The sequence below is a fragment of the Heloderma suspectum genome, chromosome 1 (assembly GCF_057233095.1).
Source record: "Heloderma suspectum isolate Gila_16-S chromosome 1, 16-S_ref, whole genome shotgun sequence".
NCBI lineage: Eukaryota > Metazoa > Chordata > Lepidosauria > Squamata > Helodermatidae > Heloderma > Heloderma suspectum.
The window spans coordinates 87,183,696-87,327,874 of record NC_139458.1 but is presented as its reverse complement, the minus strand read 5'-3'; positions in this window follow the sequence as shown (position 1 = coordinate 87,327,874).

Sequence of the window (144,179 nt, the reverse complement as noted above, 5' to 3'; positions counted from 1 at the left end):
ACTAAGTACATTTTAAATGTGTTTTTTTTAAAATAAAGAATCTACAAAACAAAGAAAGTGAATAGTTGAATTGGGAAGGAAGAAGAAAGACAAAGCTGCAGTACAAACACAGACACACACAGCCCACAGATTTATCCAACTCTCTAACAACAAGTAAACCACCTCCAACTCTAATGAGTGCTGTCTCACACACCATGAGATGAAAGCAGCCTGATCTCTCCAATATATCCAGTATTCCCCCACTCCTCCATCACTGTCACTGATTGGAGACTGCTGGGTTACATTCAACCCTAAGTTGGCAACTAGAGTTGCCATTTGCCAAGGCTCACCATTTCCTCCCTACCTCCTCCCCCTCCTCTCTACTTCCCCCCTCTGTTCTCCTCCTCACCCCCTCCCTGACCTTTCTCAAGTTGATACATTGAGAGACAGGGTGTCTGGGAATGGCTTAAGTAGCTCCTAATCTCCAAGGCTGACCAAGGCACCTTGGCGATGAGCCACTTCACTTCAGGGCACCTCAGTGCTGTTCCAGTCTGCTTTGGATCATGCTGAGGCAACTTCGAAGCACCCCTCTTCGCTTCAGTATTAGGGATTTGGACCGAAGCATTGCATAGACCTACTTCTCACACACCACACCAAAACAAACAAGCCCCCTCTCTTCTGGAAGCGCTCTAGTTTATCAATGTCATTCTTAAAATATTTATTATTTATTTGTTTTATTTACAATATTTGTATGCCACTCCATATCCAAAGATGTCAGAGCAGTGAACAGCAGATAGGATAAAAGAATAAAAACCATGTTGAAATAATTACTATTTTTTAAAAGAAATAGAATTCTGATAAACTGAGTTCTTACAAAACTGCAGCCAGTCAGTCAAGAAAGGAAGGTGTAATATGGTGCAAAGAACTAGACACAGTACTCCAAATGCAGCCTACCACAGAATAGACTCAGGCAGTCTTGTTGGTTAGGGGATGACAATTTTAGGTGGAACAATGAATGAGCGTGAATGCCCACCAGAAGAATGCCCATGGCCACCAATGTGCACATAGATACTTCCCTTGACACCCGCCAGGCTCTCTACCTCTGCTTATTTTTATTTTTTAAAGTGTTTTACTTTTTGTTAACAAAAAGCAAGCTGGGAGGCTGGCATGCTGCAAAGCAATTCACTAGACTCCAGTACTATCTTCATTTCCAGGAATGTCTCATGGCCCTATATAGGGAACCAAAGGGTGGACATTGCAGGGAAGCAGATTTTGGCTAAATGTTAGGAGAAACTTAGAACCGTTCAGCGGTAGAACAGACTGCCTTGGGAATTGGTGGGACCTCCTTTGCTGGAGGTATTTAAGCAGAGGCTGGATGGCCATCTAGCAAAGATGCTGTAGCTGTACCCTGTATTACAAAGCCTGCATTGAGCAGGGGGTTGGACTAGATGGTCTTCACAGTCCCTTCCAGCTCTATGATTCTATGGAAAGCCAAAATTGTATCCCTGGCTAAACCTTAAATATACTGTGATGAGTTTTCTATCAGATTTCTGTGAAAAGGACTATAGCAATTCCTGGCCAGAATCTAGGATTTGAATCAATTTGATAGAGGAATGTGAATGGCCTGAGATTTTCAAACGATATGACTCTATGGGAGCTGTTAGTTGATCTTCCTTTCCTTAAGTCTTCCACTTGGGGCCAAAGCAGATCTCCTCCCACTCCCCAACAGCTAAGGATGATGTAATCCAGGTGCCTATGGAAGGGAACGAAGGAAAGACTGCAGGTTTTTTTAGTGGGACATAGACGCACAGAGAACTCTTCTATAGCTCTGTAAACTGACAGCATCAGGGCATGCAGGGGTGTCTCCCTCTGGAGACTGATGTGGGATCAGTGGACTTTGGCTGTCTGTTGCAGTGTTTATGCTGTACCTCCACCTATGCTCAACCTGTATATTTGCAAATAAATGCAAATCTAACACAAATTAAATACCATAAGCCTCCAGTGACCTCTGGCTCCTTCCAAAGGAAATCAAACCTGGGTAAGCACTGCACCCCTAGAACCTTTCACCATTTGGAGAAGTAAGGTGAATACATATTATCCCCTTAGCTGGGCCATGTGCCTAGCCTTTACTTGTTTGTCATGACTATTCATTAAAGTTATAATCCTATACAAACTTACCTGGGTAAATCTCATTGGACTCAGTTGGGAGAGTAGATACCTACAGGACTGTGCTGGAAAAAAAGACTAGTAATTGTCACTGAAGTTATTTATATAGAAACCATTCACTTCTGTCTGAAACAGCCATATTTTTCTTTAAAGTATACCCAAAATATTTGGTTCCCAGATACTCTACTAGCCTTTCCCTGTATCCTGTCAAAAAACACAGTATGTAAAATGTAAATGTAGATAATGACAGTAGGGATGTATAAGAAATGTGTTTCAGTTTATGACCAGAAATTTCACCTCCCAACCCTGAATGCCAACACAAGGGCAATCTGCACTCAAAACTCATATATTCCTGAGCTTGTAATGCTCTTTGGGGTAGGGATATGTGTTTGAAAATGCATACATTAAAAAAATACACATGATTTTTAAAAAAACAACAACACTTTTTTTAAAGTACACACAAACACACTTTAATCAATGGGAAAAGATTGCGTACTTTTGAATGTACACCCAAGTACACACCCAAATATTCACCCAAGTACTTTGCTGTTTTCATGTGAGAAGGGAAAAAACTTGCAATCTTATATGGTCACAAGTTGGACCAAGCTTGAAGGTGGAACTTGGAGAACATCAATAAGCTTGGGTTTTTCTGATTTCCACACCCCTAAATGATAGTTGTTACAAGAATCCTCCTGTGTGAATCATAGTGCTTCATTCTTCCCTGATAAATTACTTTATGTTAGTTTCATTCCTTTTTCTCCTTCATGCCTTTTACTGATGTTGTTTGCTGTGCTTAAGGCATAGATGAAATGTTCATGACAATATTCAGCAATAATTCAGTATAGTCAATAGAAGTATTTATTTCCTGTTACCTTTCACGTTGTTGGCATTGTATTGCTCACCAAGCAAGGGAAAAACAAGGGTAAATATAGAGTCACTCTATTCTCATATCTAAAAATAAAAAAACAAGAACACTTTTAGAGAGTGAATAAGGTAATCACTGTAACATCAACATAAGCTATTGTTCATTAAAATTGAGAGTTTTGAAGATGAAACATTAGCAGTTGAGCAAGAATCTAGAATATCTCATTGTTCTTGGAATGCTATGACTTACATTTGTCCTTTCATTCAACTTCTAATAAAACTTAGTATCTCTTCAAGGTCATTGTGCTCTGATTTGCAGTGGCAGCTCTAATATTATGGGCTGTATGAGCTCAAAAGTAGCTCATCTTCCCACCTGCCCCCATTACTGGACACTGGTGAAAAGGCACCTTATATACATTTACCCCCAAAATGTACTTTGCCTCTTCTTGCCTCCCCACCAAATGTTTCTGGCACTGCCACAGTGTCCATTATAGACAAAAAGGCAAGTTGTAATATCCCTATGGTGGAAACTAGCTCTTGACTACTTTATATCACCTAGCATGTCTGTTTGTGGGACAGTTTGTCCAGTGAATTTGTAAAATGAAAAGCCATCAGGATCCATCAGAGGTCAGGCCCAAGTGTCAGGTTTCAAGGTCTGGGGTATGAGAGGGAAGGAGCAAAATCCTGGGCAGACAAGAGTCAAGTTCCAAAAAGAGCAACAAAAAATCAGATTGGCTAGAGATAGGTAGAGTAATCCAAACCTGCCAGGAGGTTGAATTCTGAAGCAATATGGAGAAATGGAGCACAAGCTTAACCTGGCAGGGTTATCTCACAGAAACCCATGTTGCTCAAACTGAAGGACAACCCCTGGACCTGGGGCTTTACGGACCCTGGTGGAGCTGGTTTGGTTCTTCAGGTCAGCTCACTGGGCACTCAGTGCATTGCATCCTAGGTGGTACTTCTAAAGAAACACAGCTAAACGTGGGTGTCTTGGCTGGCCACATGATTTGTTCAAAGATATTCCTAGAAAGATGAGGGATGGGGGAGTTTGATTCATCACACCCATGATTTATTTATTTATTATTAAATTTATTAATCGCCCATCTGGCTGGTCACCCAGCCACTCTGGGCGATGTACAGCATACAATAAAACAGTTTAAAAAAATAAAATTCTACAGTAAAAACATTTTCTAAAATACCCTAACCCACCCCAAATGCCTGCCTGAGCAACCATGTTTTTAATGCACGACGGAAGCTCATTCAAGAGGGGGCATGGCGGAGTTCCCTAGGGAGGGAGTTCCACAGAGTGGGGGCCACCACAGAGAAGGTCCTCTCCCTCATCCTCACCAGTCTAGCTGTCCTGGCTGTTGGGATAGAGAGAAGGCCATCCGAGGCTGATCTTGTTAAGCGGCCTGTCTGGTGCTGCTGGACGCACTCCTTAAGATAGGCTGGGCCAGAACCATATAGGGTTTTAAAGGTCAAAACCAACACCTTGAATTTGGCCCGGAAAACAACTGGTAACCAGTGCAACTCCTTCAGCACTGGAGTGATGTGATCTCGCCGGCGGCTGCCTTTAATCAGGCGAGCCACCGCATTCTGTACCAGCTGCAGCTTCCGAACTGTCTTCAAGGGTAACCCCATGTAGAGCGCATTACAGTAGTCTAAACGAGAGGAGACCATAAAATTGATGTAGCAGTTTTAGGAATGAGACATTGAAAATGTTTGATTTAAGCCAGGTTTGCTCCGTTCAAGTTCATGGACCTAAACTGATTGAGATCCAAGTGTTTTGAATTCACTAAATTGTGAACTGGACTGCACAACTGCTATGAGGTAAAATGGGGAAACTTCAGTTTTGGCAAACGGACAAACTTTGAGAGAGAGAATGGCCTATTTTCTGTTCCATCCAATCAAATTGGAAATAAGAGCCACTGTAACTCTTTAATAGGCTCTGAAAAGTGTTTGTACTTTATTTATCCAAAGAGTATAGACTCCAGGCTTTTCAACCATAAGAAATCTGGCTTCACAGAGAAGTAAAAAATGGCTTTAAATGACATCTGTCTGTTGGTGGTAATTAAATAAAAATGCACAAAGTTTCTGAGCGCTATCTGCTCCTATTAAAATGTTCATGAGCTGTAAAACCTCTGATTAAATTTTAAGCAAAGGGACATGGGCCAGTTTCCTGATACAGAGAGTCTAATGGTGTGCAATGTGTGCAATTATGTATGTAGAGTGACTATGCTACAAGGGGAACAAGTGGGCCTTAGTACAGCCAGCCTGCACAGCAAACTGTAAGCCAGTGCTGACTTGCTGCCTCTTGCCAGAAAAGAAGTGGATTTCTGGAACTAGCTCTGAGCTTACCTCCAGCCACAAAGAAGCTCTGCCAGTCACAGCAGAATGAGAACATGTGGCTTAGATTTAGGGTTGGAATGTGGGAGAATTGTCATTCTTAATGAGAATGGTCCCTTTCATAACAAAAAGACATATGTAGCACTTCCATTCTGTCTTTCTAGTTTCCTTCTCTGTCTCTTTCTTCCTCTGACTTGCTGCCAGTTGTCTTTTATCTTCTAAACTAATGCTTTGTCTCCCCAACTCTGAATGATCATGACAGTAGTTTCTTGTTTGCTCCTGCCAACAAAGTTTCTGTTTCCTGAGTTAAACCTCTTCTTCCTTTTGACCTCCTGTTGAACTTTATAACTTCGTGCTTCCTGAGATAAACATTCTGACCAGTATAATCAAAACCACCAATTGGCAATATTTGGGGGGTGGGGTTATAGGCCCATTTGGCAATTTGAAAAACTGTTGTGGGCACCATCACAAAACAGCTTCCATGGGAGATGTGGCTACCCACAAGAGACAAGTCCCTTTCTCAAACGTCTGAGTAGAAGCTCAAGGTTGTGTCTGAGCCCCAACACATTAAACAACCCCTTTGAATCTACACTTTTCATCACTAAGAGAATTCACTTAATTCATTAATTTAAGAAAATGTGGGAAAGGAAGGGCACCTTGCTGGGCACCAAGAAAGGTGTTTGGGAGCACATTGGTGCCCATGGGCACTCCATTGCCTACTCCTGATCTAAACTATACTTTTGACCTCCAAACTATTAACCTTTGCACTGAATCAGACAAAAAGACTTAATCTCATCATATCCTACAACCAAATAAAATACCAAAAATGACAGTTCTGTTCCTTAACATGCTGCTCGCCTTAACCTCTACACCATATAAGCAGTAAACACATTCTACAGTCCTACATATTGTTCACACTTAATCTCCTTGCACCCACACTTTCACTTGGTCTTTCAGTCCTCCAAATAAATAGCAATTTAAAATGGCTACTTGGGAACTCTATAATGTTTTTTAAAAGACCAAAAAATGACCAAACCAACAGCAGACTCTAGCTGCTACCCTCAGTTTTCCAGAATTTTTGATATAATCTAAACTAGAGGTAAGACTAAACTTTTGACTGGAGCTTGAAAAGGGGAGAAATGGGGGTGGACAAAAGGAGGAAAGAAAAAATGACACTTGGGGGCAGAAAGACATATCTTTAAAATGTCAGTCCCCAGGAGAAGGGCTTACCATAACAACTAGCCATAACAGCAACCGTGGATTGTTGTCATTGCTGTTGCTGTTACATAAAAATTAGGGATGTGCAAATTAGCAAGTCTTGAACTCACCACTCAACAAAGTTCCCCAAATTCCATCTCAAAGCTTGTTCTGACTCAAATCCATATCAAATTGTGAGCTTTGCTTTTTTTTTTTTTGCATGAAAATTTGTGTGTATTTTCATGCATATTTTCCAAATGTATGCATCACTTGAGTGCATCTTTGAAATGTACACATTGTTCTCCCATTGATTAAAGCACATTTGTGCACATATTCCAAAAGTATGGTTTTTTTCATGCACGTTTTTCAAACCTACCCATGCTGTCGAGCATATCTTTTTTGGTCCGCAAATCACATTGCAAGCTTAGAAATGTACAGATATCAGCTGCAGATTGCATCTGAGTCATGTTCAGTCCAGAAGGTACAAACTGGGTAAACCCTGATCAAAAACAAACTGAAATGAATTTCTCGTACAACCCTAATCACTTTCATCACTTTGATTAAATTGATTAATGTTTTGGGTGAACTGTCTGGTTATTCAATTAATTGGTAAAAGTCTGAATTAGGGATGGATGGGTGCTCCCCCCATCTGGATTCTCTGGATGCTGGCCAAGCCCCTGCCCCTACTCGTTCACCCCCAGACCCATGCTCGACCTACCCCCCCCCTCGCTGAGCAGCCTGCACTCACCCAGGACCTGTCTGTGAGTGCTGTGAACACCATTTTGCATAAGAAAATAACAATAGTGAATACGCACACATCTAGTCTTATGCAAAATGGTGCCATAAATAGCCTACATACACAAGATTACAGGTATAAATGGTCCATTTCCCAAAAATGGCACTTGCAGATGGGCCCTGGGTTAATGTGGGTGGCTTGGGAGTGCAGGTGGTTTGAGTGGGAGCAGGGGCTCAGCAGGTGTGGCTTGGGGTGCTGGCATGGGGACCACCAGACTCTCAGATCCAGTTGGGTGCCTGTGCCACCCCTAGACTGAATTGATGCCAACTGAAGATAATACATATTTTAGTGCGTTGGCTGGTAGGTAATTTGATGGTGCCCAGATTTTATTACCTACTTGAGAATACCTATTCCCAGAGAGATATCCCAATTGATTAAATTAAAATCTGAATAAATTGATTAATAAGATTGCACAAGATATGGATAGATGGGCATCCTTGAAGCTGAGTTTGTGGGGAAAAGTTAATGTACTAAAGTTTAATACCATACCTCGGATTGTTTACGTTATACATGGGATTCCTCTACTTATACTTGGCAAATATTTCCAAAAATTCCATACTTTGTTTCATAAATTTTGGGCAGGGTTGCTCTCCAGCTCAAATATCTCTGAAATGGGTGCAACTTCCAATTACCAAAGCTTAGTCATCCTTCAAAATTCATCACTTTTTCAAATTTTGAAATGGAGTTGTCCAAGCAAAAACTGCATTAAAATGTATATATTGGGGAACAATGAACACAGAAATGTGTATATCCGTGAAAATAACATTTTAAAAATTGCCCATCCCTAATACATGTATTAGGAAATGTGCTCAAAAATGTATATGAATTTTTCAGGCATTTTCTTTTAATTCTCAAAGTTCAGGATGAACCAAAGTTTAGAGTAGAAAACTGAGAAATCAAAATTGACAGATTTGTCCATCCCTGTACTAGCCTAACCTCTTTATTGGATACTTCCTGTGACTAAGGTTGAGGAAAAGGTTCTTTTTGTGGTTTTTGGAATTTTAATTCTCCCCCTATGTTATTATATAATTAATTATCATATAATTCTCCCTCTATCTTTGGGAGACAGCGTAGACTGGAAATCTAACTAAATAGAGAATTTGTGTTAGTTGTCGTCATCTTTCCTATCTATTTTCCGAGAGTAGGCTCTCATCTCTACATCCATAATGGTTAGCTGTCTCAGACTTCTTTTCCTTTTTGCTAACTATTTCGCAGGTCACCAGCACAAGTAAACCTCAAGCACTGTTCTCCGGCCCTTTGCCATGTCATGGTGCTCTTTGAGTAATGAATGAGCTCATTACTGCTTTACAGTGCAAGAGACAGGTTAATCCTTTGTCAAATCCTCCCTATACATGCTACCTTCCTTCCTTGTTCCAATAATTACTCAAAGTGTGATGGCACGTTCTGCTCTACAGACTTTCAGGAAGCCAGTTGTGTATATTTTATTTAGGAGAAAAGAGAAGCCAAGATGGTCCATGTAGGCCTTCAGATCCTGTCACTGCAGAATGAAGCTTGCAGTAGTGACTTATGCTCTAAATTTATTTGAAACCAACTATAATAAAACAACTATGACAACAGAGAGAGAGAGAGAGAGAGAGAGAGAGAGAGAGCCTCCTATTTTCAAGCTTTGAAAGAATCTTTGAAGTAAAACAATGCCCTTCCAAACATCTCCACCTCGCTGCTTTATGAGACAGAACTTTGTAGTGAAAGGAAGTGACATTCATTCATCACCAAAATTCTCAGACTGCATTACAGTTCCTCAAGAGGAAGTATAACTTCTCTCGGATGATATACAACAGCTCTTTTAACAGCAAACGACACAGCAGTTTAGACTGAAAAGCACTAAAGAATATTGGATCTTATGGAAATTACTAGAAGAATTTCATTCTGCAAAATGCAAGTTATCCAAATGTGCTCACAAATCAGAGCACTGGCATTAAAAAGACTTAAGAGGGAGAAGGAGAGAGATCTTTGATCACCATAAATGATCAAGACTTGTTTTAGCTTGATCAGACAACACAGTTATACAAGAGTAACAGATGACTAATGGTTACAGCATAAACCAATCTAACCCTTCTCAACTCAAGAATATATTGCTTAACAGCTTATCTAGTAAATGCTTCCTGATAAACTTAGTGGTTTGGGTTGACCATAATATTTCCTAAATTAAAAGTGGATAAACTTACTAATCTGTATCTGTCTAGATTCTCAAGTTGGACATCTTTGTTGCTTCTTTCACAGATAACTTGTGAACACTGGATTCATCTGTACATTCCTCACTGAGACAACAAAAAAGGAATGCCAGCAGAATCTGTGAGTGTACTCCTTGTCATGGATGCAGAATTAGGACAGTGTTGTGGTTCTAGCCCTATTCATGAGTTTATCCATGCAAAATGAATGAATGGTGTGTGAGGTTGCACCTCTTGGCCCTCACCCCTTCCATCCACACATACACCCAAACCTGTGAACAGAGCCTATCCATGCTCAAGGTCTATGCATGTAGGTTTTGTACGTCTACTGGCCCTACATTGACAGGCTCCTCAAGTGTACATACAAAGCCTATACACAACAAGTTGTATATGCATAGGCTCTGTTCACTGCTTTGGGTGAATATGTGGATGGGGAAGTGCAGAGCTAGTGGACATGATCCTGCTCTGTCCATACGGATACATTCATTCTACAAAGTTAATGTGTGAACAGGGCTTCTGCTACCTTTGTCTATTTCAGAGTCATTATGCAATTAACTGTGGATTGGCTCCTTTAAGCAATGTTTTGAATTAGCATTAGAATCTGGCAGAGCACAATGCTGCTTGAGTACCATGATTCTGGCATGATGATAAATGCTAAAGACTGAAGCAGTTCAGAATTATGGCTCTTGTACACAGGAATACAAGTAAAAGATGCCAGGCCAAGTATGACTTCCAAGACATTGCCAAAAAAGGGGGGGGGATCTTTGATGAATGTTGGTAGCTGCTACTTCTAGAATTTTCTTTGGCCTCTCCCAGCATAAACACACCGGAGGGTTCCCATTAATTTCAGTAGGATTTTAAGAAGAAAACGTGAACATTAACTTCCATGGGACTTGAATAGGAAGCCATCCTAGTAGATCATACATAACTTTACAGAATTCATAAAGGTCACAGAAATCACTTTGCCATGTCACAGAGTTCAAGTATACCTTGTTTTCTTAGATGTTCATTTTCTTAGCACTGAGTATATGCCCCTGTGGTTATAAATAATGTATTGGGTGATTAAAAAAACAAACAAATGGCATATAGACAAGGCTAAGACTAGGAATGGGAATGTACAAATCAGTCAATACCCAGTCCGTGTCAGTTTCTCATGTATTCAATCATAGTTCTGCCCATATCAATCTACAAGGTATGTATGTATGTGTTTTTAAAGCATGACAATTCGTATTTATTCCCTGATGTACACATTTTGTACACATTTTTCCAAATATACATATTATTGTATGCATTTTTTGAGACCAAAACAGCATCACAAAATTTTGACAAGTTCCAATCCAAGTTCCAAAATTTTTGACAAGTTCCAATCCACATATTAGTCCAGGAAATGTGATTTCGGTCAGTTCTCTGAAAAACTCAGATGAAAGGAAATTCTCCAGCATTCTTAGCTGACACAGGAGGGACTCATGACAAAAGCTCATGTCAGTCACAATATACCGGAAGAAGAATGATGACTGTCCCATCTATTGATGACTGTCCCATGAGTAATATCTAACATATTCTCAAGCTACGTTAGGTGTTCCCTAAGTAGGTAAACCTAGGGAGGTCGGAGAATTCCACCACGGATCTTGGTGAGGCCGAATGACACCTACGAGCCGCTGCCGCCTGGAAGATCCACCCCTGGTGAGTCTTGTCCTGGGGGGGATCTGCAGGGGGCCAGGGGGGTGGCAGGCCTTTCCGCCACGGAGTTCGGGGGGCCGAATGCCAGCGCATTCGGCCCCCCAAACTCCGTGGCGGAAAGGCCTGCCACCCCCCCCGCCCCCCTGCAGATCCCCCCAAGGACGAGACACACCTGGGGAGGATCTTCCCGGCGGCAGCGGCACCGGCGGCGGCAGCTCCGGCGGCGGCTCCGGCGGCGGCAGCGGCAGTGCCGGCGGCCAGTCTTCCGACCGGCTGCCACCACTGCCATTTCCAGGCTTGCCTTGTGTAAAAAAAAAAAAGACGTGATAGGCTACGTAAAGATTTACGTAGCCTATCGTGGCTAGGTTTTAAAAAAATAAACGGCTGGGTGGGTAGAAAAAAAATGTGTACGCAAATGGCGGCAGCTACAGCCGCTGCCATTTGTGTTCCTTCTTTTTACCGTCTTAATCTATGTAAATATTTACGTAGATTATGACGGCGAAAATCAAGGGGAACGCAAATAGCATAGCAGGCGCTATTTGCGTCCCTTTTTGATTCACCGTTTTAGCCTACGTAAAGATTTACATAGGCTAAAATGGGGAATCAAAAAGGGACACAAATAGCGACCGCTATGCTATTTGCAGTCCCCTTGATTTTCGCCGTCATAGTCTATGTAAATATTTACATAGATTAAGACGGCCAAAAAGAAGGAATGCAAATGGTGGTGGCCATAGACGCCGCCATTTCCGTATATGGTTTTTTGTTTTGTTTTTTTACCGAGAGCCCTCCACGGCCGGAAATCCGGCTAAGGATGGCTCTGGCCTGGCCTGGCCAGGCCTGGCCGGCTGCTCTGCGGAGCTGCCGCGGAGCACAACCGGCCGTTCGAGGATTCTGGGGGGAGGAACGGAGCGCCTCACCCCCCGGCCAGGAATCCGGGGGGAGGGACGGAATGCCTCCCCCCCCCCACCATCAACATAATCCACGAAAGGTAAGTCACTTTCGTACATTCCTAGGTAAACCCCTTCATGGATCACTGCCTTGTTGTGGCGAAGGGGCTTGTGTAACTCAGTGAAGCCATAAGCTATGCCATGTAGGGCCATCCAAGACGGACAGGTCATGGCAGAGAGTTCTGACAAAATGTGGTCCACTGGAGAAGGAAATGGCAACCCACTCCAGTATTCCTGCCAAGAAAACCCCATGGAACGTATCACAAGGCTAAAAGATGTGATGCTAGAAGATGAGCCCCTCAGGTCGGAAGGTGTCCAATATAGTACTGGGGAAAAGCAGAGGGTATTTCCAAGTAGAGCCAGAAAGATTGAAGCGGCTGGGCCAAAGCCGAAAGAACACTCAGCTGTGGATGTGTCTGGTGGTGAAAAGAAAATCCGATGCTGTAAAGAACAATATTGTTTAGGAACCTGGAATGTCAGATCAATGAATCAGGGTAAGCTGGAGGTGGTCAAACATGAGATGGCAAGATTGAACATCGACATCTTGGGAATCAGCGAACTAAAATGGGCAGGCATGGGCGAATTTAATTCAGGTGACCATTATATCTACTACTGTGGGCAAGAATCCCTTAGAAGAAATGGAGTAGCACTCATAGTCAACAAAAGGGTGGGAAAAGCAGTACTGGGCTACAATCTCAAAAATGATAGAATGATCTCAGTACGAATCCAAGGCAAATCATTCAGCATCACAGTAATTCAAGTCTATGCCCCAGCTGAGGTTGATCGGTTCTATGAAGACGTACAACACCTTCTAGAAGTAACATCAAAAAAAGATGTCCTTTTCATCATAGGGGATTGGAATTAGGGATGTACGAAAGTTCTGTCACAGACCTTGGGGAGGCCAAATGCCAGTGCATTCGGCTCCCCAAAATCAGTGGTGGAACGGCCTGCCACCCCCCCGTCCCCCCCGGGACGAGACTTACCTTGGGCGGATCTTCCTGGCGGCGGTGGCGGCTCCAGCGGCAGCTCCGGCAGCAGCTCCGGCGGCGGTCCAGTAGCGGCGGCTGTGGCGGCCGGTCTTCCAACCAGCTGCCGCCACCGCCGTTTCCAGTTAAAAAAAAAAAAAAACGTGATAGGCTACATAAAGAATTACGTAGCCTATGACGGCTAGGTTTTAAGAAAACACCGTGATAGGCTATGTAAACGGCTGACTTTAAAAAAAAAAAAGCGAGTACGCAAATGGCAGCGGCCATGGCCACCCCCATTTGCGTACGTGCATGTTTGTTTTTTTAAAGTCAGCTGTGATAGGCTACGTAAACATTTATGTAGCCTATCACGGCTGACTGCAGGGATGCAATCCTTTCTAGCCAGCGGCTGGATGTCCGGCTGCTGGCGGAGCCGGCCAGTGGCTCCGCAGAATCGCTGCAGAGCACAGCCGGCCGGCCAGGATCCCGGGGGGAGGGACGGAGCGCCTCCCCCCACACCATCAGCATAATCCCAGAAAGGTAAGTGATTTTCGTATATCCCTAATTGGAATGCTAAAGTAGGAAGTCAAGAAAACACCGGGATAACAGGCAAGCATGGCCTTGGTACAAAATGAAGCAGGACAAAGGCTAATAGAGTTTTGCCAAGAGAACACGCTGATCATAGCAAACACTCTTTTCCAACAGCACAAGAGGCGGCTCTACACATGGACATCACCAGATGGTCAATATCGAAACCAGATTGATTATGTACTTTTCAGCCAAAGATGGAGCCACTCTATACAGTCAGTAAAACCAAGACCTGGAGCTGACTGTGGCTCACATCATGAGCTTCTTATTACAAAATTTCTAGGGTTGGTGGAGAATTTCTCCCCGAAACTTCGGGGGACCGAGCGCCAACGTGTTCGGCCCCCTGAACAAGTTTCGGGGAGAAATTCTCTGCACCCCCACCCCCCGCACCCCCCCGGAACGGGACTTACCTTTCCCAAATGTCCCTCCCGGCGGCGGGTCCTGGCGGCGGTTCATCGGGTCTTCATCAGGGGTGGTGGCGGCGGTTCATCGGGTCTTCATCAGGGGTGGTGGCGGCAGCCGATCTTTCGACCGGCTGCCGCCACCGCCATTCCAATAAAAGTAAAAAAAAAAAATGCCCCCACGATAGGCTACGTGACGATTAACGTAGCCTATCACGGCTAGATTTACAAAGTCAGCCGTGATAGGCTACGTAAATCGTCACGTAGCCTATCATGGGTGACTTCAAAAAAAAAAAAAAGCGCGTATGGCTAATGGCGGCCCCCATAGGGAGCCGCCATTCACGTTCCTTATTTGGTCGCTGTAGTCTACGTAAAGATTACGTAGACTACAGCGAAAATAAGGGCAACGCTATTTGCATTGACCTTATTTTCGCCTTGGTCTACGTAAAGATTTACGTAGACTACAGTGACCAAATAAGGAACGTGAATGGCGGCTCCCTATGGGGGCCGCCATTTGCGTACGCGCTTTTTTTTTTTTAAGTCACCCGTGATAGGTTATGTGACGATTTATGTAGCCTATCATGGCTGACTTTGCAGATCTAGCCGTGATAGGCTACGTTAATCATCACGTAGCCTATGACGGGGGCGTTTTTGTTTTGTTTTTTAACTTTTTATTTTGCGGCCAGGCGAGGCGAGGCACCTCCCCCCCCGGCCTGAATTTCGGCCGGGCGAGGCGGGAAGCCTCCCCCCCCCGGCCTGAACTTCAGGGGGAGAGCAGCAAAGCGCCTCCCCCCCACCGCAAAAAGCTGTGAGACCAGGTAAGTGACTTTCGTGCACCCCTGAAAATTTCGGCTTAAATGGAAGAACGTAGGGAAAACCACTAAACCAGTCAGGTATGACCTAAATCATATCCCTTATGAATATACAGTGGAGGTGAGGAATAGATTTAAGGGATTAGACCTGATCGACAGAGTGCCTGAGGAACTATGGACAGAGGTCCGTAACATTGTTCAGGAGGCAGCAACTCAATCCATCCCAAGGAAAAAGAAATGCAAGAAAGCCAAGTGGCTGTCTGAGGAGGTTTTACAAGAAGCTGAGGAAAGAAGGGAAGCGAAAAGCAAGGGAGAAAGAGGAAGGTATATCCAACTGAATGCAGCTTTTCAGAGAATAGCAAGGAGAGACAAGAAGGCCTTCTTAAATGAACAATGCAAAGAAATCGAGGAAAACAATAGAATGGGAAAGACTAGAGATGTTTTCAAGAAAATCAGAGATCTCAAAGGAATGTTTTGTGCAAAGACGGGCATAATAAAGGACAAGAAAGGCAGGGACCTAACAGAAGCAGATGAAATTAAGAAGAGGAGGAAAGAATACACAGAAGAACTATACAGGAAAGATCTGAATGTCCCTGATAGCCATGATAGTGCGGTCACTGAACTTGAGCCGGACATCCTAGAGAGTGAAGTCAAGTGGGCCTTAAGAAGCATTGCTAAAAACAAAGCTAGTGGAGATGACAGTATTCCAGCTGAGCTATTTAAAATCCTAAAAGATGATGCTGTTAAAGTGCTGCACTCAATATGCCAATGAATTTGGAACACCCAACAGTGGCCACAAGACTGGAAAAGGGGGGCCGAGTGCCGACGTATTCGGCCCCCCAAAGTAGTTTCGGGGAGAAATTCTCCGCCCCCACCCCCCGCCCCCCCCGGGATGGGACTTACCTTTCCCAAATGTCGCTCCCGGTGGCGGGTCGCAGCGGCAGTTAGACAGGGCTTCGACAAGGGCGGGGGCGGCAGCCGGTCTTTCGACCGGCTGCCGCCGCTGCCATTCCAAGAAAAGTTAAAAAAAAAAAAACGCCCCCGTGATAGGCTACGTGACGATTAACGTAGCCTATCACGGCTAGATTTGCAAAGTCAGCCGTGATAGGCTACGTAAATCGTTACGTAGCCTATCATGGGTAACTTAAAAAAAAAAATAAAAAGCACATACGGCTAATGGCGGCCCCCATAGGGAGACATTCGCGTTCCTTATTTTGTCGCTGTAGTCTACGTAAAGATTACGTAGACTACGGCGAAAATAAGGGCAATGCTATTTGCGTTGCCCTTACTTTCATCATAGTCTACATAAATCTTTACGTAGACTACAGCGACCAAATAAGGAACGCGAATGGCAGCTCCCTATGGGGGCCACCATTTGCGTATGCGCTTTTTTTTTTAAGTCACCCGTGATAGGCTACGTGATGATTAACGTAGCCTATCACGGCTGACTTTGCAGATCTAGCCGTGATAGGCTACGTAAATCGTTACGTAGCTAGGGTTGGCGGAGAATTTCTCCCCAAAACTTCGGGGGGCCGAGCGCCAACGTGTTCGGCCCCCCACACAAGTTTCGGGGAGAAATCCTCCGAACCCCCCCCGCACCCCACACCCCCCCCCCGGGACAGGACTTACCTTCGCCGAATGTCCCTCCCGGCGGCGGGTCCTGCTGGCGGTTCGGCGGGTGTTCGAGCGGGGCGGGAGCGGCAGCTGGTCTTTCGACCGGCTGCCGCCGCCGCCGCCATTGCAATAAAACAAAAAAAAAACACCCCCTGATAGGCTACGTAACGATTAACGTAGCCTATAACGGCTAGATTTGCAAAGTCAGCCGTGATAGGCTACGTCAATCGTCACGTAGCCTATCACGGGTGACTTTAAAAAAAAAAAAAAAAGGGTGTACGGATAATGGCGGCCCCCATAGGGAGCCGCCATTCCCGTTCCTTATTTGGTCGCTGTAGTCTACGTAAAGATTTACGTAGACTACGGCGAAAATAAGGGCAACGTTATTTGCGTTGCCCTTATTTTCGCCGTAGTCTACTTAAACATTTACGTAGACTACAGCGACTAAATAAGGAACGCGAATGGCGGCTCCCTATGGGGGCCGCCATTAGCGTACACGCTTTTTTTTTTTTAAGTCACCCGTGATAGGCTACGTGACGATTGACGTAGCCTATCACGGCTGACTTTGCAGATCTAGCCGTGATAGGCTACGTGAATCGTCACGTAGCCTATCAGGGGGCGTTTTTTTTAAAAAAAAAACTTTCGCATTCGCGGCCGGGCGAGGCGGGAAGCCTCCTCCCCGGCCTGAATTTCGGCCGGGACGAGGTGGGAAGCCTCCCCCCCGGCCGGAATTTCGGCCGGGACGAGGCGGGAAGCCTCCCCCCCCGGCCGGAACTTCGCAGGGGGAGCAGCGAAGCGCTCCCCCCCACCGCGAACGTCCTTCGAGGACAGGTAAGGGACTTTCGTCCACCCCTATACATAGCCTATCACGGGGCGTTTTTTGTTTTTTTTTACTTTTCTGTTGAAGGTCGCGGCCGGGGAGACGGGGCGCTTCTCCCCGGCCTGAATTTTGGCCAGGGGTGAGGCGGGAAGCCTCCCCCCCGGCCTGAATTTCAGCCGGGCGAGGCGGGAAAACACCCCCCGCTCGCATGAACTTCGGGGGGAGAAGCAAAGCGCCTCCCCCCCACCGCGAAAAAAGCTGCGGGACAAGGTAAGTCCCTTTCGTACATCCCTAGTCAGTTTACATTCCAATTCCAAAGAAGGGCGATGCCAAAGAATGTTCAAACTACCATACAATTGTGCTCATTTCACATGCCAGCAAGGTGATGCTCAAAATCCTACGAGCTAGGCTTCAGCAGTACGTGAACCAAGAACTACCAGAAGTACAAACTGGATTTCGAAGAGGCAGAGGAACTAGAGATCAAATCGCCAACATTTGCTGGATCATGGAGAAAGCAAGAGAATTCCAGAAAAATGTTTATTTCTTTTCTGCTCATTGACTTCGCTAAAGCCTTTGATTGTGTGGATCACAACCAACGCTGGCAAATTCTTAAAGAGATGGGAGTACCAAACCACCTTACCTGTCTCCTGAGAAACCTGTACGAGTGTCAAGAAGCAACAGTAAGAACCAGACATGGAGCAACCGAGTGGTTCAAAATTGGGAAAGGAGTATGACAAGGCTGTATATTGTCGCCCTGCTTATTTAACTTATATGCAGAGTACATCATGAGAAAAGCCGGGTTGGATGAATCACAGGTCAGAATTAAGATTGCCAGGAGAATTATCAACAAACTCAGATACGCAGACGATACCACCCTCATGGCAGAAAGCGAAGAGGATCTAAAGTGCCTCTTGTTGAGGCTGAAAGTGGAGAGTGCAAAAGCTGGTTTGAAACTCAACATTAAAAAAACTAAGATCATGGCATCTGGCCCCATCACTTCCTGGCATATGGAACGGGAAGAAATGGAAGCAGTGACAGATTTTATTTTCTTGGGCTCCAAGATCACCGCAGACGGTGACTGTAGCCATGAAAGTAAAAGACGCTTGCTCCTTGGGGGGAAAGCTATGGCAAACCTAGACAGCATAGTAAGAAGCAGAGACATCACCTTGCTGACCAAGGTTCGTCTAATCAAAGCTATGGTTTTCCCAGTAGTAACATATAGCTGTGAGAGCTGGACTATAAGGAAGGCTGAGCGCTGCAGAATTGATGCTTTCGAACTGTGGTGCTGGAGAAGACTCTTACGAGTCCCCTGGACTGCAAGGAGGTCAAATCAGTCCATCCTAAAGGAAATCAACCCTGACTGGTCATTGGAAGGACAGATACTGAAGCTGAAGCTCAAATATTTTGGCCACCTAATGCAAAGAGAAAACTCCCTGGAAAAGACCCTGACGCTGGGGGAAAGATTGAAGGCAAAAGGAGAAGGGGACAGCAGAGGATGAGATGGCTAGATAGCATCACCGATGCAATGAATATGAACTTGAGCACACTCTGGGAGAGAGCGGAGGACAGGAAGGCCTGGCGTGCTATGGTCCATGGGGTCACGAAGAGTCAGACACGACTTAACGACTGAACAACAACAACAAGGAGGTAAAGTGGACTATTGCATTGGAGGCAGGGGGAGGGGGGAAGGTTACTTTCCAATTACCCCTTGGTGTGCTGGTTTTTTATTCATGTTCTTGCAGTCAGAAATGATATAGTACATTCTACCATCTCAAGACTCTAAGAAAATAAGAACATAAGAAGAACATAAGAGCCACGCTGGATCAGACCAAGGGTCCATTTAGTTCAGCATTCTGTTCACCCAGTGGCCAACCAGCTGTCGACGAGAAACCCACAAGCAGGGCATGAGCACCCTCCCACCCATGTTCCCCAGCAACTGGTGTACATAGGCTCACTGCCTCTGGTACTGGAGATAGCACATAGCTATCAAGACTAGTAGCCATTGATAGCCTTTTCCTCCAGGAATTTGTCCAACCCCCTTCTAAATCCATCCCAATTGGTGGCCATCACTACATCCTGTGGTAGCAAATTCCATAGTTTAACTATGCACTATGTGAAGAAGTACTTCTTTTTATCTGTCCTGAATCTCCCACCAATCACCTTCATAGGATGACCCCACTGGGTTCTAGTATTTTGAGAGAGGGAGAAAAATGTCTCCCTATCCACATTCTCCACACCATGCATAATTTTGTAGACCTCTCTCATGTCTCCCCTTATCCTCCTTTTTTCCAAGCTTAACAATCCCAGCTGTTATAACCTTCTCTCATAGGGGAGATGCTCCAGCCCCTTGATCATTTTCGTTGCCCTTTTCTGCACTTTTTCCAGCTCAGCAATATATATATATTTTAGGTGGGGTGACCAGAACTGGACACAGTATCCAAGTGTGGTTGTATAGATTTGTATAGGGGCAGTATGATATTGGCAGTTCTATTCTCAATTCCTTTTATAATTATGCCTTACATGGAGTTTCCCTTTGCCGCACACTGGGCTAACATCTTCATTGAGCTTTCCCCCACAACCCCAGGATCTCTTTCCTGGTCAGTCACCACTTGCTCAGTCCCATCAGCTTATATTTCAAGCTGGGATTTTTTGCCCCAATGTGCATCACTTTACACTTGCTTACTTTGAACCACATTTGCCATTTAGATGCCATTCTCTCCATTTGGATAGATCCTTTTGGAGCTTTGGACTTTGGACTCTACCATTCCAGTTCTACTGTATATGACTGAATGTTCCCAGAAGGTGATGTTGGGGGACTATTTCTCCCTCCTTTGGCCTATCTGGAGCTTTGAGGTTGGGTCTCATCACTATGCAGCTGATATCCAGCTCTATCTCTCCTTTTCAACTGTGCCAAGGAGGCTGTGGAAGTCCTAAACTGGTGTCTGGGTACAGTGAAAGACTGGATGTGGGCGAAGACACTGAAGCTCAATCCAAACAAAACAGAGGCTCTGTTGGTCAGTAGACAGGCCATTCCATGGGATACAAGCTGCTCTGGATGGAGAAGCACATCTTCTTGATCCAACACTGCTCCTGAATGATCAGGGTGCAGAAGTGGCCAGGGGTGCTTTTGCCCAATTTGGTTGGTGCACTAATTGCTTCCCTTCCTGGGAAAGGTGAATCTGACCACCATGATCCAGGCCTTAATAATCTTATGTTTAGATTACTGTAACATGCTCTATATGAGAAACTTCAGCTAGGGCAAAATGTGGCGGCCAGACTTTTGTCTGGTATGCATTGTACAGACCATATAACATGGCCTTGAAAAAACAGCTTCACCAGCTCCCAATTTGTTTCCAATCCAAACCCAATTCAAGGTGCTGATTCTTATATATAAATCCCTAAATGCCTTGGGGTCAGACTATTTGAAAGACTACCTCCTCATTTATAAGCCAGCCTGAACTCTGTGCTCTTCTTCTGAGGCTCTGTTCTGTGTCCCACCTCCTAAAGAGATGAGATGATTGGACGGGACTTGTAATAGACCCTTTATTGTAGCAGCACCCCAGTTGTAGAACACCCTCCCAAAGAAGGTTAGGGTAGCCTCCTGCTTAGTATCCTTCAGATAGCTGATGAAGACAGCATTGCTCCGCTGACCTTTTACCAGTTAATGCCACTCTGCTTGTATCATTAATCCCCAGTTTTAAAATACATTTTAGATGTTCATATTTTATAGATTTCAAATCTTTATATTCTTATTGTACATTACCTTCAGCACTCATTGAGTGGAGGGCTGATCCAAAAATATTCAAAATAAATAATTCCCATCTCATACTGCTGCAAGTGACTCTAGCCCACTTGCATTGGCTGCCTGTATGTTTCCGAGCCCAATTCAAAATGCTGGTTTTAACCTATAAAGCCTTACATGGCTTGGGACCACAATATCTGACAGAGCACCTCTCCCGACACGAACCTACCCATTAGGGATGTCAGAGAATTCCGCCACGGATCCCAGGGAGGCCAAATGCTAGTGAATTCGGCCCCCCGGAATCTGTGGCAGAACGAAGCAACCCCCCCGCCACCCCGCAAAATGGGCCCGGAACGGAGCCTACCTTGTGTCGGCCGTCCAGTGATCCACGAATGGTGGCTGCGTCTGCGGCCACCATTCGCATTCTGTCGAATGGCCATGATAGGCTACGTAAGTATTTACATAGCCTATCACGGCTAATGCAGGGACACCAAATATATACGTAGCCTATCATGAAAATAGGCAGGAACGCAAATGGCGGCTGCAATATATACGTAGCCTATCACGGCAAAAGCAGCCACCATTTGCGTCCCTGCGCAGCCCAGCGGCCGGATGTCCGGCTGCAGGTGGCCCCGGCCGGCGGCTGCGCGGGGTCGCCGCAGAGTGGAGCCAGCTGGGGAGAATTTTGGGGGGAGGAATGGAGCGCCTCCCCCCCACCGCGAATGACCCCACGCGGAACAAGGTAAGGGATTTGTACATCCCTACTACCCATACAGTACGCTCAACTTCTAAGGCCCTCCTCCAGCTGCCTACTCCACAGGAAGCTTGGAAGATGATGACAAGAGAGAGGGCCTTCTCACTGGTGGCCCCCAAATTATGGATGGTCTCCCTGACGAGGCCCACCTGACACCAACACTGTTATCTTTTCAGCGCCAGGTTAAGACCTTACTCTTCACCCAGGCATTTGGAAGTATATGATAAGTTTTAATTGATCCTGGAATGGCTTATGGTTATAGTTGTTTGCTTTGACATTACTTGTTTGAAGTTGTTTTAGATATATGTTCTTGTGTGTATTATCTGTTCATGTGTTTTTTTATGGAATTGGCTTTTAAAATCTGTATATTGTAATTTAAAATGTTTTTAATCTTTGTAAACCACCCAGAGAGCTTTAGCTATTGAGCGGTCTAGAAATGAAATGAAATGAATAAATAAATAAATAAATAAATAAATGAATGTAGACCGAGCCTCAGTTGTTTTTGGTCTGTGGCCCACAGCAGAAGAGGAAAGCCATTTTCTATGATTCAGTCAAATGGTAAGACTAAAGCTAGCAGTGCCACATTGTACTTTATGAACTTTGGTCTCTCCCAAAGTTTTTCATGAATGTTGGTCTCTTCACAGAACACTGAACTAAACCTGTGCCATTGCAATATGTGACAGTGAACATTTATGTCTAACTCAGCTACCTATTCCCAGACAGATTACGTGGCAAGAGGCCAAAGCAATGAAGAGCCACCCTCTCCTTGAGTTTACCATCTGCTGCCATGGAGTGGGGAAGAGAGAAGCTGGAAGGTTTGCTTCACTTATGGCTGCCATTTTGGCCCTCTGCTTTGGTAAGGCAATGAGATAGAGAGATCTTGAGCTGTTAATAAAAAAAAAAAATGAAAAGCGCTGTGCAAATGCACACTGATTGTCTCTTCAATTGCCAAAGTTGTCATTTGGGTGACTTTATTTTTGTTGGCACACTGAAGCTGATCTCTGTTGCTGCTGGCTGGGACCCACTCCCTGGTACTCCTAGTCACTGAGCATCTGCAGACAACACCTTAATGCAGCTGGAACTCCAAATGGCACCTCATACCCAGATAGCAATCCAGTAGCCAACCTGATGGGTGCATCAAAACTTTGGAACACAGCCCTTGGCTTCCTCCTTTGTTTCCCTGGGCAGGTTGTGGTTCAAACATCTGCCAAATGGGGCTCTGGAATTAAACTATTGGAAATGTTCTTATGAGGTACTATGGAACATAGCAATGCTTCTCAGCTGAGTATATAAAAGAAAGCTTGTAATGTCAAACTTGCAAGGACAGAGACCTAGCGCTGGGCCACAGTGAATACTACTCTTTGCTATTTTTATTATTCTTTATTCTTTATTATTTTTATTATTCTTTATTAAATCCAACAGGACCATTAATGTGGGGGGAGGTTTAACCTTCCCCTACTAGGGATGTCAGAGAATTCCACCACGGATCTCAGTGAGGCCGAATGCCAGTGCATTCGGCCCCCCAAACTCCATGGCAGAATGGCCTGCCACCACCACCCTGCCCCCCGTGAATCCCCCCTGGGATGAGACTTACCTGGGGCAGATGTTCCGGATGGTGGCGGTTCCAGCGGCGGCTTCGGTGGAGGCGGCGGCGGCGGCTGGTCCTCTGACCAGCTGCCACCACTGCCACCGCCATTTGCAGTCTTTCCCCCGCCCCATTCATGATAGGCTACATAAAGACTTATGTAGCCTATCACGTCTGGGTTAAAAACAAAAACAAAAAACACATACGCAAATGGTGGCAGCTACGGCCGCCACCATTTGTGTTCCCTATTTTTGGTTGTCTTAGTTTACATAAATATTTACATAGACTAAGACGGCGAAACTAAGGGGGAACGCAAATAGCGTAGCGGACGCTATTTGTGTTCCCCCTTATTTTTGCCGTCTTAGTCCATGTAAATATTTACGTAGACTAAGACGGTGAAAATAAAGGGGAATGCAAATAGCGTCCGCTACGCTATTTGCATCCCCCCTTATTTTCACCGTCTTAGTCTACGTAAATATTTACGTAGACTAAGACAGCCAAAAATAAGGAACGCAAATGGCGGCGGCTGTAGCCGCCACCATTTGTGTACGCGTTGTTGTTTTTAACCCAGACGTGATAGTCTTTACGTAGCCTATCACGGCTGAATACAGGGACGCAAACGGTGGCGGCTACAGCCGCTACTCTTTGCGTCCCTGCTAGCCAGTGGCCGGATGTCCGGCTGCTGGTGGAGCCAGCTGGCGGCTCCGCGGAATCCCCACGGAGCGGAGCTGGCCAGCGAGGATTCCGGGGGGAGGGACGGAGCGCCTCCCCCCCCCCAGCGGAACCTGGCAGAGCCAGGTTAGGGGGGTTTCGTACATCCCTATCCCCTACTGGTGCTTCTGGATAAGGCTTTTATAGCGCCATCACCCTGGCTCATTCACAGAAAAGATAGAATAGCTGCACAGTGTCTTTTGATTGGTAGCGCAAGGAGCCTTCCATCTGGAAGGACCTCATGTCACTGAAAATATCACTGTTTCACTTGCCTTGCCATAGCATTTCTCTCACCCAAAATTAAGGCCCTAATTTGATTATGTTTAATGTTTTTTCTCACACATACATGAAGGCATCCTGAATAACTCATGACCGATGAAGCCCAATTCAGCACACACCACAAGCCACATATGGTGACTCACCAGGAACTTGATAAACCCCCTTTTGTTATTGTTATTTTCTGCTTGCCTGGGATGTGTGTATGTCATTCAGCTGAAAGGCCACAATGTGAAGGTAGTGGGCTGCATTCAGATTTGTGGCTCTGGTTCACACATTCTGGAGGCCTAGAAGGCAGTGTGCACATTAAACCTGTCATGTGCATGCTGCTTGAAATGCAGTGGTTGTAGCCACAGAGCCAATACATGGCATAGTGATTAGAATACTGGACTAGGACCAAGAAGGCCTGGGCTCAAAGCCCCCCTCAGCCACAATGCTCACTGAGTGACCTTGGGCCAGTCACTATAGTCCCCTTAAAGCATTTGCTGAAGAGGGCTTTCCTGTAAGCATGGAGGCAGCTGGAGACATGTGCTCCTGCCCTGTCCCCTCCACTCCTGACCTACCTGTGTGGACTGGTGAGGGCTGCAATGGCAGTATAGGTATGGTCAGCTTACACTGCTCCACATGACAAGAACCCTTGTTTATCAGGGTTCCTGATCATGTGGGGCTCTGGTCACAGTGCAGGCTCTCCCAGAAGTTGAAAGTTGAGGAGATGGGGCCACAGCATGCATCCCTGGCATGTTTACAGGAAAATCCTCTTCAATGAATGTCTGAAGGGGGTTCATCTGTCAGCCTAATCTACATAATAAGGTCATTGTAGGGTAAAATGGGGACTCCTTGGAGGAAAGGTGAGTTATTCTTATAGTTTAATAAATACTTTTTTTATAGTGGCTGCCCATTAGTTACCAAGTAATGTACAAGGTTATGTTATTATCACACAAAGCCCTAAACAACTTGGAACCAAGATACCTAGCAGACCACCTTCCCTTATATATACCCAGGCAATGTTTAGGTACATCAACGGAGGCCTTGCTGGTCATTCCAAAATGAAAGGAATGTCGCCATGAATCTTCTCAAACTGGGGAGAGGTAATGAGTGGGGTACCGCAGGGTTCAGTCCTGGGCCCGGTGCTCTTCAACATTTTTATTAATGACTTGGATGAGGAGGTGCAGGGAATGCTTATCAAATTTGTGGATGACACAAAATTGGGCAGGATAGCTAATCCCCTGGAAGACAGAAACAAAATTCAAAGTGATCTTGATAGGGTGGAGCGCTGGGCGGAAAACAACAGAATGAAATTTAATAGAGATAAATGCCACATCACGAGCTTGCTTGGCCTCGTGGTGGGCTGTTGCGGGTGGGTGGGGTGAGGTGACATCCTTGGCTGCGATTGGCGGCCTGAGGTGGTGCCACCAGAGGTAAGAGGGGCAAAGTTCCATCTTAAGTTCTGTGCGCCACTCCCCGACACCTCTGTGAAGTGTAGCTGCAAAGCATGTGCCTTGTGCTTTGCAGCCAGAGGGGCTTGACGGTGACAGCAGTGGCAGCAGCAGCAGTGGCAGCGGCAGCAGTGGCGGCAGCAGCAGTGGTGGCAGCAGCAATGGCGGCGTCTTCAGGACAGGTGATCAATGCTTCCTCCATGTGCAGCAGAGGCTGCATTTGGTGGAAAGCGGCAGCCGTGGCGGCCTCTCTCTGCCCCAATTTCCCCGGAGTTTTCCCGGCCTGGTTTCTTGTTGTGGCATCAGTCGTGGCAGCTGAGGGCAGTGAATTTTCTCTTCCTTGGGCACTGGGCAGCCCGGATCGCACCCACTCGGGTGATCCCGGGCCTCGTGGCGCATCTGGCCCTAGCGTCCAGCCCAGGCTTTCTCTTGGAGGCCATGGGGCATCAGGATCAGATGCGCAGGGGCGATCCTGGGCATCTAGGCCTGGGCTTCAGGGGCCAGCTGGCCCAAGGTTTGGATGATCCCTCCAGGGGGGGCTTTGAATTAGGGGAGTTTCATCTTTCCCAGGGGAGGGTTCCCTCCAGGGGCTCAAGGTACAATGGGCCATTGCCTTTCCCTCTGAGCAGTCCGGAGTTACAGGGCCTTGGAGTGGGGTGACCAGTTAGTTCTTTGTAATATTTTTTTTTTTAAAAAAAAACCTTTCTTTTTGGGGGGTTTTATTCCCCTAACACTTAATTCCTGCCAGAGGGCTCTCCTGTCTCCTTTCTTTCTCCGGCTCAGGCACTAACTCCAGTGGCCTGAACGTCTGGACAAAATGCCTCCTAAGAAATGTCAGGGGGATAAGAAGGGAAAGGACAAAGCCCCTCGCCCTCTAGCAAAACAGCCTCAATGGTGACATGAGTCTTCATCAGAGGGGGAGGAGGATCCTGAGTTGGCGCTGATTCTGGAGTATGTGGAGGCCATGGAAAAAGACAAAGGGATTATGCCATTCTATACCTAGGCCAACCACAACAGGTGGGTCACTGCCTAAAAAGACTAGATGACAGACCCAGCGCACACTGCTGTCTTCTCTTTCGGAGTGCTTAGATGCTATTGAGGCATCTTCCATCTCTGCCTGCATGATGAATTCCACACCGGCTCCCCTGCAGCTGAAAGACCAATGTTGGCTGTGACACAGCCATCCGGGTCGGCGGCTGTCTCACTATCTGCAGTCTCACTATCTGAAGACTGCAGGGGAGCTTGCCCCTTCTGTTCCAGTTGCGGGTGAGGCAAATTCCCCTAACACTTTTCATTGGTTGGGATGGGGCCCAATGGGGCCATGGGGATGGCTCCCATGGACATCAACCCTGAGATGGCCCTTTTCTCAGTTGGTTGGAGATCATGCTGACCCAAACGCAGCGGGGAGTGGGAGTTTTCCCCAAGCAGTCCTGCAGCCCACACCTGTCCCAGTTACGCCAGTGGGCGGGTCAGCTACAGCACATTCCAGCTATGACACTCTTGCGGCTGCAAGCATATTGGACATGACCTTCTACCCCCAGACACATTCTGGAGGGGACACCACACCCCTTTGGGGGCCTTCGGCAGGGCACCCTGTTGCCCTGCCTGAGGTTGGCACACGGCAGCCTTCCCTGGCTGTGACACATGTGCGTAGGTATGGCAGGGCCCGGTGGGCCCCACCGATGCAGCCCAGTCTCAATCCTCCTTGATACATGCAGACCCATATGCCAATGTGGGCAAGGATGCCATACCTACCAGTAATACATCCACACCGCTGGGTTTTCAGCTTTTGCCTGCCACTAAAGATAAAATTTTGCACGGAGAATTCATTGATCTTTTCTCCTCGTTATTTCATGACCCAGACCCTAAAGATAAGGAGAAATAGGGTGATAAGGACCAAGGTAAAGTCAGGTGAAAGAAAGTTGCCCTCACCTGGGCCAACTGGCTGCCAGGTTTTCTGATTTATATGGGGGTATTATAACAAAAATTCCCCAGGTGGGGGTGGGTACTTTCTAAATAACTGGATATGATCTATAGAGCATACTCTGAATATGAGGGCATGGTGTGGCCGGCCTATGATGAGGCCTTCCGTATGAGGGCCACAGTAGACCCCTCCCTTCACTGGGACATCAAGAAATAGGACCTGTGGCTTCATTTCATGACCCCGGCTAGGCCAGAATTTGGCGATATATCAGACAGTGCTCATATTCTGGCCAAACAGCAACCCACTTCGACCATCTAGCTGAATGTGGGGCAGGTGGTTCAACACCGCTTGCTTTGCTGGGAGTATTTATTTATTTATTTATTATTTAATTTATTAATCGCCCATCTGGCTGGTCACCCAGCCACTCTGGACGATGTACAACATACAATAAAACAATAAAATTCTATAATAAAAACATTTTCTAAAATACCCTAACCCACCCCAAATGCCTGCCTGAACAGCCATGTTTTTAATGCATGACGGAAGCTCATTAAAGAGGGGGCATGACGGAGTTCCCTAGGGAGGGAGTTCCACAGAGTGGGGGCCACTACAGAAAAGGCCCTCTCCCTTGTCCCCACCAGTCTAGCTGTCCTGGCTGATGGGACAGAGAGAAGGCCATCCGAGGCTGATCTTGTTAAGCGGCCTGTCTGGTGCTGCTGGAGGCGCTCCTTAAGATAGGCTGGGCCGCAACCATATAGGGTTTTAAAGGTCAAAACCAACCCCTTGAATTTGGCCCGGAAAACAACTGGTAACCAGTGCAACTCCTTCAGCACTGGAGTGATGTGATCTCACCAGCGGCTGCCTTTAATCAGGCAAGCCGCCGCGTTCTGTACTAGCTGCAGCTTCCAAACCGTCTTCAAGGGTAACCCCACATAGAGCGCATTACAGTAGTCTAAACGAGAGGAGACAAGGGCATGTACTACCGATGGGAGCAGATGGTCGGGAAGGAAGGGGCGCATCCACCGTATCAGATGGAGTTGATACAGCGCTGTCTGGCTCACAGCTGACACCTGAGCCTCCATGGACAGCTGGGAGTCCAAAATGACCCCCAGGCTGCAGTACAGTTCCAGAGGCTCCTATTCCCAAAATCCATTCCGCTTCTGCAACTAATGTTCCACTTGTGGCGGACGCACCACATGTTCCACATTCAAGGGTTGGTGGGGTCACACACGGGATAGACAAGGCGGCAGAAAATCGGGGCGAGGGCAACAACCTCCTCCCAAAGGGACCTAGCCCTGTCAAGATCGAGTCCCTCCGTTGGCTCCCGGGGAGATATCCACAGAGGGAAGATGTGTTTTACCTAGACCTAGGAATATACAAATCCTAGGGATGACAGAGAATTCCGCCACAGATCTCAGGGAGGCCGAATGCCAGTGCATTTGGCCCCTCGAAATCTGTGGCAGAATGGCCTGCCACCCCCCTGCCACCCCCCCGCGGATCCCCCCAGCACGAGACTTACCTGGGGCAGATCTTCCGGGCGGCGGCGGCTCCGGCAGCAGCAGCTGGTCTTCTGACCGGCTGCCGCCACCGCCATTTGCAGGTTTGTTTGTTTGTTTTTACACCCACGTGATAGGCTACGTAAGTTTTTACGTAGCCTAAAACGTCTGGGGGGGGGAAGGGCATACGCAAATGGCGGCGGCTACGGCCGCCGCCATTTGTGTTCCTTATTTTGGGCCATCTTAGTCTACGTAAATAATTACGTAGACTAAGACGGCGAAAATAAGGAGAATGCAAATAGCGTCCGCTACGCTATTTGCGTTCCCCTTATTTTTGCCATCTTAGTCTACGTAAATATTTACGTAGATTAAGACGTCAAAAATAAGGAACGCAAATGGTGGCGGCCATAGTACACGTTGTTTGTTTGTTTTCGCAGAGCCCTCTGTGGCCGGAAATCCGGCTGCGGACGGCTCTGGCCTGGCTGGGCCTGGCCGGCTGCTCTGCAGAGCCGCCACAGAGCACAGCCGGCCAAGGAGGATTCCAGGGAGGAGGAACAGAGCACCTCCCCCCCATCCAGGATTCCAGGGGGAGGGACGGAACGCCTCCCCCCCACCATAAACATAATCCGTGAACAGGTAAGTGATTTTCGTACATCCCTAAATCCCTTACCTGGTTCCAGTCTGGGGCTTCAGTGGTGGGGGGGAGGCGATCCATCCCTCCCTTCCAGAATCCTCCCCGGCCGACTCCGTTCCTTGGCAAGGCCACGGAGCTGCTGGCTCGGACCGGCCGCAGCCAGACTTTCAGCTGCTGCCAGGCTGCTGCAGCTGCAAATGGCAGCCATCGTAGTGGCTGCCATTTGCGTCCCTGCCTTTTGCCGTGATAGGCTACGTAAATACTTATGTAGCCTATCATGGCAAAGAGCAGGGGCGCAAATGGTGTACCGGCCGCCATTTGCACCCCTGCTCTTTGCCATGATAGGCTACATAAGTATTTATGTAGCCTATCATGGCCTAATTCAGGCATGCAAATGGCAGCCACTACAATGGCCACCATTTGCAGCTGCAGCAGCCTGGCAGCAGCCGGAAGACGAGCCGGAGCCCCTATCACCGGAGCTGCCACCACATCTGCCAACAGGTAGGTCCACTCCAGGGGGGATTTCGGAGGGGGGAGGGGGGAGGATTCTAAAGAATCCAGCCTCACTGGAGTCCGTGGCAGAATTCTCCAACATCCCTACCTAGACCAAGTTTTAACGTACAGTTTTAGATTCCCTTTTCCGGGCGAGCGTAAAGTGCAATTTTCTAAGAATCAGAACTCCATTCTCAGTATGGTCCAGCAGGTAAAAGTTAAAATTGAAAAGGAAGTGGCCTCAGTGCAGGTTATTGGCCCATTTGCAGCACCACCTGTCCCTAACCTATGGATTGCTCCCCTGGGCATTGTTCCCAAAAAGGCATTGGGGGAGACAGAAAATGTGACATCTTTTAAACACCTCTTAAAAACACACCTCTTCACCCAGGCTTTCCCTGGGCTGTAACTGCTGCTGGGTTTTACGTGGTACATTTAGACTTTTAAAGTTTTATATTGTGTCTTGTCATGTTATGTTTTATGGCTGAATTGTGAACTGCCCAGAGAGCCTCAGCTATTGGGCAGTATAAAAATGGATTAAATACAAAACAAAATAAATAAATAATGCATAGAAAAATCCATACATTTGAAAAACACATGTACATATATGCAAGGATTATGAAAAATGCACACAAAAACATGTACAAATGTCTGTGTGGCAGAATGATGCAGAACTGGGATGGAAGAAGCATAACAGTGGAAAACTAGGATCCTAAATGAGCTTGAGATAGACAAATCTGTCAATCTCTAGTTTCTCCAAATGGCACGCACGCACGCGTGCGTGCATGTGTTTTCCAGGGCAGTACTCTTTTGCACCCTTCACTTATGCCTAAGGCTGCTGGTGAGTTGGGAAGTTATCTGGAAGACAAACCTATCTCTCAGAAAGATCACTGTAGAAGGTACAAATAAGCCAAGATATTCTGGTTGTAATTTAGAACAAGAAATGGAACTACAGCTCTTTGCCTTTGCACTGAAGAGAGGTACTTAAAATTGATCCAAATGAGACTGGGAGAGGCATCAGGCATGAGGCAGCATGAAAGGATCCCATTAGCGAGCACTTTTTGGATAGGTTTTATTATAGGAATTGCCTTGACTTCAATATGTGTTTAGCTTTCGTAGAGAAATATTAGCCATTTGCAGTCTCTGAATAAATGAGAGAAGAAGTGTTCCCCACAGGGCAAAAAAAGTGGTTACAGAATTCATTCTCAGGAGCTAGAAATGCAAATCAGCTCTTTGTTCAGAGCCCTGGATCAATGCTCCCCTGGATATTTCCAAATATGGAAGCTTCTGTTTCTAAGCTGGAGGGGAAAAGAAAACACTAAGATTTTACATGGGGGTTGATAGCAGATTAGTCACGTTTAGGTCTCCTGCTATAATATGCCTCTAGCTACTGGTGAAGCTGAAGAAGGACCAGGAAAGTCATGCTGATCCTAATTTGCTTGATCCTGCAACTATAGCTAATAGGAGTTTTCTATTGAATTTGGGAGATTGGCTATCAAAGGTTTTATTAAAGCCCATTTAGGGAACAGATGAGAAACAATATGTCTTTGAATCAAGATGAAAAAAGCTGGTTTGTGTATTGGTTTAGGTCAGGGGGGTTGGCAACATGTGGCCTTCCAGATGTTTTTGCCTACAACTCCCATCAGGCCTAGCCAGCATAGCCAATGGTGAAGGATCATAGGAGTTGTAGGTCAAAACATCTGGAGGACCACAAGCTACCCATCCCAGGTTTAGCTGAAATTTAAATGTTTCCACTTAAGTGAAATATGTTTTCTGGGAATAAAAGTAGCAAAATGTGATTAGGAATGGATGGATCTATCCATTTCAGTTTCCCTAAGTTTCTCATTTTTCCAACTTTAACGTCAGTTGTCCCAAACACTGACAATTTTTCAGTTTTCCCCATTGCACGTAGGCCTCTAAAGGCAACCTTGCCATTTCCCTAGAAACCTCACTGGTGAACCATAACTCCCTGCCTCCATCTTCTCTTGTTCTGTTTCACGTATTAGGGACCCTAAGGGAACATTCTGCTGGTCCAGTGCTAGGAATATACTAAGCTATTTTCTGTGGTAAAATAAAACTTATATGCTTGAAGCTTAATCTTAGTTGGTGTTCTTGAAGAAATTTCCTAGTTTGGTCTCAGTACAGTGTACGATCTCCCACATGACCATCATGCCTGGTATTTCCATTTTCATCAAGTATGCATGCATAGATGTGTGTTCATATGCATGACACACAATAACAGTATTATCCCCACCTTCTAACAGGAGTGTTCCTGTTCAAGGTTCCAGACACACATTCTCTCCAAGAAGGGCAGTCCATATTCCCCACTCCCACCCCAGTTCCATTTTTGCTTTACAAGAGATGGATGAATCTATTCATTTCTCTTTCTCCCACATTCAGTGTTTTGTTTTGTTTTAAACAAACTCAGGTTCTTTATCTCCTGAATATGAACTTTGCAAATGTTGGTAAAATCTTATGAAAAATGAACCAAAACTAAATCCTCACCCATCTGCACCAACCAAATATGATAGACATAGCTATTCCCAGCATGGGAAGGAACAGGGCGTAGCTGCTTGCAGTATAGCTGTTAAAGGTGAAGAGGTTATAAGAAAAAAGAAATGGCAGCCCCAGTTTAGGACCACAAACATGATTAAATACCCAGGGATTCAAGCTCAGACTTTGAAGAACTAAGATAGATGGACACATTTGTGTGTTCTACTTTCTCCCAAATCCATTTTTTTAATCTCAATTTCTCAATTTGTCCTGAATATGGAGAACTTTGTGAATTTTGGTAAATTCTTATCAAAACTAAACTGAAACAAAATTCTCACCAATCCCTATTCATTTCCAGTGGACTACTTCCTATGGCTACTGAGCATGCTCAGTCCTCACTGGGGTAGGGTGTTTGTTCTTTTTTTAGATATTCCACCACCACCCCTTAGATTATTTAAAATATATATATTGTTCTTTTTTTAGATATTCCACCACCACCCCTTAGATTATTTAAAATATATATATTGTTCTACTTCTGCAAACCTCAGGGTTCCACTAAGCATGCCGATACCTCCCTCTTGTTCTCATAGCCCCCATTTTGGCCCCAATCCTCTCAATGCTCATATGTATTATTTATTTATTTTATAGATTTATATACCGCTATCCATATTCTTAAAATATCTTTATGCAGTTTAGAAGAAAATGAAACTAATTAAAATACATCATGATATGCATTCATGATATGCATTTAAAATATGCAATAATTGCTAAAACACTGATATAAAATATTAATTAAAACATTACAACCAATTAAAACTATGAAAATTCATAATTTCAAAGAAAGTGAAATTAATCACCCAAATTCACTATTAGAGGAAATGGTAATACTCACCTGTCTTTGGAAAATGTTGTTGTTGTTGTTCAGTCATTAAGTCGGGTCCGACTCTTCGTGACCCCATGGACTATAGCACGCCAGGTCTTCCTGTCCTCCGCTCTCTCCCAGAGCATGCTCAAGTTCATATTCATTGCATCGGTGATGCTATCTAGCCATCTCATCCTCTGCCGTCCCCTTCTCCTTTTGCCTTCACTCTTTCCCAGCATCAGGGTCTTTTCCAGGGAGTTTTCTCTTCGCATTAGGTGGCCAAAATATTGGAGCTTCAGCTTCAGTATCTGTCCTTCCAATGAGCACTCAGGGTTGATTTCCTTTAGGATGGACTGATTTGACCTCCTTGCAGTCCAGGGGACTCATAAGAGTCTTCTCCAGCACCACAGTTTGAAAGCATCAATTCTGCAGCGCTCAGCCTTCCTTAGAGTCCAGCTTTCACAGCCATATGTTACTATTGGGAAAACCATACCTTTGATTATATGAACCTTTGTCAGCAAGGTGATGTCTCTGCTTCTTACTAAGCTGTCTAGGTTTGCCATAGCTTTCCTCCCAAGGAGCAAGCAACTTTTAATTTCATGGCTACAGTCACCGTCTGCGGTGATCTTGGAGCCCAAGAAAGTAAAATCTGTCACTGCTTCCATTTCTTCCCCTTCCATATGCCAGGAAGTGATGGGGCCAGATGCCATGATCTTCATTTTTTTAATGTTGAAGTTCAAACCAGCTTTTGCACTCTCCACTTTCACCCTCAACAAGAGGCTTTTTAGATCCTCTTCGCTTTCTGCCATTAGGGTGGTATTGTCTGCATATCTGAGGTTGTTGATAATTCTCCCGGCAATCTTAATTCTGTGATTCATCCAACCCGGCATTTCTCATGATGTACTCTGCATATAAGTTAAATAAGCAGGGTGACAATATACAGCCCTGTCGTACTCCTTTCCCAATTCTGAACCAATCGGTTGTTCCATGTCCGGTTCTTACTGTTGCTTCTTGACCCTTGTACAGGTTTCTCAGGAGACAGGTAAGGTGCTCTGGTACTCCCATCTCTTTAAGAATTGCCAGCATTTGTTGTGATCCACACAATCAAAGGCTTTAGCGTAGTCAATGAAGTGGAAATAGACGTTTTTCTGGAATTCTCTTGCTTTCTCCATTATCCAGTGAATGTTGGCGATTGGATCTCTAGTTCCTCTGCCTCTTTGAAACCCAGCTTGTACTTCCAGTAGTTCTCAGTTCACATACTGCTGAAGCCTAGCTTTTAGGATTTTGAGCATCACCTTGCTGGCATGTGAAATGAGCGCAATTGTACGGTAGTTTGAACATTCTTTGGCGTTGCCCTTCTTTGGAATTGGAATGTAAACTGACCTTTTCCAGTCTTGTGGCCACTGTTGAGTGTTCCAAATTTGTTGGCATATGGAGTGCAGCACTTTAACAGCATCATCTTTTAGGATTTTAAATAGCTCAGCTGGAATACTGTCACCTTCACTAGCTTTGTTGTTACTAATGCTTCCTAAGGCCCACTTGTCTTCACTCTCGAGGATGTCCGGCTCAAGTTCAGTGAGCGCACTATCATGGCTATCAGGGACATTCAGATCTTTCCTGTATAGTTCTTTTGTGTATTCTTGCCACCTCTTCTTAATCTCATCTGCTTCTGTGAGGTCCCTGCTTTCTTTGTCTTTTATCATGCCCGTCTTTGCACAAAACATTCCCTTGCGATCTCCAATTTTCTTGAAAAGATCTCTAGTCATTCCCATTCTATTGTTTTCCTTGATTTCTTTGCATTGTTCATTTAAGAAGGCCTTCTTGTCTCTCCTTGCTATTCTCTGGAAAGCTGCATTCAGTTGGATATATCTTCCCCTTTCTCCCTTGCTTTTCACTTCCCTTCTTTCCTCAGCTACTTGTAAAGCCTCCTCAGACAGCCACTTTGTTTTCTTGCATTTATTTTTCTTTGGGATGGATTGAGTTGCTGCCTCCTGAACAATGTTACAGACCTCTGTCCATAGTTCCTCAGGCACTCTGTCTATCAGGTCTAATCCCTTAAATCTATTCCTCACCTCCACTGAATATTCATAAGGAATATGATTTAGGTCATACCTGACTGGATTAGTGGTTTTCCCTACATTCTTCAGTTTAAGCCGAAATTTTGCAATAAGAAGCTCATGATCTGAGCCACAGTCAGCTCCAGGTCTTGTTTTTACTGACTGTATAGAGCTGCTCCATCTTTGGCTGCAAAGGACATAATCAATCTGATTTCGATATTGACCATCTGGTGATGTCCATGTATAGAGTCGCCTCTTGTGCTGTTGGAAAAGAGTGTTTGCTATGATCAGCATGTTCTCTTGGCAAAACTCTATTAGCCTTTGTCCTGCTTCATTTTGTACACCAAGGCCATGCTTGCCTGTTATCCCAGTGATTTCTTGACTTCCTACTTTAGCATTCCAATCCCCTATGATGAAAAGGACATCTTTTTTTGGTGTTAGTTTTAGAAGGTGTTGTAGGTCTTCATAGAACCGATCAGCCTCAGCTTCTTCGGCCTCAGTGGTTGGGGCATAGACTTGAATTACTGTGATGTTGAATGGTTTGCCTTGGATTCATACTGAGATCATTCTATCATTTTTGAGATTGTACCCCAGTACTGCTTTTCCCACCCTTTTATTGACTATGAGTGCTACTCCTTTCTTCTAAGGGATTCTTGCCCACAATAGTAGATATAATGGTCACCTGAATTAAATTCACCCATGCTTGCCGATTTTAGTTCGCTGATTCCCAAGGTGTTGATGTTCAATCTTGCCATCTCATGTTTGACCACCTCCAGCTTACCTTGATTCATTGATCTGACATTCCAGGTTCCTAAACAATATTATTCTTTACAGCATCGGATTTTCTTTTCACTACCAGACACATCCACAGCTGAGTGTCCTTTCGGCTTTGGCCCAGCTGCTTCACTCTTTCTGGCGCTACTTGGAAATACCCTCTGCTCTTCCCCAGTAATATATTGGACACCTTCCGACCTGAGGGGCTCATCTTCCGGCGTCATCTCTTTTAGCCTTGTGATACGTTCCATAGGGTTTTCTTGGCAAGAATACTGGAGTGGGTTGCCATTTCCTTCTCCAGTGGACCACATTTTGTCAGAACTCTCCACCATGACCTGTCCGTCTTGGGTGGCCCCGCAAAGCATAGCTTATGGCTTCACCGAGTTACACAAGCCCCTTCGCCACAACAAGGCAGTGATCCATGAAGGGGTTGGAAAATATAGTATATAACTATTAGCTACTATGTGCAGGGCTTCTTCAGTCAATTAAGGACTAGGTAAGGCATATACGGAAACTTGAATAAAATGAGACACCCTTTGTTTCTACCTCATTGTTGGCTACTAGAGCATAATGGTAGTGTGCAGAAGAGAGGGGCCAAAATGTCCACGATTCAACTGTTATTGTGACTACTAACTCAATGGTACCTATATGAGGATATCAGTCTGAAAATTATCTGCTATGCAGAGGGCAGGAGAATGGATAAAGATTAGAAGGTGGATGGTGTATGCAGCTTTGAGTGAAAGGCATAGCTGTTATTTATATTTGATTAGTGATTGAACATTGCTCTGTCAGCAAGTGCGTGGTTTAAGATTAATATATTAGAGATCCTCTCATGATTGAGTGCCTAATATCTAGCTGGTGGCACGTTATCCAAATGAAGTCTGTATATCAATTTATCTTCTATTTGGAAATTTTTGAAACATGGTATCTGCTTTACTAGAATACTTTTTAATACTTTATATTGTACCTTTAGAATTTATTGTTGGGCTGTACTTTGTACAAAGCTTTGGGTGCAACGTCTTGTAGAAAAGTCAGGTGTAAATAAATATATATTGAGTTAATAATACCTTACAAGACTACCTCTTATGGTTGATATAAAAATTCTCAAGATAATGTACATCCAAGTAAGTACTCGAGGCTCTTCGGAAAAAAATGTAATAGAAATACTAACAGCCGGACCTTATCAAGAGTCAGGTGTGACTATGCCCGTTAATTTGAATAGACTCAGACATACATAGAGTAACCAACTGCATGCATTATCATCTGATGCAAGGCAGAAGAATATATGTGGTTTTATGCATGACAGCAGTCAGGTGGGTGATCACACATGAGAGGGCCTTCTGTGGCCCCACACCTTTGGAACAAGCTGCCATCAGAGATCCACCATGTTCTGTCACTGCAGACTTTTAAGAAGGCCTTGAAATCATATTATTTTACCTCGGCCTTCTCTTGATACGACTGCTATTGTTGCTGTTACTGCTGTTAATATTGTGTTATTGTTGCTGGTTTTATTGTTAGCTTTTATTGTTGTTTTTATTGTTTTTTATGTTTTATCATTTTTAATATTTTAACTGTTCTTATGTATTTTATTGCTGTAAGCCTCTTTGGGAGGGCTTCTGCCCTGAAAGGCAGCCAAGGAATTTTTAAAATAAATAAATAAATTTCCATGACAGTTCTAGAAGGTAAATGTTCAAGTTAGAGTGAACAAGAAGTCTGGGGGATGATCATAGGAATGGGTTCAACAAACTTAGTTTTAATTCCAGTTCTGAGGTTTATATAAGAACTTACACAAGTCAAAATCCTGTTTCTTTTATATTTTATAATATTTTATGTTATAAAAGTATATTTTATTCTGTCAGTATATTTCTGTCAGTATATTTTTTATTCTGACAGTATATTTTATTCTGTCATTCATCAGCAGGCTGATGCTCCAGTTGCTTCTTCGAAGCAAACTTCCCTGAAGTTGCCACTGACAGAGGTTTTTAAGGATCAGTTTCCATTGTTGTAGCCTGATAGTGTGGACCAAGTGGCTGGAAAGGTTCACCCAATTAACTGCATCCTTAGCCCTTGCTCATTCTGGCTTCCTGCACTGACCTCAACGGGACTGACTAGCTGGGTCCAGGAAATTATAAATGTCTTGCTGAGAGAGAGGGAGTGCTCCCAATGACCTTAAAAGAGGAGTTGTGAAACCACTACTTAAGAGATCTTCACTGGACCCAGAAGACTGTAACAATGATCAACAGTTAGCACCTGGACAGGACATTCAGCGGGCATATAGATCACCTGGTCACAGCCTTCCCTTCTATGGTTATATTGTATTTTTATTTAAATTATAGTAATTAGTTCTAAACTTGAATCTATGCATATAAATCAGCATACATACTTTCCTTTGGTAGTATGTTTCCTCTTTTTTGTTGATAAGACATCACCAAAAAAGAGGAAACATACTACCAAAGGAAAGTATGTATGCTGATTTATATGCATAGATTCAAGTTTAGAACTAATTACTATAATTTAAATAAAAATACAATATAACCATAGAAGGGAAGGCTGTGACCAGTGGCCACACTACTTTAAATGGCAATCCCTAGTGAAGTCAGAAGATGCTCCAACATGTACCATTGTAGTCTTAATATTGGGCAACCTTTCTAATAGGGGGATCATCTATTTCAGCATCCTGACCATGTTTTAGAAGGCCTAAAGCTGTTGAAGGATTCTTTTTTTTTTCTCCAGATATGTAAAAGCATAGGAAATGCCCTGTGGGCATTTAAGGGCCATGGAATCTCCCTGCCTAGTAATAGGTGTAAGACTTGAAACTTTGGAGTTGATTCAAATTGTGTAAATTATCATTTGTGCTCATGAATTCCTGCTGAATTTCTCACAGGATATTTTGCCATGTTTTTACCAACCAGAAGCACAGTTTAACATGATTTTGCCATGTCCGATTGGACATTTACTGTAAATCTCAGAGAAGGGAACTATAAAAATGCCAGCTTTTACTATAAATTGCTCAGTGCTTTGACAAAGAGTCACTATTTTCTGACTAATCCATAATATACATGCACATATGCACATAAACACAGGGCAGTAGTTCAAAGCAAACTGGAATGAACTTCTTCAAAGATAAATAGAAATGGATCCAGTATGACATCATTTACAGCGATACAGGCTTAAATTGTCCTTCTTTCAGATGGAAAAAAATTCAATTATTATCTGCCAAATGGCTAAGCATTTGAGGGGAAATTGCTTAGGGACACTGCTTCAATTTAAACATCTGTATTAATTTCCATCAACTTTACATATGCTTTGCTAGACACAACTACATCCTTCACCAGATAGGCTGTATATTAAGGCCTGTACATGCTTGCCAGAGCCCTAAAAATTGGTATATCATTTCCTCACTAATTCTGGCCATGATCTATCCTCTCCTCTACATATGTCTTCCAGCCCTATGTAGGACCCATAGGTTCTAGAGAGGCCTTTAATGCCGCACTTCTGCACTTTTTCTTAATATGTGCATTGTTGTACACTATGTTCAGTAATCTGAACATTTTTCTAGGCACTTTTTGAACAAAGAACTACATTACAAATTCAGAAAAGTGAAAAAACTGCTGGATAATTGCATTCCGGTTCACATATTAGTTTGGGAAATACAAATTAAGTAAGTTTGTATTAAAATGTGCACCAAACAAATTTCAACCTATCTTTATTGTAATGGAATAACTAAATGCAGCTCCCATGTCTGAATACAATGATCCTGCATGCCTGTTCTCCCCAGGCCACACCCCCTCACCAGGATTCTATTCCCCAAATAGAAAGCTGATGAAGGGAAATTGACCACATTGGAGGAGGAGGCAGCTTGGGAGCCAATGCCTTTTTTTCTTTCTTTGCATACTGAACGTCTGTAACTCCACCCACACCAGGCTTTGACCGTGCCCACTTTTGGTTCTGGCCACACACCCTGGCGGAATGTGGACTCTAACAGGTTTTTACAGAAGTCGTGCAAGACTTGTGAAGAAAAAGGTTTCCCACCCCAGTTTAGTATTTTCTTTATGACTATTATGCAATCAGAATTTGCAAAAGTATACCTGATAATTTGGCAGGAAAACATGGGCTGTATACAAATGGGTGCTGGCACTTTCTCAAGCGTTTTTTATGGAATTTGCTTTTAAAATATGTATACTGTATTTTATCTTTGCAAACTGCCCAGACAGCTTTGGCTATTGGGCGGCGTAGAAATGCAATAAATAAATAAATGAATGTATATAAACACACATCCTTCTTCAGCTCCAATGAAAGCTCATACAGAAACACACACACAGTTGTGTAGGTTTAATATGGCTGGTACTTACTGGGTGATGCTGTGACGTCCCTGCTGTTTCCTGCCCCATCTCCAGAGAAGTTCTACAACTCTTTAAAAGTGCTTGTTGCACAAATTGTGACACTAGGAAGAAGTCAGGCTCACACCATATATGAAGAACTGCAGTGAATTCTCTTTGTACACAGTTTCCCTCTCCACATGTTATCCATGTGAAGGTGTTTTCATGTTTAGAAAGGGCAGTCTTGCTGCATTAACTGAGCCCACCTCCAATGCCCACACATTGCATATGGCAGGCTGAACAAAGGCAGGCTATAGATCTCTAACTATGTAGGCTTCCACACAATCTCAAACCCTGTACCATCAGAGTTCCAGAATGTATGAAAACCTACATGTGGAAGCTTTCCCTATCCAGATGTCCATAACATTCATGGGTCACTCTGTCCTGAATTGTGATTCCCCTGCTCTCTGGGTTGAATAGCACCCTGCCTGATTGTGCTCCCCACTCCCACACCAGAAACTCTGTTTGGCAGCACCTCAGTCCTCTTGTTGACATCTGGAGCACCCTCACGTCCTCACAACTCTTTTTAGATTGCGTTGGCCTGGTCTTCTTCCCTCCAAATCAATTCTTTGAAGGGTCTCCTTAATAGCAACAATCTCCATGCTCATCTCTTTCACTTCTGTAAGACTCATCTTGCAAATAAGGAAAACTTTTAAGTGTATGAACAAAACCACTTTTCAGCCCTTCCTTTTCTTAGGGATGTACGAATCCCTTACCTTGTTCTGGGTGGGGGCGTCTGCAGTGGGGGGGGAGGCAATCCATCCCTCCCCCTGGAATCCTCCCCAGCCAGCTCCACTCCACAGCGAGTCTGCGGAGCTGCCGGCCGGGGCCGGCCACTGCCTGACTTCTGGCCACAGCCAGTCTTCGGATGCAAATGGTGTCCAGCATAGCAGACGCCATTTGCGTCCCCTGCCTTTTGCCATAATAGGCTACGTAAAGATTTACATAGCCTATCATGGCAAAAGGCAGGGATGCAAATGGCGTCAGCTACGCTGGACACCATTTGAGTCCAAAGAGAAGCAGCGGCGGGCAGCAGCTGGATGGACTGGACCTGCTGACAACCAGGTAGGGTCCGTCCCATGGGGGTTCCGCAGGGTGAGGGGGGTAGTCCATTCTGCCACGGACTCCAGGAGGCTGGATTCTAAAGAATCTGGCCTCATTGGAGTCCATGGCAGATTTCTCCTCCATCCCTACTTTTTATCCAGGGCCCCAAGCTATCCAGCAACCTTTAATTATTTCCTGAACAGGGAGGAATATCATAAAGTGGAGTCCCCTTTAAGTGAATAAGGCAGCTTATGTCTGTCTTCATTAAGAGGGCCTTACTTAGTGATAGAACATTACACTATTGACACTGTAAAGTTTTCTGGAGTATTTGCGTCAGTAAGCTTCCATCTCATTTCTGTTGTCAGGATGGAAGCACTGAAACCTTCATCAAGACTAGCCTCTTCCCATCTACACTGTGGTCCCTTACAGACACTAAGGGCGCAATCCTATGCATATTTAGACAGAAGAAAGTCCTACAACTCCCAATGAATGAATGAATGAATGAATGAATAGTAAAATGTATAGAATGAATGTGCATAGCCAGAAAACAGCATCTGTGTCAGGTTTCATCTCTGACTTATGCACACTTGTTACAATGTCTGTTATGACTGTACATGTGAACAAGTCTATACGTGGAGAATTGTTTTGGCTGTTGCTGAGAAGCTGGTTCTCTGACTTCTCTCCCCCCACCACTTCTACATGACTTCTGTGTGCTTTTAATGGCTCTAAGTGTATCATATTTATTTATTTCATATTATTTTTATGCCACTTTTCTCCATAAAAATGCACCCAGACCAGAATACGGTAAGCACATTAATTTAAAAAATACTTTAAAAAACCATTATAAGAAAACAATAAAACAAAAAGCAGCAGTAAAACATAAAAACGAATATCATCAGCACCATGAACTTATTAAACAAATGTTTGCCTCTATAAAAACAAATTTATAGCCCATCTAAAACTGGGAAGGGATGAGAACACTCCCAAGAATTAATCCATAACTGTAACCCCACCACTGAGAAGCTATCCCAAGTGTTTCAGGGCCTGCTACTTTCTGGCCCCTACAAAGAGTTGGAGGAAACCTCAGTGGCATGCTGTGAACAGCTTGTGAAGCATTTACCAACAAGGACCAGCTGTTGGAATGAAAAGGCCTTGCTGGACCTTGTTGATTTAAATGTGCCATATGCGGACAAGGCACTCAAGTGTGAGATGGCATCCCAGTTCCTGGCACTCCTGAAAGAGACTGATCTTCTGACTAGATTTTGGGACTGGAACTGCCTTGGGTTCTCCAGAAGTCAACTTACCCTGGGAAACTCCAGGAGTTCCTTGCAGCCACCCGCTTCTCAATGCAAGCCACCACTTTTTGTGTAAGATGGTGGCTTATACGGCACCATAATTTTCATATTTTTTATGTTGCAAAAATGGCAGCTGTACAGGGCCATCTCCACAACATTAGAGGCATAAGGGGCCAGGAGGCGGGGGCAGGAGTTGCCCACCAACTGCACATTCTCCACTCAAGGAGGGGCGAGTGCATCCATGATTGCCCCACTGCTCAGCAAGCAGCATCCAGGGGGCCAAGCTGGGGGGAAGTCTATCAGATTCCCCCCTCCCCGCTATCAGGCCCTCATGACATCCCTAGAAGTGTCTGTCAGGTAGCCAGCAAACCCCAAGAGAGGTGCCCACAGGCACCTTGTTGGGAACTTCAGAAACAGTATCCCTATGGCTTGCCTTCCTGGATTTAGTTAAGGTATTCTAACCCTGTCTTTTAACTTTAAAAAGTCTTCAAGGAAGCTTACAAAACAACATAATAAAAAGCATAGTAAAATACAGCATTAAAGTAAATCATCCATAACTACTTATAAGAACAACAATGAAATAAAAAAGAACATCAGATAAACACCACTAAAAACAGCATATAAAAAGAGTGTTGTGGGGGTTTTAAAACACGGTTGGGACTAAGAGTCACTGCATTGGTTCAAGTTCTTTCTTGAGAATAGGAGTGGTGCTGGGGGATTGCTGCTCCAGCTCATGGCCTTTTGCCTGTGTAAAGGTTCATCTTGCTTCCCGTGCTACTAAACATCCCAATCTACAAAACATAGGGGGAAATGGTGTCCATAACACTACAGAGCATGAAAAAAGGTCAAATTTAGCTTATTTGCAAGCTAATTTTGACCTTTGGGGCACTCTGTAGCAAGTACAGATGCCATTTTTTTCCTTTAAAAAATATCATTTTTGCAGGGAGCAGCAGAAGTCAGCAGGGGTCACACCAAGGGGGCAGCAAGGTGCGCATGCAGCCTGCAGGCCACATGTTGCCCACCCCTGATCTGCATGGGACTACTGGGGAAGGTTAACCAGAGATGGTATGCAATGTGTTGCCTGCAGTGTGCTGATGTATCTGTCTTTCCTATGAGGTTCCAGGAAAATAGTGAAATTCTTGAACCAGTTTCTGAAATCAGTTATGGAGTAGATGTGGGTGGTAAAAAAAAAAAAAAAAGGCTTAATCCAGACAAAATGGAGGTGCTGTTGTTTGGAGGGGGGGGAGGTGATCCTGGATTAATTATACAGTCTGCTTTGAATGGGGATGCACTTTCTTTTTATGATTCAAGTCACTTCAGAGTTGTTGGGAATGCTGCAACCTCATCTGCAAAGTACAGGAAGGGGGCAGTGTTGCACTTAGTTAATGCATGGGAGTTTAGACCACAGCTAGCCTTAGGATCTCTATAGCCTACAGTGTGGTTTCCTGCTTGTCCCCTTCCTCCCCCTGCCCCGACCTCCTCCACTGTTCGGAGCACACACGTTTGCTCTCTCTCCTGCCAGTGTTACAGAACACAAAGAAATGGACTGAACAAACTTCCTTTGAAGCTACGGGCCAATCTACGTTTTGATCGCTAGCGCAAAGAAGTCGGTAGAAATGCAATCACATTAAAATGTGATTATTCACACTCACTCTGTTTTCCCATTTCAGTACTTCCTCATAACCTTGATTCATACTGTTCAGTTGGGGAGTCTTTGATGCGGTAAAAGTGGGCGGATTGTGGAAGGGGAGCAGTCTCTTTTTACTGGTTCTCCCAATTCCCAGCCCTCTCTCCCTCCTTCTTTGTTCTACAGACCGCAACATTAACTGTTTCAGCACCTGGCCCCACTGATTTTTTTTTCCTGCCAGCTTAACTCTCCGAAACTTCAATCCTTCAGAGGGACTGCTCCTTCCATGTGCCTTTTTTTTTTTTTGGCATGATATGAAGATCAGAATCTGTACATGGCTGGCTGTATTTTTAGCTGTCGGTCTTCCCTGTTTTCTGTGTGTCTGTGTGTGTGTGTGTGTCTTCCTGTGTGTGTGCACACCTGATTTCATTGAAATCAATAGGACTTACTTTTGAGCAGACATGCACAGGTTTCTCTGAGATCCCACTGAACACAGCAATGCTTAGTTCTGAGTTAACACATTGGCTGTAAGCACATTGAGTAAACACATTGGGAAGAAAGTAAAACAAGGATCCAAGCAATCAAAAAGGGATCCTCATTATCTCATATGATTTTAAAAGGGGAGACCCCTCCCCCCCCCAAAAAAAAACACCATGTGTGCAGCCACAGCCCCAAAGCAGGGATCTGAGGCAGGGATCCCCAGTGATCCTCATGATTTTAACCAGACACATACCCCCAAACACCATCATATCACAAAGCACACCTGCCTCCATGGGCTGAAGTTGAAAAATATGGCTCTTCCACCAGCCTAAAGTCCTGCATTTAAAATGGGTTTTCTGCTTCCGTTTTAAATGCAGGATCACAACTGACTGCCTTTACCTATGCTCCCTTACCACCCTACATCTCCCAGTAGCTTAACTTCTGCTGTACTGTCTTCTCATGGCCCCAATCCTGGGCACTTACCTACTTGGGAGTAAGCCACATGGAACCCAATGGGAATTACTTCTGAGTAGACATAAGATCGCCCTGTAACTCTGCATCCCTCCAGTAAGCCCCATTGAACCTAATAGGGCACTCTGAAACAACAGAGGACATTGCTTCTGCACTTGGTGGGGTAGGGGATCAGATGTGTCTCCCTTCATTGCAAGGAGGCATTTTACTCCCTTCTCCCTCCGATTGAGAAATGTAGAGGCAGATGATGCTCAGGTTGGGTGGGAGGTCTTTGAAGCTTCGAAGAATGCCCTGTTTTTGTCCCCCGCTCATGAGAAGACGTTGAAATTGTCCATGGACATTTTTATTGATGTTAGTCCATGAATAGTGATGACTGTCTGCCTGGATGTGTGAATGTGTCTGTCCCGCTGCGAGCATGGGGGGGGGGGACTGCTAGTGTGCAGAGAAATCAGGCTGGAAAAGCTATGCTTCTTTGAAGATTTGAAGTTAACCCCTTAATTTAAAATAAAATAAGCCAAAGCAGGGGATAGAAGGAGGTAAAGGAAAGGAAAGGTTCCACTTGTGCAAGCACTGAGTCATTACTGACCCCTAGAGGGATGTCATTTTTCCTCGGCGTTTTCCTGGCAGACTGTATAGTGGGGTGGTTTGCCATTGCCTTCCCCAGTCATGACTACCTTTCCTCCAGCGAGCTGGGTACTCATTTTCCCGACCTCGGGAGGATGGAGGGCTGAGTCAACCTAAGCCAGCTACCTGAAAACCAGCTTCCGCTGGGATCGAACTCAGGTTGTGGGGAGAGTTTCAGCTGCATTACTGCTGCCTACCACTCTGCACCACATGAGGCTCAGAAGGAGGTAAAAGTTAGTGTCATTTGAAGGGAGAGAACAACCCCCTGCTCAATGCAGGAAGCCTGATTCCCAGTAGGGATGTTGGAGAATTCCGCCATGGATTCCAGGGAGGCCAAATTCCAGTGCATTCAGCCCCCCGGAATCTGTGAAGGAATGAAGCAACCCCCCCTGCCACCCCCCTGCTGAAATGGGCCCAGAACGGAGCAAGGTGTTTGCGGCCGTCCGGTGCTCTGCGAATGTTTGCCGCGTCTGCGGCCGCCATTCGCCTTCCCACAAATGGTCGTGATAGGCTATGTAAGTATTTAGGTAGCCTATCATGGCTAATGCAGGGATGTCATTTGCGTCCCTGCGGAGGCCATGATAGGCTAAGTAAATATATGCATAGCCTATCACAGCAATAGGCAGGAACGCAAATGGCGGCCGCTACGCCATTTGCGTCCCTCTCTTTTGCCGTGATAGGCTACGTATATATTTATGTAGCCTATCATGGCAAAAGACAGTGGTGCAAATGGTGTAGCGGCCGCCATTTGCATTCCTGCCTTTTGCCGTGATAGGCTACATAAATATATGCGTAGCCTATCACGGCAAAAGACAGGGACACAAATGGCGGTGGCTATGGCAGCCGCCATTTGCATCCCTGTGCAGCCCAGCAGTGGCCGGATGTCCAGCTGCGGGCGGCCCAGACCAGTGGCTCCATGGAGTCACAGTGGAGTGGAGCCAGCCGGGGAGGATTTCGGGGGGAGGGACGGAGCGCCTCCCTACCACCACAGATGTCCCTGGACGAAACCAGGTAAGTGTTCCGTACATCCCTAATTCCCAGACAGTCTCCCATACAAGTTCCGACCAGGGCTAAGCTTCCCAGATCAGATGAGAGCTGGCACCTCCAGCCCTTTGCTTGTTACTAAGAAAACTTCCAGTGCTGAGGAAGCTATGCTATCAGTAGCTGGAAGACCAGATGGGGGCATCGAGAACTGTGATTGGACAGGAGGGAAATACAAACACTGCCATATATGGACAGGCGTGGGAGGGGACTATGACCTTATAAGGTAATGACCCCAGAAGAGCAGAGTACATGAATGGGAAATATGGGATATCAGGGTATTGAAAGCGGGAGCAGGGAGGCGGGAAACTATGGCTCCAATATGAAGCAGGTATGGCGTAATGTGAAACACGGGACGAAACCTGATTAGAAGTGTAAAAAACCATAAGTGTAGATCGGCCCTATGCGCTGTACCTGCATTTGTATATGCAAGAAACTGTGAGCAAACCGTTTTACCTTTTCTTCACTAAATAATGGTGTGGTCTCCTTTTTTTAGCCTTCTGTGCAAGTGGGACTAATAAATGCTCATTTTGTTCTGCCTTTTGTTTTTTCTCTGCCTTTTGAACAGGAGGCAGCAGTGCCAAATAATTCCTATCAAGAGTTTGGGCGTATTCCTGTGTCTGGCACTGCTCCTGATTGTCTTGGTGGAGATAGGAGCCAGAACCTGAAGTATCTTTCACCAACTGCACCCTTCTCTGAACAAGAAGGATCTAGCCACTGTTGAACAGCCATTGGTCATATCCAGATTAGATTATTGGGCTCTTCTGTGGAAGAGTGTTCAGAGACTACATTTGTTTCAGAATGCTGCTTCCAAATTACAAATCAAAGTGGCACAATTGGAGCATATAGCTCTGATTTTGTCCCAATTTCACCAGCTTCCAATTGGTTTCTAGGCCTACTTCTGAGTACTGGTTTGTCCTTCAAACCTAGGACCAGGATATATCAAGGACCACCTTCTCCTGTATGAGCCTACCAGTCACTCAAATCAGCATCAGAGAGGTCCTGTTCTACCCAACACCAGAGATGGTGTTGTGTAGACCACCTGTATGCCTAATGGAGGCACTCTGAGATTGACAAGGGTTCACCAAGAAGGGAATGCCTAAGCAGCTTTAGTTGAGCCCATTCGCAAATAGCAAAGCGCCCTCCAAACATTACTGGACAACCCAAAGCCAGAGAAAGTAATCCCCAGTGTTCCCACAGGAATCCCATTACCAAGCCTTGTACACACCTCCTCCAGTAACCTCAGTCCTTGCCTGAAGAAAGGCTGACACTCCTTCCCCAGAGGAAAGTGCCAGAAGTCTTCCCTGAGGTCCAAAATATGTTGCTGCTAGTTTTTTTTTTGTTGTTGTTGTTTATTCGGTCAGTCGCTTCCAACTCTTCGTGACTTCATGGACCAGCCCACGCCAGAGCTTCCTGTCGGCCGTCGCCACCCCCAGCTCCCCCAAGGTCGAATCCGTCTCCTCCAGAATATCATCCATCCATCTTGCCCTTGGTCGGCCCCTCTTCCTTTTGCCTTCCACTTTCCTTAGCATCAGCATCTTCTCCAGAGTATCCTGTCTTCTCATTATGTGGCCAAAGTACTTCAGTTTTGCCTTTAATATCCTTCCCTCAAGTGAGTAGACTGGCTTTATTTCCTGGAGTATGGACTGGTTTGATCTTCTTGCAGTCCAAGGCATTCTCAGAATTTTCCTTCCCAGCACCACAGTTCAAAAGCATCTATCTTCCTTCGCTCAGCCTTCCTGGGTATATTTTGTTGTTGATCTTGCCCTGTCATGCAGGGGCTGTATCTTGCTGGCAGCCCACAAATGCCACCTCCTCCCCTAGAAGGAGGGCTTCCAAAGTGTTGGGCTATGCCATAGTCACCTAGGTACCCACTCGAAGCTAGCATCTGTCTGTGAAGCCTGCTCTTGAGGACCTGGAACATCTGAAAATGTAACAGTAGAATAGTCTAGTGTCATGTGGTCTGTTCAAGAGTTCTAAGGTTCTGCTGTCTAGATTTTATTACCCTAATCATTAGAGTCCTGAAAGGTTTGATAACAACTTACAATGAGATTGCCTCATCACTTTTTGTAACCAACATCAAAATATTAATCTTTTCAAAAATTCAGTAGGATACAGTCATGCAACTTTATGATGGCATGATTGCCTCTTTGGAAATACTGGCTCACAGATTTGAGACTTATGCTCCATTTAATTTGGATATTGTCATTAATGAACAAATTACAGCCTACACTCTGTCATGTTTTATTGCTTACACATTGCTTCTTGTAAAATTAATCATGATTCGTGCATTTGTTACAGATGTAAACCAGCAGAGACAAAAATGTGGCTGCATGAACTTTAATGAGGAGGTGCATGAGGGGGAGTTATAGTTCTCTAGTTGAAAGCCATTTAGAAAAGAGGGTGAGTACAATCAGTCCCATTTCTGTAGAAAAACTGAAGCAAAATTGCAGTTATATGATGTCTTGAACCAGGAGAGAGAGGGCGCGCACGAGAGAGAGAGAGAGAGAGAGAGAGAAAGCAATAGAACCTTATTGACTTCACTTTCAGTTCTGTCTGGTGTTATTCATGTAGTGCTTCTTAATATCATATGTAGCCAGTGTGTTCTGAATTTCTGATGGGTGCACTAATACCCATCAATGAATAAATGAATCGGTGAACAAACATGAATAGTAATACAGGTAAGTAATGTTGTTCTCCTTTTATCTACTATCCTTATGCCAAGGACAAGTCTGGCATCATCTACAAATCACTGGATGATTTGTTAAGTTAAGTAGATAGATAGATGATAGATAGATAGGACTGAGATCTTAACAGCTATTCAAAATTATATTGATTGCCCCAACAAAACCACCTAAATTTATTTATTTATTGCATTTATATCCTGCCTTTTTTCCTCCTGCAAGGAACCCAGGGCAGCTTACATTACTCTCCTCCTCTCCATTTTATCCTCACAACAACAACCCTGTGAGTTAGGTTGGGCTGAGAGTCTGTGATGGGCCCAAAGTCACCCAATGAGCTTCCAGGGCTAAGTGAAGACTAAAACCCGGATCTCCCAGCTCCCAGTCCAGCACTCTTACCACCACCTCACCACACTGGCTCTAGGCCTAGAAAGTCTGCATACTGAGCAAAGATTAGTCTGTACAGCCTGACTGACAAGTTATCAATGCAGGCACTTCTAATTTGCCCTTGTTGACACAGCTGTGCCATAGAAAGGCAATTATATGGTTCTTGCCAGAGGCTTGAGAGAGGACAGGAAAGGAGCTCCACTCTCCTTGTAGGGAATCTTGTGAGCTTTTCACTTAAAAGAGTGGAGTCAAACTAGTTTGGGGTTTTTTCCAGTTCAGGGAAAACAAAGTAACAAAGATTAGGGATGTATGAGAATTTCATTATGGTTTGCTGGTGACCAGAACGTGCCTGGTTTGTACCCCTGAATGCAAATGCAAGTATGTTTTGTGGGCAAAGTTGGTGAATTCCTGAGCATGAAATGGTGGTTCAAAAATGCATACTGTAGAAAAATTTGCACTTTAAAAATGCACATTGTGGGAAATGCCACATGTTCATACTTGTGTGTGCATGTGTGTGCATGTGTGTGTTTCAGTGCACACTTTTAAAAAATGTGTACCCAAATGCACACTTTTCCTGTTGAAACAACAATGACAAAAGTCCACAATTGGGATCAGAAATGAGGCAGATTGAGCTTTGAGGTGGAACTCAGAGAATCTCTACAGGCTTGAGCTTTGTTGATCCCCCTGACCCCACAGCCCTAAGAAGAGATTTGATCTAGTTGTTGGTTCAGGTTGCCTTATGTTATGCTAAACTGTTAGGCCCAATTGAACTTGAACAGAAAACCAGACCAAACCTTTATTTTCCTGAGCCAAGCAGAACCTGAGTAATTATCTGAAACCGAAAGTCTAAACTTATTGAATCTATTTGTCTCCCCAAAAGCAGCCATGATGGCAGCCTGTATCTGTCCGAATCATTTTCTTACAGTATAGACTAAGAATGCCATAGCTTGGCTCTGTCTTGGCCGTCAGGCAAAGATTTCTGATTTACAGTTGCCAAGCCAACACTTACCACTGTCAACTACATTGGCATAGCTAAAGCAGCTGAATGGAATCAGGTTATCCTGTAGTGATATGTTAGGGAATATTGTTTTGGATTCCAAGGGGGAGAAGGAACTGCCAATATACAGTTTGTGAACATAATCCAGAGAAAACACAGGATGGCCTCCAAACACACCTTTAAGAATGGAAGACATATTGAGTAGGGCTGTGCAGGGACCCACCCAATCCAACTCCAAAGCCAGTTCGTGGCTTTGGAGGCAGGCCCAATTCAGCTCGAGCTGCTTTGAGGGCCCCCAACCCGACTCGGCCCTGGACCCAAAGCAGGATTTGAACGGCTGAATTCCACTTCCCCCTCGCCGACACCCTCAAACAATCCCCTAGCTCTTTACCTTTCCACCGCCAGCACCGCCTCCTTCTCCACTGCATCATCCTCCACCTAGACCTAGGGATGGACGAAAGTCCCTTACCTGGTCCCACAGCTTGCTTCGCGGTGGAGGGGAGGCGCTCCATCCCTCCTCCTGAAATTCTGGGCGGGAGGGGAGGCACCCCATCCCTCCCCACCGAAATTCTGGCTGGGGGGGAGGCGCCCCATCCCTCCGGCCACGAAACCTCTTCTCCTACCGGGACGCAAACGGCGGCGGCCATAGCTGCCGCCGTTTGCGTCCCTGGCCTGCAGTCAGCCGTGATAGGCTACGTAAATGTTTACATAGCCTATCACGGCTGACGTTGGGGGAAAAAAAAAAGCGCGTACTCAAATGGCGGCGCCCATGGGCACCGCCATTTGCGTTCCTTATTTGGGCACGTGTAGTCTACGTAGACATTTATGTAGACTACGGCGAAAATAAGGGCAACGCAAATAGCTTCTTTTTTTTTTTTTCCAAAGTCAGCCGTGATAGGCTACGTAAACATTTACGTAGCCTATCACGGTGTTTTTTGAAAATCTAGCTGTGATAGGCTACGTAAATCTTTACGTGGCCTATCATGTTTGTTGTTGTTGTTGTTGTTTTACTTGGAAATGGCGGCGGCGGCAGCCGGTCAGAAGACCGGCTGCCGCCGCCGAACTGTCGCCGAACCGCCACCGGGAGCCGCTGCCGCCAGGGACATTCGACCAAGGTAAGTCCCATCCCGGTGGGGTTGCAGGGGTGGCGGACCGTTTCTCCACCAATTTCAGGGGGCCAAATGCATTGGCATTCGGCCTCCTGCAGATTCGTGGAGAAATTCTCCGACATCCCTACCTCCACCACCACCACCTCTGCTGCCGCCGTCGTCACTGCCGCCAGCTCCTGAGGCCTGGACATGTGCCAGCTCTTATTGCAGGGAATCGCCATTTTAAAAATGGCGACTCCCTGCAATAAGAGCTGGTGCACATCCTGGCCTCAGGAGCTGGTGGCAGTGCAGTGGAGGAGGTGGGGGTGGTGGAGGCAATTGCAGCGGTGGTGAAGGAGCCAGCAGTGGCAACAGCAATGACGGTGGTGAAGACAGCAGCAACAGAGGTGGCAGCAGCAACAGCGATGGGCGACTCTCAGGTAAGGACCTGGAGGCACCGGCGCAGTTGGGCCGGGGGTGCCAAAGCCCCGAAGTACACCAAAGCACTTCGGAGAGGTCCCCGACCAACTCTGGGTTGCTTCTTGCCTCCTCCACTTCACCTCAGAAGGGGCTCAAAGTGACCTGAAGCAGCCCGCTTCAACTTGAGCTTCGGGCTGAAGCGGTGCGCAGCCCTAATATTGAGTTGTCTCTGCCTTCCAAAGACTGAGCAGTTTACTGGCAAGTTTGCCCTGGATACCATCAGTATAGGATGTGAACACAAGTCCAGGAACACATGAGCTTGGGTGCACATGAAGTTTTCAGAATGGTGTTGTCAAAGTAGCATGCAAGTAGGGACGTATGCGAATGTGTTTGGATTTGATTTTGATCCAAATTTAGCCCATTTGCCAAACTCAAACATGAATGCAGGCACAATTCTGAGGGGAAAACATGAGTGTTCCCAAACTTGTGTTCACATCTGGGGAAAAAATGTGCAATTTTACAAAATGTGCACTTTATAAAATGTGCATTTTGGTAGCATATTAATTTTTATGCTTTAGTCAATGGGGTGGGGGAGTGTGCACAGTTTAAAAACTGAGAAATCAAGCACAGAAATAGGATGAACCAAGCTCCGAGATGAGGCTCAGAGAAACTCAGTAAGCTCAAGCTGCACTGATTCTCCCATCCCTACATGGCAGGTCATTGGCTTACATACCAGAGATTTGGCACTGCAGAAATGCCATCAGTATGCTGATGGCATGCTGTTCTATCTCTCTTTTTCTTCAGATCCAGTTCCTGTCAGGCAGACCACATGGAGGATATGCATATTAACACCTATCAGCTAACATAACAGAGTACCTCTGACTACCAGCTGCTGGAAACAAATGGTAGGGAATGGCCATTACCTCCATGCCCTGCTGATGTGTTTTCTGAAGCATCCAGCTGGCTGCTATTGGAGACAGACCTTTAGTCCTATCCAGCAAAGGCATTAATTAGGTTCTTAGGGCCTGTGCTGTCCTATAATTTCCGTCCTCTGCAGTTTTTGGAAGATAGAAGAAAGAAAGGCATGGGCCCTGTAAAGATGAAGACATGGGTGCAAGGAATGGTGGCGAGGGGGGCAGTGAACTTTCATGGGGTGCACATCACAGACACCCCTCAAAATATATTTGCAGACATAAAGTTAGCTATGATTCATGGAGTTGGTCCATGAATGTTCTGATGGGTGAACAGAACAGTTCTTTGGCTAGTTTCTTTTCCATAAGAAGAAAGATGGCATTGGCATGCCACAAGCATCTGACAAGGATAACCTCAGTAATGTCAGTAGAGGCCACTGAATACCCAAGATGAAAGGTGCAAAAGAAATGTGAAGTATCATGCTCTTTATAAGCAATATGTTAGAGGTGAATGAGGATCCCTGTGTAGCCAAAATGTCACCACACACACACACACACACACACACACACTTACTTGAGGGAGATATTTGCAGCTTTAAGGGAAAGTTTGGAGAAGTACAGAAAACCTTTGGAAGGGGAACTAAAGGAACTAAACTGAAGCACAGCCCAACAAGGACTCTCAGCATGCTCAGTGGATATGGAATGCTGTCGTCCCCACTGGGAAAAATCCCCTAGAAAATCAGGAGGGAGGGGGCAGAATGAAATAGAGTTGGCTGGAAGAAGGTATGGCTTACTGGAATCCTGAACAGAAGCACTCCACACTGCAACATTTTGTCACATGTCTCACTTGTTGTTGCTATTACTAAGTAATATAAGAGCACAAGGTTGCCCAGATGCTGGGTAAATATGAGCTGTGTAGGCAGGCAAAACAATTCACAGGGATCTTGATTTGATTATGTAATGTTTACAAGCTAACACACAACAGAAACCTTGCCTTTTCAGAGCAGACTGATAGAATGTAAAACTGATCGCTTTTGCTCATTACATTCATATAGTTCCTTTTATCTGAGCCTAATGTTCTGGTGCCTTAACGCAGTTGGTAAGTTTCATTAACCTGTGCTACATTTGGGGAAAATAGCAAAGAGAGGGCAAAGAGGTTAAATTAGCTTTGAAGATCACAAAGTAATCTAGAGGAAGGACTGGAAAACAAATGAAGCCAAGACTGGAATCATTATCATCAGTACCCAACTACTTCAAACTCTTGTAAATACTACTGTAGAGGGCTGCCTTGTATATAAATAGATGCATTATTTTATCCTAGTTTTTGTTGGAGAAACATCTGGAGCCTTTTAAATGGGTGCTTGAAGGTCCAACCTTATGCACACAAGGATTTCACTGTTAAATCTTTACCATAGAGTTCAAAAGGACTTACAAGTATTAAACTTTATGTTCAAAAATCTTAAATTGCTATGATATATAGCAAAAGCACTGTGGATTGTAAAGCTCCCAGAGCCATAAATGGACCTGGGTTCAGGGACAACAGTCTTTGGTCTGGGTTCAGGGGATATGCAGCTCCAGTTCCAGGAGTTTCTGGCATCTTGGGTTCAGGGGTCTCTGGTGGTGCTTGGGCCCAGTGCCTTCTCCATCACCCAGCCTCAGTGTCTGGGCCCAGATCACTTCTGGTCATGATAAAAGCAATGTGTTAATACTAGTTTTATAGCACTTCAACTGTTATGGCTTCTCCTGGGGATTGTAGTGTGATTAGGTGACAAATCATACAGTTCAAAATTCTGTCACCTCACTGAGAATTCTATCACCTCAATTCTATTACCTTACCACTATAAGAGAGCGAATGTGTAAAACAAAAACAAAAAAAACTAGGGATGTACTAAAGTCACATACCTTTTCGACAGGGTGATTCACGGTGGGGGGGAGGCACTCCGCACCTCCCCCCAAAATGCTAACCCGGCCAGCTCCACTCTGAGGCGACTCCGCAGAGCTGCCGGCCGGGGCCACCCGCAGCCGGACATCCTGCCACTGGGCAGCCTGCACAGGGATGCAAATGGCAGCTGCCGTAGCCGCTGCCATTTGTGTTCCCATAGTTTTGCCATGATAGGCTACATATCATGTAGTTTTGCCATGATAGGCTACATTTCGGTGGGCCGAATGCACTGGCATTCGGCCTCACCAAGATCCGTGGCAGAATTCTCTGACATCCCTAAAAAAAAACCACTTGGATAAAGAACAGCTTTATTCCAAAAACTGCCCTATGGCAGAAGAGTGGGAGATAAATAAATAACTTGGGGCCGATCTACATTGCACCTGCCATCACAATGAATTTGGTGTCCTGTCGGGTTAAACGCTCTCGCATTAAAACATGATTATCCACACTCACCCTTTTCCCCGTTGCAGTGCTTCATTGAATGCATGAACTTGGTTCACAGTCAAGCACTATGCTGTTTCCTGCTCTTAAAGATGGAGGCTCTCATTGGAGGATCAGAAACTCTTTCTGTTTCTGCTGATTCCACGCCCACCACGCCCACAGCTCTTGACAGCCCTATGTCATCTTCCAGCTACTGATTGCATAGCTTCCTCAGCACTCAGTGTTTCCTCAGCAACAAGCAAAGGGCTGGATGTGCATGGGCTTGTCTGATCTTGGAAGCTAAGCAGGGTCGGCCCCGGTCGGTACTTGGATGGGCGACCACCTGGGAATCAGGCTTCCTGCACTGAGCATGGGGTTGTTCTATCCCTTCAAATGAGACTAAGTTTTACCCCCTCCTATCCCCCACTTTGGCTTTAAAAAAAAATTAAGGCATTATCTTAGAAGAATCGTGCCTTCTTCATAATTTTTTTTTCAAATTCAGGCATGATCTTCAAAGATTCAAAAATTTGAAGATTTGCAGCTTCAAATCTTCAAAGATTCGAATCTTTGAAGGTCATGCCTGAATTAGAAAAAAAAAATCACAGAGAAGCCATAATTCTTCAAAGATAACACCTTAATTAAAAAAAAAAAAAGCCGAAGCAGGAGATAGGAGGGGGTAAAACTTAGTCTCATTTGAAGGGATAGAAGAACCCCCTGCTCAGTGCAGGAAGCCTGATTCCCAGGCGGTCACCCATCCAACTACTGACCGGGGCCAACTCTGCTTAGCTTCCGAGATCAGACAAGCACGCACACATCCAGCCCTTTGCTTGTTGCTGAGGAAACACTGAGTGCTGAGGAAGCTATGTGATCAGTAGCCGGAAGATGACATGAGGCCATCGAGAGCTGTGATTGGACAGGAGGGAAATAAAAACACCACCTTATATGGACAGGCAGGGGAGGGGAATATGACCAGATATGGTAGCAAAGGCAGAAAATCAGAGCACATTAAGGGGAAATACCGGGATATCGGGGTATTGAAAGTGGGAGCATGGAAGCGGGAAATTCCAGTTGCAATTCGAGGCGGGTACTGCGTAGTGTGAAAGACGGGCAGTGAAACCTCATTGGAAGCAAAAAAAAACCCTGTAAGTTTAGATTGGCCCTTAGGCTGCAATCCTATATATGTTTAGACAGGAAAAAGCCCTAGCTACAACTCATCATGGCTGGCTGGGGAATGCTGGGAGTTGTGGGACTTTTTTCTGCCTAAACATGAATAGAATTGTGCTCTTATTTACTTATTTATTTTCCTCCTCTTGTTTCATGTGAGCTGCTCTCTCATGAAGTAGACAAGAGGTATTCCTCCAGTAAGATTCAGTGTGAGTTGATTTTCATAATCAACTTTTTTTGGAAACCATTCTGTTCCTCTCTACTTCTTGGCAGTTCCTTTGCTGTCAACATGCCAAATCAATCCTACTCTATGTAGAAGGAGATGCAGTGTGAAACACAATTTCTGCTAGCAGTAAACTTGGGTGACCCATTTACTCTGAAGAGGTTCCTTCCATCGGTAGTAGAAGAAAAGGCTTTTGCCACCAGAAGGTCTCATGTCTTGAGACAGAATTTATCAAGACACCTGAATTTGTCTCTGCAAATGATGTAGGCCTGCCCAACTATAATGAACAAGTATCTGAATACTCTGTAACTGCTTAGGCAAAGTCTGAAATTACATGAGCCTTTTTCTGAAAATATCCTGTTTTGCCTGCTAAATAGCAATTGTCAACTGTTATCTTTGTATACTAAAGGCAGTCATGCTATTATTGCCACTTTTTTGGTGTAACTTTGCAATCTGAAACATCTCTCTGCTAAAGAAATGGCCTCATAATGATCAAACTCATCCCATGTAATATCCTGGACTGGAATTTGAAGGTAACGACTTGCAGTCGCAATTCATAAGAGCTTGATCTGAAATGATGATCTTTAGGTGAAAAGGTTCTCTTCTATAATGCCCCTTATCAATCATTCAAGTTCCCCTGTCACCTTCTCTTTTTGTTAATAAAGGGAGAATACTTCCAGTCAATATAAAGGTGGGATTCACTTAAGGAAGGCGAATCAAACACACCGAGCAAGAAACATTAAAAATATATTGAAAGTTAGTATCCAACGCAGAAATTGGAAAATGAAAAGAAGCTATTTTAATATATCTGGAACCAAGAGGCTTTTATATGCCTGAATTATTATTGAAGTCTGGCTTGATGTGATTACAAGGAGCTGTTGTTTCATGAGTGAATTTTAATCCTTTTGGCAAAGTCAGACAGGATATAAATTTGTGAGCCAATTGGTATGCAGATCATCCAACTGCCTGGGTATTGATTTGAAAGATTCAGGATGAATGTGCCCTGTTTTATAAGGAAAGCATTTGAAGATGGAAAGGAATGTGCTGCCTTCTGAGAAGCTTTGCTAAACATTGTCAAATGGAAGCAGCAGCATATAGACAAGGCCCTTGTCACTGCACCAAGGGCTGAGGTGAGGGATGGATGATACAGTCAAGTTTGGTCCCATTCACTTTCATTTTTATCCCATTCCCAGTCAGTTTCATCCCATAGTTTGAGAATTAAAAATTAATGCAAAAATTAGAAGAAAAAAAATACTTGCTCTTTTATGAGGTAGAGCAAGGACTGCCTTTCAAGCCTACCCACCCTCCTATGGTAAATACACTCCAACTGGCTAGAAAGCCTGTGGTTGGCATGTGGGCATTTAAATGTCAACAGAAGTGCCCCTGAGAGTGATGACATGCCTTCCTCTCAGGAATTTGTACAGAAAAAAGATGGTGGCCCCCATGGCCTAAGGGGAAGGAGTGGCAGTCATTTTTTCTTCTGTATGAAACCCAGAGAGGACAGCATGTCATCCCTATCAGGGGCACTGGTGGGCACATTTGGGATGCCCATGCCCTAGCCACCAGGCTTTCTAGTGCCTTTAGTGGGGTGGGGAGACTTTTAAACTTGAAAGGCTGCCACTGAATCATGTAAAGAAGAGTTCAGAGAAGGTTGGACTGAGCCACAAAGCTGGGTTCCATTCCACACAATGATCCAATAAATGTGATCAAGTCAGTTTGCTCAGAAATGCCAGGTGAACTAATTCCTCGTACATTTCTAGCTGAGGTCCCCAAGAATTCTCTAGACTTTTATAATGGTTGTTATTATTATCATCATCATCATCAACATTTATATCCCACTTTTTTTCCATTGTGGAATTCAAGGTGGCTACATGTGGTTCCCAGGTGGTCTCCCCTCCAAGCACTGACCAAACCCAGACCTGCTTAGCTTCAGCAAGGTGGCTGCCTCATGTGCCTTCAGACCATGTCTTGGGTTTAATTCTTCTGTCCAATCTCTTCTGTACATGAGACAACTATCAACAACATTCAGAATGACAAAAGTCTATTAAACAACAACAAAACAGTTAAGAACAAAAGCATAAGATACAGCAAAGGAAGCCTGTTGATGCATCTAAAATCCAAAAAAAATTCCAGTCAGGCAATAACTTTATTCAGGCCAACCAAAATGTCACAAAGTAGTGAGCAAGGTTTTGCATTCTCCAGTACTTTTCAAAGTTTTCATTAAAAGAAGCACTGAACATTAAGAAAAGCAGGGGAAATGGGGTAGGGAAAAACACAAGCTTGGTGTTGTTGCTAGTGTATCTGCATTTAGTCATACTCTCAAGATGGGGTGTAGGAGGAGACTGCAGACTTAAATTAGATTAGTCTCTGCTAGGTGCTATCCAGGTGCTACGAGACAAAGAAACACACCATGGCAGATCCCCTATTTTTTGAAAATATGAAATCCAGCAGTTAACCAGCTTTGTTTCCAGAGTCCAGCCAGAAACACACAAATTCCTTGTTAGGCAGAGAACAGAAATGAAGATAAATGTGGCAGTTGTTATATTGCAAAGTTGGAGATTAACTTTAGTTTTTGTACTAAAAGCAAGGGATTTATTTGTCTATTTTATTCAATCATGGAAGAGCATTTAATCCCATGGGTTCCCACTTGTAGTCTAAAGTGATACAGTCCTTTCACAAATTTACCACTTGAGTGGGAACTAGGCCTATATTCAAGAATAACTTGTGGGAATCCAGGTATGTCACCCATATATTATTTTCATCCACTTGTGGTAGCAATACTAATTTTGTGCAAGACGTCCCTGACCCTAGAGATTTGTGTTCCTCACTCAGCTGGTACATTGATCTTCTTCAGTCTGACACATAACAGAAAATGAACCAGGGATGGAGGTTAAACCATTAAAAATGCATGTGGGTTTTTTTTCATTCTTCCAGCCATTTGCAGAAGTTCCCAGGAGCTTCAGAAAACCTGAATCTTTCATCCTCAGTTTGCCCTTCTTAGCTGTGGAACTTGTTTGGAATATTTAACAAATGAGAAACTGTATGGATATCAATACTGGCCTCTACAGAAGTTTCCATCAACTTTCCAAATTCTCTCACTCAGAAAGTAATTGCCTCTCATGAATTCAGGCTGCTGTAATTGGGAATGACATACCAAATCAACTGACTTAGCCTCCATCACTGCCTTAACACTCCAGTTATCACCATAGCTAACAAGTCACCTTTAGGGATGCAAATTTAACTAAACTCTTTAAGCATTTTCCCCTCATTATTTCTGCGGGTAAATGTCACTCAGTGCTTTCAATAGATGTTATCCCTCAGATGAACGAAACTGCTGGTGACAGTCACTTTCCTTCTCTTTGCTGTCTGTGCAAATTATATTAAATAAAAGGCATAGAAAGAAAGCTTAGAGAGATAGATGGGGAGAGACAAAGGGCTTCAGAGAGCAGCCTTACTTCTAAAAAGAGAAATGAAAAACAGTGTTCTCTGAGTTTTTTTCAAGTTTGTGTTCAAAAGATAAACAATAATATGTTTAAAGGTGGTTATCAGGTACCAAGTATGAAAGCTTCTGGTATTTAGGAAATAAAAATAGCTTTAAAAAGCTGGTCTTATAAGAACCTCACAATAGTTGTTTATTATTTTTATAATGAACAAGCCAAGTTATAAGGCAATAGATTCTGAGCTTTTGTTAGGGCTGCCTTTTCTTTTCTTTTTCCTGGCAAGGACAGCTGCATCACAGGTAGCGCTTTCCCCATCTCTGAAACTCTGTGGCAGGAAAAGTTTCACCTGCTGACTTCTGCCTGTGCTAAAGGCAAAGACATGATGATGGTGGTGGTGGAAACTCTGCCTTCTGTCTACAAACACAGACAGAAAAAAAACAGTACTCTAAAACTAACTGATCTGGTTCAGACCTAATGCTAAAGTAAAGTTCAGATTACATGCACAAGCTTCCAACTCATGCATTCCTGCCTACCCTCTGTAAATTCGGTCCTGTTTAACCTCAGAACCTGCACCAAATGGGTCCGAAGCACCCCAGTGGGTAACCAAGCAATCCCAACAGGTAATCATCAACCCAAAACACCACTACAGACAACATTGTAACTTGAAAACATATTTATGGCTTCATTGCTGAAAATTCAGGGGACATACAAAATAAAAGAAATAGCATGGTGGTTATATGAGCATTAGAAATCCTCTCTCTAATTACAGTGGAAAAGAATGAAACAAAAACAGAAGATAAATCAAAAGAATTGCAATTGCCAAAGCTGGTACTATGAACTTGGCCAATAAGATAACGGCGTGAGCTTCTAGCATTGTTATGACTCCTCTTTCCAACTTACTCCTGTTTACTACTTGCAGTTCAAAGCTAAACGAAAACAATTCAACCTATGTGTTAACCCTCCCGTGGCCTCCTCCTGCTTCTTACTTGAATAGTAAACTTATACTGAAGCATTACTAAGTTCCTCTAGGCATAGGAAAAGTAGAGGAAGGAGTTGGAGGGAACAGAAAACTCAAGACTTGGAAATAATTCCAGTTGTCACCTCTGAAGATGGGATTCCAAATCCCCTCCTCAGATATAGCCTCCAAGTCTCAAGCTTAGAAAACACTCCAAGTCCCAAACCCAGAAATCATTCTAAGTCCCAAACTCAGAAAGCATCCAAAGTCTAAGAGTCTAAAAAGGTCCATAGTTACCTAAGTCCGTGGGTCTGGTGGCACGGCAGAAAGAGGGAAGTGGAGCAGCAGCAGCAGGAACAAAAGACACCAACAACCCTGGAGCTCCCATTCCCTGGGCTTTTATACCCCTGCTCTGGTCAAAGGTGGGGCCCAAGGAGCAATGAGACAATCAGCCTCCAATAGGAAATGGGGTGTACATGGTTAGAGCATTTGCTCACCAATCAGAAACATCTATCTCTCACAATTTCATGTGTCTGAGGAATGTGTTCGGCACTGTTACAAACAGGCTACTTTAAATATCTCCACATATGACCCAAAGTCTGCCATCTGTGCATGCTATCTTGATTGACGCATTGCTCTTTGGTATATCTTCTTTGAACTCCCGGTCATCTTTGGCCATTTTTGGTCATATCCACCCAAACACCTCCTCCTAGTTGTTGCTCATGCTCAGGGCTATACTTCCCCGCCCAACTAGCATCGAGTAGGGACATTCTCTTATCAGCAGGTGTACACCACGAGAAGTCAAAACAGTACTTTTCCTCCTCTCAGTAGGCATCTGAGCATGCTCAGTTCTGCTGTTCATCTCATTTAGACACTCTGCCAGCATGTCGTGGCCTTGAGCAAGCTCTGTGAAGCCGCTTGTAAAGACTGCTGCATTTTTTCCCCTTCTTCAAAAAGAGTCCTGAAAAATCTCAGAGTCTCAGTTAGTGAAATAACATCATTTAGTATAGAATCAAACTTCATGGTCTTCTCACCCAAGGGTCAAGAGTCTGGAATATAAAGCTGCTTATGAGTCTGGGGTCTTCTAGGGGATCTTCTTGTAGGCCTCTCCCAGATTAAATCAGCCATCTTTACTCTTTGTTAACCCTTTTCAGTACCAGATTAACGCCCTCTCTTCTGGCACTGCTGCAAGGAGGAGATAAAATTTTGCTTCCTTTTTCAAATTAACTGCAGTTTAGCATTCTGTCCAAACCCTAAACTGTGATCCATCCTAATTATGGTGTACTAACAAGCCAACTTCATGAAGTTGGTTTGTTTTAGTAAACCATAATTAAGATCAAACCTAGTTTCAGCCATAATGACAAACTTCAGTTATTTACAAGTGGAAGCAAAAACTTCCAGTCTCCTTGTGGCCATGCTGGAGGAGAAGAGCAGGGGGGGGGGGTTGCTCATGAGCCTGAGGCTCATTCACATAATGCTGAACCATAGTTCATTGTTACATCTGAAGAAAGTCATTCTCTCATACATTTCTGATGTTAAATGCTTCAGACAGTCAGTGCAAAAATGCAAAGTTCAAAGGAATTCCAAAGCATGTTTAGAAAGCAGAAACAGGTCCCTTCCTTACCTTGGCAGAGTCTGTGGGCCCACTGCAATGAATTGTCAAAAGCACTTTGACAAAAATTGACTGATCTTGAGTCACACTAAACCCTTTAATTACAATTTTTAAGGCTGCAATCTTATATGCACTAACCTGGGAGTACATCCCACTGAACTCAATGGGACCCACTTCCAAGTAGACATACATGGGACTGCACTGCAAATTTTTGAAGGAAAGTGACATCTTATATGGGATAGTGACTCTTACATGGGATAAGGAACTATCTGCAGTCTCTTTTTAGCATTTCCCCTGAAGACATTGTTATTTCGAGAAGGCTTCCTTGAGTGACCGGCCGTGGTTTATTAAATTCAGAATTTGTTTCTTTTAAAACGTTTAATTGTTTTAACATGATGTTTTATTCTTTTATCTCTAATGTCACCATTCTGAAATCTTTCGATGTGGAGCAGTATATAAGTATTGTAAATAAATATATGCATAAAAATCACCACCTTAACGTAAAGTAGACATTAAGATTCAAAGGTAATGTTAGGAATAGGAACAAAGGACAACAGCCTCTGGGAGGCTGAGCCTTTTATTTAGGCAGGTTGGCTATTGACATTTTATGAGAACATATGTGCCTGAGAACAGGCATATGCATCTTCCTGTCTTAGTACAATAGTAGTCAAGTTAAGTAGCCAAGTTGTAGATAGGGGTGTACGGATTACTCACCCCATCCCAGTCCAGGGCTTTCACGGTGGGAGGGAGGTGATCCGTCCCTCCCACCGGAATCCTCCCCAGCCAGCTCCGCTCTGCAGCAAGTCCATGGAGCCACCAGCCGGGGCTGCCCACAGCCAGACCTCTGTCCGCTGCCAGGCTGCGGCCACATTTGCGTCCCTGCGTTAGCCGTGATAGGTTACGTATATATTTACATAGCCTATCACGGCAAAAGGCAGGGACACAAATGGCGTAGTGGCCTCCATTTGTGTCCCTGCTCTTTGCTGTGATAGGCTACATAAATAATTATGTAGCCTATCATGGCTAAAGTAGGGAGGGAAATGGCAGCCACAGACCAGGGCAGCCATTCACGGCTGCAGATGAGGGCAGCGGACAGCCGACAAAAGGTAGGGTCCGTCCTGGGGAAATTTTGCAGGGTGGTAGGGGGGATTGCTGTGTTCCACCATGGACTCTTGGGGGGGGGTCGGATTCTAAAGAATCCGGCCTCCCTGGAGTCCATGGAGGAATTCTCTAACATCCCTAGCTGTAGTCAGTTTAAGTCTTTGACTAACACTAGTGAACTGAGTGAGCTGACCATTTTTAAAGAACTTTTCCAGATGATATAAACAGGTTTTATCATTATATCTGCACAAACTCTGATCTAACCAGTGAAGTATCAGGACCCAGCTTCAGCACTGTAGTGGGCCGAATTTCACCACCGATTTCGGGGGGCCGAATGCGTTGGCACTCGGCCCCCCGAAGTTTTGGGGAGAAATTCTCCCCCATCCCTAGGCATTCCTGAGATTGATAGTGATCCTAGCAGTGAGAAAGTGCGGGAACAGGGCTTGCTAGACACTTGACGCAGAAGCAGGGAGCAACGAGCGATGAAGGGCGCAGAAAGGAGGCGTAACGCCTGTTTGGCACGCAAGCAATGGCCGCCTCCCGTGGACCCAAGGGAAAGAGGGAGGATCTCCCCCTAGCCCAAAAGTTCAGGGTCTTCAAGTGACTCTCCTTCAAACGGGGATCAACTGCCTACTCGGAGCATAAGCTACTCTGCTGTTCCTTGCTTAGTCGCTGGTGATTAGCATCTGAAAGAGTCATTACGTTGTAAAAGGATTAAAGCCTTAAAAAGAATCCTTTCATCTGTGTCTTGAGTTGGCTTTTGGAGTCTACTGAAAGAGGCCGCTAGGGCGCTCCTGACACTCAGCCCACACCTCCAGATTATGCCCACCCCAGCTGTCTCATCTAGATGTTAAATAGCATAGGGGATACAACAGAGCCCTATGGAACCCCATGGCATATTGCCATAGCACAGAGCAATAATCCCCCAGCACCACCTTCTGGAATCAGCCATCCAAGTAAGAGAGGAACCACTGCAGTGAAGTGCCTCCAACTCCCAACCCAGACAACCTATCTAGAAAGACAGCATAGTCGATAGTATCAAAAGCCGCTGAGAGGTCCAAGAGAATCAACAGTAGGGATGGCGGAGAAATCCGCCACAGACTCCAATGAGGCCAGATTTTTTAGAATCCGGCCCCCCAGAGTCCGTGACAGAATGGACTACTCCCCCCTGCCACCCCCCAAAATTCTCCCTGGACGGACCCTACCTGCTGCCAGCCAGTCCGGGTCCATCCGCTGCCATCCATCCACTGCCCCAGACTGCGGACACAAATGGCGTCGGCAATAGCTGACGCCATTTGCGTCCACAGCCCGGCTGTGGATGGAAGTCCAGCTGTGGATGGGCCCAGCTGGCAGCTCCGCAGACTCACCATGGAGTGGAGCTGGCCAGGGAGGATTCCGGGGGGAGGGACAGATCGCCTCCCCCCACCACACGGTCACCCTAACCAGAACGGGGTGAGTATTTCGTACACCCCTAATCAACAGCACTCCCATGTAGGGATGTACGAAACCCCTCTTACCTGGCTCCGCTGGGTTCCGCTGGGGGGGAGGCGCTCCGTCCCTCCCCCCAGAATCCTCGCGGGAGCGCCTCCCCCCGGAATCCTGGCCAGCTGGCTCCGCTCTGTGGGGATTCTGCGGAGCCGCCAGCTGGCTCCGCCAGCAGCTGGACATCCGGCCGCTGGCTAGCAGGGACACAAATGGCGGCAGCCGTAGCTGCCACCGTTTGCATCCCTGTATTCAGCCGTGATAGGCTATGTAAAGACTTACGTAGCCTATCATGTCTGGGTTAAAAAAAAAAAACGCGTATGCAAATGGCGGCGGCTATGGCCGCCGCCATTTGTGTTCCCTATTTTTGGTTGTCTTAGTCTACGTAAATAATTCCATAGACTAAGACGGCGAAACTAAGGGGGAACGCAAATAGCGTAGCAGACGCTATTTGTGTTCCCCTTTATTTTCACCATCTTAGTCTACGTAAATATTTATATAGATAAAGACAATGAAAATAAAGGGGAACGCAAATAGTGTCCGCTACGCTATTTGCGTTCCCCCTTAGTTTCGCCGTCTTAGTCTACATATATATTTACGTAGACTAAGACAACCAAAAATAGGGAACACAAATGGCAGCGGCCGTAGCCGCCGCCATTTGCGTATGCATTTTTTGTGTGTTTTTTTTAACCCAGACGTGATAGGCTACGTAAGTCTTTACATAGCCTATCACGAATGGAGGGGGCTGCAAATGGCGGCGGCAGCTGTTCGGAAGACCAGCCGCCGCCGCTGCTGAAGCCGCCGCTGGAGCCGCCGCCACTGCACAGAAGATCCGCCCCAGGTAAGTCTCATCCCAGGGGGGATCTGCGGGAGGCGGGGGGGTAGGCCGTTCCACCACGGAGTTCGGAGGGCCAACTGCACTGGCATTTGGCCTCACTAAGATCTGTGGCGGAATTCTCTGACATCCCTACTCCCCTGTCCCCTTCCCAACAGAGGTCATCCCACAGGGCGACCAAGGTGGTTTTCCATTCCATAACCAGGCCTGAAGCCTGATCGAAATGGATCTATATAATCCATTTCATTCAAGAGTGCCTGGAGTTGTCCTGCAACCACCTGCTCAAGCACCTTGCCCAGGAAGGGGATGTTGGCCACCAGCCTATAGCTGTTAACATCCTCCAGGTCCGAGTTAGGCTTTTTCAAGAGTGGCCTGATTACCACCTTTTTTAAAGAGGTTGGCACCACTCCCTCTTATATAGCTAAGGAAGGGTTGTCAGAGCAATCCGCTGCGGATTCAAATGAGTCCGGATTCTTTGGAATCTGGCCTCAGGAATCCACAGTTGATCGGGACCACTTACCTCTGCTCCAGGAGAACTGAGGCAGAATGGCACTCAGCTGCTTCTTCCAGCCAGAGCCGTTCACCTCCTCCCTGTCCCTGCTGATTGCCTTTTAAAAAAATGGCGATCGGATGTGCCCAGTGACTTATACGCAAAATAGAGCAGTGAATCTTGCATATAAGCCTATGGGCACATAGACTTATATGCAAGATTCATGACTCTATTTGCGTATAAGTCTATGGGCACATCCTCCTGATCACCATTTATTTATTTTTTTAAGAGACTTCTTTTTAAAGGCAATCGGCAGGGACAGGGAGGAGGCGAATGGCTCTGGCTGGCAGGAGGGAAGGTAAGCGCCCCCAAGCCAGTTCCCCCCTCCCAGAATCTGAATGGAGCAGAACCACCCTGGAGGATTCCAGGGGGGGAGAAACGGATCACCTCCCCCTCCATGGATTCCCCACCAGAACAGACGGTGGTGAATCTGTATACCCCTAAACTAAGGTTATGGCTAAGATTTGGTTAGAAGTAGCCTGGACGGGCTTGGGTCTATTCAGCCTCTGGAATGTCAGAGTCTGTGTGAGCTTATCTCTGTCAGCATTCCCAGGGCAGAGCCAGGGGGAGCCACCCTTCTCCCTGTCCACCTGCTTGTCAGGCCTTGGCAGGCAGGGAGGCTGAAAGCTGTCCATGAGAACCTGACAGAGGTGGGGTGGGGTTTGCAAAAGGATCACCCAGGTTGAAGAGTCAATGCTGGAGGGTTGAGCAGTGATGCCCTCTTTAGACAGAAGCCTTGCTCAAAGGCTAAAGGCTCTTGTCTGTCAAGGGTTCCAGAGGGGGTGTTTTACAGTCACACCTTCCCCTTTTAAGCTGATGAAAAGGTGAAGAGCCTTTGCTAGCAACATCTCATCTTTATTGCCTGAAACCTTCTCTGTTTCGATCCATCATCGTCTAGGCTTTTGGAGGCACTCTGCACATGGATTCTTCCTTCATTGGAATTTTGGATTGCTAAAGACTTGCCATGAAGAGTACTGTGAAGCTTTTCATAGACCCGAACTCTCATTTGCTGTGGATTGTGTGCCTTTGCTTGTTGTCAGCTCAGTGTACCAGAAGGCTGGGTTTGGACTTTCCTCTGCCTGGACTCATGCAGCATGAAGTTACCAATGCATAAGCGGTGGCACGGAAATCCTTGCAAACCCAATGAGTGGGTTTACCCTTCCCTTGTTCTTGATAGACCTTGACCATGTAGCCTGGAGTTATCAACAAAAGATTCAAAGTTGGACTAACTCTCTATGGGTGTGGTTTTGTTTAGGCCTTTCAAGAATTTACCCCTTGATTTCCTGAGGGATCATTCCAGAAATCATTCCCATTCCTTGTCTGGGGTTTGGAACCCCGTGTATGGATTGCCTGTGTTAGATATGCCAGGAATCCCAAGTGATTTCCCTTGTGTTCAGAGCTGTGGAGATGGCAATGGGGTGTCATGATCTGCTCAGCCTGGGGAGCTCTGCAGCTCCAGCTGGTGGTCAGACATAGAAGGCAGCCTGGTCCACGCTGCCATATTTGTAGGATTCACCCCTGGCCCTTCAGGTGCTTGCAGGTCCTCCTATGCGGACCAGCTGGGAGCCTCAGGAAGTCCTATAAAGGCTTTCTTCTTCCTTCTAAGCTTTGCCACAGTAACATGAGTCATTGTGGGGGCTGCATTATCACTCATTCCTGACCTCTGCTATGTCTTGCTGGTTCTTGACCGGCTCTGCCCCTCCCTGACAATGCTTTTGCCTCTGGCCCTGCTGCAAACCTGTTGGTAATTGATCTAAGGATGGACGAAAGTCCCTTACCTGGTCCCGCAGCTGTTTTCGGTGGGGGGAGGAGGCGCTCCGTTTCTCCCCCCGAAATTCTTGGCAGGGGGGAGGCGCCCCGCCCCTCCCGGCCGAAATTCTGGCCGGGGGGGAGCGCGCCATCTCCCCAGCCGCGAAATAAAAAAGTAAATTGGGGGAAAAAAAGTGATAGGGCCTATCACAGCTAGATTTTCAAAGTCAGCCATGATAGGCTACATAAATCTTTACGTAGCCTATCACGGCTGACTTTGGGGGAGGGAAAGGGCATACGCAAATGGTGGCGCCCATGGGCGCCGCCATTTGCGTTCCTTATTTGAGCACGGGTAGTCTACGTAAAGATTTACGTAGACTACGGCAAAAATAAGGGCAACACAATAGCATTGCCTTTATTTTCGCCGTAGTCTAAGTAAATCTTTACGTAGACTACCCGTGCCCAAATAAGGAATGCAAATGGCGGTGCCCATGGGCACCGCTATTTGCATACATGCTTTTTTTTTTTTTCAAAGTCAGCCGTGATAGGCTACGTAAAGATTTACGTAGCCTATCACGGCTGACTTTGAAAATCTAGCCGTGATAGGCTACGTAAATCATTACGTAGCCTATCACTTTTTTTTTCTTTTTTTTTTACTTTACGGGGAAATGGCGGCGGCGGCAGCCAGTCGGAAGACCGGCCACCACCCCCGTCCCCGCCAAAATGCCACTGAAACGCCACCAGGACCCGCCGCTGAGAGGGACATTTGAAAGAGGTAAGTCCCATCCCGGGGGGGACGGAGAATTTCCCCACCAATTTCGGGGGGCCGAATGCGTTGGCATTCGGCCTCCTGGAGATTCATAGAGAAATTCTGCGCCATCCCTAATGATCCCTCTGTTGTCTGCCCACCTCCATTACTCCTGGTCCTGGTGTTTTAGCCAAGGATGCCTGCAGCCCACGCCCTGGACCTGATATGGGGAAACCACATTGATGAGGATCTCAGTCACGATGGCAGTGTTTAGCTTTGGACTGTTTTGGAATTACATAGGCATGGTGGAGAATTCTGCCATGGATCTCGGTGAGGCCCCCCGAAATCCATGGCAGAACGAAGCTCCCCCACCCCCACCCTGCGAAATGAGCCTGGAATGGAGCACCTACCTGCTGCCGTCCGCGCTGCATAGCGAATGGCATCTGCATTCACAGCTGCCATTTGCTTCATCCATATAAATACTTACATAGCCTATCACGGCAAAACTAAGGGAACGCAAATGGCGGCGGCTACAGCAGCCACCATTTGCATTCCCTTTTTTTCCCACCATGATTTTCCTGCCGTTTTTCCCGCTGCCATTTGCGCCCCTCTGTTTTGCCATGAGAGGCTACGTAAATATTTACGTAGCCTATCACGGCAGGAAAAAAAGGGAATGCAAATGGTGGCCACCGTAGCAGCCACCATTTGCGTTCCCTGTTTTTTTTCGTGATAGGCTACGTAGTGACGTACGAAACTCACCTTTTTGCAGAATCTTTCGCAGTGGGAGGGAGGCGCTCCATCCCTCCCCCCGGAATCCTCGACAGGGGGGGAGGCGATCCGGTCCTCCCCCCGGAATCCTCAACGGCCGGCTCCGCTCCGTGGCCAGGCTGCAGAGCAGCCAGCCAGGGTCGTCCACAGCCGGATTTCCGGCCGCAGACAGGCTACTGCGGCCGCCATTTGCGTCCAGCCAGGCAGCCGTGACAGGCTACGTAAGAATTTGCATAGCCTATCACGGCTAACCCCCCCCAAAAAAACCCCAGCGTACACAAATGGCGGCGGCTACAGCGGCTGCCATTTGCGTTCCCTATTTTTTGCCAATTTATCTTACGTAAATATTTACGTAGGCTAGAACGGCGAGAAATAAAGGAACGTAAATAGTGCCCACTATGCTATTTGCGTTCCCCTTTTTTCTGCCATTTTATCTTACGTAAATATTTACGTAAGATAAATTGGTGAAAAATAGGGAACGCAAATGGCGGCCACCGTAACCACCCCATTTGCGTACACTGGGGGTTTGGGGGGGGGGTTAGCCATGATAGGCTACGTAAATTCTTACGTGGCCTATCACGGCTGCAAGGATGGTAATGGTGGTGGCAGCAGCCCGGCCATGGCTGGCTAGGAGACCAGCCGCTGTCACCACCGAATCCGCCACATCCGCCCCAGGTAAGTGCCATCCTGGGGGGATTCCGCGGGGGGCGGGGGGGCAGGAAGCCATTCCGCCATGGATTCCGGGGGGGCTGAATTCTAAAGAATCCGGCCTCACTGGAATCCGTGGGGGAATTCTCTGCCATCCCTAAGGCTACGTAAATATTTACATAGCCTATCACGGGCCAGCATAGGGACGCAAATGGCATCCCCTACACAGGACACCATTTGCATCTGCACCAGCCCAGCAGCGGCTGGAGGCCCCACTGCGGGTTGGCCTGGCTGGTGGCTCCGTGGCCTGGCCGCGGAGCGGAGCTAACCGGGCAGGATTCCGAGGGGGAGGAATGGATCGCCTCCCCCCCTGTTGAGGATTCTGGGGGGAGGAACAGATCGCCTCCCCTCACCTGCAGAACCCGGCGGAGCCAGGTAAGCCGGGTTTCGTACACCCCTAGATTACATAGAGCCTATAGCTACGGACCATCAGCTATATGATATCTGAAGAATGTAACCATGAAGGTTTTGCCAGGGGATTCCCTCCAATAAAGAAATCTCACTGATTTGGGTGTCTGGTGTCAGATTGCCTGAGCATGTGTGCTGGGGGGGGGGGGGTGATTGGGAAACCTGACATGGAGGCTGGTTGCTTCAAAGTCAATGGTGAATACACTCTGGATTTCAGTAAGAACTCCAAAGGAGCTATCCAAGGAGCTTCTGCACTTTGGATAGCTCCTTTAGAGTTCTGACTGAAACCCAGAGCAGATTCACTACCCCACTGACATCGGAGCCACCAGCCTCCAGTTCCACCCCCATGCGATAGATGAGGGCTAGCTTTGCTGTGTTTGGTGATGGGTGGGGTATTTTTAAAGCTGAAAAAAATAGACCAGATGTGCACTGCAGCATTAGATAGGGGGAGCACACAGCCTTCAGCAAGTTAAAGAAAATAAATAAAAAGAAGCAAACCGAACCAATGTTTCCTTGAGATGCTGTCAACTTGCTGCAGGAGAATGGGATAAGCTTCTTGTGTCAGCCACTTTTCCTAACAAATTCTCAACAATTTCTGACCCACCAAGCGGAACATACTGTAGATCACCAGCTATGTTTGGAGAATCACCAGGGGCTCAATGAAAGACTTGTTTCTTTGCTTGCTCCCATAGTCCTACAGTAATAGAAAACAAAATGATAGAAGCTCCTCAAGCACTGCTCTGGCCACTACAGTGCATGGTGGATGCGATGCATGTGGTGTGGTAAGTTACACAGCTGTCAATCCTGCTCAATCTCTCTCACGTGGGAGCAAATAGAAACACACACACACCCTCCCCACTCCCCATCTCCCAGGAAATTGAGGTCCTGTTGCGTGTCTCCCCAGTGCCCAGCTGATCGGTGCTGGGGGATCCTCTGAGGAGCACACCAATTGGCATGCTCCTTTGCTGTTCCTAGTACTAATCAGCTGGGCAGTGGGGAAGAGAAAGATACATGATAGGCTTGTAGGGTCCCATCATGCGCCTCCCTCAAGCTGATTAGTGCTAAGAGCAGCTGAGGAGTGCACTGACTGGTGCATTTCTCACCTGTTCCCAGTGGGCACTGGGAGGGAGGCAAACCAGCTGGGAAGTGGGGAGAGGATTCGGGATGTGTGCATCAGCAAAACTTGAGCTCACCAGAGTTCTCCGAATTCCAGCTTGAAGCTCGTTCCAACTCAATTCCTTGAGATTATGAGCTTGGGGTTTTTTTTTGTTCTTTTTCAGGTAAAAATCTGTGAGTATTTTCCTGTGTCTTTTTCCAATCGGATACATCAATTGTGCACATCTCTGAAATGTATGCATTCTTCTCCCATTGATTAAAGCATATTTGAGCACATTTTTCAAAATAATTGGTTTTTTTATGTGCATTTTTCAAATGTACGCATGCTGTCAAATACTTTTTTTTTTTTTGTCCACGAATCACATTGCAAGCTTGGAAATGTATGCATCTGAGTCCATGTTCAGTCTAGAAGGTGCCAACTGCGTAAATCCTGATGAAAAACAAACTGAAACTAATTTCTCATACATCCCTAGAGAGGACCTGTGGGTCTTATGTAAAGTGGCTGAAGGCTGCATGCAGCCCACATCATGTGGCTTGCTCATATGTGCTCTAAATGAATACAAATAAAATGTACAACCTAGCAAAAGTAAACCATTTTCTTCAGTGCCATTTGATTTCCATTGGAATGCAAGCTAAAATTGTTATATAATGAGAAGGGGATAATACAGTAAGTAAGTAAGTAAGTAAGTAAGTAAGTAAGTAAATCTCATTCTATTGAACCAAATAGGACTTTTTAAATCCTTTGTATAATTCTGGGGATGATCCAGCCAAAGTTAAGCCTTTATTTTTTGCCTGGATCATTCCCAAAATTATACAAGCAATTAATAGAAAAATGTAAAAGAACAGAAATTTGCAGAGACATGGGGCGGGGGGAGGAACTGTGTCCCTCAGAGATATAATGATGTCACACATTTCAGCTCTCAGGTGGCTGTGACATTCCTCCTGCAACCACAACACACTGAAGGAAAAATCACTTTCAATTCCAAGTAACAAAAGGCTTGAATGCTGGGAAAATATGATATCCCAACAAATGAAAAAAAATCCCCTCAAGGGAAGACATCTGGATCCTGCACAACAAATGAATTACATCCATTTATTTGCTGTGTGAAGGAACATTTATTGTGGGGGGGGGTTCCTTTATTTCTTTATTTAACATATTTCTATGCTGCTGTTCAGTTTATAAATGCCCAAGGCAATGCACAATAACTGAAAAACACTATACAGCAGAAGCATATATTAGGGATAGATGAATCAATCTATTTCTAGTCCCTGTCACTTTTGCATGTGTTCATTAGTCTATTCAGTCTTGTTTCTGAATTAATCTGTAAGTTTAAAAAACATGAAAATGTAGCATTTAAATACATACTTTAATATTAACTTTTAACATATCTTCCCTCCAAATATGCACTTCTAAATGAACGTTCTCTCAAAATACACACTTTAAAAGCTCTTTTTAATCTGTTCTTCAATTTAGGGATGTTGGAGAAATCCGCCATGGACTCTAGTGAGGCCGGATTCTTTAGATTCCAGCCCCCCGGAGTCTGTGGCGAAATGGCCTCCCTCCCCTTGCCACCCCCGGAAATCCCCCCAGGATGGACCTACCTGACAGCGGCGGTGGCTCCAGGTCGTCTTCTGGCCGCTGCGGCTGCCATTTGCATGCCTGCATTAGGCCGTGATAGGCTACGTAAGTATTTACATAAATACTTACGTAGTCTATCACGGCCTAATGCAGGCATGCAAATGGCGGTGGCTACGCCATTTGCATGCCTGCCTTTTGCCGTGATAGGCTACGTAAATACTTACGTAGCCTATTATAGCCTAATGCAGGCACGCAAATGGCAGCTGCTATGACGGCCACCATTTGCAACCGCAGCAGCCCGGCAGCGGCCGGAAGTCCAGCTGTGGCTGGCCCCGGCTGGTGGCTCAGAGGCCTTGCTGCGGAGTGGAGCCGGCTGGGGAGGATTCCGGGGGGGGGGAGGGATGGATCGCCTCCCCCCCCCAGCGGACCCTGGCTGCAGACCAGTAAGTGGGATTCGTACATCCCTATTTCGATCCAAGAACTGTGTTGGAAAGTTCAAAAGCAAGTGGATACATTTGGGAAGTGCAAAAGGCAGTAGATAACTAAACACTAGTGTTCCCATTAGTGGGGGAGCAGGAGATGTGGATTAGGTTAGTTGTTTAGAACTGGAGAGGGTTCAGAGTAGGGCAGCGAAGATGATCACAGGACTGGAAACAAAGCCCTATGAAGAGAGACTGAAAGAAATGGGCATGTTCAGCCTTGAGAAGACTGAGGGGAGATATGATAGTGCTCTTCAAGTACTTGAAAGGTTGTCACAGAGAGGGATTTATTTATTTAATTTATTTATTAATCGCCCATCTGGCCGGTCACCCAGCCACTCTGGGCAATGCACAACAATAGGGATGTCGGAGAATTTCTCCACGAATCTCCGGGAGGCCGAGTGCCAACGCATTCGGCCCCCCGAAATTGGTGGAGAAACGGTCCACCCCCCCACCACCACCACCCCCGGATGGGACTTACCTTTGTCGAATGTCCCTGGCGGCGGCGGCTCCCAGCGGCAGTACGGCAGCGGTTTGATGGCAGCGGCTGGTCTTCTGACCGGCTGCCACCACCATTTCCAAGTAAAAAAAAAAAAATGTGATAGGCTACGTAAAGATTTACGTAGCCTATCATGGCTAGATTTTCAAAAAACACCGTGATAGGCTACGTAAATGTTTACATAGCCTATCACGGCTAGGGATGGCGGAGAATTTCTCCCCGAAACTTCGGGGGGCCGAGCGCCAACGTGTTCGGCCCCCCGAACAAGTTTCGGGGAGAAATCCTCCACCCCCCCCCGCCCCCCCCCCGGGACGGGACTTACCTTCCCTGAATGTCCCTCCCGGCGGCGGGTCCGGCTGGCAGTTCGTCCGGTGTTCGAGCGGGGCGGGAGCGGCAGCCGGTCTTTCGACCAGCTGCTGCCCCCGCCATTGCAATCAAAGAAAAAAAAATAAAAACGTCCCCTGATAGGCTACGTGATGATTCACGTAGCCTATCACGGCAAGATTTGCAAAGTCAGCCGTGATAGGCTACGTCAATCGTCACGTAGCCTATCACGGGTGACTTTAAAAAAAAAAAAAAAAGTGTGTACGGATAATGGCGGCCCCCATAGGGAGCCGCCATTCCCGTTCCTTATTTGGTCGCTGTAGTCTACGTCAATGTTTACATAGACTACGGCGAAAATAAGGGCAACGCTATTTGTGTTGCCCTTATTTTCGCCATAGTCTACGTAAATGTTTTTTACGTAGCGCTCTTTTTTTTTCCAAAGTCAGCCATGATAGGCTACGTAAACATTTTACTTTCCAGATCTAGCCGTGATAGGCTACGTGAATCGTCACGTAGCCTATCAGGGGACGTTTTTTTTTTTTTTTTTACTTTCGTGTTCGCGGCCGGGCGAGGTGGGAAGCCTCCTCCCCGGCCCGAATTTCGGCCGGGTGAGGCGGGAAGCCTCCCCCCCCGGCCTGAATTTCGGCCGGGCGAGGCAGGAAGCCTCCCCCCCCGGCCTGAACTTCGCGGGGGGAGCAGCGAAGCGCTCCCCCCCACCGCGAAAAAGCTGCGAGAAAAGGTAAGTGACTTTCGTTCACCCCTAATCACGGCTGACTTTGGGGGGGGGGAAAGCGCGTACGCAAATGGCGGTGCCCATGGGCGCTGCCATTTGCGTTCCTTATTTGGGCACGTGTAGTCTATGTAAACATTTACGTAGACTATGGCGAAAATAAGGGCAACGCTATTTGTGTTGCCCTTATTTTCGCCGTAGTCTACGTAAATGTTTTTTACGTAGCGCTCTTTTTTTTTTCCAAAGTCAGCCATGATAGGCTACGTAAACATTTACGTAGCCTATCACAGCTGACTGCAGGGATGCAAACGGTGGCAGCTATGGCCGCCGCCATTTGCATCCTGGCAGGAGACGAGATTCGTGGCCGGAGGGACGGGGCACCTCTCCCCCGGCCAGAATTTCAGCCGGAGGGACGGAGCGCCTCCACCTCAGCCAGAATTTCGGCAGAGAAGGATGGGGCGCCTCCCACCCCGCCCAGAATTTCGGGGGGAGGGACGGAGCTCCTCCCCCCCACCACGAAGCAAGCTGCGGGACCAGGTAAGGGACTTTCGCCCATCCGTACACAACAATAAAAACAGTTTATACAATAAAATTCAACATTAAAAACATCACATTTCTAAAATTACCCTAGCCCACCCCAAATGCCTACCTGAACAACCATGTTTTTAATGCATGGTGGAAGCTCATTAAAGAGGGGGCATGGCGGAGTTCCCTAGGGAGGGAGTTCCACAGAGTGGGGGCCACCACAGTGAAGGTCCTCTCCCTCGTCCTCACCAGTCTAGCTGTCCTGGCTGTTGGGATAGAGAGAAGGCAATCCGAGGCTGATCTTGTTGAGTGGCCTATCTGGTGTTGCTGGAGGCACTCCTTGAAATAGGCTGGGCCAGAACTGTATAGGGTTTTAAAGGTCAAAACCAACACCTTGAATTTGGCCTGGAAAACAACTGGTAGCCAGTGCAGCTCCTTCAGCACTGGAGTGATGTGATCTCACCGGCGGCTGCCTTTAATCAGGCGAGCCACTGTGTTCTGTACCAGCTGCAGCTTCTGAACCATCTTCAAGGGTAACCCCACATAGAGTGCATTACAGTAATCTAAATGAGAGGAGACCAGGGCATGTATTACCGATGGGAGCAGATGGTCGGGAAGGTAGGGGCGCAGCCACAGTATCAGATAGAGTTGGTACAGCGCTGTCCGGCTCACGGCTGACACCTGAGCCTCCATGGACAGCTGGGAGTCTAAGATGACCCCCAAGCTGCGGACCTGGTCTTTCAAGGGTAACCGTACCCCATTCAACACCAGGTCAACATCCCCCAACCTCCTCTTGTCTTCCACCAGAAGTACCTCGGTCTTGTCAGGGTTCAGCTTCAGCTTGTTCCTCCCATCCAGCCACTCACCATCTCCAGACATTTGAACAGGATTTCTACGGCCAACCTTGGTGAAGATTTGAACAAGAGGTAGAGCTGCATGTCATCCTCATACTGATGACACTGCACCCCAAACCAGGAAGGCCAGCATCTCTTCTCAGTCATCCCAGCGTGCAGGACACAGAATCATGGGCTGAAGTTACAGAAAGCCAAATTGTGGCTGAACATCAGGAAAAACTTCCTGACTGTTAGAGCAATACGACAATGGAACCAACTACCTAGGGAGGTAGTGGGCTCACCCACTCTGGAGGCATTCAAGATGAAGCTACACAGCCATCTGTCAGGGATGCTTTGACTTAGATTCCTGCATTGAGCAGGGAGTTGGACTCGATGGTCTTATAGGCCTCTTCCAACCCTACTATTCTATTATTCTATGATTCATATCAAAATCCACAAAGATCTCATTCCTGTATCATCCCTAGTATATAGTACAGGACTGTATGACCTTTTTCAGCCCAAGGGATGAATTTCCTTTTGGAGAAGCTCTCAGGGCCCATACTTCAGTGGTGGGTTGTGTGAACCCACCCCCATCCAAGTTGTCTGGGTGCCTGCACAGCCCCTGCTCCTGCTCGCCAGTCCCTGGACTGCACTCAAGCCCCTCCCATGCTCAGCGAGGGGCCCACACTCACCCCAGCGGCCTCATCAAGCTCTGCTTTGAAAAATAAAATGGCAATCACAAAAATGGCATATTTGCATATGCGTGAAAATATGCATATGTGCAAAAATGCTCATTTTAATGCATACGCAAATATGTGCATTCACAAAAATCTGATCACCATTTTATTTTTCAAAAAATGGCAACCACAGAGCTCAACAAGGCTGCCAGGGGGCATTGGGACTCGGGGTGTGTGGGCAGGGGGAGTTCTACCGGATTCCTGGATGGAATTGGGCACCAGCACCATTCTTACTGAATTCCCTTTTGTAGAAGCTCTCAGGGCCCATATTTCAGTGGTGGGTGGGCTTCAGGGAATAGGGGGCAGAACCAAATGCAAAGGGAGCAGGACCAAAATATCAAAAATACCAGCATATTTTAGCTCTTACTTCCAGCAACGCAGCCTAAGGAGAAGTATTTCAACCTTCTAGAATGGGAGAAAAAACAGCACAAAAGACAGAAACTATTTGTGTTTGGGAGAAAGGGATGTGGCCATTGGAAGAACTCTGGATTGGGAACCGGGAAAGCCAGATTCAGCCCACAGGCCTGAGATTCTGCACCCCTAATAAAGAACAACAATAAAAACAACCTCGACCATTAAAAAAAAAAAAGGCAGGCTAAAACAACATTTAGAAAAGAATTTTAAAACCAGCTAGGCAACATGCTGGAAGGCTTTGGCAAGTGAAAAGGCCTTTTGGCACAAGTCAAATGCATCAGGCTTGGTGCAAGGTGAGCTCCCCAGGAAGGGTTTTCCACATGCAGGGTACTATCAGGGCTGGCTGACCCTACCATGCAGCAAAGTGAAGCAGAGTTCTTCAGGTAGTGGAATTTAGTGGAATAGATAAACTGCTGTCTCAGTGATAGCAAAAAGTGCTGGTGCTAGCATAGGGGAGGAGTGATGTTCAGTGCTCCACTTCAGGCAGCAAGATCTTGGGCCGGCACTGGGCATCATAACTAAAAAAGTGTTATTGCTCCCATGTAGAGCAATATTCCAGTCACATGGATGGTGTATGTGTGAAGGCCCCCTCCCTGCAAATGTTCAAGCTGTATGCATGGACACTAGGTGGAGGGGCTAAACAGTGCCCACAACATTGGTGCAGGGCTAGTTTGTGCACTCTCTATGCCCATGCCGCTCTGCTAAGGATGGATAAATCTGTCAGTTTTGCTTTCTCTTGCATTTGATTTTTTTTTAATCTCATATTCTTTTTATCTCAAATCTGAAGATATTTGGAAATGTTGATAAATTCTGGTCAAACACAAACTGAAACAAAATCTTCACCTATCTGTACTGGCCACATTCAATAGGTACAGCTATTCCCAGCATGGAAAGGTAAGGATGTCAGAGAAATCCCAAAACAGACTAAAATGAGTCTGGATTTCTTGTAATCCAGTCTGCAGATTCTGTGTCGGACCAGCATCTGCACATCAGGCAGATTCTGTGGACATATGGCTTTTTTATCTTAAAAAATACAAAATTTACATCGATTTGTAGACTAAAGTGAAAGTCAGATGAAGATCATTACGCAATTCACAAATATTACTATAATGAATACACAACTTATAAAGCTTTAAAATTACGTAAATATATAAAATCTGTAAATTGTTACATACATTCCATACTTCTTCAATTCATTGCAAATTTATTTACATACTTTTCTGAGTGGGAAAACAAATCTGAATTTGTGGCTTTGCAAACAATGGACCTCAAAACTCCACCCAATCCACAGAACACATGCCGAATGGATTAAATAATATCCCAACATCCCTATGGAGAGGACCGTGTTGTACCTGCCTGCCATATAGCTGTGAAATTTGAAGAACCTGCCAGAAAAAAACACGGGCATTCCTAATTCAGCATTAATACGGCTGAACACACAGGGATTCAAACCCAGGCTTTTAAGAGCTGAATATTCAAAGTCCTGGGCCTGGATGGGTGAATCTGTCCATTTTGGTTTCTCCCACATTCGTTCATTTTTTATTAGTATTTTTTTGTAATCTCAAGTTCTTTCCATCTCAGCTATGCAGAAATTTGTGGATTTGGGTAAGTTCTTATAAAAAATGAACTGAAATGAAATTATCACCCTTTCCTGTGCTCTACAAAGGAGCAATAAAGCCTGAACAGGGCTCCTTCCTGTAGCCACAACCCACTTTACCTCAGACTCAAAAGCTTAAGATCTGCTTTGATGGAGAAGGGACTACCTATGCAGGTTAAAGTATTGGAGAAGGATACAAATAGTTGCTTTCAGTAGTAAGGTCTACTTTAGGTAGAGGAAAGAGAAGTTTTCTATCATTTTTATCTATCCCTAATTTGTAGCTTAATGTCACCTGTACCAGAATTGCATTAGCAGTACAAGCAATAATGTTATTATAACCCATCAACCCTGCTACAGCACTATGATAGACTGAACACAGGCACTTAATTGTTCTAATAAATGTCCCCTTTAAACACGAATCATTTGCTATATAATGATCCAGGTCAATGGCATCTCATTGATGAGATATAAAACCAAATTCTAAACCACTTATAGCTATTGGAGATTCCATGATTCCTGTCACAGGACAGGGCCATACACACAAGTGCAAATGAAAAAGCCAGACAGCAAAGCAGGAGGTAAGAAACACCCCACTTCAGGGAATTGTTACCTGAAGCAACATGGTTCCGCTATCCTTCCCTCTTGCTGAACGTTCTGAAATGCACACTCCAGAGATTCGGTGAGTCCTACAGTGCCTTTTTTCTAACTATAAGATGCACAAGTTCAGCAAACATACAAATATACAATCACTCTCAGTGAAGTTTCAGATTGTATCACTGATTGTTCCTATTTAACTAAAAGAAAATGGCTATCGACCAGCATTAGCTTGATTGCAATTGTCAGGCCCGGCATTCGCTTTGAAATATTAGGAAATGGCGAGGGAAAATCAATTGTATTTAAAAGATCCTGTGAAAAGTTTTACAGCTGCACATTAGAAAGCAGTGTTAAGCAAATAAGAACTAATTGTTCTCAGCTTCCATGGTAATTGTCCAGTCCGCCTTGCCTTTGCTATACACATTCATTCAATGGAATAGGAAACATAAATGAAGCTTTGCGAAAGCAATGTGACAATGAATGTTCTGTCTGAGACATAAACTTATCCTATAGCATATCCTGCTACACTGGGCTTGATGTTTTAAAAATGTCCAACTCCAGTCATCCCTGAGCACTGCAAATCTCTGTGGGACACAATAAAATCACCCTCAGAATGGTCTGTACATGCCCACTCTTCTGCGGTTCCATCAACATCTCTAGTTCTCTCTTATTATCATTACGTAGTACAGCAACCTTCCCCAACCTGCTGCCCTTCAGATGTATTGGACTACAACTCCCAGCATTCCTAACCATTGGACATGCTGGCTGGGGCTGCTGGGAGCTGAAGTCCAAAATATCCAGGTTGGGGAAGATTGCAGCACAGATTTAATGTAAGACCTTTTCCACACTAGCTGTGTTTATTATAAATATTTGTATATGCTAGGGATGAGTGAAGATTTTGTTTCAGATCGTTTTTTAACAGAATTTACTAGGGATGTTAGAGAATTCCACCACGGATCCCAGGGAGGCCAAATTCCAGTGAATTTGCCCCCCCGGAATCCGTGGCGGAATGGAGCAACCCACCCCACCACCCCATGAAAGCCCCACGAAACGGAGCCTACCTGGCTGCAGCTCTGGCGGCAGCGGTTCCGGCAGCGACTCCGGCAGTGGCGGTGGCGGCTCCAGCGGCGGCGGCAGCTCCGGCAGCTCCAGCCGCTGCCGGGCTGTGGCTACAAATGGCGGCCGCTAAGGTGGCCACCATTTGCGTCCCTGGCAAGCTGAGATAGGCTATGTAAGTATCTACGTAGCCTATCACAGCTCAGGGCAGGGACGCAAATGGTGTAGCCACCATTTGCATCTGTGTCTTTAGTAGGGATGGCAGAGAATTCCACCACAGATCACGGTGAGGCCGAACGCCACTGCATTCGGCCCCCAAACTCCGTGGCAGAATGGCCTGCCACCCTCCCGCCCCCCGCGGATCCCCCCCGGGACGAGACTCACCTGGGGCGGATCTTCCGGGCGGCGGCTTCGGTGGGAGCGGCCGGTCTTCTGACCGGCCGCCGCCATTTCCACTCTGGTAAAAGAAAAAGAAAGACGTGATAGGCTACGTAAAGATTTACGTAGCCTATCATGACTAGGTTAAAAAAAAAAACCACAACGTGATAGGCTACGTAAATCTTTACGTAGCCTATCATGGATGGGTGGGTTAAAAAAAAAAACAAACCACGTACACAAATGGCGGCGGCTACGGCCGCCACCATTTGCATTCCTTATTTTTGCCCTCTTAATCTACGTAAATATTTACATAGACTATGACGGCGAAAATCAAGGGGAACGCAAATAGCATAGCGGGCGCTATTTGCATCCCTTTTTGATTCCCTGTTTTAGCCTACATAAATATTTAAGTAGATTAAGAGGGCAAAAATAATATTTACGTAGGCTAAAACGGGGAATAGCTACACTATTTGTGTTCCCCTTGATTTTCGCCGTCATAGTCTACGTAAATATTTACGTAGATTAAGCGGGCAAAAATAAGGAACGCAAATGGCGGCGGCCGTAGCGCCGCCATTCGCGTACGCGGTTTTGTTTTTGTTTTTTTACCCAGAGACCTCCGCGGCCGGAAATCCAGCTGCGGACGGCTCTGGCCTGGCTGGGCCTGGCCGGCTGCTCCGCGGAGCTGCTGCGGAGCACAGCTGGCCTCGGAGGATTCCGGGGGGGAGGAATGAAGCGCCCCCCCCAATCAACATAATCCGCGAACAGGTAAGTGACTTTCATACATCCCTAGTCTTCAGCCGTGATAGGCTATGTAAATATATACATAGCCTATCACGGCAATAGGAAGGAACGCAAATGGCGGCTGCTGTAGCCGCTGCCATTTGCATCCTTGACTTTAGCCGTGATAGGCTATGTATATATTTACATAGCCTTTCACAGCTAAAGACACAGATGCAAATGGCGGCAGCTATGGCGGCCTCCATTTGTGTCCCTGCGCAGCCCAGCGGCTGGATGTCCAGCTGCGGGAGGCCCCAGCCGGCAGCTCTGTGGAGTCACTGCAGAGCGGAGCCAGCTGGGGAGAATTTCAGGGGTAGGAACGGAGTGCCTCCCCCCCACCGCGAATGATCCCATGCGGAACGAGGTAAGGGATTCGTACATCCCTAGAATTTACCAAAATAAATAAATAAATAAGTCCATATTTCTTCATATTCAGGATGGAAAGAACAAGAGATTAAAAAAATTCAAAGCTGGGAGAAATCAAAACTGACAGATTTGTTCATCCCTACTATATATCACTCTTCAGCAAAATTGATTCCAAAGCAGTTTACAACAATATAAAATACATGTGGACAATACTAGGCCCTCAGAGGTCTTCCGTGTGGCCTGCTGCAGGTGCCTGTGCCCAAACACACACCAACAAATTCCCACCCACCCACCTACCTTCACCTCTGGGTTTACATTCCCCAAGCCCGCCAAACAGCTGTTTGGCGGGATTAAGGGTGCACAATTGTGCTAGGGAGGAAAGGGTGCAGGGATAACTCCCCACACACAACTTCCTCCCCAGTACAGTCATGCTCCCACAAGACTTCCAAACAGCTATTCAGCAGGCTGGCAGGAGTTTGATTACCCATGTGCCATTCTTCCCATTTAAGTCACATACCTCCTCTCTTGCCCAGTTGATGGGCACTGGGAATAAGGGGGGAGTGTATAATGGGGGGAGTGTGTTGGGGGGGAATGTTTAAATTTCCCCATCCCTGCCTGCTGAGATTGGGGGAAGTGTGTGTGCGTGTATATGTAAAATATATGTGTGCATGCGTGAGTATGCAGATGGTAGAGGACCAACGCTCACAGGAACACAGCAGAGATACTGACATCACCTGCCACCCCACTCAGAATTCCCCGTTCCCTCTGAGCTTAGCTGCAGTCCTCACAGTAGCTTGGGGGTGGGTTGGGGGGGGGGAGGAATGAATTTTTACCGTTTCAATACATTGCTCCCTGTTATAATGAAAGGACTTTGGGACGGCTTGCTCTTGAATGGGCAATTAAGACCCATTAACTTTGCAAATGACCTGCTACTGGTGGAGGTGGAAACTGCTAGAACTGGTTTGCTGCTATGGGTCAACACAGCTACCAGCATGTTTGGACTCTCCGTGGGGGCACAGCTACGGAGACTGTCACAACGCTGGCCTGCACTTCAACAGTTCCCACTACACCACTGTGTGTATGTGTTTGAGAAAGGGAGAAAACAGAATGAATGGAAGAGAGAATGAATGGAGAAGTGTGGGGGGAGGGGGAGAGAGAAGGGTGTCCCCACCCACTTTTGGTTCAGGCCCGATGCACTGCCACTGGTATGTTGTCCCCAAATCCAAAAAGGTTCCTCCACCGATATCAAAGTTAAAAATACAATAAATTAACACAAACCAACAATAAGAACAGCTCACAACCCCCCAAAGAACAGTACTTAAAATGCCAGAATGCATACACATGTGTTTTTGGTTGTTGGAGACTAAAAGATAACAGGGTTGGTACCAGGCAAGCCTCCTTGGGATAATGATGCTACTGCTAAACTCCCACTCTGGTGTTTTCCATTGCTCTTCTCTTGTCTTTTTTAAGCACCTGGTTTTCTGGCAAATTTTCGGACTGCAGTGCCTGCCTGTTCAGTATGGAGTGCCAAAGTGCAGTCAATTCACAATGATTGGGGTGGTTCTTCAATACTTGGTGATATGGCTTCCTGCATTGCTTGCTCTGGTTGCACTGCCATCTTAAAGATTTTAACTGAGGTTTAAAAAGAAGAAGAAGATGTATTTTAATCTCTGTTTCTGTAAACTGCTTAGAGATATCTTTTGATATGGTAAGTGGTAAAATAAATAAATAAATAAATAAATACATTCATGTCCTGCCAGGTGCTACATGTTCTCATAGTTGTGGTTTTGCACAAATCTTCTAGATCTCATTCAGCTAAATCATAAGCCCACTCATTTAAAAGAAACACTTATTTTTCCTTTCATTTTTCACTCAAGTGCAATTGTGCTAAAGTAAAAAAAAAATTAAAAATAAACAAGAAAACTGTGTGATTGCTCTGACTGCAAAGAGGAAAGATTAATTAAGGTATAATTGGCCAGGAGAGAGCAAAAAAATGACTAATTAAAGTTCCATTTCAACGATGCAGTGAGAAGCAGGAGCTACTTGAAAACACTCCAAATTGGGAGACCTTTGCTGATTGAAGGTTGCAATCATAAGCACACCTTTTAGAACTAGATGGGACTTCCACAGAAACGTATTTCTGCTCCCAGTAAATGTCATGCAGAACCACAGATTTATTTCTGTTCATAGCTGATTACAGAATAGTGATGCCTATGGGTCAAACTACACATTACTTTCATTAGGTAGCGTGAAGCTGGCCCCTTGGTCTTTACTCGAGTGTACGTGTGTGTGGCTCTGAGTCAGACTGGGACCACAGCACATAGGGAGGAGAGGATTAAACCTCCCCCCACACACCATTCATCTACCCCCCCGGCCCCAAAGGAAGATGGATAAAAAAGGGGGGGGGAGTCTCAATTGGCATCAATCTCCTATGGCCTGTAGTGGAACGCCCTCCCAGGAATCACAGGATGATGCCCTGAGTGTGGGAAAGGACCTGAGTTATATAAAAAGGAGAGCTTTATAGCAGCCAGGATTAGAAATATCTATTGCTGTAGCTCAAATACAGGTTGTTTTAAGAGTGCCACAGGGAGCAGGTTTGCACAGCACTTGTGCCAGCAACCACTGTCAATGTATCACTCCAGGGGGAGAATAGCTATAGTGATTCCATTACTGTAAATTAGTGAGAATTTAGCAGGGCTTAGAGCTTGCATAATTAAAGTATTTCTATTCTACCTCGTGTTCCAAGGATGAACATATCATTCTGGGAAAGCTGCCATGTTTTGAACATTAGAACATTTACAAGTGGCATGAACAGCATTTTCCTTTGCTCAGTGATGACTTAAGCACCTCCTATTAGCACACTGAAATTATGCATTCAAGCTCATGGTGTTTCAAAATCATAATACTCACCTGTGTTTATTTCTAGTTAAATTTTAATCCCGTTCAAAAAAAACAAAATAATTCAATTCTGATATCCCAGTTTGAGCCGAAGTTTTCATTCAAAAGCATATTTTGGTTTCCACATGTGCAACTAATCCAAAATGTGAATCACAGCTGAATTTGTTTTGTATTTTGAATTCATTACATTTTCATTTTAAAAATCCATTACATTTTTAAAAAAGTTTAAAATACGTCAGCATCAAGCAGTTGTAATAAAGCATGTGTTTTGCAATAAGCAATGGTTCTTTTTGGATATTCAGAGGAAATATCCTGAAGGAAAGAGTTTATTAACAAGAGAAAGCTAATTAACAGAATCATTAAAGCAAAAGGAAGCAAAGTACATTATTTTAAAGCAAATCCACTACAAAAAAAGATAAAGAATACCTCCTTTCAGCTACTGGGAACCCTGGCATCTTATCAAGATAATATCAGCAGCAAACATGACCCTATAACAGCCTGGCCCCACAGCATCTGTTCTGGATCGGCCGGAGGAAGGAGTGTTCTGCCCAGGAGGGTCCTGGGAAAGCAAATACTTGATCCCTCCTATTCTGGACTTAGTCCAATGACTTCATCCATCCTGCAGGAGAAAAACATGAGCCCTAACAATGAGCAGGCTGCTGGCCTAGCAAAAATAAACCTCCTCTCAGCCATTCTGAACATCAAGTAGTTAACTTGAGATCTTGCAAAGGTGTTATCTACAAGCCTTTAGCTGTCAGCAGAATTAGGCTTGGGAACTAGCATACCTAAAAGGGCCCAAGTGGCACTCTGGACATGGGCAGGAGAACTTCCACACCACTAACTCCTCAAAATAAGAATGGTTTTCCATGTTTCCACTATTTTATGTGAATAGTCTCACAAATTGTTTTTATCCTTCACTTCTCCAGATTAACATTCAAGAAATCATTATATGTGAAAACTGGTTTATGTTTGAAATCTCAATGCCACTTGCTGTCAACATTTAGGAGTAAATATGACAAGGAAAAGGAGAAGCTGCAATGCCAAAGCTGCAGTGCCTCTTGGGGCACAATTCTATGGGATCCACCTTTGATACTCATAAGCCTCCGAACTCAGAGGCTTACGAGTAGCCGGTGTAGAGCGGGGGGAACGATCGCCTCCTCCACCATGCCTCCCGCTCTGTATTTCAGCTTGATGGGCTATTTTGCCCATCTAGCTGCGGCATCACAGAAGGGGAGCGTAGGAGGCTGGAGAGGCCTCTGGATATGGCATAAGCTGGCCTCTCCAGTCCCCTCCCTGCCCACAGGAATGTCCCCATTACCTCCTCCCAGAGGTCGCTTTTGTGACCTCGGAGAGGCAGCTGGCGTGGTGCTCTCCACACTGGTTCTGAGGGTGAAGGGAGCTTGGATTCCTGGGTCCATGGTCAGAGCACTGGGTCCCACCTTGGGTCCAGGAATCCTAAATATCCTATGACTGTTCTCAGACTCTATCTAGGGGCCATGGGATCACTTCCTCTTTGTGTTAGCTTTATTCTTGAGTCTTGACTACCTGTTGTTTGTTGATAATGTTTCATAAAAGATCAATAAACATTAAATACTTTGAAACATTTTATTCTTGACTGTGATGGTTCAGATAGGTCCGTTCATTTTTAAAGCCATCACTACACAATTCAGTATAACCAGTGCATGCTACCACTACTCTTGGTATCTTACAGCACACCCCTATGCATGTCTACTCAGAAGTAAGTCCCATTGAGTTAAATGTAATTATTTTATTTATTTACAAAATTTATATACCGCTCCACATCTAAACAGATTCTAGAACGATTGAACAATAAAAGATAAAAAGAATAAAAATAACATATTAAACATATAAAAAAATAAAACAACATATTAGAAGTTTTTTAAAAAAAAAAATACCAGTAAAAAAACCTGTGTCTCATCAATCAAGGACTTATTCCTTGATTTGCCAGCTAAAATGGGACTTAGATGGAGTTAAATGGGACTTATTTCTAGGTGTGTGTTAGGATTGCAGGCTGGTGGCAGAGGAATCCTATGTGTGTGGGGCGTGGGGGGAGAAAATCTGTGGTGGACAAACCACTTCCTAAGGCTTGCCAGCTCACACCAGTCAGGGCGAAAGGTGGAGTCATTTTTTCCTCCGCATCCCCACTTTGTCTGTTTCCCCCCCCCCCATTTTTCTTCCCATTGACACCAGTGGCAGGGAAAATCACTTCTCTAGCTCTGTAGGGCTGGCATAGGGTTTTTTTCCCCTTGTCAGGAATATGTCAGCAGAACAAGAGCATGTTGGATCCTGTGAATCCAAGGCCTCCCCTGATCCCCATGACATACACCCAGAATACCCATTTCCCCATCACCACCATCAACAAAATACCACTAGCAGTAAATCTACACAGCCATGGCTTTCCAGTGGTGTATTGGGGGTTCCTCTGGGGGTGTAAATATTGCCCCCCAGCAAAGCCAATCTCTACTAGTGGAGCAACACTTCTGGAACATCTTACAGCTGGTCTAAGGACAACTGATGGGCTGTAGAGTTACAGCTTTAGTATCAGTCACAAGATTCAAATGAAAATAGGGATTAAAAAAAAAATCCAACATGAGCATGTCTTTTTCTTCCCAACTGAGGGGAAAAAGAATCACACACACACACACACACACACACACACCATTTACAACACAATCCCATGCATGTCTACTCAGAAGCAAGTCCTATTGAATTCAGTGGCATCTCCCAGGTAAGTATGTATAAAATTGCAGCTTTAGTCAGCAAATCTTTACCCTATACTATACAGCCATGTATTCTTCTCTGCAATCTGGAAAAGGCTGTATGTATGCCACTAAAGCACATCAGTCTTACACAACAGTGCAAACTTATGATCACCGGTTCTTTGAATTTGCCAGGAGGTACCATGTCAAATAAATAATTGAGAGTGGCTGAGCACCACAAGAAAACAAAGCAATCAATCATCTTAGCTACATTATTGATCACCAATAACGAGATACTTGCTAAGACAAATGGTCCTGTTATTATACCAGTGAGTTTTTAGCCTATCCTGACTAAATAAATCATATTGAAGTATTATTTTAAGATGTGCAAACATATCTATAACCTCCATTTTTGCCTCTGATTCTATGTGATTCTATAGACTAGGATCTATAGTATAGACTACACATGCTATTTGTCAGTCACCAGGCATGATCATCTTAACAATGCTATCTGTTCATTTCATCTGTTTGTTAGAATGCATTTTTGTACCTATAAGGTGTATATCTTTTTTTTAACCTACAAGGTATTCATTTGACCACATATGCAGGAAAAAGTGAAATATATGACTATAAATCAAATGTCATGGGTTATCAAGACAAAGGTAGTTGTGCCATGTTGCCCAAAGAAAGTATGTCTTTTTAACACCTTAAAATTATTTTCATTTGAGTATGAGTATTCTAATGATTTTAAAGACAACATTTTGTGCATCTGTGTGTAAATACACACACACAGGGATTATGTGAGTTGAACAGCTAATATGCATAACTTCTGGCAATGGCACACATTCACCATGCCTCATCCATGATGAGGTGGGAATTGTGCACATGTCCTGATCAGTAAACACCTGGACGAGAGCTTTGTTAGTTTGAGGTACTCCGAATCTAAGGGATAGAAATCAAGTGCAATTCCCAGCAATTCTCCAGTAGGCCTCAGAGAACGTGCCCATTCTCTGGGCAATATGTATTATCTCCAGCAAGTGCTGGTGAATGTGCATATCTTGGTAGTGTTCAGTACATTCTCCAGGCAATTTGCATAACCTCCAACAGCCCTAAAGTGCCTATCGTGACAGGGCTTTGTACATTCTCTTCACAATATGTACATTCTCTTTCTCTGCCTCTTGCCCAGTGACAACAATGTCATTTTTCTCCTCCCTTTTCACCTACTCCCAAATCCTGCCAAATTTACTGGAAATGTTTACAGTGAAACCTTCAGAACAGCGCTAGAATAAAGAAAAGCATACTCAGCTGGAGAATTATATAACCTTTGAAACAAATTGGCTTCAAACTGAGTAGAAGCATATATATTGCACTTTTATCGATAATTAAATCAATTTTAAAAAATGACAGTGAACTCAACAGAATGTGTCATGTTACGGCTTTGATTAAGATTGAAAGAACCGAACAGATATGGAGGAATTTTTGTTGTTCAGTCCTGTTACGGCTTTGATTAAGATTGAAAGAACTGAACAGATATGGAGGAATTTTTGTTGTTGTTCAGTCATTAAGTCATCCCCTTTATGGATCACTGCCTCGTGGTGAAGGGGCTTGCGTAACTCAGTGAAGCCATAAGCTATGCCGTGCAGGGCCACCCAAGACGGACAGGTCATGGCAGAGAGTTCTGACAAAATGTGGTCCACTGGAGAAGGAAATGGCAACCCACTCCAGTATTCTTGCCAAGAAAACCTCATGGAACGTATCACAAGGCTAAAAGATATGACGCCGGAAGATGAGACCCTCAGGTCAGAAGGTGTCCAATATACTACTGGGGAAGAGCAGAGGGTATTTCCAAGTAGCACCAGAAAGAATGAAGCGGCTGGGCCAAAGCCGAAAGGACACTCAGCTGTGGATGTGTCTGGTGGTGAAAAGAAAATCCAATGCTGTAAAGAACAATATTGTTTAGGAACCTGGAATGTCAGATCAATGAATCAACGTAAGCTGGAGGTGGTCAAACATGAGATGACAAGATTGAACATTGACATCTTGGGAATCAGCGAACTAAAATGGACAGGCATGGGCGAATTTAATTCAGGTGACCATCATATCTACTATTGTGGGCAAGAATCCCTTAGAAGAAATGGAGTAGCACTCCTAGTCAACAAAAGGGTGGGAAAAGCAGTACTGGGGTACAATCTCAAAAACGATAGAATGATCTCAGTACGAATCCAAGGCAAACCATTCAACATCACAGTAATTCAAGTCTATGCCCCAACCACTGATGCCGAAGAAGCTGAGGTTGATCGGTTCTATGAAGACCTACAACACCTTCTAGAACTAACAGCAAAAAAAGATGTCCTTTTCATCATAGGGGATTGGAATGCTAAAGTAGGAAGTCAAGAAATCACCGGGATAACAGGCAGGCATGGCCTTGGTGTACAAAATGAAGCAGGGCAAAAGCTAATAGAGTTTTGCCAAGAGAACACACTGATCATAGCAAACACTCTTTTCCAACAGCACAAGAGATGACTCTACACTAGGGGTACACGAAAGTCACTTACCTGGTCTCACAGCTTTTCGCGGTGGGGAGAAGGCGCTTCGCTGCTCCCCCCGTGAAGTTCAGGCTGGGGGGGAGGCTTCCCGCCTCGCCCGGCCGAAATTCAGGCCGGGGGGGAGGCTTTCCGCCTCGCCCGACTGAAATTCAGGCCGGGGAGGAGGCGCCTCGCCTCGCCCGGCCGCGAAATTAAAAGTTAAAGAAAAAAAACGCCCCCGTGATAGGCTACGTGATGATTAACGTAGCCTATCACAGCTAGATCTGCAAAGTCAGCCGTGATAGGCTACGTAAATCGTCACGTAGCCTATCACGGGTGACTGAAAAAAAAAAAAAAGTGCGTACGCAAATGGCGGCCCCCATAGGGAGCCGCCATTCGCGTTCCTTATTTGGTCGCTGTAGTCTACGTATATCTTTACGTAGACTACGGCGAAAATAAGGGCAACGCAAATAAGTAGTCTACGTAATCACCAGGATAACAGGGAAGCATGGCCTTGGTGTACAAAATGAAGCAGGACAAAAGCTAATACAGTTTTGCCAAGAGAACACGCTGATCATAGCAAACACTCTTTTCCAACAGCACAAGAGACCACTCTACACATGGATATCACCAGATGGTCAATATCGAAATCAGATTGATTATGTACTTTGCAGCCAAAGATGGAGAAGCTCCATACAGTCAGTAAAAACAAGACCTGGAGCTGACTGTGGCTCAGATCATGAGCTGCTTCTTGCAAAATTTCGGCTTAAATTGAAGAACGTAGGGAAAACCACTAAACCATTCAGGTATGACCTCAATCATATCCCTTATGAATACACAGTGGAGGTGAGGAATAGATTTCAGGGATTAGACCTGATAGACAGAGTGCCTGAGGAACTATGGACGGAGGTCCGTAACTTTGTTCAGGAGGCAGCAACGAAATCCATCCCAAAGAAAAAGAAATGCAAGAAAGCTAAGTGGCTGTCTGATGAGGCTTTACAAGTAGGTGAGGAAAGAAGGGAAGCAAAAAGCAAGGGAGAAAGGGGAAGATATATCCAACTGAATGCAGAGTTCCAGAGAATAGCAAGGAGAGACAAGAAGGCCTTCTTAAATGAACAATGCAAAGAAATCGAGGAAAACAACAGAATGGGAAAGACTAGAGATCTCTTCAAGAAAATCGGAGATCTCAAGGGAACATTTTGTGCAAAGACTGGCATGATAAAGGACAAAGAAGGCAGGGACCTAACAGAAGCAGATGAGATTAAGAAGAGGTGGCAAGAATACACAGAAGATCTATACAGGAAAGATCTTAATGTCCTTGATAGCCATGATAGTAATGTCCTTGATAGCCATGATAGTGCGGTCACTGAACTTGAGCCGGACATCCTAGAAAGTGAAGTCAAGTGGGCCTTAGGAAGCATTATTAACAACATAACTAGTGGAGATGACAGTATTCCAGCTAAGCTATTTAAAATCCTAAAAGATGATGCTGTTAAAGTGCTGCATTCAATATGCCAACAAATTTGGAACACTCAACAATGGCCGCAAGACTGGAAAAGGTCAGTTTACATTCCAATTCCAAAGAAGGGCAACGCCAAAGAGTGTTCAAACTACCGCACAATTGTGCTCATTTCACATGCCAGCAAGGTTATGCTCAAAATGCTACAAGCTAGGCTTCAGCAGTATGCGAACCGAGAACTACTGGAAGTACAAGCTGGGTTTCGAAGAGGCAGAGGAACTAGAGATCAAATCGCCAACATTCGCTGCATCATGGAGAAAGCAAGAGAATTCCAGAAAAAAGTCTAGTTCTGCTTCATTGACTACGCTAAAGCCTTTGATTGTGTGGATCACAACAAACTGTGGCAAATTCTGAAAGTGATGGGAGTACCAGACCACCTTACCTGTCTCCTGAGAAACCTGTACGAGGGTCAAGAAGCAACAGTAAGAACCAGACATGGAACAACCGATTGGTTCAAAATTGGGAAAGGAGTACGACAAGGCTGCATATTGTCACCCTGCTTATTTAACTTATATGCAGAGTACATCATGAGAAATGCGGGGTTGGATGAATCAGAGGTCGGAATTAAGATTGCTGGGAGAATTATCAACAACCTCCGATATGCAGACGATACCACCCTAATGGCAGAAAGTGAAGAGGATCTCAAGAGCCTCTTGTTGAGGGTGAAAGAGGAGAGTGCAAAAGCTGGTTTGAAACTCTACATTAAAAAAACGAAGATCATGGCATCTGGCCCCATCACTTCCTGACATATAGAAGGGGAAGAAATGGAAGCAGTGACAGATTTTACTTTCTTGGGCTCCAAGATCACCGCAGACGGTGACTGTAGCCAGCCATGAAATTAAAAGACGCTTGCTCCTTGGGAGGAAAGCTATGGCAAACCTAGACAGCATAGTAAGAAGCAGAGACATCACCTTGCCGACAAAGGTCCATCTAATCAAAGCTATGGTTTTCCCAGTAGTAATGTATGGCTGTGAGAGCTGGACTATAAGGAAGGCTGAGCGCCGAAGAATTGATGCTTTCGAACTGTGGTGCTGGAGAAGACTCTTACGAGTCCCCTGGACTGCAAGGAGGTCAAATCAGTCCATACTAAAGGAAATCAACCCTGAGTGCTCATTGGAAGGACAGATACTGAAGCTGAAGCTCCAATAGTTTGGCCACCTAATGCGAAGAGAAAACTCTCTGGAAAAGACCCTGATGCTGGGAAAGACTGAAGGCAAAAGGAGAAGGGGATGGCAGAGGATGAGATGGCTAGATAGCATCACCGATGCAATGAATATGAACTTGAGCACACTCCGGGAGAGAGCGCAGGACAGGAAGGCCTGGCGTGCTATGGTCCATGGGGTCACGAAGAGTCGAACACAACTGAACGACTGAACAATGCAGCACCACAAATATGGCTGAATACACAGGGACTCAGAACCAGACACTCAAAGCCCTCTGCTAGATGTACAAACCTGTCACAAAATGTCCTCCCATGATGGTGATGGTGATGGTGATGTTTTTTCCATCATGTTTCTGGAGGAATCTGTGAAGTTTTGCTCTGCTATGTTTTGACTGGAGAACTCCATTGCAAAATTTGGAGAAGTCCAAATTTAGAAGGATAACTGAGTTTCACTTCACACAGTGGTTCAAAAGTGCAAAAGTAGAACGTTCACATTAAAATGCAAACTGGATGGATTTCTCCTCCATCCCTAGTTTCATTTCATTTATTTCATTTATTACATTTCTATACTGTCCAATAGTCAAAGCTCTCTAAGTGGTTCACAAAGATGGAGGGAGCAATCTGGGGAACACAGCATTTGTCAGTTTCCTGCCTCTGAGCTCAGAGATGGGGCTCAAGCTTGGAGCCAGGAGTCCCCACCCCCTCTGGTGAGGAGAGAGCCATGCTAACTGCCTCTCCAGACTAGTAAAACAGAGCAAGGAGATGGGGAGAAGGGGTGTTCCTGGGGAAGGGGAGGAGACTGGGGCAGTAGTCCTGTGATCTTTCCTATGGCCACCCCAGACTCTTTCTTTCCCCTTCCCTGAAGCCTCTGCTAGATGGGCAAATTCATCTACCTACCTAAAATGCAGAGAGCCAGGCATGAGGCACCTCCCACTCTGCATAGGAAACTCATAAGCCTCTGGGTTCGGGGGCTTCCAAGTACCCATGGCTCAACCCATAGGACTGTGCCCTAAAAAGCTTTAAAATACAGTATTATGCATAATATAAAAACAATTTATCTACAAACCTATAAACAGAGCAGACACACATACACACATACACCAAACAATATTCCATGACCTGATTAAAAACATATCATATGCTGCCAAATGCCTGGGACTAGAGGAAGATCTTAACCTGGCACCAAAAAGGTAACAGTGTTGGTGCCAGGTGGGCCTTGCTTGAGAGTTCATTCTATAATTCAGGGGCAACCACCAGAAAGGCCCTCTCCCTTGTTGCTACCTTCCAATCCTCCCTTGGAGGAGGCACCTAGAGAAGCAACTTAGATATACGAGTAGGTTAATTCCTGGAGAGGCATTCCATCAGGTATTGCCATGTAAGGCTTTATAGGTCAAAACCAGCACCTTAAATAGGGCTTGAAAACATACAGACAGCCAGTGCAAGTGAGCCAGAATGTGTTATATGTTCTGACCTTCTTGTTCCTTACAAGTTATAAATGTATGCCTTAGTAGTAGTAGTAGTATGCTGTACAATGTTGGGTGGAATGGATTTCTGGCAGATCTCGAATGGTTATGTGTGGCCCAGCTTTTTTCCTTTTGAGAGTGCGTTTTTAGATATTCCTTGCTTCTTTCTTCCACAAGTCTAAAACTTTTCCTGCAAAGTTTCAGGATGGCAACTTTCAAGGAGAGCTTCATTCAGCTGGCATTATCCCACTTTATTCCTCTGCTGCATCCTCCGGTTTTTCTTTTGAAATTTTGATAGGTGATTATTATCATGAGTGCAAACACAGAGTGAATCTGAATCTCAGTTAAGAGAATTGTCCTGCATTGCCTTTTAGTGCATAAACATTGAGGGGTGATCAGACACTCCTTTCAAGTTGCATTAAGACAATACAGACATCAAATTGTATTGTATACACATTTTGGTTTACTACACTGGAAGGCAGAGCATTCAGAGAGTTCTGCTTCCAGCATTGCTCTAATAGATGACATCATAATTAACGGAGACCTTTCTGGCCCTTTCCATGCCTGATATTGCCCTAAGGACCGTGTATTTCATCATTTCCATATTTATATTTGCTAATACCTTTACAAAGTGATGGATGAATTGTCTCAACAATCATTGCCCTATTCTCTGGGTGGCTCTGTCAGAGTTGTCAGATGGAAAGATTTAGTTTTTGTTGCAGTTTAAAGACATCTGCCTCTTCCTGCCCTTTCTTCCAGGGGATAACAGACCTTGTCATCGTGAGTCCTTATTTCCATTAGATTGGGGGGGGAAAAGCTTCTCACTCATCCCCTTTCTCGGCACAAACATAAACTCATATTTACATGCATCTTAGAGGGTAATGTGCTGGCACACACAATGACAAACACTTGCACACACAAAACATTAAGGGCACAATCCTATCTGGTTTCCCATCAGCCTCCGAACTCAGAGGCTAACAGGCATCCTAAGCAGAGCAGGAGGGAAGGAAGATCCTGCTATTTTGCATCTGGCTGGGGCTCTGCAGAGTAGGAGGTAGGGAAGCTGGGGAGGCCAGAGGAGTCTTGGTAAGCTATTTCCCCCAGTCCCCTCCCTGCCCACAGAACCACCCCCTTTCCCTCCTCTCTGAGGTTGCTTTTGTGACCTTGGAGAGGCAGCCGGTGCAGTTCTCTCTGTGCCAGCTATGAGGGGGAAGGGGGCTCAGACTCCTAGGTCCAAAGTCGGAGAGCTGTCTCTGATCTCAGATCCAGGAATCCACACTATCTTAAGGCCCCCCAGACACTGTCTAGGGACCATAGGATTGCTCCCTTCACTGCTTATCTACAGACTATTTACAGTTATAGCCTATAACAGCAAAAGACAGGGGCGCAAATGGCGGCTGCTACGCCATTTGCGTTCCTGTTTTTTTGCCGTGATAGGCTACATAAATATTTATGTAGCCTATCACAGAGAAAGACAGGGGTGCAAATGGCATAGCGGCTGCTATTTGTGCCCCTGTCTTTTGCCGTGATAGGCTACATAAATATTTACGTAGCCTATCACGGCAAAAAAACAGGAACGCAAATGGTGGCGGCTACGGCAGCCTCCAGTTGCGTTGCCTTTTTTGCCTTTTTTGCGTTGCCACTGCATTAGCCGTGATAGGCTACGCAAGAATTTACATAGCCTATCACAGGAATAGTGAAGAAGCGAATGGCGGCCGCAGACGTGGCCGCCATTCACAAAGCAGCGTGAACGGCACCAGGTAAGTGCTCCGTTTCGCGCGCCTTTCGTGGGGGGGGCATCGTTCCACCATGGATTTTGGGGGGCGAATGCACTGGCATTCGGCCTCACTGAGATCCATGGCAGAATTCTCCAACATCCCAATTTAAGTCTCTCCACTCTTCAGGAAGGGGGCAGAGCCTGGGAGGTGTAGTCTAGCCCAAGAAGGTTTCCCAGAACTTACAATTCCAGCCTGACCCTAACTGTCTAAGTCATCCTAAAGCAGGAATATGCAACCTGGTGCCCTCCAGATGTTTTGGACTACAAGAACTGGGCAGTGGTCAGGGATTATAAGAACTGTAGTCCAGGTTGCTTACCACTGCTCTAAGGCATCTGTCCTGCCCCATGGATTTGCTCTCATGGCCAGATCAGGACAGGACAGCTGTCATACACTACTGACATAGTTGGCCCGATAAGAAAGCATCACTTCAACCATTTTGACATTTGAGTTTTGTTTAGGGATGTACGAAAGTTCCGCCACGGATCTCGGGAAGGCCGAATGCCAGAGCATTCGGCCCCCCGAAATCGGTGGCAGAATGGCCCGCCACCCCCCGCCACCCCCCCAGGACGGGACTTACCTGGGGCGGATCTTCCTGGCGGCGGCGGCTCCGGTGGCGGCTTCAGGGGCAGCGGTGGCGGCTGGTCTTCCGACCAGCTGCCGCCACCGCCGCCATTTGCAATCTGGCCTTTTTTTTTTTCAGAATGCTTTTTTAAACCATTTCCAGATTTTTAAAAAAAAAAAACGTGATAGGCTACGTAAAGATTTACATAGCCTATCACGGCTAGATTTTAAAAAAAACATCGTGATAGGCTACGTAAACATTTACGTAGCCTATCACGGCTGACTGCAGGGACGCAAACGGTGGTGGCTACAGCCGCCACCATTTGCGTCCCTGCTAGCCAGCGGCCAGATGTCCAGCTGCTGGCGGAGCTGGCCGGCAGCTCCGCAGAATCGCTGTGGAGCACAGCCGGCCGGCCAGGATTCCCGGGGAGAGGGACAGAACGCCTCCCCCCGCACCATCAGCATAATCCCCGAAAGGTAAGTGATTTTCATACATCCTTAGTTTTGTTCAAGACTCATGTAACAGGAAAATTCTTGCTCCTCCAGTCATTTATGTATGTATGTATGTATGTATTTATGTATTTATCTTATTTCATTTCTATACTGCCCAATAGCCAGATCTCTCTGGGCGGTTCACAAAAATTAAAACTAAAGAGCACACAATAAAATGATACAAAATATATAAAACATTAAAACCACAGTAAACAATACAACCAGAATAAAATCAGAATAAAACCTAGCAGCAATGCAGGGATTTAAAATACAGATTTAAAACAGCAAAGCTAAAAGTCTAAAGAGCTAAAATGTTAAAATGCCTGGGAAAATAAAAAAAAGTCTTCACCTGGTGCCAGAAAGAATACAATGTAGGTGCCAGGCGAACCTCACTAGGGAGCTCATTCCACAGCTGGGGTGCCACAGCAGAGAAAGCCCTCCTCCTCTTAGTAGCCACCCGCCTAGGGATGTACGAATCCCTTACCTGGCTCCGCGCCAGGGCATCCGCAGTGGGGGAAGGTGCTCCATCCCTTCCCCCAGAATCCTCCCCGGGCTGCTGTGGCCGCAAATGGCGGCCATCGTAGCGGCCGCCATTTGCATCCTTGCAAGCAGCCATGATAGGCTATGTAAGTATTTACGTAGCCTATCACGGCAAAGAGCAGGGCTGCAAATGGTGGCCACTACGCCATTTGCATTGCTGCCTTTACCGTGATAGGCTACGTAAATACTTACATTGCCTATCATGGCTGCAAGAACGCAAATGGCGGCTGCTGCAGCCAGGCCGCAGCCAGCCGGGAGACCAGCCCCTGCCACTGGAGCTGCCGCTGCTGCCGCTGCATCCACCCCAGGTAAGTTCCGTCCCAGGGGGATTCCACGGGGGGGTGGGGGGTGGGATGCCGTTCCACCACAGATTCCGGGGGGCCAGATTCTAAAGAATCCGGCCTCACTGAAATCCATGGCGGAAATCTCTGACATCCCTACACCCGCCTCATTTCCTTTGGCAGGGGCTCACGGAGAAAGGTCTATGAAGATGATCTTAAGGTCTGGGTAGGCACATATGGGAGAAGGCAATCCCTCAGATAACCTGGCCCCAAGCCATTAAGGGCTTTGAATGTTAACACACCAGCACTTTGAATTGGGCCCGGAAATGGACTGGCAGCCAGTGCAGCTGGAAAAGTACTGGCATAATATGAGCTCATTGACCAGTCCCTGTTAACAGTCTTGCTGCCCTATTTTGGACCAGCTGAAGTTTCTGGACTGTTTTCAAAGGCAGCCCCACGTAAAACGCATTGCAGTAATCCAGATGAGAAGTTATCAGAGCATGGATAACTGTAGTCATGAACTTATGCATTATATTCTCTAGCCTAAATTATACTTTTGTGGGACTGATGAAACCAACTCTTCCCATAAAGGAATGTCTCCTCCTATATATATCTACTTTGGCCCTTAGGTCATCTTCATTATGTTTTATGATTTGTGTACACCTCTTTGAAATCTTTAGATATCAATGGTTCATAAATACTAAAAAATAAATAAGCATATCTTCAGATGCCCTCCTCTGGGAGCCATTGCCAAATGAGGTGAGGTGGATGGTTACAAGAGAAAAGGCCTTCTCAGTGGTGGCACCCAGTTATATGGAATGTGCTCCCCAAGGAGGATCCCTGGTGCCTACCCTTCAATCCTTCCAGCACATGACAAAACCCTTTATTTTCTCCCAAGCATTTTAGATTTTAGTTTTTGTGGCTCCTCTTATATACCTGACATTATATTCCCTGTGGCATTGGCGGCGGGGGGGGGGGGCTATTGTATTGTATTTTATACCGTTAGAATAAAAAAAAACAGTGAGCCATTGGCACCTGACAAGAGAGAGAAAAGGAAGCTGCTGTTCTGTCACCCAGTTTTTTCAGGCAGGGTGTCATGCCCCCCTTGGAAGACTCCTCTTCAGAGGATGATGTGGAGCCTCCTGAGATGGATGTCCTCAAGGAACACATCGCTTCAGGGCATCTGGGGCTGACCAAGAAAGTCCTGGATCCTCGGGATAGAGAATTTGAAAGAGGTGGAAAGCTCTTTCCCTTCAAGAGGTGGAAAGCTCTGCTTCCAAGTCATTCTGAGGGGGATGCTGAGCTAACACCCAGCCCCTGAGAACACCAGTGCCTGAAGGTGTCCATGGCCAGGCAGAGGAGTGCCCATTTGCAGAAAAGGACTGCTCAGGAGTAAAGGCCTCCTTGTGAGCAAGGCCCTCCTCATGAGTAGGATTTTGCCACAGGGCCTGTAATGAACTGCAGCTGAGGCCTGGGTGAGGCTCTGGAAGCTCTGGCTATATCAGCTTTCAGTCAGAGCCTACTAACTCCTAGAAACAATATTTACCTTAGTTTTTCATGTTATGGTTTTCTGTGGCCTTATCTTGTGATTGAACCTCTGTGCTACTGACCTCTGGAGTCCTGCTTGACTCTGCTTTTTGGACTATGTTTCTGCTTGACTACTCTCCTTTGTTTTGACCTTGGCTGCACCTCAGACCTCTCTTTGGGAAATCCCCCTACTTGCCTGGTAATATTGTGTTTTGACCACCCCTGGCTTAGACTGATCCCATATTGGGCTGCTGCTGCTGCTGTTGTTGCATTTATATCCTGCCTTTATTCCTCTTGCAAAGAACCCAAGGCAGTTTACATTCTCCTCCTCCTCTCCATTTTATCCTCACAACAACAACCCTGTGAGGTAGGTTGGGCTGAGTGTCTGTGACTGGCCCAAAGTCACCAGTGAGCTTCCATGGCCAAGTGGGGACTAGAACTCGGATCTCCCAGTTCCCAGTCCAGCACTTTGTGCTTCACCATTTGCCTGCTTACTTGACTTGCATAACAGATTCTTTCCTTGCCTATCACAGCATCTGATCCAGTCACAGCAAAACACAGGGCAGAAGTAGGCCACAGACTGGCAGCTGGTCTGTGAAGTGGGTTGAGTGGGCAGGCGGTAGCTGACCAAAGCAGCAGCGGTGGGCAATGTTAGCCAAGCAACTGCAGCAGATGGGAGACTTGCTGCAGTGGCCTAGCAAAAATGTGGGCCAGATGGGAGACAGTGGTGGTAGCAATGTGAGCCAAGTGGCTGTGGCTGGTGGGTGGACAGTCACTGGGTGGGGGCAGTCTGGTGGCTCTTCCCTGATCTGCTGGCTGAGATGAAGGAATCAGTCTGTCTCATGGGAGAGCCAGGCCTGACTTTTGGCTTGCTGTACTCTCTGTTTGTATGACAGAATTAAACCACTAATGATCCTTGGCATTCTAAACAAATTAGCTATTGATCAGGTGCCGCTACATATGGTGTTGGACTATCTGACAAGCTCTCAGAAAAGGGGAGAAATAACAGATTGGTTTTACTGATGAAAGATGATTTACAGAGTATCACACTGACCATGGTAATACAATTGAAATTTAGCTTAAATGAAGCCTAAGACTGCGCCATAAGGTAAACATGCATTCAGCGAATTTAAGGGAGACAGAGAGAAAAGATGTAGAAGACAACACTGCTGCCACTTAAGTAGCATAGAGAAGGGGATACATAAAACATTTCCAAAAAAATATAGACAAACTAATTGAAATCAGTTACCCCAGTCTAAGGAAGGATAACTACCTGCAGATGCAGCCCTCTGTATGCATAGTCTATGTGGCTCCAGATGTACCTCTACATGCACATCCCCAGCAGCATTGCAATGCTACTTCAGACCCCACCTGTCTGGTTGCATTTTTGATACCTGTGAGGATGTAAATCCCAACCGAGAAACCTAATAGTTATGTGCAGCTAGCTGCCCTTAAACAGAACTGGATTGGATTATAACCAGTTCCCCAAATACTATCTGATTCGCATGACCTTTTTCTCATAATCAAGTGACCTTTTGACCAGCAGATCACATATCCCTACAAACTAGAAACCCTCCTTGAGAATAAATTCACTATGGTCCTGTTAACCTGCCATCACAAAACCTTTACAGCCCAATCCCACTACAGCTAGTCATGATTAAGTCCCAGTGAAACCAAAATAACATTAAATCTCATTGTTTTTATGGGACCAAGGGCTGATCTACACTTATGAGTTTTTTCCACTTCCAAAGAGGTTTCACCGCCCGTCCTTCACACTACGCAGTACCTGCCTCGAATTGGAACCGGAATTTCCCTCTTCCGTGCTCTTGCTTTCAATACCCTGATATCCCAGTATTTCCCCTTAATGTGCTCTGATTTTCCACCTTCGCTACCATATCTGGTCATAGTCCCCTCCCCTGCCTGTCCATATATGGTGGTGTTTGTATTTCCCTCCTGTCCAATCACAGCTCTCGACAGCCCCATGTCGTCTTCTGGCTACTGATTGCATAGCTTCCTCAGCACTCAATGTTTCCTCTGCAACAAGCAAAGGGCTGGTTGTGCGCACACTTGTCTGATCTCGGAAGCTAAGCAGGGTCTGCCCTGGTCAGTAGTTGAATGGGCAACCGCCTGGGAATCAGGCTTCCTGCATTGAGCAGGGGGTTGTTCTACCCCTTCAAATGAGACTAAGTTTTATCCCCTTCAGGGTTTTTTTTTTTAATTAAGGCATTATCTTCGAAGAATCGTGCCCTCTCTGCGATTTTTTTTTTTTCTAATTCAGGTATGATCTTCAAAGATTCGAATCTTTGAAGATCATGCCTAAATTAGAAAAAAAAATCGTGGAGAAGCCATGATTCTTCGAAGATAACACCTTTAAGAGCAGGCAAACAGCACAGCGCTTGAGTGTGAACCAAGCTCGCGCATTCGATGAAGCACCGTAACAGGGAAAATGGCTGAGTGTGGATAATCACGTTTTAATGCAAGAGCGTTTAACCCAACAGGACACCGAATTCATTGCGATGATGGGTGGAATGTAGATCGGCCCCAAGTCACAACTAATTTTAGCTGGATCTGAGCCATGTTTTTTTCTAATTATGAAACCAGAATACACTGCAGTGCTCATTGGATGCATGTCAAACTTGCATATTACTTCCTCAATTGACAAATATTTCAAGTATAGTTGCTACATGTGTTGGGTACTAGCTGTTGCACATGATACAACATTTAAAAATATAAATCTATCATATTTTTTTCAAGAATCCTATCATTCTAGATTATGATGATGATGATGATGGCAGCAATGATGATAATACAGTGCTTAAAATAGCAAATGTTTTACAAAAATATCAGCTAAGAGCACAATCCTATCAGGATAGGTGGCTGCCTCTGAACTCGGAGGTGACCGCCTATCCAGTGCAGGGCAGGAGCAGCATGGAGGGATCTTCTCCACACCTCAGCCACCCTGCATTTGTGGCTAGACAGCTGATTTCAGCTGTCTAGCCATGGGAAATTGGAGCCGGAGGGGTGGAGGCTGGATGACACATAGGAAGCATTGGATTAGCACTTTTGCCCATGCCAGCCTGCCCCCAGGAATGCCCCATTTTCACTGCTCCACGCTGCTCTTACGAGAGTGGAGTTGTTGTGTGGGACTGATCCATGCTGCCTATGAGGCAGCGTGGGAGGGGGTGGAGGTCAGTTCTCTCAGGAAGCAACCTATCCTATGCTCATCTTGCCTCTGACTAGCGGCCATAGGATTGTGCCCTAAATTGTCATTTCTTTCAAGTTCCTCCAAATTCTCCTCCTGCCTGATCAATTGATTTGAAATTTAGGTCGGATTAGACTATTGCTTTTCTCTCAGTGTCAGCTTTCTCCCTAGAGCAAACTTTCTTGAGTATCTTCATAACAAGTCAAACAGAATGATAAAATACCAAAAAAAATAGGCTGGCTAATGGCTGTCAGTTTCATTTTTGGCATAATGATGATCAGCCCAATTCAGTCTTTCAAACTGAAAAATAACTATGAAAAATAGGAAGTACCCCACTGAAGACCAAACAGATGACTGATACCATTAGTCAACACTAGGGATGGGGAAATCAGTGAGGGTTTAGTTTGGCAAGGTTCTCAGAGTTCCAGCCCAAAGTTTGGTCCACCTCATTCAGAGCTGTCCCTAGGATAAATAGTGCCCTGGGTGAGCAATGTCTTTGATCAGCCCCTCCCGTGGTCAGTTTTGCAGGGCCACCCAAAGGGCTGGATGTGCCTGCTCTCATCTGATCTCATAAGTAGGGATGGTGGAGAATTCCGCCACGGATTTCAGTGAGGCCGAATGCACTGGCATTCAGCCCCCTGAAATCCATGGCGTAATGGCCTGCCACCCCCCGCCCCCCCGCGGATCCCCCCCTGGGACGAGACTTACCTGGGGTGGATGTTCCAGACGGCGGCGGCTCCAGCAGCGGCGGCGGCAGCTGGTCTTCCGACCGGCTGCCGCCACTGCCTCCATTTGCAATCTGGTCTTTTTTTTTTTTTTTACCCAGAAGTGATAGGCTACATAAATCTTTACATAAAAAAAGGGCGTACGCTAATGGCGGTGGCTACGGCGGCCACCATTTGCGTTCCTTATTTTTCACCGTTTTAGTCTACGTAAATATTTACGTAGACTATTACAGCAAAAATAAAGGGGAACGCAAATAGCATAGTGGGTGCTACGGCGAATCAAAAAGGAACGCAAATAGTGCCCTCTACGCTATTTGCGTTCCCCTTTATTTTCGCCATAATAGTCTACGTAAATATTTACGTAGACTAAAACAGCGAAAAATAAGGAACGCAAATGGTGGCCACCGTAGCCACCGCCATTTGCATACGTGTTTTTTTTTTACTTTGCCATGATAGGCTACGTAAATATTTACGTAGCCTATCATGGTTAACTACAGGGATGCAAATGGCGGCAGCTACGGCAGCTGCCATTTGCGTCCCTGCTGCCCAGTGGCCAGATGTCCGGCTGCGAGCGGAGTGGCCCGGTGGCTCTGCGGATCCCCGCGGAGCGGAGCCGGCCAGGCAGGACTCCAGGGGGAGGGACGGAGCACCTCCCCCCCATCGAGGATTCCGGGGGGAGGGATGGAGCACCTCCCCCCCACCGCGCAGCAGATCTGCGAAACGGTAAGTGACTTTCGTACATCCCTACTCACAAGCTAAGCAGGGTCAGCCCTGGTTAGTACTTGGATGGGAGACTGCCTGGGTATAAGGCTTCCTGCATTAAGCAGGGGGTTGGACTTGATGGTCTTGTAGGCCCCTTCCAACCCTACTATTCTATGATCCAGAGTTTTTATGGGGCCTGGGGAAAGTGTGATGTCCATGCCTCAAAGTAAAGCTGTGTGCCATGGATTTTTACCTAGCGCAAATGACATCAAAGTAGAAACTGAAAAAGAAACATACTTTAAAGCTAAATGAAGGAAGGTCATTTTTGTAGTTAGTATCCAAACAGCCTGTGGAACCTTTAAAGAAAGGTTCCAGTCACTTGCTTTTTTCCACCCTGGCACACTACAAGAAACACAGCCACAGAGCTCAGGTTGGCACCCCCCTCAGCACCCCAGGCAACTGCCTGGCTTGCCCACCCCTAAGGCTGGCCCTGACCTCATTCCCATTCCAGATTGTGACCCCATGTGAATGGGGAAAGTATGCATTTAGGTATACTTTTTTGAAAAAGTAAGCACCCAAATGCATGCTTTCCACATTGACTAAAGTGTATAAATGTTCACTTTTCTAAATTATGCGTTTTGTGAATGACCATCGATAGCTCGACAATATGTGAGCATTGCCCACAAAATCTACTGCAAACAGCAAATTCTGCTCTTAAACAAACAGAAATTAAACTCTTGTACATCCCTAGTCAACACAAGCTCTCAGACCTAATCTGATTACACTGATTCAGAAAGGGATCTTGAGTGGATTGGCCAAGAGCTCATGTAAATAGCTGGTGAGAGTGATGCTGAACATTTGGATTTGTGGGGGAAGATGTGTTCCCATATTCAAGTGCATACTGATCATCCAATAGAGTACAAGTCCCAATATTGGGTTATACATGTTCAAACATTCAAAGCCATATCTAATATAGTCCAGGATACCCTTAAATTATGCGGAGGGTTTAAGGGAAAGTTATTTCCAAGCCAGTCTGCTCAGGACCATGGCAACTTTTTCCAATAGTGTTATTCATTTATTTCAATTTCTAGCCCACCTTTCTACATGAAAGACCCAGGTTGCCAACAAGCCAGTATTTTGCTGGTCTGGCCACTAAGGCGTTCTTCTACCAAGTAACTTACTGAAGTCTGGAAAAACCAGGAAACTCAAAATGCTGCCATGTTCCACCAGCAATGCACTGCCACCTTCTGCCACATTCCAGTCATAACATGCTGTAGTCCCATCCCTGAAACACCAGATTCTATCCTGCCTTCATAATCTGACCAAACAGATTTTCCTCACACTCTGTCACTAAACCACCAGGTTCTTCTCCGACTCTGCTGCCTGCCTTGTCCAAGGTGACATATTTTTGGAATCCAAAATTGTGACAGCCTTAACCTGTAGCAACTATAAAGCATGGTTTCAAAGTGAAAGCTGACATTCTACTCTACAGATCATGAATCATAAGCCATGTTTTTAAAAGCACTTCCATGTAAACAGCTTCTGAGGCTCTTCTAAAACATCAGATTCAGCCATGAAAGAAAAAGAGAGAGAGAGAAACCACACCAGGCCTGTCCATGCAAATAAAAAAATATGGAAGTGCAATAGAAATGAAAGCATCCATTCAAAAGAAGCAAAATGATGCTACAGAGCAACAAAATGGAAGGCCAAAACAAGTAACGTTGCAAAGATATTTGCATGCTGTTAAGAAATGCACAACCTTTAACATAAATGGAGGGCATATTTACCTCACAGCTCCAAATTGATTGCTCTGAGCTTGGTTATAGAATAAAATATTTATAAATAGGTTTTAATTCTACTTCACCTCTACAAAGGAGCACAAAGGAAATTCTAATTTCCATTCCCCTAAACATATGAAAGGCAATCATGGGTAGAGATTGATATTCAGCTAACACTGTTCATTTTGGGGAGTTGTTGCCAAATAATTAAAGCAAGGGCAAATTCTTGTTTGGAAACAGTACTGGGCTGAATTCAGATTAATATTGTATCAGATCAATTTGAATTAAACTCTTTGATTACAGAGAAATGACCACAGGTTGTTCTGCATGTACAACAGGGCTTGAATTCTTACAGTCAAGCAGCTCCCTTCAAACTGGCCTAGCTTGCCACTTTAAGGGAATAATTAACTCAATGGTTGGTCCCTATGGTTAGCTCCACACCTTCCATGACATGTACTACTACAACCTCACACAGCACATAGCTGAACTATGGAATTCACTACTACCACAAGAGTTAATTATGGCCACCAATTTGAATGGCTTTAAAAGGGGGGTGGACAAACTCCTGGAGGAGAAGGCTATCCATGGCTACTAGTTCTGCTGGCTAAGTGCCACCTCCAGTACCAGAGGCAGTGAGCCTATGTACACCAGTTGCTGGGGAACATGGCTGGGAGGGTGCTGTTGCACTCATGTTGCTCTGCTTGTGGGTTCCTGGTCAACAGCTGGTTGGCCACTGTGTGAACAGAATTCTGGACTAGATGGACCCTTGGTCTGATCCAGCAGGGCTCTTCTTCTGTTCTGATGTACCTGGCAGACATCCAATGAAGCTGAAACTTCAAATGTACAGGAATGAGTCTGCTTGAGCCTCAGGCTCATGTGCTTCCCTCTCCCCTTCCAATACATGCCAGAGGAGGAGAAACACCACTTCCTGATTTAAACTAATCACAGTTTGCCATTATGTCCAGATTGGGAACTGTGCCTAGTTTAAATCAGGGGTGCACAACCCAAGCCCCTCTGCCTCTCCTAGTGCAGCCAGTGGCACCCCACCCACTTTTTCCTGAGCCCAGCTGGTCTGCTTGCCAGTTTCTTCCCCAGGGCCCTGTTGCCCCTCCTGGCAGGGAAAAGCCTTTATCTCCTATCAACAACTGATTGGAGATAAAGCTTTGCCCTGCTGAGTATTGAGGAAAGCAGCTTTTCTCAGGGCTTAGAAGGTAAAACCTCTATTCTCTCCTGCTCATTTTTGAGGCTTGGCCTGCTTACTTCTGAGTAGACATGCATAGGCTATTTTGGGGGGATGCGATTTGAGAGTGCTGCTGTGTGATTCAGTCCTGCTTACCTCTGAGTAGACATAGAGGCCCATCCTGCTTATTTCTGGGTAGACATGCAGATACTATTTGGGACCAGTGCCAGCTCCAGGGCCCTTTTGAGGGCCTTTGGGAAGACCCCCTCCATGGGCCCCCTCCCTCAATGAGTCTATTTTCTCATCCCCATTGTCGCCAGCTGCTATTGCTACTCCTTCTCCTTTCTCATCATTACTGCCCCCCCATGGGGGGGAGAGAATTTCAGGACAAAAATGGGAGGGGGGAAAGCTTAAAAAAAAACCTTGCAAATCACCATGGTCCTGATCCAAAGCAAAGAAGCCAGCCCTACATAGCTCTGTTATGTGATTAGCAGAAAGTCTAGTTTGCCCCTAAGCTGGCACAGTGATGCCAGCTTCCATAGGTCTATAATAGGGGTGGAGAACCTCAGGCCCAGGGTCCAAATGCAGGTTGCTTTGGGTCCCAATCTAGCCCACTGGGGCTCCCCAAAAGACCATAGCCCCTTCCCTGGCCCTGTCACCTTTCTCTCAGCCACAGTGGTTTGGTGGCTTCCCAGCTTTTGTGCAGGTTTTTTCCATCATTCTGAAAGGCCGAAATGCCTCCCCTAAAGCTGAGTTACCAGCAGGAAGAGCTTTGGCTTGGCCCCTTTTGCCTTTGGCCCCGCCCCCTTTCCCTTCAGGACTGCTCACCACTGGAATGGAATGTGGCCCCCGAGAGCTTCTCCAAAATACAATTTGGCTGAATCTACACATAGCAGTTTTACCATTATCATCCTGCAGTGATACCTGTTGGTGCACATGACACTAATGGGTGTAGATTCAGCCTTAGTCCCACAGTCTGAAAGAGGTTCCACACCTCTGATCTATAGAATACCCAGGGTGGGGGGAAAGGGGTATTTCAGCCATTGTAACCCTGGTTGTATGGTTCCACCACGCCCTCCACTCCTTAGGTGGCTCACAAGATAATAAAATGATCCCACCTAGACAAAATAATGAAACCTTTCCAAAAGTGAAGAATACAGAAAGCATACAGCCCAACATCAGCACATCAGCCACGCCACACTTTTCAGGGGTTGGGGACAGTGGCTCAGTGCCACCCATGCCAGTGACTGGTCCTGCTAAACCAAATGCTCAGTGGGGCGGTGGGTGCTAGACTGCGATGCAAGCAACTTAAGCTTCCTGTGCCATTGCCAATTTGGTATAAAAGTATTATATCTGTGTGCAGCATTCTGACGTACAATGAATTGTCGAGCATAGGATTCAGATACAAAGCTTGACAAAAGAATAAAAAGATTAAGAGCTCTCCACTTTGTTGTGACAAAAATGGGCTCTTACTGTCAAAAAACCATGTAGATTGGACAGCATCTTCCTCACCGAGATATGAAAACATGGGGGTGGGGATTGGAATGTGTTTGTTCTGGATTCTCATTAGTCAAATCCCCCAGCAAAGGTAACTGTGTAGATGCTGATTGATTCGTCCACTGCAGAAGCACAAAATGGAAAGCCAGGGAAAAGGGGTAGGTGTGCTTTACAAATGCCATAGTATGTCATCCTTCCACTTTATGCATTTTTTGGTATTTGATGCTTAGCATCGAGGCATGTATAACTAATTGGATTCCAAGTACAGCGCTCTCTCGCTCTCTCTCTATTGGCACATTAGAGTCCTAGAAGAAGATGTGTTATTGAAAAACAACAAGAAAGGGAAACCAACGGACGGGCTAATCCTTAATAACAAACTGAACGCATACCAAACAAATGAAGAGTTTTGATGTGATTTACCATTATGCCAGCAGAGAGCAAAACTGTAAATTATTTTTGCAACCTGCTCTCCGAGTCCCAAATTACCTTTTTACTGTCTGCATTCCTAATGATGGTTAATACATCTCCTGGAGAGAAAAAAATACTGTTCTCTTTTATCTTGATTTAGCTACTAGGTTGGTGTGTGTATGTGTGTATTCTCACACTGCAGCAAAAGAGACCACAATGCTTGTTTTTGTCATGAAGTAAATATATTCTAAGAAAAGTAGAAATCACCGTTCATGAGTAGAATGCTTTTATAATGGTAATTGAACCCAGTTGTTATTTACACTATAAAATAGTGCCTGTGTCTGAAGCTGGTGTTTACTGAAAATATCAGACAGGTTTGCTTGCCATTTTAGTTAGTTTTATGGAGAAAGAACTACAGACAAAGTTGCAAAGTATGCTATGTGTTGAAGAAATGGTAACAGTTTCATTTGCTTGTAAAATTTCAGGTAATATATAGCTTGCAAGTGGGGATTTTGAGAAAGAAAGGAAAGAATGGCTCTTCCAAACATTTCCCCCACCACTGCCTCACACTCTCTTTCTCTCTCTCTCTCTCTCTCTTTCACACACACACACACACACACACACACACATACGAACCAGTAAAAAAGGAAAAACAAGGAAGAGAATTCCTGAAAGTTGGCCAACATAAGCATCAACAATTCTAGGGGAGGTAAGATATTTAAGTTACTGCTTGCAAGGATCATGGCCAGTCAACACTCTATTGCATCATCCATTCAGCTCCACAATCCTAAAACGTTTACTCAGAAATTCTATTGATTTCAGTTAATGGGGCTTAAGAATGTTTAGGACTGCCGCCATAGTTAAGATGTAGATAAGACGAGCTGAATAAGGAGAAGTAGGCTAGTTCAGGCCTTCCCTGTCAATTGCAATCATTGTCCTCTTCTGTGGCTGGATTTGCAGTGTCACCACAGCAGTCCCATGAGTCAAGGTCTGCCTCTAAACCTTGGCGCAAATAGCAGCAAATTATGTGGGCCAGAGTCCAAAGCTGGTGGGGGAACTGTCTAGCAGAGCAAGGAGCAGCAGATGTTTCCAGGGCAAGATTTCTGCAGAGAAGCTATCCAAAGATAGGCAAAAGCAGATGAGAATGCACCAGCAAATTAGGAGTTTCATACATAACACCTCAGCTGCATCTCTTCCTGTAGCACTTTAAAGGGCTTGAGCCTGATAATACTCAAGCCTCTAGACCAGCCTTTCCCAATCTGGTGCACTCCAGCTGTTTTGGCCGTTAACTCCCAACAGCCCCAGCCAACATGGCTGATAGTTAGGAATGCTGGGAATTGTAGTCCAAACTATCTGGAAGTGCCAGGTTCGGCAGATTACCCTAGGCTCTGGATCATGTTACACATAGTAAGACCCATGGGCTACAAACTGAACATTTCTAATGGCAGCCTCTTTCTGTATCCATTACCTAATTCATTACCGGAGGTACGGGGGCGTTCCTGGACAGGGGGTTGATATGGAGTGGAGATTATCTTGAAGTTTCAGCAGATCCTACGGTCAGAGCTTCCTCTATGGTGGGTGTCCCGGAACCATCACCAGGATTGTTAGTTTCCTCATGGTCCTAATATATCCATTAGGGCCTGTAGTAGGGACCTTCCTATAAGTCCTTGTCTCCTGAGGATGTACCACCTGATTCTGGTTACATGCACTGGGAGATAATGATAGCTACCTCCTCCTCTCCATCACAAGAAGAATAGCTAAATGTTTTCTGCATTTTGCTACCTTGCATTGTTGTTGTTCAGTCGTTCAGTCGTGTCCGACTCTTCGTGACCCCATGGACCATAGCACGCCAGGCCTTCCTGTCCTGCGCTCTCTCCCGGAGCATGCTCAAGTTCATATTCATTGCATCAGTGATGCTATCTAGCCATCTCATCCTCTGCCGTCCCCTTCTCCTTTTGCCTTCAGTCTTTCCCAGCATCAGGGTCTTTTCCAGAGAGTTTTCTCTTCGCATTAGGTGGCCAAAATATTTGAGCTGCAGCTTCAGTATCTGTCCTTCCAATGACCAGTCAGGGTTGATTTCCTTCAGGATTGACTGATTTGACCTCCTTGCAGTCCAGGGGACTTGTAAGAGTCTTCTCCAGCACCATAGTTCGAAAGCATCAATTCTTCGGCACTCAGCCTTCCTTATAGTCCAGGTCTCACAGCCATACATTACTACTGGGAAAACCATAGCTTTCATTAGATGGACCTTTGTCGGCAAGGTGATGTCTCTGCTTCTTACTATGCTGTCTAGGTTTGCCATAGCTTTCCTCCCAAGGAGCAAGCGTCTTTTAATTTCATGGCTGGCTACAGTCACCGTCTGTGGTGATCTTGGAGCCCAAGAAAATAAAATCTGTCACTGCTTCCATTTCTTCCCCTTCTATATGCCAGGAAGTGATAGGGCCAGATGCCATGATCTTCGTTTTTTTAATGTAGAGTTTCAAACCAGCTTTTGCACTCTCCTCTTTCACCCATAACAAGAGGCTCTTTAGATCCTCTTCGCTTTCTGCCATTAGGGTGGTATCGTCTGCATATCGGAGGTTGTTGATAATTCTTCCGGCAATCTTAATTCCGACCTGTGATTCATCCAACCCGGCGTTTCTCATGATGTACTCTGCATATAAGTTAAATAAGCAGGGTGACAATATGCAGCCTTGTCGTACTCCTTTCCCAATTTTGAACCACTCGGTTGTTCCATGTCTGGTTCTTACTGTTGCTTCTTGACCCTCGTACAGGTTTCTCAGGAGACAGGTAAGGTGGTCTGGTACTCCCATCACTTTCAGAATTTGCCACAGTTTGTTGTGATCCACACAATCAAAGGCTTTAGCATAGTCAATGTAGCAGAAATAGACATTTTTCTGGAATTCTCTTGCTTTCTCCATGATGCAGCGAATGTTGGCGATTTGATCTCTAGTTCCTCTGCCTCTTCGAAACCCAGCTTGTACTTCTGGTAGTTCTCGATTCGCATACTGCTGAAGCCTAGCTCGTAGGATTTTGAGCATCACCTTGCTGGCATGTGAATGAGCGCAATTGTGCGGTAGTTTGAACACTCTTTGGTGTTGCCCTTCTTTGGAATTGGAATGTAAACTGACCTTTTCCAGTCTTGCAGCCACTGTTGAGTGTTCCAAATTTGTTGGCATATTGAGTGCAGCACTTTAACAGCATCACCTTTTAGGATTTTAAATAGCTCAGCTGGAATACTGTCATCTCTGCTAGCTTTGTTGTTAGTAATGCTTCCTAAGGCCCACTTGACTTCACTCTCGAGGATGTCCGGCTCAAGTTCAGTGACCGCACTATCATGGCTATCAGGAACATTAAGATCTTTCCTGTATAGTTCTTCTGTGTATTCTTGCCACCTCTTCTTAATCTCACCTGCTTCTGTTAGGTCCCTGCCTTCTTTGTCCTTTATCATGCCTGTCTTTGCACAAAACGTTCCCTTGAGATCTCCAATTTTCTTGAAGAGATCTCTAGTCTTTCCCAGTCTGTTGTTTTCCTCAATTTCTTTGCATTGTTCATTTAAGAAGGCCTTCTTGTCTCTCCTTGCTCTTCTCTGGAACTCTGCATTCAGTTGGATATATCTTCCCCTTTCTCCCTTGCTTTTTGTTTCCCTTCTTTCCTCACCTACTTGTAAAGCCTCATCAGACAGCCACTTGGCTTTGTTGCATTTCTTTTTCTTGGGGATGGATGTAGTTGCTGCCTCCTGAACAATGTTATAGACCTCTGTCCATAGTTCCTCAGGCACTCTGTCTATCAGGTCTAATCCCTTAAATCTATTCCTCACCTCCACTGTATATTCATAAGGGATATGATTTAGGTCATACCTGACTGGATTAGTGGTTTTCCCTATGTTCTTCAATTTAAGCCGAAATTTTGCAACAAGAAGCTCATGATCTGAGCCACAGTCAGCTCCAGGTCTTGTTTTTACTGACTGTATAGAGCTTCTCCATCTTTGACTGCAAAGGACATAATCAATATCTGATTTCGATATTGACCATCTGGTGATGTCCATGTGTAGAGTCATCTCTTGTGCTGTTGGAAAGAGTGTTTGCTATGATCAGCGTGTTCTCTTGGCAAAACTGTATTAGCTTTTGTCCTGCTTCATTTTGTACACCAAGGCCATGCCTGCCTGTTATCCTGGTGATTTCTTGACTTCCTGCTTTAGCATTCCAATCCCCTATGATGAAAAGGACATCTTTTGTTGGTGTTAGTTCTAGAAGGTGTTGTAGGTCTTCATAGAACCGATCAACCTCAGCTTCTTCGGCATCAGTGGTTGGGGCATAGACTTGAATTACTGTGACGTTGAATAGTTTACCTTGGATTCATACTGAGATCATTCTATCGTTTTTGAGATTGTACCCCAGTACTGCTTTTCCCACCCTTTTGTTGACTAGGAGTGCTACTCCATTTCTTCTAAGGGATTCTTGCCCACAGTAGTAGATATAATGGTCACCTGAATTAAATTCACCCATGCCTGTCCATTTTAGTTCGCTGATTCCCAAGATGTCGATGTTCAATCTTGCCATCTCATGTTTGACCACCTCCAGCTTACCTTGATTCATTGATCTGACATTCCAGGTTCCTAAACAATATTGTTCTTTACAGCATCGGATTTTCTTTTCACCACCAGACACATCCACAGCTGAGTGTCCTTTTGGCTTTGGCCCAGCCGCGTCACTCTTTCTGGCGCTACTTGGAAATACCCTCTGCTCTTCCTCAGTAGTATATTGGACACCTTCCAACCTGTGGGGCTCATCTTCCGGCGTCACATCTTTTAGCCTTGTGATACGTTCCATGGGGTTTTCTTGGCAAGAATACTGGAGTGGGTTGCCATTTCCTTCTCCAGTGGACCAAATTTTTGTCAGAACTCTCTGCCATGACCTCTCCATCTTGGGTGGCCCTGCACGGCATAGCTTATGGCTTCACTGAGTTATGCAAGCCCCTTCACCACAGCAAGGCAGTGATCCATGAAGGGGTATCTTGCATTAATCTACTATAATACAGCAATTCCAGTCAAATGTTTCAGCTGTTGTTCATATGAAGAGGAAATGGTACATGATCTGAAAACCTGAGGTCTCGAAATCCAATCTTCTGTCACTTGACCTCTGATGCAGTATTAGTAACAGGCATAACCTAAACAAGGTTAAACCCTTTTAAGTACCACTTTTTAAATTTGGAGAAGGGGCTTAAGCAAATGTTAACTTTAAATCTCTTCCAGAGATGTTAATTAAACTTAAAGTGCTTCACTATGGCTGGACCTTATTTCTATATGCACATAATTACTGAATAAACAGCACCACAAATATTTGCAAGAATGGGGTGCTTGACTGTTTTGCAAGAAGGGCAGGAACAAGAAGCCTTAAATACTGCCAGTTCCTAACTTCCAGTTCTTCTTTGCAACAGGTCATTTTCCATAATAAGTAGGCACATGTTAGTAATACCCAAATACATGACTTAGAATCATAGAATCATAGAATAGTAGGGTTGGAAGGGGCCTACAAGGCCATCGAGTCCAACCCCCTGCTCAATGCAGGAATCCAAGTCAGAGCATCCCTGACAAATGGCTGTCCAGCCTCGTCTTGAAGGCCTCCAGTGTGGGAGAGCCCACCACCTCCCCAGGTAATTGGTTCCATTGCCGTATTGCTCTGACACTCAGGAAGTTTTTCCTGATGTTCAGTCGGAATCTGGCTTCCTGTAACTTGAGCCCATTATTCCGTGTCCTGCACTCTGGGATGATCAAGAAGAGATCCTGGCCTTCTTCTCTGTGACAACCTTTCAAGTACTTGAAGAGCGCTATCATATCTCCCCTCAGTCTTCTCTTCTCAAGGCTAAACATGCCCAGTTCTTTCAGTCTCTCTTCATAGGGCTTTGTTTCCAGTCCCCTGATCATCTTTGTTGCCCTCCTTTGAACCCTCTCCAGCTTGTCTGCATCCTTCTTAAAGTGTGGTGCCCAGAACTGGACACAGTACTCCAGATGAGGCCTAACCAGTGCTGAGTAGAGGGGAACTAGTACTTCCCGGGATTTGGAAGCGATGCTTCTATGAATGCAGCCCAAAATAGCATTTGCCTTTTTTGCAGCCACATCACATTGTTGGCTCATATTCAGCTTGTGATCGACGACAATTCCAAGATCCTTCTCGCTCGTAGTGTGGTTGAGCCACGTATCCCCCATCTTGTAACTGTGCATTTGGTTTCTTTTTCCTAGGTGCAGAACTTGGCATTTGTCCCTATTAAATGCCATTCTGTTGTTTTCTGCCCAGCACTCCAGTCTATCCAGATCACTTTGAATTTTGTTTCTGTCTTCCAAAGTATTAGCTATCCCTCCCAATTTTGTGTCATCTGCAAATTTGATCAGCATTCCCTGAACTTATAAAATTATAAAATAAAATTATAAAATAAAACTTATATGAACTTATAAAACTTATAGAAGTTCATGCGAAAACACTAATTAGCTTCCCTCCTTGCTACATTATTCTGGTGCATCGCATTCGCAACAGCTCCTGCAACAAGCACTTCAAACCACAGAACTGGTTACCACAAAATGTAACTGTAAATTGGAAAACAACCCTTATAAAAACAATGTTGTTTACCTGTAAGTGGCATATTGCAAGTGTGGTTCTATACATTCACATATCTGGGTGACAACAGACAAGCACCATTCACTGTCAACTCTTAAAATACTGCCCATTAGGCAAAAGGGAAGTACGGTTGTTTTTATTTCCATTCATCTCAAATCCATCTATAGCTGCTCCCCAGAACAAAGACTGTGTAATCCAGGCTTCCCAAAGCTGGTGCCCTGCACATATTTTGGAATACAACTTCCATCATTCTCAAGTTGTACCCAACACATCTGGAGGACATCAGGTTAGGGAAGGCTGGTATAAATTCTTACTTAGGGGCAATTTCGGTTTATGTATGGCCTGTAGCTGTTGTTAAAATCTTCAACTTATGTTGACAATCTACAGGGTGCAGAGTAAAGTGTAAATGCCCCAGCACATATGACAGCCTAAATGCATGGAGTATTTGCACAACAGCACTGATGACTCCAGAGCCAGGCAAGTTGCGGCAACACTGGGGTACAGATAAGTCATGTAGCAAAGTCCTACACAAATGACACAGCCATGTAAGGCAGGGGAGGCAGGGTCCACTAGGACTCTAGGGTTGAGGGGGTCTAGGACAAAGTGATTTCTGGTGGACCCCTCCTTTGTCAGTTGCCCCCTCCTCCATCAGGAGGTCCTGGGAGGCTTATTTAGTGCCATGGCAGGAGCAACATTCCAAGTAGTGCCAGTCAGGTGGGCCCAGCCACCATTTTAATTTCCCATAATGTCCACAATGTAGCATCACTCCAGAGCACTGTGGGAAATTAAAATGGCACCTAAACCCAGCTGCCTAGTAAGTGATTAAGAGCACCAGGCATTGGTAGTGGGCCCTGCCAAAATGCTGGGTGCATGACAACTGTCCAAGGATGCCAGGTGCTGAAGCCACCCTGCTGTGCTCAAGAAAAAACTGCTTCGCTGTTCATCTAGGGCTGAAGCTGGTTTTTTGCTGTTCACCTAGGACTGTAAAAATAGAAGGCTGTCAAGACCAGGCAGGATACAATTCTCAGTGGTGGGTTGCATTTGGCTTGGTGGGTCACATGTTTTTGTGTAGATGAATGCACTTACTAGGGTCATTTAAATATTACCATCATGTGGACTACTTGCTTGGAAAAGAGGCCTTTAGTGAAAAACATAGCAAGGAGTAATGTTTCTCAATAGGTCCTTAAATATAAACTAGGGCAAAATCTGGCATATGCAAGTTTGGATTCTAAAACATTAAGTTTCCTATTAAACCCCTGCTGTAGTTCTTCATATACGTTAGTGAATGGACATGTCTGAACCAGTTCTACATGTAAATAGTCTTTCTGCAAATAGCATGGAATGAATCCCAATCAGATGGAGCTTTTTAAATTTCTCTGCAACTCCTGAGCTGTAAATAGCAAAGAATGGCTCTGTCTCTGGATGATATTTGCCAATAGGACCAAGGTCCCTTGATACATCTGTGGTAAGCATTTTCCCATTCAATACTTGATCTTGTTGCTTTGCCCTATGTCACTCTAATGCTTTGCTGAAATTCAACACTGAAAAACAATATTCAGAGCCCAGTTACTGATAGGCGTCAGGGGGATTTTCTTGAGTTTTAGGCTGGATTGGCTGTCAATAATAAGTATACTACTAAATCTCTGACTCTAGACTTTGGGTGAGATTCAGTTGCAAAGCAAATGAAGAAGAGCAAATGTTAGCCACTGATAGATAGGCTTAGTCATACGAATGTGTGTTTGCAAAAAGAAATTTTTAAAGGTTGGATCCAGGATCTGCCTTCCTTGAGAGGGAGGGCTCTGCCCATGGAAGATTCCTGCACCCAGTTTTTGGGATCCCCTCTCCCCCTGAGCACGTGTGCACACACACACACACACACACACTCAGGATCGCCTGACTCTCTATGACATTTTCAGGGGGCTGGAGGGGATGACATGGGGAGGAGGAGGCAGGAAAATCCAGTTCCAATAGCGCAGCTTATCCAGCTTAAATATGGTTCCAACACAATGCATTTACTTTATTAAGCAGTATGAAGAAGTATTCATTAATGGGATAGGAACAGAACTAAACATTAATCTTCCTTACATAGATTATATCTATCTATCCATCTACTGCTATCTAATATATTCCCTTCCATGGCTTAATTACTAGTGATGTGCACTGGATTCGAATGAATCCTGAACTGAAATGGGCAACTTCTGAGAGACTTGGGAGATGTCCGAGGCAAAGCCTGCTCCCTCCAAATTGCTCTGAAGCAACTCTGAGCCCTTCATGGGGGATGTGCAAACAGACAGGTAGACAATGTGTCTGCAGAAATTGATGAATTTTGCGCCCAACCTCCCCACATCGGGAAAATGACATGGAGGGGAGGGAGAAGTAGTGTATTTTTGTGACTGATCGCTCTAGCTTCTAACCAGAGAATAATTTTACCAGAGCTCTTCATTTTACTTCTAGTCATGGTGGTTCTGGAGGAGGAGGGGATGCAGAAGGAACATCTCAGATTCTGTTGCTGTTTTTTGTGACTGTGGTGGCCAAAGCAACCAGCAGCATCACTCAGGGGGTTTCCAGGAATGGACTGAGAGCCAGCACTAACTGGGAGATGCCTGCACTCACCTCTGCCCATTCAGTGGTTGGCTGCTGCTGATATAAACACCCTGGCTAGATATGTGGAGATCCAGCGAGTCCCCACACCCTGAGCCAATCTTCCCCAATACCTCCTTCCTGGTACAGCAGAGACAGCACCCCTTCTTGCTAAAAGTGGGGCCCTTCTGGCAGCCTATTGGCTCTTGCTGCAAGCAGGAAGTTGTATATAAGCCTGGTGAGTTTTCTTTCTCTCTGTTCCTTTTTCTTTATTTTGCCTTTGGTTCAGTTAGGAGCCTGAGGGAACACGCCACTCCATTGTTCTCTCTCTTAGCTCATCCCAGAGGGAGCCTTATAAAAGCAGAGGCTCTAGGACAGGGGTGGACCATGTGTGACCTCCAACTCCTATCAGTCGCAGCCACCAATGATTAATGGTCAGGGATTATGGGAAGTGTAGTTCAACAGTTAGAGGTTGAAGTACACAGGTTTTCCAGCCTGCTGTAGGAACTTTCAGAGTTCTCCCATTTGCTCATTGCAGACTACTCCAAGAAAGGCTTCCTCATCTGCAAGCATTCCCTAAAGATGCCACTATCAGGCCCCTGGCCAGCCTGAACCCAGGGGAGACCCCTTTGGAGGAAGAGGATTAGGATTCCACAGCAAAGATTAGGATTCCACAGCAAAGAGCAAACTCCACTTCCACAGATGATGTGGGCCAATCCTGCAAGCCTCCCTGAGGCCCCAAGGAACCCCTTTGACCCCATTCGGAGCCCTGCCTTGGTTGCCTGACTCTACTCCCTCATCCTGTGTCTCTCCAGAGCACCAGTGGCAGAGGACCAGGTGGGAGACCTAAATCATCAGATTTCTGACACCTACCTGCCAGAAGGCACCTTTGCTCAGAGTCTCCTCAGGAGGAAGATTCTACTCAGGATTCTACTCAGGATTCTACTCATGTGCACTCATGACAAGGGAACAGTCCCAACTGTAGACACTGAAAAAGCGGACCCAGCTGCAACTGCTGAATGAGGAAGGAAGGTGGTGGAGAGCATGTATATAAGCCCCTTTTTCTGGTTAATGGCTCCCTTAGAGAGTTTGCTGCAGTTCCTCACCCACAGACAGTAACCCTCTTGTCTCCCTTGTTTTAGCCTTGCTGTTTTATTTTTCACCTCTTTAACTTGCAGCCTTTCTTACTGGCACCATCCCAAGTCCTGTGCCACCAATGTTTTGAGTTGCCCTGTTCTGCTTGGGGCTTCTCGGTCTCCGTTCTGCCTCCCGCTGTCGCACTGTCCCTGAGAGGATATTTTATGCTACTCCATTTCACCATTTCTCTCTCTTGTCTGCATTGTCCCCAACCTCCTTAGACTGTCCACCAGATAAGCTGCTGGTCCAAGCTGAGCCATGGTTGTTTAATCAACATTCTATCCTCTAACAAAGCTGCATATGAATTTATCTGTACATCTCCAATAAAATGCATGTTCTTTCACCTAATCCTTGATTTGCGTTCTACTGCTGATTTCCCACATGTTATAAGTTAAAAGGTTAACCTCCCTCTGCCTCGCTGTGGCTCTAGGCACAAGATCTAAATATGCCTACTATATACTGGCAGAGTACCTTGTAGCTCAATTAGATATTCTTACAGTGGGTGGTCTGGAAGCACTATATACTGTAACTAAACATAATTATGATTCATATCATCAGAATTCTTCATTTCATCTGAGAAATAAGAAATAAGGTAGATCATGCATGTTCAATCAACATTGCTCAACCTAACATTCTTGGAAAGATGAAACTATCCCCAGTCCCAACCCACCAATCACTATTTGTCATCTGCTTTTCTTAATTATTGTAAATGACAATCACAAGGTAGTTCAATAAGTTACCATTACGTTTCTGCTTAGAAATGTTATAAATCTAAGAAAACCATTATTTTATGGAGAAATAAAGAGCTGGCAGGGGAATGAGTTCAATTTATAAAATACAGAATCTGACAGTAACTATTCAATAAGTGAAAACTCAAGGCTAAAGTCTGGGGTCTACTTGAAGCCTGCAAACCTAACTAAGCATGAAGATCTATTGAAACCTATGGCGTGTACTTCCAACTTCCAAACACATTTGTTTAGTATTAAGGCAGGGGTGGGCAAACTTTTCGGGGTCAAGGGTCACATTCCCTGGGAGGAAAGTGGTGAGGGGCCAAATACTACTTATGACGAGCAGGGCCAAAGCCAAAAAGGGGAAGACCACAGACAAAAGTGGGTTGTGGCACTTCTCTCTCTCTCTCTCTCTCTCTCTCTCTCTCTTTCAGTCTCTCTCTCGCACGCACGCACACACTCATTCATTCACACACACATATATGCACACATAAGCACCCTCCTTTCTCCCTTTCACTCATCCATCATCTATTCATTCTCTATACAGCTACCTTGCCTCTCCCTGGGACTTCTACTCCAGCTCAAACCTTTCCTGCCTGCTGCTGGTCCGCTCTGCTCCTGCCTTTCTCTGATTTCTCTGGTGTACATTAGAGCTTGGAGGCCAAACCAAAGATAGTAGTGCCTAGTGTTCCACAGTACTCTTCTAGTACTTTGCTATACTCTTTGGTTGGGTCATGTGTATACCTGACTTCCTTCTTTCTCCGGGGGGGGGGGCATTGCATGAGTGCCTGGCTGCAGACTGGCACTCTCCTTTCTCCAGCTCTCTTCCTTTTCCAGATGTGGCAAGGCACAGGGGGCATTGGGGTCCACACAGAGGAGGAGTAAGGACACACCACATGCCGCCAGCACACTAGGATGTCAGACTCCTTTTTGGTAAAGCCAGTGCTAAATGCCCTTACATAACATGTTATTATTTGGCATATATTTTCTAAACAGAGCATAAACTATGGAGAAGAGGAACACTAAAGGACAGTTTGCTAGAGGGCAGCATATAAATATCACAAATAACTAAATAAATACATCTCAGTTGGCACTGTTTTAAAATCTCTCTCACACATTTTCTAAGGTTTGAAAAGGAACTCCTTGGGCAACATTAGGATCATTTTGCAGCTAGTGTGTATGTGTGTGTGTGTGTGTGTGTGTGTATATATATATATATATATATATATATATATATGAAATTTATAACATAACCTCAATAAATGTGTGGAGGGGGGAATCAGGATTGCGCCACTTTCCCCACTCCAGACTTCCACACATTAAGTGAAGGTCTGAACAATAAAACCTATGCCCATACAACTCTACCTTGGCAGGATCCATACATGCAGTCAAGAACCTTGCAGAGGTTCTTGACTGTGTGAAGAGCATCTATGTGCGTCAAAATTGTACAGCTATTGAATCTATTCAGACTTTCAGATAAAGTCTTGGAGGTCAGGAATAAGGGCAGTTGCAGTGTGCACAATCCTAATTCACTAGTTGTTCCACGTGTTTACTGAACTTGTGACCGGGTTCCTATTATGCTTGTTTCCACATGTTAAGCTAGTGAGGTCTATAACAATCAGCAGCACCCCAAGATGTAATGAGACATAATGAGACCATAATGAGACATATTGATACTTCTTCTCAAGTTCAACTGGGAGGCTTTGTTATGTGTCCCATGACCCTACTTGAGAAATATAGGAGTGGCATTTTAAGGGCACAATCCTATGGGGATAGGCAGCCTCCTCCAAACTTGGAGGGATCGTGCCCTCTGTGCTTCAACCGCCCTGCATTTGTGGCTGGCTGGACAGCCAATTTCAGCTGTCTAGCCACAGGAAAGCAGCTGCCAGATGACACATAGGATGTGTCGTACTGGCATTTCCGCCTTCCCTGCCCCGGAACACCACCCGGAATACCCCATTTTCACTGCTCCGCACTCCTCTTCCAAGCGCGGAGCACGGGGCTGTTCCGAGCTGCCTCCAAGGCAGCGGTGTGTGTGGGGGGGAAGGTTGGTTCTCCAGGAACCAACCTCGGAACACAGGCTCTGAGGTCAGTTCCCGGAAACCAACATATCCTATGGCCATCTAGCTGCTGACTAGCGGCCATAAGATTGCTCCCTCCATTTCCTTTAAAAAGAGAGGGAAAAAAAGAAAAACACCAGGAGTATCAATAGACACAGAGAGGGAGAAATTTAATTTACTGATAGGGGAATTTTTGCTGGCAGGGAAGTTTTTACAAGAGTTGTTACTGGCAGTCACTAAATTTTTCTCATAGTTGACAGCCCTGATTGTGACGATAGTGCTTTGTCATCTACCTTTCAATTCTTTGAAGAAGTGAGGAAGCCATTTGTGAGTGTCACATAAATCACCTTGCAGTTTATTTATTGCTATTGTTGTTCTTGAGGGTATCAAAATGAGATGTGTAGAAAATGGCCAAGACAGCACACCTGTCTTGAGTGCAAGGGGTCCCCCCCCCCAATTTTTTAATCATCATTCTCTTGATGATTGACTATAGAATACAGCATTGCCTTTGATAACACCCTATAATTCTGTGCTAACCTGCTCAGAGACTCTGAAGCATGTACGTGATCAATCACACACTAAGGACAGCAAAATCTATACTGGGCACACTTCTGCTCTGTGCTCCCTGTGCGGTACGTCAGTCACAAAGATGTTCGTACGCCTCTCTTTTTATTTTCAAAATTCTCTCGGATTGCATTACTTGGATTTCCACTGATATTTCAGGAAGAATAAGGCAGAAAAAAGCAAGGAAAGAGGAAAAAGAATCAGTAGATGGCAGTGGAACAGGGGGAGGCCTATCTACCCTACAACTTTTACGCAACTTTAAAACTTGCTCCAAAGAACCTTGGGAGTTGTTGGCCTTGAGTGCCATTAGTGATGAAAAGGCTAGATATAAAGTAACTAAATAAAATGGGTGAAGGGTTTTATACATCTCTCTTAGAAAGGTCCTGTTCAGGCATTATGCCTTAACAGGGTACACTAACACATGTAAGAGGCATGGCACATAACATCCTCATGCACATCCTGGCTCTGTACACTAAGTCCCCAACTTCCCCATGTTGTGTGGGAGGTCTGTGCGGCGGAGGGGGGGTATACTTGTGTTTGCTTCACCATGAGTAGAACTCTTTGTGCAGTTGGGAACCCTGATAAAATAGGATTCCCAGACATGGGGAAGCTTCTACTCAAGTTCAAGTGAACGCAAGTAGAAACCCCTTGCAGGCCTCCCTGGTCAACATGGTGAGGTTGAGGACATTGGGGGCAGGGCTGATGGGCCTCATCCCTCTTGTGCATGTTGGTATATCCTATTCAGGTATAATGTCTGATTACAGCTGTTGTGTTCCATGAATGGATGCAGAGCAAATCTTACTGGTGCAGGTAGAGATGCCCTCCAGCCCTGGGGCTCTATAGATTTTCTGCATATGACCTCATTTCTTTTTCCCCAAATCAGAAACAAGTTGGCCATTAACCCAAACAATTTGAGGGACTCAGAACATGAAAAGAACCCACTGCCTGCCAGCTTCCCACCACCTAAGGCACCCTACCCACACTTCCCTTCCTGGTAAGTGGCAGTGGTGGTGGTAGCAGCCATAAGAAAGAAGGGGTTCTTTTTTCCTTACTCCCTATTCTCACTCTGTCAACCTGATGTGCTGTTCCACATCAAGGGAAGTGATTGTTGTATTTTTCCTAATGGCAACTACCATTGCTATTGCCATTCCTTTGAGAAACTACAAGTCCTGGAGGACCTCTGCTTTTTAAGTTCCTGACATAGTGTGGGTGATAGAGAAGGAGCAGGAAAGAAAGATACTGTCTCCTCTCTGATGTTCACTTCCTGCTGCTGCTACCAGTGACAACCCTGCTTGCTGGTCAGTAAATGGAAGGGTGGGGTGCATGCATTGGGGTAGGGATGCTTGAAGAATTAACTTGTTGTAAATTCCTAGATGAAATGACCTGATCCAAAACTCACAGACTGATGGCATTCATGTCACCCAAGTGTTGGGTGAGCTGTGAGTTTGGTCCAACCCATAAAGCAAGGGTGGGGAACCTCAGGCCCTTGGGCCAAATCCGGCTCCCCTGGCATCCCAGTTCAGCCTTCTGGGATTCCCCAGATGCCCATCTCCCGTTGCCCAAACCACCTGTTGTTTCACGGTCGAAATGCTGCTTGCCCTTACAGCCAGGCAGTGAAAGAGGATATGGAAGAGATGACTTGCTGAACAATTTATTTTTAAACAGCCTTGAAGTGTAGTCTAATGCCTATACCAAGAACATTTGTTTTATTTACTATTTTCATTTATTTAAAACATTTTTATACCGCTATTCATAAAGTTTGATAGTGGTTCACAAAATAAAACAATACTAACACTCTCCAATAAACAGGATGAATCAAACCAATAAAACCATAATCAGACATCAGTGGAATCAGCACAAGAAACAGAACATTTAGAACATTTATGTCATAGCAGCCACAAAGGATTATTGTTTATTATTTAGTTGCGTCTGCTACAAATTGTGGACATGCATTCTCCAAACCAAGAGCTAGGATGCAGTTAACCTGTGGTTTATACCCTTCTAGTGCATGATGCATAAAAATCCATTTGGATGCATAACTCACCTTGGGAGGCACCAGGCCAGCCCCATAAACTTTCCTGGTTGGGCTTTTTTGCTAAATAGAAACTCACTGTACAGTTACAGCCCCATTATATATAATATTAATAAATGTGCCACTAGAACAGTCTGCTCTTTTAAGTAACTCAGCTAATCTGGCACATTATGCTGGATTTATATGGTAGCATAAAATCTTTGGGCAAAGCAATCACACATCCTGATAAAAATAATCCAGATAGACTGTCGTTTCAGAATTTGTAGAATAGGGAGGGTAAAACAAAAGGGGAAAGGGAAAGGTTTGATTCCAAATGACTGCAGTATATTTGATAAAGCCTAATTCCTATTTGGATTCTCATAATAACTCTATTTCTGTGACATTATCTCCTTGATAAGAGGCTCACCTTTCCTTCTTCATGGTTAAAGGAAAGGAGCAGGAATTAGAAACTATGGTCTGCAGGATCAGACAGGGTATTTTCCCTTCTTCCTTCAGAAGGGGAATAGGCAGAGCAATTGTACTGGTGAGGGTGGGAAGATCCAGTGGTAGAGGAACCGCCTAATCTGAAGCCCTACCGGGCTTACACCAGCAAAGGAGGGAGGAACAGCATTTTTCTTTTTTCTTTTCTAGTGTTTTTTCCCCCTTAAACAGTTTCCCTTCCATTGATTCCAATGGAAGCAAAATGAACTACACTAACTCCAGAACTAGGGTACAAGTTCCCCCTTAACTCCCTTCCAGGGGAGGCTAGATTGTCTCCCTGTCTGTTGTCTTTCCACCAGCAGGAAAAGACCACTTAATTCAAGAAGGCCTTTGGCCTGTAGGTGGGTCTGTTGGGTTGGGTGCTATTTTTATTTTTTTTTATTCTGTAATGGTTAAGTTTTCATTGTATTTTAATGTGTTTTTTTATTGTGCTAATCAATTTTAACTGTGCCTATAAGCCACCTTGAGTGCCATTTTTTTGGTAGAAAGGCAGAGTACAAATCAAATAAATAAATAAATAAATATAAATAAATAAATAATAAAACTGTGCACTTCCCCCCATTGACTATTGTGTATGTATTTGGGGAGAAATGCACATTTAAAGTGCAAAATACATTTCCTGAATGTGATCACAGGTTCAGGAATTTGTGAACTTTTCCCATAAAAATACACCCCTTTCCAAGTTCACATTCAGGATTGCAAGCGGATCAAGTTCAAATAATTTATGAACTGAAACAAAATTCTCATGTATGCCTAATTCTGTTTTGTTTGTTTTTAAAGCCATCAGGAAACTTATTGTGCACTTCCCAGCAGTCAACTATCCAAGTCTACTTTTGAAGAATCCCTAGGATCCTAAGAGTGGATGCCCAAACTGACATCCTTGTGCTTTCTCTGATGTCCTCCTGTTCCTAGAATAGCAAATGAATAAAGAGAAGATTTCTGCATATTGTTTTGTAGCTTCCTTCCAGGATGCTGGGAAGGTCACACAATGACAAGAGTACTTCTTATGGAGTGGCTCCGATGGTAGATAACTGTGTTTCCTCAGAGTTGAACAGAGTAGTTTTGAAACCCTAACAACCTGCTCTCACAGCTTACAATGTCCTTCAACTATTCTTATAAAACATAAACACTCATGTACAAGGCTTCCAGTCATTTCTCATACCACATCAATAAGAAGTCAGTCCCAATTCTTATAACCATTTTAGATGTGGTAAAGGCACTACACACAGTAAATTTTATGTACAGTAAATTTTGCATCTAATCATGTGTTCTTGTAACAGTTATCACATGATACCACATTATGAAAACATGAGAAAATTGTGATAATCTGACCTTTAGAAAAACAAGACCCATCTCAAGGCATTGAAACGGCCCTTGATATCACAGTCTAGACAGCAGCAGTAACATAGAATTTAAATTTAAATAGCTGAAATTTAAATGCCAGCATTCAAACAATTAAATTATAGCATTGACACTGTGGATTAATAGTCAATATTTCTTATTTTATTGTGAGAAGAAAACTGCTAGTCATGCACAATAGTATACACTGTCATAGATTTTTAACATTGGATCTAAAAACAGAAAAACCACAGGTGACATAAAACAATAGGAATTTCTTCTGTACACAGAATTTCTTCTGTACACAGAATGCCCCTTCTTTAATGAGCTTCTGCCGTGCATTAAAAACGTGGTTGTTCAGGCAGGCATTTGGGGTGGGTTAGGGTATTTAGAAAATGTTTTTATTGTAAAATTTTATTGTTTTAAACTGTTTTATTATATGCTTGTACATCGCCCAGAGTGGCTTGGTGACCAGCCAGGTGGGCGAATAATAAATTTAATTAATAAATAAAAAAAATGTTCCTGCATACGCAACAGGTAGTAGTAATTTGTCTACCCCACATAGAACATTGGGAGAGGCATTGCCCAGGCTTGTCCTTGGAGGAAGAGTAGGGATGTGTGAGAAATTCTCCCACTGACTTTTCATTTTTTATGGATTTACCGAATTCACACCTCCTGGACCCAAATGCAATTTACAGTCAGAAATCCACACATTTATGAGCTTACAATGCATTCCACAAAGCAAGATGCATTCAACATACACACATCTGAAGAATACACAAAGAAAGATGCCTAAATTTCCAAAATGCACACAAACATGCTTTAGTCAATGTGTATATATGGTCCAAAACATGCACATTGAAAAATGTGCCCCAAATGCATGCATTAATGTGTACATTATGAAAAAATGTGTGAGAATTTCCATTTTTAAAAAAAAAAAAAATTATGTGGAAACGGAACAGAAAGAGCTTGACCTTAAAAAACCAACAATCTCTGCAAGACCGAGAATGACTGATCCATCCATCTCTAGGGAAGAGAGACCTTTGAAATGACTTCAGTCTGTCTGAGAATTTCAGGAAACAGCAGTTAGAAGTAGAAAGCAGCTTTGTGTCATTTATTAATCCTTATTAAGGAAGGCAGTCCCATGCAGGCCCCCTTCATGGATCACTGCCTTGTTGTGGTGAAGGGGCTTGCGTAACTCAGTGAAGCCATAAGGCAACCCACTCCAGTATTCTTGCTAAGAAAACCCCATGGAACGTATCACAAGGCTAAAAGAGATGATGCCGGAAGATGAGCACCTCAGAGCAGAAGGTATCCAATATACTACTGGGGAAGAGCAGAGGGCATTTCCAAGTAGCACCAGAAAGAGTGAAGCGGCTGGCCAAAGGCGAAAGGACACTCAGCTGTGGATGTGTCTGGTGGTGAAAAGAAAATCCGATGCTGTAAAGAACAATATTGTTTAGGAACCTGGAATGTCAGATCAATGAATCAAGGTAAGCTGGAGGTGGTCAAACATGAGATGGCAAGATTGAACATCGACATCTTGGGAATCAGCGAACTAAAATGGACAGGCATGGACGAATTTAATTCAGGTGACCATTATATCTACTACTGTGGGCAAGAATCCCTTAGAAGAAATAGAGTAGCACTCCTAGTCAATAAAAGGGTGGGAAAAGCAGTACTGGGGTACAATCTCAAAAATGATAGAATGACTTCAGTACGAATCCAAGGCAAACCATTCAACATCACAGTAATTCAAGTCTATGCCCCAACCACTGAGGCCGAAGAAGCTGAGGTTGATCAGTTCTATGGAGACCTACAACACCTTCTAAAACTAACACCAAAAAAAGATGTCCTTTTCATCATAGGGGATTGGAATGATAAAGTAGGAAGTCAAGAAATCACCGGGATAACAGGCAAGCATGGCCTTGGTGTACAAAATGAAGCAGGACAAAGGCTACACATGGACATCACCAGATGGTCAATATCGAAATCAGATTGTTTATGTACTTTGCAGCCAAAGATGGAGAAGCTCTATACAGTCAGTAAAAACAAGACCTGGAGCTGATTGTGGCTCAGATCATGAGCTTCTTGTTGCAAAATTTCAGCTGAAATTGAAGAACGTAGGGAAAACCACTAATCCAGTCAGGTATGACCTAAATCATATCCCTTATGAATATACAGTGGAGGTGGGATTTAAGGGATTAGACCTGATAGAAAGAGTACCTGAGAAACTATGGACGGAGGTCCGTAACATTGTTCAGGAGGCAGCAACTAAATCCATCCCAAAGAAAAAGAGATACAAGAAAGCAAAGTGGCTGTCTGATGAGGCTTTACAAGTAGCTGAGGAAAGAAGGGAAGCAAAAAGCAAGGGAGAAAGGGGAAGATATACCCAACTGAATGCAGAGTTCCAGAGAATAGCAACAGTGGCCACAAGCCTGGAAAAAGTCAGTTTACATTCCAATTCCAAAGAAGGGCAATGCCAAAGAGTGTTCAAACTACCGCACAATTACACTCATTTCACATGCCAGCAAGGTTATGCTCAAAATCCTACAAGCTAGGCTTCAGCAGCATGTGAACCGAGAACTACCAGAAGTACAAGCAGGGTTTTGAAGAGGCAGAGGAACTAGAGATCAAATCGCCAACATTCGCTGCATCATGGAGAAAGCAAGAGAATTCCAGAAAAACATCTATTTCTGCTTCATTGACTACGCTAAAGCCTTTGATTGTGTGGATCACAACAAACTCTGGCAAATTCTGAAAGAGATGGGCGTACCAGACCACCTTACCTGTCTCCTCAGAAACCTGTTTGAAGGTCAAGAAGCAACAGTAAGAACCGGACATGGAACAACCGAGTGGTTCAAAATTGAGAAAGGAGTACGATAAGGCTGCATATTGTCGCCCTGCTTATTTAACTTATATGCAGAGTACATCATGAGAAATGCCGGGTTGGATGAATCACAGATCAGAATTAAGATTGCCGGGAGAATTATCAACAACCTCCAATATGCAGATGATACCACCCTAATGGCAGAAAGCAAAGAGGATCTAAAGAGCCTCTTGTTGAGGGTGAAAGTGGAGAGTGCAGAAGCTGGTTTGAAACTCAACATTAAAAAAACGAAGATCATGGCATCTGGCCCCATCACTTCCTGGCATATAGAAGGGGAAGAAATGGAAGCAGTGACAGATTTTATTTTCTTGGGCTCCAAGATCACTGCAGATGGTGACTGTAGCCATGAAATTAAAAGACACTTGCTCCTTGGGAGGGAAGCTATGGCAAACCTAGACAGCATAGTAAGAAGCAGAGACATCACCTTGCCAACCAAGGTTCATATAATCAAAGCTATGGTTTTCCCAGTAGTAACGTATGGCTGTGAGAGCTGGACTATAAGGAAGGCTGAGCGCCAATGAATTGATGCTTTCGAACTGTGGTGCTAGAGAAGACTCTTACGAGTCCCCTGGACTGCAAGGAGGTCAAATCAGTCCATTCTAAAGGAAATCAACCCTGAGTGCTCATTGGAAGGACAGATACTGAAGCTGAAGCTCAAATATTTTGGCCACCTAATGCAAAGAGAAAACTCTCTGGAAAAGACCCTGATGCTGGGGAAGATTGAAGGCAAAAGGAGAAGGGGACGGCAGAGGATGAGATGGCTAGATAGCATCACTGATGCAATGAATATGAACTTGAGCACACTCTGGGAGAGAGCGGCGGACAGGAAGGCCTGGTGTGCTGTGGTCCATGGGGTCACGAAGAGTTGGACACAACTTAACGACTGATCAATAACCACCCATGCAGGCACAAAATAAACAAGCACTGTACTTTATTCAGACTATTTAACATAATATATTACTAACTATAATATTTCTTCATTACATATATTCATGAAGCATTTTCAGAGAGGATCCTCTCAGTGTTCCAAGGAAATAGTGCTTCACTGGGGTACAGGAAAGGACCTTTTTCTGTGGCCATCCTCTAGCCTTGGAATTCCCTTCCTAGAGAGGTTCACCTTGCCCAGTCTTTGATGGCCTTGTGCTGGTGTGAAAACCTTCCTTCATTATCTGGTGTTTGACATGCAGGGTGGATAGGATTTCATTGCCCTCATGCTCCTATTCTGGAAATGTATTTGTTCTATTTTGTTAAAATTCCCATTCTTTTTATATTGTGTTTTGATTGTATTTATTTATTTATTTATTGTTCGCTCTCTTGAGCATCATCTTCCATGGGAAGGCAGGATATAGGTATTTATAGTAAATAACTCTTTATAATAAAATGGTTGTAGAATTTGCTGTTCCCTCAGAGAACTAAAAAGGTTCCCAAATTGTTCATACAGAGCAGGGATGGGGAATGTGTGTCCCTCTAGATGTGGCTGGACTGCAGCTTCCATCATCCCTGACCATTAGCTGTGCTGGCTAGGGCTGATGGGAGTTGCAGTCCAACAACATCTGGAGGCCCACATGCTTGGGCACCTGAAGGAAAGTACAGAGGACCAATTGGTATGAAGGAGGTGGAATGAAGTTGGTTTTGTTGACAGACAGTTGCTTCTCAGAAGCGCCACATTTAGACATACAACTCCACATGTAGACATACATGAAACAGTACCAATGAAGAAACCTTGACCAACCTCAAACCTCTCTCTCTCACACATACTGGTTTATGGTGAGACTGAGCTAAAGCACAGAAGGATTGTGATTGAGGATAGCTCAATGCCCAGGAACCTAAACTTTCCTGCACATTCTTTAGCTCAGTGAAAAAGATTAAACATTGCAAGTTGTCATGAAATTGCTACAGGGTGGAGAGGACAGACAGATGGCTATAACAAGACCACTGCTTTATTGGCAGTGTGAAGACACACACACACCTTTCCCCCCCCCCAACCCCCTAACCTCTGGCTTCTTCCCAAGTATTTGTTTTTGTCTCTGCCCTGGACTCTCAGAAATGGGAAGTTTTGTTATTACATGTGTGCTGAAAGTCAGAATGCCATCTCTCTGGTGTTATCTCTTAAATGAAAACTGACAAATCTAATGATTGCTTTTCATCAGTCCTTTATAGCATGGAAGATTATCTACATCATATTCTTTTAACACCATTTTGAACTGGCTTCTTTTTGTCTTCCATAGCAGACTGTGACTAGTATTATCTTTCTGTCTGAATGCCATAAAGGGAGCATTACAAAAGCTAAAGTAGAGTTTCTTTCAGAAACCATGAAATGGACAATCAGTGAACCACAGAACAATCCTATACATGTCTACACAAATGTAAGTCCCATTGAGATGAACAGAAGCTGAGTCTTGGACTGCAGCCTCAGTCCCTCTTCCAGTTCAGAACCCTACTCGTAAGCTAATGTTTCATGCAACACATAATGGTCTTAGTGCAGAATGTATGACAGTGAGATAGGGATATACGAGACATTCGTTTCAGTTAATTTATTGCCAGAATTTACCTCATCTGCACCTCCCGAACCCACAAAGCTCATACATTCCTGAGCTTGTGACACTGTTCACGGGGGTGGGGGTGGGGGATGTGCTTGAAAAATGGATACATTAGAAAGATCTGCATGAAAAAAAATTGTAATTCTGAAAAGTGTGCACATTAACATGCTTTAATCAATGAGAGATTATTGCATACTTTTGAATGCGCATCCAGGTATGTACCCAAGTATACACTGAAGTCCTGCCAAGACTGTTCATAGGAATATCAGCCATTTTATGGATTGGGTATGATGTTAACAACAAATCACATCTCCCCCTACCTCATCCACACACACCCCAAACCCCTATCAACAGATAACAGAATGGCAGGAATGTCACTTCTGCTGACAGTTTAGAAACACTACCATTGTGAAACTTCAAGGCGTTCTGAACTACTCCATCCCACCCATCCCCATCATACACTTGGAACCTGTTTAAACATTCAGCAGGATCAAGTGGTAAAGTTTATTCCTGGAGAGTACCATTTTAGTTAGCAGAGGGGGAGTTGCATATTTGAATGCTGTCACGTGGTGGATGGGGGAGGAAGTAACCATACATAGAAAAACAAAATAGTATGTCAGAAAGAAGATTTGGCTGAACACTTCTCTGTGGCATGCAAGTTTTCGATGTGTACTCATGGGGGAGGGGGCAATTCAAATGCTGAAACCACTTCACCTGCAGCCTAGGTGGTACAGTCCATGACAGCTTCATAGTGAATGTATGAACTGTTCTTACACAAAGTAATTTTGGAGTGATGGTAGTTCCAGAGTAGCCTTCCCCAGCTGGCTGAAGCATTATGGGGGTTGTAGTCCAACACATCTGGAGGGCATCAGGTTGGTGAAGGCTGCTCCAGGGGGTCATACTCTGTCTGCTATAGGCTTTATGAAGGAGTTGTGCAGCAGAACACTGGTTGCCTGGAACAAATGACTTTACAGTGAAACTGGTACCAATGTGCCCACACTGCTGTCCCCACAACCCATGGAAAGTGTGGATGCATGGATATTATATTGTAAGAAGGCCGAATATGTGAGACTGTAGAATGCGTAAGCTGCTTACACGGCACCTTAAGTTAAAATTTCCATGCTTTTTAATATGTGGGTGAATTTGAAAGCACCTTAACCCTTCTCCTAAATCCAAGGATTCTTTTTTTATCTGAGAATTTGAAAAATGGGTTGTAATTGTATTTTTATCTGACAACATTTAACAAATGATATGGAATGTTTTTATTTATTTATTTATTTATAATCTGACTATCATTTGGTAGGTAACATTCATTAATCATTACAATCAAGAGATGCCAACTGGCCTTAAAGGACATAACATTCAGATTTTGAGGGCAGTATCCAATGGGGTGGTTGTGTCCATGCCAATTCTTCTGTGCTCTGCCAATTCCCATCCGCAAGCAGGACCCACCACTTGCGGAATGGAGAATTAGTGCTTCTGGGCGCAACTGGAAACAAGCGAAGACACTTGTTTCTGGAATAGGGCAGGTCAGTGGAGCTTGCATAAGGGAGCTCTACCAACCTGTCCCTATCCAGAAAGAAGTGTTTCCGCTTGTTTGGGGGCTTGTTTGGGGGCTTCCTCTGGGAAGTGTTAAATCTCTGTTGCAGTAGTGGTGGGTCCTGCTTGCACAACAGATCAGTGGGACCTACCATTTGCACAACAGAAGCTGGGGGTTGCAAGAGAATCGGTGAAGACCTAAGTGTCTTGTTGGATACTGCCCTGAGATTAAAGTGTAAACTACAAATTCACAAATGTGACATTTAAAGTTCCTTATTCATGGTAAATCTGAAATTTTGGCAAATTTAAGATGTTTGTGGATACATATTTCAGCTCTTATCTGAGGGATCACTTTGAGCTTTGCCCTCTAACTTGGAGGTACAGGAGACTGAACCTGGAAAGGATATCACATGTGTATCATTAATCTATTGATCCATCAGCTACATTCACATTCAGACATTCTTTTCCCCCCTTTGGTTCCCTGACATGCTCTGTCCTCACTCTGTCCTTAGCCTTTCTCCAATTCTTTCCTCCTTACTGCATCTGAAGGGCATTTGACCACACCACTTTTGAGTTCCACCCTTTTCTATATCCTGAGACTCTTAAGAGGATTCTGTATAAAGAATAACCTGATTCACCTTTCAAACTTTTTTACACAGAGTTTCATGCAAGTTTCTGCTTTGTTTTCTTTGATTTATATTCACCACTCAGACCTCAAGTTCATATTTTTCTTTCAAGTGATTTCCCTCATTTCTTTTTTTTTTTTTTAAAGTGGAGTCATCCAGTGCTCTCATACACAGCGAGAAACTATTATTTCCTGAAGTTCCATCAGTAGTGGCCAGTAAAAAGAAGACGAAAAGCAGAGGATCCCTTTTGTGAGATATATATCACTTCATGCAAATTATACTAAAAAAAAGTACTGGGACAGGGACAGAGAAGCTCAATATTGCAGATTTTTTTGATCAAAATGTGGTGTGTGTGTTTGGTGAAACTTTTGGTTCAGCTCCCTAGCTGCTAACTGCAATAGAAACAATAGAAACAAAGCCTCAGTATGTGATCTGCAATTGCTCATATTCATCCATGGTTACCCATGCCACGCCCTTTTATCTCTTCCCTACCTTTTCCTTTCTCTTCCCCCTGGTGAAATATAAATAGTAAGCTTGTCGGGGCAGAGACCCAGTACAATATACATCTGTATATTTCATGTACTGATGGCATGAAATATACAGATGATTATGGAATCATCTCACTGCTGAGATCCACCTGGCACCAACAACACTGTAATCTTTTCAGTGCCAAATTATTAAGACTGTCCTCTACTTCTAGGCATTTGGTAACATTTGATGGGGCATTTAGGTCAGTTGTCTTATCAGGTCTAGTATTTTATTGTAACTGTTTTAGCCATTTATATTGTTTTAAATTTTGTATGTGAGAGATTTTATATTATGTTTTTACTATCTTGTATTGTGGTGTGTAATTTTTGTGAACCGTCCAGAAAGCTTTGGCTATTGGGCAGTACAGAAATGAAATTAACAACAACAATAATAATGATAATTGTATAGGGATGGGCAAATGTGTCAAGCTCAACCCCATCAAGGTTCTCATTTTCCACCCCAAGCTTGTTCCATCCCAGTTCTGTACAAGCTTTTTTTCTGCAAATACATATTTTTCTCTACACATTTTTGTGCACATGCATGTTTACATGTATTTTAGAAGTACACCATTTTCTTTGCACATTTTCCAGATGTGCACAACTGTGCATGTTGTCAAACACTTTTTTTTTTTCACAGAACGTGTCACAAGCTCAGAAACGTTCAGATTTCCAACTTCAAATTTTGTTTGGGTCTGCATTCAGTTCTAGGAGGTAAGAATTGGGTAAATTTGTTTTTTTAAAAAAACTTGACGTAGTGAAGTTCTCACTCATCCCTACTTTCATACATGCATGCATGCATATGCATACATACATATGCACACACACAATGGCTGAATCTGTATGTAATGCTAAACCATAGTTTGGAAATTCTGGCAAACTTCAAATATTTGTAGATATATTTTTCAGCTCCATAGTTTTGTATTACGTCCATGATCCTCAGGCTCATGCACTCACTCCTCTCTTCTCCATTTTAGGTGCAACCATGAGGGGATCAGAACCATTTGGTTCTGTTTAGCCTCAGTTTGTCATTATGCCCAAATCTGGACAAACTGTAGTTAGTGATCCTGGTTTGTTTCATAAACTCTAGTTAACACTAACCACCATTCCTGGTTTGGGCATAACAACAATCTGTAGCTAGTAGAAAACAGAAGCAGATTCTTCTATTCTTCTCCCTGCAGATCCACTACAATTTAGAATATAACTTGAACACTAATGTGGGCAATGAATAAAATGCTTCATCAACCCGCTTAGCTGATTCATTGTTGAAATGCCAGAGCTAAAAACACCTCAGGTTCTATGGAATAAACTCAGAGTCTAATGGAAGGGAAACATTGGGTTTTGTAACATTTTCAGTTCCTGCCCATCATGTCCTAATTCCTAAGTATCTGCTTGATTTTTCTTTGTTGTTGTTGTTTATTCGTTCAGTCGCTCCCGACTCTTCGTGACTTCATGGACCAGCCCATGCCAGAGCTTCCTGTCGGCCGTCGCCACGCCCAGCTCCCCCAAGGTCAAGCCCGTCACCTCCAGAATATCATCCATCCACCTTGCCCTTGGTCGGCCCCTCTTCCTTTTGCCTTCTACTTTCCCTAGCATCAGCATCTTCTCCAGGGTGTCCTGTCTTCTCATTATGTGGCCAAAGTACTTCAGTTTTCTTATAAATACTACATGAAACAGGTTCAGTCCAATGTATCAGTGCCATGGGACAGAGTTTAGCCTTTGAGAACTCTATGTATGTAATGGCATGGGCTCCTCGCCCAAGCAATCCTTAAGGGTTTAAAAACAAATGAATCTTTTCTGGTATAGAACTGACTGGATGAAAAAGTGTTCTGTCAACCTAGCATCTTGATTAGCAGTCAGCAAAGGCTTGTTTTCCCATTTCCATCTAGTAGATGTCCTTCTAGCCAGTCTATTTTGGAGTGTAATAAATAAAGCTGTAGACGCCACAGTGCGCCATTCAGTTGTCCCTCAGTGACGCAGCACTACAGCCAGTTGCTTCATATAAATAACTATGATCAGGGGCGGGGGGAGAATAGGAGCCATTTTGGAAATTCACAGGGGCTGTAGTCCAAAAGTTAGTGAAGTTCTCCTGAAAACTGATCTCAGACAGGAATACAAGAACACAGAATGATTGGTGCACTAGGGCTTGTAACCTTCCCCTGCTTCTGTCTCTGTGAATGTGAAAATGAAGCAAAGAAAGCCTTTTTTCATATTTTCATTCATTTTGATGTTTCCCAGGTGCACCACTGAGTTGTACTTCTGTCTTCCTACCTGCTGGACTACAGCAGGGGTGGACAATGTGTGGCCCTCTGGATGTGTTGGCTTGCAACTCCCATCAGCCTTAGCCAGCATAGGCAATGGTGAGGGATCATGGGAGTTGTAGGCCAAACGAAACTGGACAGCCACAAGTTGCCCACCCCTGGACTACAGCTGCAGGGTTGATGAAGGCATATAGGGGAAGGCCACAGTTATCTTTTCCTGCTACACTCACTAATCATTACCTGGAGGAAGAGTTCAGGGAGCAGGCTAAGTGACATCAGCTACCCAGCTGTTGTAGTTCTGCTCTGTTGTGATAGGTAATCTCCCTGCACACTTGCTTAGGAGTTGTCCTAAGGAAAGTGAGGCATGATGATCGGTTCATATGCTATATTCCCATATGGACCCTCTGGGTGCTATTTTCACAGTTGCCATATTTTTCAGTCTCATAACATTGTTACTATGCCATTGAACTGGGGCCGAGTGAGGATGAAATACTAGCTTAGGGCTTCTTTGAATGCCACTGGTTCAGACTTAGCCTTGTCATGTCCAGCATTGCCAGATGCACAAACCCCACCATGATTTCAGCACCAGGAGAATGGACCTGAATGGGGAAGCTCCATTCCCATCTCAAAAAAAAAGAAAAAGAAATGAGAAGACTCCATTACTAGGGCTCAGAAACTGCACAACAGCCTGCAACACCTTCTAAATGGATTGTTTTTCATCTCCTGCACCTAATCTCCTCCATCCCTCCATATCTCCATACCACTGTTTAGCAGTTAAACATGCCCTTGTTGTGGCCTCTTCCTTGTTGAGGCTAGCAATGTATTCTGCTTATATGTTAATGTAACTCCCTCCTTTAGTCGATACCTAGATGGAAAAAAATCTCAGAGTCAGTCTTTCTCCTGGATGACTCATCTTAATCCTTTTAACATTCTAATCAAAGATCTGATGAGACACCAGGAGTGGAGACACAGCCATTGCCTTAATTTTCATTAGTAAACTCAAGAACCAGGGATAAAAACAGGGCTTCAGGCCACTGAAATTTTAGGAGAAGTTGCAATCTTGCTAGCCTCTGTCTTTACACACACACACACACAGCAAGAGAGAGAGAGAGAGAGTGCAAGAGAGAGAGAGAGAGAACTAGAGCCAGCCCTGCCTTGCCGCTGCTAGGCACTGCTGCCTACAACAATCCTAAGCCACACAGACTAAGGACAGGTATATTCTTACTAGCCCCTATCACCTCATCTACTGGTCCATTAGCTAGATGGAATTATTTTTCTCTGTCTTCTCTTAATATCTTGCTAGGTTCTTCAGTCTTGCACCACATTTTTGTTGACTCCAGGGAGACCTGGCTACTCTGAGCCTCCCCCACTACCACCTTTAGGGAGCACCTGCATTCTCAAACACAGCAAGATAGAGGGTACTTTAAATGGCTACCCTCTCCAGCTATTTGTAAGTGTTGCAGCATTGGCTAGTCAACCCTTTTTCTGGCTGTCTGAGAATAATTGACAGAATCCCTTCTTCTTTATAATTAAAAATTGAAGGCTCTCACCACAGTTTGAACACCTAAGCATTCACTGAATCTGTGAACTCCACTTGGAACAATTGCTAGGTCCTTTCTCCTCCATCTTTCTTTCCTTACTATGACTTACCCTTCCTCCCATACCTGTGAACACCCTCCTCAAATCTCTTTCCTGCTTACTTCAGTCCATGACCTTTTTGTACCCCCTTTAATGTTGTTCCATCTCAAGTGGGACTTCTTCATCCACCTCTACCCTCTCCCCCAAGGCCCAGATCTAAACTCTTGGTAGCATTCCTGAGTGGTTAGGCCACATGGGGAGAAATTTCCTCTCTTATATCCTGGTCAGAAACCTCAAAAAAAATGGAGTCAGATTTTTTTTAAAGACACATTTTTTTATGAATTAACAACACATAATGTAAGGGAGCAAAGAAAGGATACATTAAACAAACAAAAAAACCCAAACCTACAAGCTGTCAGCTTGGCTGTTCGTTCACTCTGTAACTTATGTTGCAGACTAAACACCAGGGAGGGTCTCTTGGACCTTCTACTTCTTCAGAGAAAAAGGAGTCTAGTCTGGAGCAGTATAACCTCCGACAGACCCACCCCACCATGTTTTTTTCAGACAATGGCTTCAAATCCCTTCTATAAGGGCTAGCTGGTATTTGGCATGTACCCAGCCCACACACCTGTTCCTTGTTAACAAGGACCACAGATAGTCAGAAGGGAGTACTTGGCCAACATCCTATGGGCTAGTACCTCTTAAAGAGAGAGAGTCTAATTTTAGGTGTGAAGGACAGCCCCACGCCACACCCCTAATCCAGGTTAAACTCCACTACCCATATCACCCTGGAACCCACCCCCCAAATCCTTTAATTCAATTATAATTATATCCATCTTCCTTTCTCCCTTCAATATTTAGATAGATGCACTCACTAGGAAATTATGCAGAGCATGTTTAGCTTTTCTGTTAGCATTGTTAACATTATACTTGCTAGCATTATATATGCTTGGGGGGGGGGCTTTCTTTAATCCTGTAAATGCTGGCTGTCATTTAAATGCCTTAAATAAAGTTTTAACTCCCTATGTTTTTAATTTGTAAGAAACAATTCATGTTGTTTTGTGAACTACCCAGAGAGCTTTGGCTGTTGGGAAGTATAGAAATGTAAATAATAATAACAAGAACAACAACAATAATAATTGTATTACTCATTCCAAATCCTTGTCTCAGGCTTCTTGATTCCTCAGATATTAAGGTGTGTGTTTTCAGTAGCACTTGGTGACTGAAAGTTAAAAGGTCCCCCCAGTTTTTAGGAATGTATGAACATTCTTGAAGCTGGTGGGCGGATGGCCCACCAGGTGTGACCTTAATATTATATAGATCTCAAAGACAGGTTTAAAAGCCAGAGTCCTGACACACACTGGTTGTGAAAGTGCTGTGCAAAAACTAGGTGAATTCTCGGGTTTGCACTCGTTGCTATAAGGGACTCCCGGCAGCTGGGGGGATGTAAGCATTACAATCTTGCTTTATAATTTCTTCCTGCTGCCACTATTATGCTGTGTTGTTTTGTTTTATTGCTTTATTATCCTGTTCTTCCTTATTACACTTCTTTTTGCCTTCACCCATTGTTGTGCTTATTGTCTCTGAATCTTAAAAAAGGAACTGTTGCCTTTTGGCAAAACATAGGTATAAAAGGAATAAAATGTACATGTGTCCCATCGCCACATGTGATAATCTACAGATGGGTTTTACATATCAGTTGCTTCATGGCGTTTTTATGTTTTATTGTAAGCTGCCCTGATAATATGCTTGAAGAGCAGGTTATAAATCTTAGTAATAAATGCTAAATACATTTCACACTTCTTCTTTTTTATGTGAAAGTACCTTCATGAAAGAAAGTCATGATGTTTAAAGCAGCCCTCAGCCACTGAAAAAAGGCTGAACAAACATCTGAGAGTGTTTCTGTTTTATAGTTGAGGTTACAGCAGGTTTGCCATAAAAAGAGAGAGAGAGAGAGAGAGACCCAAAAATGAGATTAGGATGCCCTGTGACCTTACATGAATGTTTTGTCAATGTTCAGATGCATGAATTTAAAGCATCGAGTCCTCACAAGCCACAAAGCAATGGCGCTATGTCTTGCCTGTATCTTTTACTCTGTGCTTCATAATGGGTGGGCTATAAAAGAAAGCTAAGATGTCCACTTTGTTTTTCTTCTCAACTTGAGTTCAAGCAGATCAAAGGACAAAGGATAAGACCAGGATCCTGAAGCTTTAAGGCAGGGGTGCTGAACCTCTTTTAGTCCAAGTACTGAATTCCATTCATCCAGTGAGGCCAAAATACCAAATATACTAGTATATTTTAGCTTAAAGTTCTTACTGCCAGTAAGTAAGCCTTAGGAGAGGCACTTCAACTTTTTAGAGTGGAGGGAGGGAAAACTGCACAGCAGCTGGCAAACTACCCAATGATTGGTGGGGGGGAGGCATGGGGGCCAGGGGAAGAGTGGGGGGGCCTTCTAGGGACTCCCAGATGTTTGAATTTATTTGGCCCCCAGGCCTGAAGCTCTGCACCACTGCTGTAAGGCCATCAGAGGAGAGATTCTGGAATAGGAAATGAAAACAATGGAGGATTGATCCCATAACTAATGCAGGATTGAAGCAAAGAGTCTCCTGCCTGGTATAGATTGGACAGGGAGTGATTTGGTACTGCTTCTGCTGGCCCAATTAGGACATACAGTAAGAGTGTTTGTGCAACAACATCCTTCACACATTGAGGAGGGAGCAGGGTAATGTCCAGCAGCTGCACCTCCTGCCTCCAAGCATGAGGAGGAGCTTTATGCACAAACTGGCGTATGTGGATAGATTCCTCCATGCTAGGGCTTCCTTCACATGGAGCTTTTATACTGCAATTGAGATTGCTCTTTCATGGAAGTTTTCAGGCTCTGTATTTAGTAGTAGTAGTAGTATATTTATACCCCGCCTTTTCCCCAGTACCGGGACACAAGGCGGCTTACAAACATTAAAACACATACAATTAAAATATATGAAAATATACAAAAGTAAAAATACAATTAAGCAACAATACAATTAAAATTATATTGAAAACATTAAAACAGCATTTTAAAACAGCATTTTAGCAGCTTACCCTCAGGTTCCAACTATGTCCCAAAGGCCTGCTGGAACAAGAATGCTTTAGCCTGCTTCTGGAAACACATCAAGGAAGGAGCCATCCTAGCCTCCCTAGGAAGGGCGTTCCACAGCCGTGGGGCAACCACTGAGAAGCCCCTCTCCCAGGTTCCCACGAAACGTGCCTGTGACAGTGGTGGGACTGAGAGAAGGGCCTCCCCAGAAGCTCTCAGGACACAGGCAGGTTCATAAGGGAGGATACGGTCTTTCAGATAACCTGGACCACAGCCATATAGGGCTTTATAGGTCATAGCCAGCACTTTGAATTGTGCCTGGAAACAGACTGGGAGCCAGTGTAGCTGTTTTAGCAGGGAAGTTGTATGCTCCTTGTAGCCAGCCCCAGTCAACAGTCTGGCAGCAGCTGTTTGGACCAACTGCAGTTTCCAAACACTCTTCATAGGCAGCCCCACGTAGAGCACATTGCAGTAATCCAAATGGGATGTAACTAAGGCATGCG